Source organism: Aplidium turbinatum, chromosome 1 (assembly GCF_918807975.1).
Source record: "Aplidium turbinatum chromosome 1, kaAplTurb1.1, whole genome shotgun sequence".
Lineage (NCBI taxonomy): Eukaryota > Metazoa > Chordata > Ascidiacea > Aplousobranchia > Polyclinidae > Aplidium > Aplidium turbinatum.
Window position 1 is genome coordinate 16,823,967 of NC_137472.1, and position 144,179 is coordinate 16,968,145.

Below are 144,179 nucleotides of genomic sequence, written 5' to 3' on the forward strand. Positions count from 1 at the left end.
GGGAAGATCCAAATCGAGTTGGTGGTGTTAACAAAATCATCTCCAGTGAAGTGAAGAAAACATATGCGACTAGTTTTGTATGGCCCATCCCACTTTCGAACACTTGAAGAAAACTTTGACTATTTTCTTCTGAGCACTTTGTTTTGTGGGAAAGCGTGAAAAGATAGCACACGGTCTTTGTCACGACACTGTCACATAAACAGCAATTTGCAGGCATTACCTCAACCATAAATTAAGGGTACTGTTTGTGAGATACTGTTGTTACACTGCAAATGGCTATAGCCAGATTAGGACAAATAAAAAATTATCAAAATTGTAGCCCTACATGAGTTTAGAAAAACTGCAATTTCAATCGAATTGAGATGCTGTTTGATAAAAATAAATTCAACCTATTTGATCTAAACCTGATAGTAATAATAAGTTGACTTTTTTATTCCGGTAATTCTCATTTTGCACATGCTTTAGTTAGACCAATAGAGCCCCACACATTCACGTTTTGCAGTAGTCGTATCATACCTTACCAAGTCACCACAGAGAAAGAAAGTATCCTTCCATCCCATGGTGACGTCACAGCGGTGTTGCCGTTTTTATTTTCGCAATTGCATGAGTGTCAGATTCGCCGAAAGTGAACAAAAGTTCGCAAGCGTGTAACTTATTGCCTGTTCATATTTTTTACGATTTGCTGGTCAGGGAAGTTTGTTAGTGTCATCTCTTTGGTATCTTAAGTAAATTTAGCGAATTTGTTTTCCTGTCAGAGGCACTTTAAAAAAACTTGCATGAGAAAATGTTAAACTATGGTAACCTATTCACTGCAGAAACAAAAATAGGCCTATATGACAGATCACAAAACGTAAGCCTATCACTGTGCCATGGCCTACTTAAGATATGTCGCATATTAGAGGCAAAAATTAAGAGGCTGATTGATGCATTTCGCTTTCCTGACAAAAGTGTGTTTTTTAACCCTTCAAAGGTTAATATTTATTGAGGGAGGCATTTGCTGAATATTTCCACAACAAAAAAATCTGCAATATTGCTTCAACGATATAACAATTCAAAGATCTTGGTTCAATTCGCACCAAAGTCGCCGTTGTTGTGTCCTCGGATAACACTTTCAAGTACAGGTTCTAAATATTGTCCCTCTCTCTCTTTGTCGTGATAGGATGGAAAATGCCACAAACGACCAAGCCAATCAGTTTTCATAGTGTTTATCCTAAAATCCTACGTTATTACATTTTTAACATCTTTTTGCACTGTAAACCAAAAACATCAAAAGCGCAAACGATGATTTCACATTGAAATGAACACTGACATATAGAAAAATACTCAATGGCCAAAAAGGGTATTAAAGCATTTCTTTTTAGAACAGACAATACTTGTTAATGACTGAATGTTTTGGGTTGTGCTCATTCCAAGTCACGAGATTGCATCATTGGGAAAGACGCTTTTCACAACTTTCACAAAGTATCTATGCATGCTTGACATAATTTATCAAATCGTACTAATTGGGAAGATATCAAAATCAATTGGAAAACTTAGATTAAAGGCTTCAATGGGGTGATTCGTCTTACATATAGCGCCAACCGCTCTTATTTGAACAGGAGAATAACATGAGATGGGACAAACAAAAAAAAGAGTAAAGGTGAGTGAGTCCCACACTTGAATCCAAGCATCGTGGCCGAGTGGTTAGCGCGTTGGGCTCGCAGTCGAGAGCCTGCATGTTCGACTCCAGCCACCCGCACTTACTGTTGTTTCTCTGGGCAAGAAACTTTACGATAATTGCCTCTACCTAGTGATCGATTTCGAGTAATGGGTAGTACCAAATTTAAGTCATAAGTAGAGTAGACAACTAGAAACAGACATTGCCGTCGGCTGCAGCGTGGGCCAGGTGTATGTCGGAAGGCGTACACTGGTGCATAGCGCTCAAGTCCGCTTTCCCGCAATGCAGGATAAAGATAAACAAACAAACATCGGGGGATGAAAAAATAAGGTTCCCAGTGTACTAAGCCTTCAGCACCAACGAGAGTAAGGTGGCCAGTTCCTTTCCCTTGGCCGCCTTTACTTCAGCAACTATGCCTACCCAATTTATTACACCCTGGGTAGAGGTGAGCGGTGTTTGTCAACAACCAGCATAAGCCGGGAGTCGAACCAGGATTGCAAAATTGGAAAGAGAGTGCCTTACCCGCTGCGCTATCCCACCGCCTCACATTTATAAGTCTTTCGTTCTTAGCCGCTTTTTGTGGTTTTTGTAATTTAGTAGGAAAAGTATATCGAAGGAAAAGTATATATGAAAAGAAAAGTATATCGGAGCTGTGTGCGGCCTGCAATGCTATATGGTAGCGAGACATGGGTATTGAGAGAGAGAGTGAACTGGCAATCCTGAGAAGAACGGAAAGGTCAATGGTGAGAGCAATGTGTGGGGTGAAAACGAGAAGGGAAAAAAGGACTGAAGAATTGTTGGATATGCTAGAGATGAGAGAGACCATAGACCAACTGGCAAGGGCAAATGGAGTAAGATGGTATGGACATGTGATAAGGAGGGAGGAAGGAAGTTTTCTTAGAAAGGCACTAGATCTAAAGGTGGATGGGAAGAGGAAACGCGGTCGTTCAAGAAGAACGTGGAAACAACAAGTGAAGGATGAATTTAAAAAAGTCGGACTGAAGGAGGAAGATGCAAGGGACAGGGTGAAATGGAGAAAAGGGATTAAAACAATTGCTGCGCGGAAACAATCGGCCACCCCCACTAGTGGGGAACAAACCGACGATGGATTATGATGATGATGATGAGTAGGAGTGTTTAATGTTGAAGGCCTTTCGAAAGAATTGGGTGAATGCATAGAAGGTATAGGGTTTAAAGACGAAATTAGTGTTTTCCTTTTTCCATTGCTTATAAGTTTATCCTCAAAATGTTTGCAGCAAATAACAGAATTGGAAGATGGGTCCAATTAGCACGATTAACAAACTGAATCCATTTGGCTATTAAATCGTCCTTTTTAAAAGGAAAACGAAATAATGCAACATTTTTGCCTGTGTCATAACAAGACTTGTATCTGAAAACAACACATTTATTTACCATTTGATATCCAAGTTAAATGCTATATTGTATTACTTCAGCTGCAAAAAATAAATGCAATTTGCAGAATGTTAGCCTATAAACTATGCATCCGCCAATATTTCAAACTGTTTGTCATCTTTCTTCACTCTCTGCAAGACTTGTGCAATCAAATGATCATCTTGAACTACAGTCCAGTAGTGTACAGTAGGGTGGATCGTTTTTTTAACTTTTTTTCTTAATTGCTTATTAATAGTGCGGAAAAGTTGTGCACTGACATTGTAAGCACAACACAAAAAAAAAATTCAAAAATTTTAATATCTTGGGGTGCCCAAAAGAAGTTGAAATATTAGAAAAAGTGGAAAATTTCCAAAAATTTTATTTTTTGCTTTAATTTTTAATCGCTTTTTAAGAGCGCGGAAAAGTTGTGCATTGACATTGTAAGCACAACACAAAAATAAATTTCAAAAACAATTAATATCTTGGGGTGCCCCAACAAAGTTTAAAATTCAAAAAAGAATTGCAGATTTTTAAAAATTCCATTTTTTCACATTTGCAACTGCACTGCCTCCCGCGAATCATTGTAAATTACGCAGAAAATCAATATTTACAAGTAGAATTATAGTACAAGTACATGTAAAATACGCAAACCTTAATCAGAACATAATCTAAAATGTTGTTTTGTATTGAGACGGGCATGTCTTTGCTGGACTGTAGCCGACTTCTGATGAATCCAACGCGGTTAGTGGCACCACATACTGCAACAGAGGCCTCCGTGACAACCTTGACACCTCGCTCGACTGCTTGCGTGTGGCAGGGGAAATTGAGAGAATGTTGGCTTGTGTTGATGTTTTTGAACGACCACAGTTCTCTGTTGTCATTTTCATAGTTATTGGAGGTTCGGTTTTGTCGTTATCGGTTTGCAAGCATATCACATCAACATAACTGACAGCATTAAAATTGAATTTTGGCAGTTTGAAGCGCCGGATTTCAGTTTAAACGGGAGTTTCTCGTGCAAGCAGTATACGGCGTATTCCCAGCTCACGCACATGTGATTCTTTGTCAAACAGCATTGATAAAAGTATGTTTTCGCTGTGGCCAAAAAAGCCATTTCTTTGAATAACAGGGTCGACAATGGCTTTTAGTTTATCCGACAGGTAGCAAGATTTGCTGATGGCTTTCCATAGATGAAAAGCACCGCTGATACAGAGTAGATTGCACTTTATTTCGAACCACATGAGAACATATACCTTCATTACCAAGGTAGCCAGCGTTTTTAAATTATCAGAGGGTTCTGTGGTCAGGGATATCTAGAACAACGGGATTGCTGACTCTGTTTTGAAGTGGACAATAGGAGGGTTACTGCATCATTACTGCACAAACTAAAATGTGGATTTCTCAACATACAACCCATTTCTTGTTTTTAAAATGATGCTTGAAGATGAAATAATTTAAAAAAAGCAAAAAAAATTTTGAAAATGTGGCCGTTTTTCCCCAAACCGCCACCAAGTGGTGAAAAATACACAAATTTTAAGCACAAATATTTTTAATACCACTTACTGGATGTGAATCAAATTTTAACAGAATGTTTATAAGTATCAAGACTGAAGCTCTATGGAAGAAAATGAAGATGTTTTAGGAAAATAAAAAGTTATTCGAATTATTGCATTTTTTCAAAAATTTTTGATCCTCGGACATGAAACAAATGGGTGCCGACAGCATCATGGACAAAATTTCCAAAAGTCTTTGGCCAGAGGCTTTGCATGTATACTCTGTCTGATAGTGTTAAAAATTTGAAAGCGATTGGCAAATAAATGAAAGAGATATTTGGGATTAAATTTTGGTACTTGGTCAAAAATCACATTTTACAAAAAACAACAATAAACATTTCCAACGCCTTAAAGTCTCCTTTATCATAATTAGACCCTTTTTTGCCTCTGCTTGGGTTTGTAATTTTTCTTAAGTGCTTTTAATGTTTTTCTCCTGGCCTTGGATGTGTCAAAGCTTCTTTTTCTTGATTTGGAGTATTTGGCAGATTTCTGAATATGCAGATTTTGCCAATGTCTTGTTTTTCTAATTTTTTTTGCTGAAGTAGAAGGTTGGCAAAAAAGGCTTTGGTTTTCTGTTGTTGGATGGCTTTCTGGTGTTACAGGAAAGGTTACACTTGTGTTTCAGTAACAGTTCATCAAGTCTACCACCATTGTTAGACTTACAACCAACCTTATCCAACTTTCTTTGTTTAGCAATACCACGAAATTGAACTTTCTTACTTCTTTTTATGTTTTTTTTATTTCCTATTTTTGATGACTAAAACTTGCCCAAAAGTGATGCAATAATCATTTAAATATGAAAACTAAAGCTATGTTCAATACTCAATAGTCTTGGATGACTAACAGCAAAAGTTTGCTTTAAAATGATGATCTTAAGTTATAGACAAGGCCAGCCATTAGTTGTTGCTATGGGCGTTGCTAGGGAAGATGTCTAGAAGTGCCCATTTTCAAGACCTTATTTTAGCTTCACAGCAGGGATATCTAGAAAAGGCGACTTCTCAACAGCGTAATTGACACGCGCTTTCGCCTATTTCATTTTCGGGCGTTAACAGCGCTGACCCTTCTAGTGTCCATCGCTTTATCGAAATTTGCAAAGTCAGCAATCCCGTTGTTCTAGATATCCCTGTTCTGTGGTCCCTATAATATACAACCGCAGAATGCGATTCCCTGCAGTTAGCCAGCGTGAGTGATTAAGCTTACCTGGACTTCTTGTGGCAAATGAACTGGAAATTTCTCCTGTAGAAACGCAATGACAAATGTCCCGGAGGTATCTTTGGTCTGTGCGTAAATCGGTCACACCCATATGAGGAAAATTACTTGGTATTGATTTAAATTGTCGGATAGGCATTTTATCACCTGTAAGTAAAGCCTTTCCAATCTGTCCGGACTACCCACGAGGACCAGTTGTACTGCCATCCAAAAACTCGAAAAGATGCCGCAGGGGTAATTCGTTTGCGTGGAGTTGACATACCAACCATTGCAGCGGTTTTCGAAACTCTAATTCCAACAATCGGATAACACCGCCTGCATGACCCGTATTTACCACAGTACCATCACACCCACGGCTGTTATTAAGCTGGTGTCTGTTCCTCTATCATGAACTAATGATATTATGGAGTCGGCAATGCTTTTGGCTGTTCCCGCGGTGGCCGGTCGATTGGTCGAAAGACATTTGGTCGACAGTCAATTGGTCGACAGACATTTGGTCGACAGGACGTTTGGTCGACAGACAATTGGTCGACAGACATTTGGTCGACAGGACATTTGGTCGACAAGACATTTGGTCGACAAGACATTTGGTCGACAGACATTTGGTCGACAAGACATTTGGTCGACAGACATTTGGTCGACAAGACATTTGGTCGACAAGACATTTGGTCGACAGGACATTTGGGTTAGAGTTAGGGTTAAGGTTAGGTTAGGGTATTAGTTAACCCTAAAATAAATCGTTCTTTCGACCAAATGTCCTGTCGACCAAATGTCTTGTCGACCAAATGTCTTGTCGACCAAATGTCTGTCGACCAAACGTCCTGTCGACCAAATGTCTGTCGACCAAATGTCCTGTCGACCAAATGTCTGTCGACCAAATGTCCTGTCGACCAAATGTCTTGTCGACCAATTGTCTGTCGACCAAACGTCCTGTCGACCAAATGTCTGTCGACCAAATGACTGTCGACCAAATGTCTTTCGACCAATTGACCGGGTACCGTTCCCGCGGTTGGACTTACCTGGCCAAAATAGTGAGATCTAGGTTCGGCGATAATAATACACACATGCTCTTCAACAACAGATCTTCTATGAAACACCCCATGATCGTTCATTTCAATCTTTAGTGTCTTGTCTTTTCTGCCATCAAAATACAAACCGTGTAAAACGTCCGACCTGGACTCTTGTAATTCTTCTCGATTTCTACTTCTTGATCTCCGAACTTTGTTTCTATCAATAATACCAGTTTTATCAGCACTAATCATTACCATACCTACGTTGTGCAATGCAGCAGACGCTACAACGCCCGCTGCTCGATTAGAGATGGCATAGCGATCCCACATAAGTGCCATCGAACGCATCGCCACAGGTCTGGTGGTTTAGTATGGTGGTACAAAATTAGAGTCATGGTCGTCGTCATGAGATCTATTTGCGATCCGTGTAGCTGCGTGAGAGAGATACAGCTTGAAACCTGCAGTAAGTCAAGTGTGTGCTGTGTTCCCTACACATAACACACAAAAGGCCAGCACTAAGGGGAAGGCAGCAAACGTTGGTTAATGTTCATGTTATTAAACAGGATACAGACAAACATGACATCAGCAATGCGAAGTAAATATTGATTTTCGGAAAGTTTCTGAAGCAGTTAAAAACTAAAAACAAAAAATAAAATTTTTTGAAATTTTCCACTTTTGTAATATTTCAACTTCTTTGGGGCAACCCAAGATATCAAAATTTTTAAATTTTTTTTTTGTGTTGTGCTTACAATGTCAGTGCACAACTTTTCCGCGCTCGTAAAAAGCGATGAAAAACTAAAACAAAAAATAAAATTTTTGAAAATTTTCCACTTTTTCCAATATTTCAACTTCTTTGGGGCAACCCAAGATATTAAAATTTTTGAAATTTTTTTTTGTGTTGTGCTTACAATGTCTGTACACAACTTTTCCGCACTATTAATAGGCGATTAAGAAAAAAAGTTGAAAAACGATCCACCCTAGTGTACAGTACACATCATAACATAATTGTTTTCTATACTTTCTACAGTATAAGCTATAGGCCATTATGCTATGACATTATCACAAGAAGAAAACCGAAAATTAGTGAAACAAGCAAGTTGCAATGCTGACGAAGTGCAATTAAAAGTTTTTAAATTTTTAACCATGTATAAATATGGAGGCACTGAAGTAATAATGCCAATATTTCAAACTGTTTGTCATCTTTCTTCACTCTCTGCAAGACTTGTGCAATCAAATGATCATCTTGGACTACAGTATAAGCTATAGGCTATTTTGCTATGACATTATCACAAGAAGACTTGATAGAAATTATTTAAAGAGTTATTGTGAAATGAACAAGCTCTGAAGTTCAATGGTATTCTGCATCTCTCAATTAACCTAGCAGCAAAAACTAACTAGCAATTCCGGAAAACTTAAATTGTAATATGTTAAATTTGAATTCTTATTTTTTAGCTACCTATGTAAAATAAATGACAAACCTTTCCTTTTTGACTATCATCAAACTTGTACTATAGGCTATTAAAGTTAGCAAAAACTAAGTTATATGCTTACTAAGTTCAGCAAAACTAAAAGTGATCTATACTAAGTTAGTTCACTCTTCACAACACAACTTTGCTACTGCAAGCATTTCAAAATAACAAACTGAAATCATTTTCCCTCCGAATTAAGGTTAATCCTCTCTGTCGTCGAGTGCATGCTAAACGATTAACCCAATACGTCCATCCTCCATCAACAACGACGGACAAAGTCTGGCCGCTTGGGCAACCAACAACAACCTCGCCCTCTTATACGATCCTAAGGGCGCACCGAGCTTCCACTCCGGTCGTTGGAACACTGGCACGAACCCAGACCTGGCTTTCGCAAGTGATGACGCCGATGATCGCCAGCCGGACAGACGTGTACTAGAGAAGTTCCCAAGGTCTCAACACCGACCCTCGCTAATCACGCCCCCCTTGCTTGCCACACCTATTCCGAGCAAGCCTGTCAAGCGATGGAACTTCAGAAAGGCCGATTGGGAAAACTACAGCTTCCTCACAAACGAAGCTACGCAGTACCTCCCATCTCCACACACCATCAAAGTGGATGAAGCCTACCAGGACTTCTGTGATACAATCATATCTGCGGCAAAAGACTCCATCCCGCGAGGTCGACGGAAAAACTACATAGCCTACCTTGCTGGGATGTGGAGTGCGACAGGCTCTACCGCGACTTCCTCCGTTCCCCCCAGGGCACCGGCACCACCAACTCAGCAACAGCCCTTCTGGCAAGATTGGATTCAAAGAAGAAGAAGCGCTGGACAGAAGCCATAGACTCAATCAACTTCACGCACTCCAGCCGCACAGCATGGAGTACAATCAACAACCTCACTGGCAGATCACGTGCCTATCGTCGCCAATGCCCCATTTCAGCAAATGCCATCGCCTCACAACTTGTAAAAAATGGAGTGCACAGAACGAGAGACCGTGAATCAGACAAGTCTGTCCTCAAGGAAATGACGGACCTCTGTAAGGTCCCAACACCTGCCGAGGGCAACATCTCTGGTGAGTTTACCCCAGAATAATTTGCCTCCGCCCTCCAGCACCTAAAGCCAGGCAAATCCCCGGGCCTTGACCACCTATGCCCGGAACTAATACTCCAAGCTGCCCCCTCTATGAGGTCCTGGTTAAAAGACTTCCTTTCCTGCTGCTTGCGTCACCTGCGCATCCCAAGAATCTGGAGAAGAGCCCTAGTGGTTGCAGTCCCAAAGCCGAAGAAGCCCCCAGGGGATCCGAAGAGCTACCGCCCCATCTCTCTGCTCTGTATCCCCTTCAAGATACTCGAGAGACTTATCTACGCCCGTGTCGAACCGATAATAGACCCTCAGCTCCCTCGGGAACAAGCCGGCTTTCGCCACGGAAGATCAACCGTAGACCAGGTTACTCTGATGACCCAAGACATCGAGGACAGCTTCTCGGCAAAAAAGAAGGCTGGCGCCGTGTTTGTCAATCTCACGGCTGCCTACGACACTGTATGGCACAGCGGCCTTACCTGCAAACTACTCCGTCTCCTTCCTGACAGGCACATGGTCCATATGATTATGGAACTTGTGCAAAACCGCAGCTTTACCCTTTCCACCGGTAGCGGCCGACGAAGTAGACTACGTCGACTCAGGAACGGCGTCCCACAGGGCTCTGTCCTGGCTCTCCTCCTCTTTAACACTTACATCTATGACCTGCCTGACACCATCTCCAGGAAGTATGCGTACGCAGACGATCTGGCTCTCCTGCATCCAGCCGGAGATTGGCAGTCAATGGAGAAGAACCTAAGCCAGGACATGTCAACTATATCAACATATCTCCAGAAATGGAAGCTACAGCTCAGCAAGGCAAAAACAGTGTCGGCGGCCTTCCATCTAAACAACAAGGAAGCAAAACGTGAGATCAACATTACCACCGACGACGAACACCTCCCCTACTGCGCCAAACCCACCTACCTCGGCGTAACCCTGGACAGGTCACTCACGTACCGACGACACCTGGAGTCACTGCGCAAAAAACTATCTGCGCGCGTTGCACTTTTGAGGCGGCTGGCGGGTTCCGGCTGGGGAGCTGATGCGAAAACCCTTCGCACAGCTACCTTGGCCCTCGTCCATTCTACCGCCGAGTACTGCGCACCAGTGTGGTGCCGCAGCTCTCACACCCGCCACATTGACACCACCATCAATGACGCACTACGCACTGTGACTGGATGCCTGCGTTCCACTCCAACGGACTGCCTTCCCATCCTTGCAGGCATCCAACCTGCTGAGCTGCGCCGTAAAGGAGCCATGATTTCCCTTGCTCGTCGCGCGCTGGACCCCGGCCACCTCCTCCACAGTACACTCCAGCGCCTACCTGGAGGACAGCAGCGACTGAAATCAAGACGCCCATTTGTGCCTGCCGCACGACAGCTTCTGAACAACGTTGAAGATCTTGGAATAAGTGCGGCACACTGGACGAACTACACATGGAACATGGAGTGGCAAAACAACACTTCCCGACTCCGTGATTTCCTACCCGACGTCGATCCCCACCCTCCGGGAATGTCCCTCGCAAGACTTGCGTGGGTCCGTCTTAACCGCCTACGAACCGGCGTCGGTCGCTTTCGTTCAGACATGTGCAGATGGGGCCTGGCTCCCTTACCGGGATGCGAGTGTGGCGCCACAGACCAGACAGTAGATCATGTCGTCCATGACTGACCAATCCATCAACCACCACATGGAACGCTTGGACTGAAGGCCCTGGATGACGAGACTGTCGAGTGGCTGATGACATCATGCCCAAACATATAGTCCGGAAGAACAGCTCATACGACGAAGTAGAAGAACCCAATACGTGTGATCTTGGTGCTCGTGCAGAACACACGCAGCGATTCATTTCAATGCGAAATCATTGTTTGTGCTTTTGATCTTTGATGTTTTTGGTTTACAGTGCAAAGGTGTATCAAAAAAGTATTAAGGTAGGATTTTGTGGATAAACACTTTGAAAACTGATTGGCTTGGTCGTTTGTGGCATTTTCCATCCTATCATTACAAAGAGAGGGAGGGACAATAATTAGAACCTGTACTTGAAAGTGTTATCCGAGGACACAACAATGGTGACTTTGGTGCGAGTTGAACCAAGATCTTTGAGTTGTTATATCGTTGAAGCAATATTGCAGATTTTTTTGTTGTGGAAATATTCAGCAAATGCCTCCCTAAACAAATATTAAAGTTTGAAGGGTTATAAAACACATTTTTGTCTGGAAAGCGAAATGCATCAATCAGCCTCTTAATTTTTGTTTCTAAAATGCGACATATTAGGCTGTATCTTAAGTAGGCCATGACTGTGCTAATGGTAAAGACTACAAGATGGTCAAAAATGCTTCGCCATGGCTTCACTAACAATAGGTTTTTCGTTAGGATACAATATTAATTTGTAAATTTGTTTGTAAAGTGGACAATGCAATGTAAATTATAAATACAATCCATGTGATTGTTCACAAATGTTGCACGAGTAGAGATGTAAATGCAAAAAAAACGAACCGTTTTTTTTAAAAAAAAACGTGTTTTTTTTCAAAAAAAACTTGAGCCAAAAAAAACACTCGTTTTTTGTTTTTTTTTGTTTTTTTTCATATTTTTCTGAAAAAGTTGCAATTTTTTTGCAATTTACAGCTTAGTTTCATTATAGTGCTCTTGAAAAACATTAAATTACTAAAAATAGTTTTATTGGTGTGCTGAAATTCCTAAGTGTTTGTGTTTGGCAGCATATGTTCTTGCATAGTCCTATGAGGACCTATGTTGTTTCGCTTTCTTCTTCATTCTCTGGCATGTTTGTGGCAGTAGACCTGACAAACATTGAATTAATGAAATTTGATACATGACATAATGTAGATGAGTTAATTTCTTTTTCCTTTTATGGAAGTTAGCCTATGATGTTAGTATACTGTGGTACTGGTTATTCTTGCACACACACAATGGGTTGACGAAATTTTGACAAAACAAGGTGGCAGTATTCAGTACACACATTTACCTTGTTTGTGGACGTGGTAATTTACTAATGCAAGCTATTGCCAATAGCTTGTTTAAACATGTTTTGTAACTGATAGCTTGCCAACGATGTATATGCTTTATAAATGTTGAAACAGAAGTATTCTTTTCGTGTGTTGTAAGATCTTGGATTGGACACTTCGTCATTGATGCTTCTTGCAGATTATTTGGGACATATAATGCAAGAGACCTTATCACTGATATTTTTAGCTGTCAAAAGTTAGTGCATTTGTCAGAAAAGGTTTAGGTTAATGTTTCTTTCAAATGCCCACCACCCATGTTGACTATTGCTAGTAACTACCATTCTACCAACCTTGAATGAAGAAATTTTTCCTTTAAAGTGGAGTTTTTCAGCACTGCTCAGTGCTCAGTGTTCACATAGTGAATAAATGCTTTATAATGCTTTTCCTGACAAGAATAAAGTTTTACCCATATTCCCACAATGCAGGATAAAGATACAAAACAAACATCAAAGATGAAAACTTATTTTATTTGAGAACTAGGCCTACTGTTTTTTGAGATAAAAAGAAATTGACCTCTTGTCGTTACGCACCAATAAAACCATGATACAAACTTTAATTTTTTTTATTGGGCAGAGGAAAGATTGACGAAAAGTTAGGCAAAAACAAAAAAAGTGCTAAAATCTCAAAGTTCTGCAAACTAGTTCAAATTGGATGGATTAAGTGCAACCAATAACCATACTTCTTTTAAACATGTCTATGACAGCACAATGGTGTGATTAAGGGAAAACAAACATGACTATGACGTCACAAAGGATTATTGAATCTCCTCAGGGAAAATAAAAAAACATCAAAACGTTTCCATCTTTCACTACATTTAAATGTGATTTGGGCTAAAAGTTGGGACTTTAGCACTACACTGCTTTTGCCAAACTTGTCATCAATCTTTCTTCTACCCAATTATTTTTTTTTTAATTTGCGCACCGTGGTTTTATTGGTGCGTAACGACAAGAGGTTAATTTCTTTTTAGCTCAAAAAGTAGTAGCCAAAACTTGTTTTAATATTCATAAACAGATAGCCCACCCCATAAAACATGGGGGTAGAGCTAAAACTTATGTAAATATGTTGAGCGGTTCTTGAGATATGGCCGTTTTTCTATTGCTCCTTATCTATAAAGCCACTTAGTGGCTAAGGTTATTTCACTTATAACTCGAGAACCGCTTGTGTGATTTTCATCACGTTTGCACCAAATGCACATCAACTGGAACAATCTCTTGACGTTGTACTGGTAATGGTGTGGTGTGCTGGTGAAAAGTGCCTTTGTGAAGTAGAGAAACAGGACCCTGACCACCTGGTCCTAACGTAACATGCCCATTAACCAAAATCCCAGGTGGCTTCGAAACTGTACACGAGTGTGGTACTGCATTTAACAACTGGCTGAACCAAATTACAGACAATACTTGAGATGTGCCAACCATAGGACACTGTGTTACTATTTGAGACGATGAGAAACCTTTATGGCTCGTGTGTTGAGACTTGAGAGACATATTGTCTCATTTGAAAGATGTTATACGAGTTATGAGACTATTTTTTTGTTGAAAGAGACGCTATTGCAATGAGTTTACCCTAATTGCTGCATATTGTGACATTTAATAAAAAAATAGGTAAAAAAAACAAAAAAAACAAAAAAAACGAATAAAAAACAAAAAAAACGATAAAAAACAAAAAAAACGAGCTCGTTTTTTTTTAAAACAAAAAAAACCGTTTTTTTACATCTCTATGAACGAGTTATTTGGCCGGTCTTCTCTGTTGAGTACGAAGCGTTTTTTTTTTTTATGAAAGTTACGTTAAGATTGCATCTCGTAGCAAAAAAGTATTTCAAATAACCTACTCGTTGTAGTGATTTATCTTAAATAAATACTTTTTACACTGCCGCCAACTTTTTATTTCATGACGCTTTTATGCATTGTTCGATTCTAATGCATTAGCACTTCACCACGTTTCTTTCGGGGGCGTAACGAAACGAGTGGGCTACTTTAAATCAACAATGGATTTTCAGGGTAGGAATTTGAGCATGCGCAACTTCCCCCCCTCAAAAAAAAAAACTTTAACGTAACAAAATTACTTTCTCAATTGCACTAATTTAACTATTAAATTATCTTGCTGTAAATTACTTAAATTATCACGCAGTATAAGCAAATAAAACGTAATAGCATCGTGCCTAGTTTATATGCATAGGTGCATTTAACAATATTGGTAATTTTCAATTTTATAAAGTTGTATTTCTGTGGGTAGCATTTTGATTTCTATTAAACACAAAATCTAAAAGAAAATAAACAATGTGACAGTTGAGATTCAAAGAAGGAAAAGTAATCGGATATAGCCCCCTCTAAACCCCCAAGTCTTAACCCACAGTAAATTTTGACATATTTTACTTTGCCCGCTTTTTGTCTTAACCGTACCTGTTACTGGCGTAGACCCTATGGTCTCGCCCTCTGCTAATTCTGCAATTTCACATAGAAGCAGTGACGCTAGAAACCTGAGATTTCTTGACTTTTACTTTTTTTTCTTGCCCCAACTTTTAATCCCGATTATGTTGGTATCGGATAATTGTGAAGTTCACAATAAACCTTTTGTCACAGCCAGTTACAAAATGCAAGAAATTTTCTGATATTCAATAGCTTGATTGACAGTTTACTATTAGCGTGCGGTTTCATTTTGTGTTGTCACTCATAATAACGCGACGGGGCTAAAATTCCATTCCCTATGAGTCTGTTTCTGACGATGTTGGTCTTGCCTCCAGTCCATGGTTGGTACAAGAGAATGCGCATCATTTTCTCTTTCTTGTTACATTTGTTCAACGTGTAGTGATAAAAGCATAAAGTATTTTGAACTTTTATAAACGCCATAGCGAATGACTCAACTCAACCCATACCCAGCTGACAAAGTGGCTCTTTTTACATTAATTCAACGTCTGCAGTTGTTACATCAATGTAAAAGGAACCACTTTTGCTATTCTGGTCGTCAAAACTATGTGAACTGAGTTGCAGTAATGTTGTAAATATTTGGGCCAAGAAGTGTTTGATATTATTCAGAAAACTCTTGCTCCACTTGTAGTATTTCATTACCGTATGCTGCAAGTCTGCCATTTATGCGACGTAAATTAGCTGAGCACACTATATTGCCTGTGTACAAAATGGCCGATTTTGTGTTGATGGAACGTCATGAGACATTGTATCAACACACGTACGCGATTAATGTTACCAAGTGGAGTGTAATTTGAATGAACGAGTCAACCAGGCTGAAGAATACGAAACGTTGTTATAACATTAAATTTCTTTTACCCAACAGGAATCTATGAGCCAAAATATTGGTAAACATTTGATCTGAAACTGAGTCCATTTCTATTATTCTACAGACGATAAAAACCGTTATGTTTGAAATGTTTAGAATCAAATGTTTATATAATAAGTAGTTTGGCCCTTATATTCGTTTTACTAACAGTATATCATATAACCCCATATTTTATGCTCCAAAAGTCCTTCTGTTCTAACTAATGTGTGTAATAGATTTCATTTCATTGAGGTTTTCTTTTGATTATAAATTTCCCTCCGACGAGTTTTCCCTGTTTTTGTTGGTTTATAAACAAGTTGCCGAATTCGAGCTAACTGCGATATTCAAATTTCAAAAGCAAATTCACGCAATCTGTAAGTTGAGTGAACGCTTACTCAAACTTGCGCATCCAACCGCATCCGACATATTTTCGTAGATTTATCATCACTATAAGTTGAAACTACGCATTGTCTGTCGACAACACAGTGGCGCAGCTTAGCCATAGTGTAGGGAATGTATTTCAAAGCGCCCGACGACGTTGAATCAACATAACAACGACCGATTTTGCTGGCTGGATAGATGCCCAGCTAGAAAAATCACCCACTTTTCCATTGAATCAATTTGGGGGATTTTGCTAGCTGGGTAAGTAATAAAATTTCTATTACAAATTTTAGCAAGTAATCGAAGAAGAAAATGATTTTCACTGCAAAGTAATTGTTACTGCGTTACCAAAAACGATACATTTTATTCAAATTATTTTAGACTGCTTTGATAACATTTACTTGAACGTTTCTTATTCACATTGTAATCGCTCAATAGCTTCATTTGAGTATGTTTATTTCGTTACTATACTGATGCTTTATCGACGATAGATAACAGATTCTTTAGTGGAATAAAAGTGCCCTTTTCTTTCTGTAGTGGAATTAATTCATTTAGTAGAATAAATGTGCCCTTTCCTTCTGTAAACAACTGCTATTCCTAAACCCAAATCTAACGAGGGTAAATGTAACATTAAATCACACGAGTCGCACGATTCACTGATTTACCACGTTAATTGTTTCAACAATGTATTTTCTTAATCAGAATCTTTTTAATGTTGTTTGGATGCTTTGAAACATCGAATATACAGGATTTTATTCAACTTTGGATTAAATTTATTGTGTCAATGCAAATAGGGTAATGCAGTGTAAAGAAACATGATATAGTCTCTGTAATCACATGCTTGCTCTTTTCTAGCATACAGTATATTAAAAAAACGAAGTAAACGAAAAACAACGTACTTTTTACATTAGAGTGAATTATAATCTAGGTAAATACAAATATTCATTCGGATTGAAGTTTATGTGCGTTGCGTTATTTGAAGTAGCTAAATGTCTTGACCAAAGTACAACGTCCTTGGCCAAGTCAATCAATCCATCAATTTTGAGTAGTTTTTCATATGTATTGTTTATGAACAGAAGTTGAAACTACATGTATTTCAAAATGATTGAGCTTATTTCCTTAGCTCGCGGAAAACGCTTTCAGCCATGCAAGTCAATGAATGAAGAGGTTACGTTGATTTAACATCTACTAATGTCAAATTTACCTAAGATGAGATTTTTTGACTAAAGAATTTCGCTATCGCCTATCCAAGTCGAAAATAATTGCTACAGGGTTATGTACAATCATTCGACATTACTTGACGTGGAATCGACGTAAACATGGACACCAACCTATCAGTTATTTTCACATATGGCATTTTACGAGGAGAGACCGCGCTTCGAATGAGTCATTCTTTGCTGGCAGACAATAATTAGAGAGGTAATTTGTTATTTGCGCAAATTGCTTTGTAGTGCAAAAAGTGCATGGAATACTGTTTGCACAGAAACGGAAAAACAAAATTGATGCAATTCTGTGTTTAACGCAAGAAGATTTTCAAAGTAAAATGTCAACTGAGAAATTTGACCAAGAAATGACGAAAATAGGTCAAAAACCCAGTCTTTATCATCTTTTCTACCTAAAATACACAATCACGAATATAATTTGCGAAATAAATTGATTGAAGTGATAGATAAGGCTTTTGACCAACGGCATACTTTTTCCCGTTGTTATTTGATATAAGCCGACGGAGTAATTAGCAATAAGAGAGACGTAGACCTGATGGTCTCGGCCAGTGACTCTTGCCGCCAAAAGGAAGCAGTAACAGATACGGTTAAGGTTCCATAATGTCTGAAGGTCCCATAAATCAGACATTAATTTCTGAAACATTTAGGCTAAGTTTTCAGTAGGCAAAACCTGCAGCAGAAGCTTGTTGAATCTCATTAATGTTTTGGATGCTCGCACAATATGCATTGATCAGAAAAATATCAATGGAGAAGGGGCAGGCTGGGTTGGAGCTTTCTGTGCCAACAGTAGAATGAATTGACTTTTCCATGTTTTTTTTTGTAGCATTATATTTAATCGACAGGCTGAAGTATACAAAAATTATTAAATATTTTTAGGGTGGCAAGAATAAATAGAAAGAGATGCAAGAATATTTTCTACAAGGGGACCTGCAGTCCTCATACCGCTCTAAAATTGTGGAAAATTTTAGTTGTGTCGCACGCAGCTGTGGCGTTTAGCCCTTTTTGAGATTATAAGAAGGAAATCCATTTCCTGTCCTGGATGTCAGGAAATATCCATCTGAACCAGTGGTTCCCAGTCGTCGATGGGACCACAACACTTCTGGGCATGGTTATGGCGAGGAGTGATCAGGACAAGATGTCTTCACTATTGATTCATTTATTGCAGGGGTTCCCAACCTTTTTTACACCGTGGCCCTCTTTGAAAATTTTGTAAAATCAATGGCTCCCTATTTTTTTCAACCTTTTGAAAATATTTAGAAATGTCATTTTAATTAAAAAACTTGTTTATGCAGTAATCGGTAGTTAGAAGATAAAATGCTATAAATAGGCCTACAACACACAATAAACATGATAGTAACTCACATTAATTAGTTATTACGTAATTACATATGCAGTTAATGTGATGGTTGAGCGTGTTTTTGTTCTGGCAATGTCTTAAATACTGGTTTGGTGGTGGAAAGAGCAAGCCGCATGTCATATTGAATATCCAAGACACTGTGCTGCTTGTTTTCAGAAGTAACATTGTTGAAAACCCACACTCACAACGATATGGTGATGGGAAAGGCAACCGCAATGGCATGATAGTTTTATTAAGTTTAGGGTACGATTTGCTTAATTTTGCCCAAAAATGTGGTCAAACTATCTTTCTCAAAGCTCAATCGGGTTGTCGTCTCTTCTTGCAGCTTCAAGAGTTCGCTTTGCGCACCATCGTTTGTGTCTGAAATATTAGTAACAGGACAATGCAAAGGATTTTTTACTAGTGTAGCAGCTTGATCTGGTATGTCAGGAAAAGACTGGCTGAATTCTTACATCAAATCTCCAAAATGGGCACTAATTAATTGTTTCAAATCAGCAGACATATCCACATCTCTGCCATCCAATACTTTTGATAACTTTGGAAACATTGCAAAATTGCCAAATTCAAATTCTATTTTCTCTGCCAATTGCCAAGTTTTTCGATGAATCCTTTAATAATGTTCTTTAATAATTTTAAAAATTTTGGCAAAATGTAAGCTTACTGGTATTTTTATTAAATTCTAATTTATTTCTTTTGTTATATAGTGTTGGAGTGGACTTAGAGATGATAAATTAAATTATCATTATCAAAATTATCATTTTTCAAATTTTTCCATGGCCCCCAGGTTGGGAACCGCTGATTTATGGACTCTTTCCAACATAACAAGCTCGACGTTGAACGACAGAATCCAGGTTACAAAAGCACCAAACGAAAAACAACGGAATGATTGACAGTCCCACCACCAGAAATTAACACAAGGCTCTTTCGTCCTACATTGCCAACTTGACTTCAAAAATTAAGAGTTCTCAAGAGTTCGAGAGAGTGAGAAAAAGACCAAAATAATGAGTCAGAAATCATGGTTGTAGTTACTTAAAAAGGGCCCTAGTCTTGATTAGAAGAGCTCCACTGTAAGCATTGCAATCGCTAAACATAACCACACAATGTAACATAACGGCAAGTCTATGTGTGTATGAAGCACGTTCATTAGTCATTCTTACAAAAATTCAGTGACTAGGCCTACAATCCCCTAAATTCACTTCCCTAGATTTCTAAGCAAGACGCGGATTTGTGCTAAAAGCCCGCGGTATTTGTAGGCTACAAATCAAGTGGATTCCAGCGCGCGTGACGTCATATGTCAAAAGCACGTGACGTCAGAGAGTTCTTAGGCGCCACAGCACTTTTCAAGCTTATTAGAAAAATATTTTAAAAGAAATACTAAAGAATCATCCAGTATCAAAGCAAAAATATGGTCAAATCTAAACCTTTGAGAAATTGCTTAATAGCTCACACAAAGTGATAAATGAAAAATTGCGCAGCACAACGGGTCAAGTATTTGAGAAGTAAAATTAATTAATTGTTCAGAAAAGGACTCAAGCAGATTACGCAAAATGGACAGAAGCAAAACACGCGATAGTGGCACCAACAAAGAAAAAATACGAGAAGCACAAGTCTTGACAATTCAATTAAAAACGGTGAAAAGGTAAGAGGCTCCGCCAGCATGGCTTATGCGAAAGAAACCCTAAAAACGCCCACCCACCACACCGAAAAAGAAAACGCCAGCCAAGATCAAAAGGAACCCAATTTGGCAGAAAAACAGCCCACCTGGCAACTCAGATAAGTGTCGTCTGTTGTTAGCTTACTTTGCCTTTAGAAAGAGATGCCAGATAAAAATTTGGTATTTTTGTTAGAAAAATTAAAAAAAAATTGAAGATCTGTGGAGAAAAAACCTGACACTGAAAAAAAATTAAGTAAACCTAAAAAAATGTTTGTTGAACTAGAAAACTTTTGAAACTGCAGTGGGATGAAGTTCTGAGGTTGCGGTCTGGCACTGGCAACTCTAATTGAAATGTATGTGAATCCAAAAATTACAAAAATTTGTTCAGTTTGGAATTTGGATTATTTTTGTTTCTGACCATCACAACGAAAACAATACATGCCAAACATAGCAGAGGTCTAGATAAAAGTAGAAGTGACAAAACGTGAACGCTTGAGAACGAAGCAGGATTCATCAGTTTAAAATTATGCCAGGTTACAACACCTCAAGTGAAGGAAGTCAAGAGGGAAAAACTTAACAAAATTCTAAGTAAGCTTCCACATAATTTTTGATCCCCCAAGATGTAAGCCTACCAGTACGCCTGTTCCGTTTGCTTTATAAGCCCCCGAATTTGAACGCAAAGAAACCACAAAATCAAGCGGTAGGTTCAAGTTCTTTTATTTTGCATCATCAGCACATGTGAAAAAAAACAATATAATAATGCTGACGCCAGGAAGATCGCTCCTTCTCAACAAGATTACAATGTGAACTAAGTTTTCTGATGATGATGGGAGTGGCAGAAGGGCCGAACTGGTCACTATGGCGACTCCGACACACTTATCGACCAGCTCATCCATTCCACCATCAATATATAATCATCAGGCCGAGAACTTGAACTTGGACTAAACTCAAACTAGAACTCTCAATCTCGAACACTAATCGTCATTGGCGACTGTCTTCACGTGCAGTTTAAGTATGGAATAAACTCACCACATGCAGTGGCGTAGCTAGGAAATGTGCCGCCCGGGGCGGATTAAGATTTTGCTGCCCCTTCAAGAAAAAGCATGTGAAAATGAAATGCGTTTTTTATCAGATTATAATCAAAATCAAAAATTGTAGTCTGAAAGTGCCGCCCCCAGACGTGCTATCCGGGGCGGTCCGTCCCCCCCCCCCCCTAGCTACGCCTCTGCCACTATGCTTTTTTTGTCACATCAAACTGTCTTCTGCCTGATGATGTGTCAATTTAAATCTGGTTTTTCCAATTTTATGGTCATGACACTACTCATCCACATGAAATATTGTCACAGGCAAAATCACTTTGAAAATTCAATCCACGATATTTTCTATTAAGCTGTATTGTTTCATGCTAGATATGTGATTTTCTTTGTTTTGTATCTAATGTTTGTATTTTAGGTTTTTTGGCGTGCTAGCTACAGACATATACCATAGCCTCCTACATGAACAACACAACTCAGGCACATTTTATATCATCCAATGTTTCATTATTAGACATACAAGAGTTATTGTGAAAACTTACTACTTTGATAGAAATGTATTATTGTTCACCATGAAGGTGCGAAGGCATAACCTTCAGTGGGGGAACGGTTAGTCTTCAGAGTCCTTTGAAATTGTTTGTAAATACTTTTTCACATTGGACACAAAAACGCACTTAGCCCTGTGTAAATAATCTTGCTATCACGTATTCAACAAATGGCAGCTGTATGCTGGTAGAACTTCTTATATACTAAACAGTTTTAATTAATTCATTGCATGCCAAGCTTTTGTTTGGTTTGTGACGTGGTCTTTTTTCTACCATGTTTTATTTGTATGCAGTGTAAATCACTCTTTTAAATTCCCAAAGATGGTTGGTTGGTTTTAAATCTTTATCTTTGGACTGATAAAGCCTTGATAGGTTGTTCCTGGTAGTTTTGCATACTTGTAGAGGCTCTTGACGCAAGGCCGGTTACCGAGATTGGCAGAGTGAAGTGTTGCGATTGTCGAAGTGTTGTTGCCAGGCTTGATGTATAGCCGGAAATGTTTGCAGTTTGTTTTTTCATTGAAATAATGAATGTTTTTATTATATGCTTGGTTTTGTGTGTCTTCGAAATGTTATTGCTGAATTGTTTTATCTGTTCTATAATTTCTTTCCTGAATTAATCAATTGTTTCATTTGCATCAAATCTAATCTCTTCAAACTTGCAAGAACCCTCTTATTCTGAAACAAACCATCAATGTGAGAGATAATTTTTCATCCTCATTTGATGAATTAGCCAATAATAAAAACACCACACAATGAAATTTACTCATGTAATTTTGCGTCGAAAATTGACTAGGCTACACAATTTGTACCTAACCTGCCGTTTAATCATGTCTAAACTATGGTAATTAAATTTCAGTGAGCTTGTTGTAGATTTAAGTTAAATGGAACCAAAAGAAAATTGTACTATGAGTCACAGATGCAAAAATTGTAAAATTTGTGCTGTCATTCTTTTAGCGGTTGCTTCCGCTTTGTATTCTCTGAGTGCGATGCAAAGATATAACTTTTCCAAAATGACGTAAGTGTTTAAATTTGCGCTGTCACAATTTTTTTACTATAAAGACAAGGGCATTTCTTAAATTGAGAAGTAGCCGCTATATTCTGAAGATTCTCACTTAATTGACAAGCAGCATAACTACAATATGAGGCCGGAATATGAGCATTGAATAATAATATAAATTACAGGTAAATCCAGTTGATTGGTTTTATCAAAATTTGTAGCTCGCTTAGCATCTAGCCTATATGTTGCACCCAACAGATTTCTTGTTATCCTAAACGAGGCACTTGTGTACTTAATGACTTTAGTACAATAAGACACTTTTTATTTTTCAAGAGTTGATAGAATTCAGGAGCTGAAACCAGCAGAGTTAATACAACGTGACGTAGTTTTCTTGAAAACTCCATCTCTTGCACATAGACAACTTTCGAATTGCCTGAAAAATAAAGGTACGATATGAAACGTCTTTCGAAGTGAATGTTGTATTTTGCATGCTTTGCGACACTCCAGACTTAATTCTGCATTTCATTTATCGATTAAGGAAAAAGCGGTAAAACATAATGCAAAATAATGGAATTTTTTTGGATGGTAAAAAAATAAAAGCACCGTTTTAGTCACGTTAGGGATGGTCAGATAATTAACTTTTAAGTCTAAGTTTGGCAGATTGTAAATTAAACTTGCTGAGTTAGTGAGGAAATTCATTACTTTTATGCAAAGACCCGTTTTGCTTTGCTTCAAGGTTTGTAAATGCACAATAAAGTTATTTATAGAAGAAATAGAATACTGAGCTTGTATGTGAAGATGCTAGAATTGGAGTGGAACTATTGCCACTTTGAACAACGAATTTTGCAAAACTATTCTGCTTTGCCCCATTTTCCCCTACAAAAAGAGTTTTATCTAAATGCTTATGTGTCTATTGGCACAGAGATCGATTGGACCATGGTCATTTTTGTGAAGTCAAAGATCCAAAATATTGAGCAACGAACATTGATCCGGCAATCATGGGGTTCGGTTGTCTATGCCCAAGGAGCCCTGCTACACACTGTCTTTATTGTTGGTACATCTCAATCCAACTACTCTGTAGAAATTGAATCCAGAAGACATTCTGACATACTTCAAATTGACATTCCTGATACTTATCAGTATGTATATTCCTTTTACAAACCAATTACTAATTGCATTTGATACCACCGTAGCATTGATAACAGGGATGGCGAAACACTGACCCCGGGGTTTACTGACCCATTTGTCTTTTTAAAACTAACAAAAATCGAACAGATGTTTTAATAAAGAATAAATGTTTCTCTAAATATTTGTGATAATGTCTCACCCTACTTGAAATTTTTGCCGTACGGTGCTGAATTTTCATATCGCAGTCTGACAACTAAGACGTTGTAGGGCATTATCAGGGCAAGTAACTGGCTACTTATAGGGGAATAAAGCTGTTGTAGTATTGATTCTTTAGCAAATCAGTTCACTTGTTTGTATTTTTTTTCTTTTTTTTCAATTGCTAGCTGTCACTATCACGTAGGCTACCCTCTTTATTGTGCAAACTGTGAATACATGCGTTTTGGCTGCTTAGAATTAGTGTGGTGTGGAAACAAAATTGAATTATAAACGGACAAGGATGGTTGTGGCTTTTATGCTCTTCAAACCCATGCTGAAGATATCACTCTTAAAAAGTGGATTTCTTTGCCAAATTTGTTTAACACCACACAATGCTTTGCGGTAGCTTGGTTAACGTTGTTTGGTTGTTCATTGTCACAATTTCTTTCTGTCTCTTTCCAGGAAAGAGACGTGGAAAGGTTCAATGACGTAGTTTAATGGGTTACAACCGAAAAGCAGTCAATCAAATGTCGAATAGTTCTACTAGTGAAATGATAATGAAAATTCTTGAAGGACTTTAACGAATGGTTCAGCACTTCCAGCAACTAATCAAAGTAATAGTAACAGTGAACAGCAATAGATTCCAACGCTTACAACTATTAATCGAGTTTAACGGAATCCACTCACAGCTTCTCATACGATTCTAATTTCAATCAGAAATTATATAAGCATCAACTTTGCTTTACTCGTATTCAATAACTTCAACTCTCGATCAACAATAATCTTTGCGTCTATTGCCAACTACCACTACTACAATAATGATCTCTCACAAATAATCAACTCATAATAATGATACACAAATTACACCACTATTCATAGCAGGTTGTTTGGTCTAGTAACTTCGAGAAGGTTACGTAATGTTACAGAACTCATTGTTCTGTCAAACTGCATTACACGTAAACACCTTTGTGTGTCATAAACCCTGCACCTGGCAAAACATGAGAAGCAAGCAAAAGAAGCTTCCAGATTCGCACGTAGGGTAGTATGTTCTAGAAATACGTCACGTAATAAAAATTTCGCAATTAGAGATCCACTGGTAAACATCCTTATGATGTCATGACAAACGACATTTGGCAATTGTGAAAAATAAAAGAATATTCCAGATTTGCATGTTACAGAATGATCTGGAAGGACGTTACATAATAAAGATTTCGTAATCAAAAGTTACTACAGGTCAGTAACCGATAATAACATATCGCATAAGAATTTTACAATCAAAACAGCACGTTCGGTCAAGATACAAAGCAGCCCGCCGCTAGGTTTTGCGCATTGATTGTGACATTCATATTAATGTTAATCTTTATTTTCGCACCTGAATTTTATAAAGCCAAGCACACAGAATGGCATCACCTCAAATAAGCGCATTGTATGAATGAAGCTAAAAATAAGCATTAGGCTACCGGCCATGGATAATTAATTTATTGATACTTGCTAAGAAGATGTGGAAGTAAATTTCGCATCAACATGTAATTAAATTTGTGACCCACTTTTGTTTTTTCAAGGATTACAGTCTCTTTTGTTACCCATGGTAAAAACAAAAGTTTGCCATCCATGATCTATAACAACCCATCATCATGAACATGATCTTCCTTCCTCATATTGAGGGTTGGATGCAATGCGCCAGAACTACTGCTCAGAATTAAAATCAAAGCATAAAATTGTTTTGCTCTTGTCATGTTTGGCAATAAATGTTTACTTTTAACCGTATGATATGTTTTGTTTGCTAAATGTAGTTTTAATCTTTTGAGCTTAAATTATTATTGAAAAATTTAAATATCAGCTTAAATGAGATTTAATAACATACCTACGTATTATAAACTTTCAGGAATTTAGCTCGAAAATCATTAGCAGCAATGCATTGGGCTTCAGAGAATTTTCCTGGAGAATATTATTTCACGAACTCAGACGATGATATGTTGATGGATTTGAAGCGAGTGATAGAAACCATAGAAAAGTTTCGAGAATATTCGAACTTAGACTGGCCAGATTTTCCTATCATTTGCATGTATCACAAAGAAACTGAAAACCTTGCCCCTAACAGGCACAACGGGACTAAACGCTTCATATCAAAGGATAAATACAAATGGCCAGTAGTTCCTCAATTCTGTCTCAGTGGTATGTATACTATGAGTATCAAGGTAGCAGAGAACTTATGGCAATTGGCGGTTACCACTGAAAATTTCGAGATTGTTGAAGACATTTGGATTACTGGTTTACTAAGACAAAACCTGGGAATGCCGAAAGAAATGTTGATCAAGGTTAGACCAGCTGCTGCAATTCATTTCGAAGAAGTTCAGCGAAAGGACATGTTGAAATATATGTACTCTTGGGAAAGAAATCTAAAAAAGCTCAGAGTGAAAAATAGAGGCAGCAATGCCGCACTTTGTTTAAAAAGTTAATTTTCATACTACCGTTGAAGTGAAATCCCAGATGTAGTAGTATCACAAAAAAGAGCGCATTTTGATGATAAAGAGTATAATGTTTTTCTTTGTGTGAAAAATACTTTTTACATGCTATATCTCTTTTTAGTACGCCACATTTAGGCCTATAACTTGCAATGAAGTTATCAGCTCATCTCTAAGCTTGACATTTTTGAACGTCCATAGGCTTTGCATTGCATATACTGCAGGTATACCAACGTGTTCAAGTTACAAGAAGTAGCCTACTCATAAGATCGCGTAACAAAATCTACAAACATTCCAACTACCGATAATGTGTTAACATTTGGCTTTTTTCAATTACTTTGACCTATTGAACATTGTTTATTTTTGTGTAGAGTTGTGGAGTCGAAAGTTTAAATTGTGAAATGTTTTGCGTTACCAGAATAGGTATTTTTTGGCTTGGCATTTGTAGTCGAACTTCACAGCTCTGTTTGTATCCAAATACAATACTCCAGGGGTCATTCCATTATAATTCAACAAGTGAAGGCAACCCGCCCCTCTTGGAATTTTTTGTTTCTAAATATGTTGATGTGCATGAAATTCTGAATGCAACAAAAAAAAATTATGAAAATTGATCAACCGGTTCACTAGATATGCCATTTTGAAATTTGTTGATCACTTGGTGGCGCTGATGAGCTCTCAAACATAAAAATGTCATTTGTTGCGCCCTCTGATGATAGAGAGGTGATCAAACATTCGATTTCACTATTTTTAAGGATGAGGATTCCAAAAATGCAAGTGTTTTCTGTGTATTACTATCACAAAAAAAGTTATAGCAACTTCTATTGTTTTTAGGTGGTCGCAAAAAGACGCCCAAAAAGCCTTGTGGGAATCCACGTAGAGTGAAAAATTTTTTTTTGTAAGATAATCAAAGATGTATTTTATAACAAAAAAGAAAAAAATTAGAGGTGTTTTTTGTTATTTTTTTTGAAATTTAGTTTTAAAATTTAATTTTAAAATTAAATTATTAATTTTACATTCTATTTGAATAAGGTTTAAGGAATTAAATAATATAATGTAGTGTGGTTTAAAATTTTAAAGTTTATGAAGCTGCTCTGAAAAATCCTATGGATTTCTTGGACTTAACTTTTGGTTTCTGTTTTTGCGCTATCTTATGGCTGCAGCAGACCTTGAGCTTGGAAAATTAAAATCAAGAGTACACTTATTCAGGATGCAGTTTGTTACAAGTAAAAAATCTGTCAAGTGGAAAGTACAGTTTAGACAAAACAGCTTGGAATGAGTTATTAAAATTGAAAATCAACAGGATTAAGCCAACCAGGAGAGGAAAGAAAGCAGGAAAGTGTTTCAGAAGACCAATTTCAGTTCTATGTACAAAGTCATCTGGTAGGCCTATAACTTTTCATCGAAAACAAAGTAACTTGAACTTAACTAATCTAATTCCAGTCCAACGTTTTCCCACTTTTAGTAAATTTCACTCCCCCTTAATTATTGGATGTTTAAATATAAGATCAATCAATAATAAATCACTTTCCTTAACTGACTTTATTTTTGACTCCAAAATTGATGTGTGTGCCCTGACTGAAACTTGGTTAGGAAGTTCAATTGATGGTCATGTGTTAAGTAACATCACTGCTAAAGGTTATGACATTTTGCATGTTCCCAGATCTCAAGGAAAGCGTGGTGGTGGTGTAGGTTTCTTATACAATGTCTCTGCCAAACTTGACAAGAGTAAAATTTTTGCTAGCCGTCAGTTTTCTCAGTTTGAACATATGGAATGTATTTCAAAGCATAGTAATATTCCAGTATTAATTTGTGTAATTTATCGACCTCCTCCCTCCATAAAGAATGGATTTAAAACAAGCATATTTTTTAATGAGTGGTTTAACTATTTGGAACAATTGTCTTTATGTAATAATGAAATTATTGTTACTGGAGATATAAATTTGCATCTTGATAATATTGGTTCAGTGGATGTTGTGCAATTTAACAATATTTCATCTACATTTGGTTTGAAACAATTGATCAATGATCCAACTCATGCAAAAGGTCACACACTAGACTTCATGTTAGTGCGATGTCATACAAACATTGTTGTTGATAAACCACTAGTCATTGATCCATGTCTGACCAATGTTCAGGGTATTTTCTCTTCTGACCATTTTGCATTAATACTAAAAACAAATCTATACAAACCACCTCGTCCCAAGAAGGAAGTAAAATTTCGCAAATGGAAGAACATTATTGATAAAGATTTTGCTTCTGATGTCTGTCTTGCTTTTCAATCTTTAAAATTCAACTGTTCTTGTGAAGAACTTGTAAAATTGTATAATTCAACTCTTAAATCTATTTCTAATGATCATGCTCCCATCTGCTCCCAATTGCTCACACTCAGAACAAATTCTCTCTGGTTTACTATGGAACTCAAGAAAGAAAAACAAATTCGAAAAAAGCTTGAACACAAATGGAGAAAAACTAAATTATCTATTCATCGAGATATTTACAAAAAACAATGCAAATATGTGAACATGTTAGTACTTAAGGCTAAGAAAAATTACTATCTTAAGCAAATCAGTGAAAGCAAAACTCCAAAACAATTCTTCAAATTTTCTAAAACATTGATGGGCAAAGATAACAGAAGTGTTCATCCAACTGGAAAGTCTGCTCAAGAAATTGCTGATTCATTTAACCAATACTTTTCAAACAAAATTAGTTTAATTAGGAATACTCTTCCATGTCTTCACCATATAACTGGAGGAACTCAGTCAGCAGATCCTTGTAACCATATTCACATTGATTTTTCATTTTCTAGTTTTCTTGAAACAGACAAGACTGAAATTCTTAACATTTTAACTGCATTATCATCTGCATCTTGTGAACTAGATCCAGTACCCTCATGGCTCCTCAAAAAGCATTCATCATCTTTTCTGTCTTTTCTGACCTCCATCGTAAACAAATCCTTGACAAGTGGTCTTGTTCCCCCAAAACTTAAACATGCCATTGTTCGTCCACACTTAAAAAAGCCTAGTCTAGACAAAGAAGAGTTCAAGAACTATCGCCCTGTGTCCAATCTATCTTTTGTGTCAAAAATATTGGAAAAAGTAGTTGGCAGACAGTTAAATGATTTCTTAAACGTGCAAAATTTATTTGATATCAATCAATCTGCTTATCGTCAACATCACTCCACAGAAACAGCTTTACTAAAAATCCATAATGATATTGCTACCGTACTTGACTGTAATCACAGCGTTGTTCTACTTTCTCTTGATCTTTCAGCTGCTTTTGATACCATTGATCACAAAATTCTTCTAAATCGTCTCAAATCAGATTTTGGCATTACAGGAATGGCACTTGAGTGGTTCTCATCTTATCTTTATGATCGAACTCAATCTGTAGCAATTGAAAACTCAATGTCTTCTGCAACATTCCTTTCTTCTGGAGTTGCTCAGGGTTCTGTTCTCGGCCCTGTCCTGTTTTGCCTCTACATCAAACCTCTGTTTGACATCATAAAGCGACATGGGCTTTCATACCACTCATATGCTGATGATATACAATTGTATTTGCGTGTTACTGATGAAGATTCATTGTGTTGTATTAAGTCAAAATTCCAAAAATGTATGGTTGATATCTCAAATTGGATGTCTTATAATATGTTGAAACTGAATCAAGAAAAATGTGAGTTTATTGTATTTTCTCCGAAACGGTGTATTTCAAAGTTTAATGACATGACCCTTACCCTGAGTAATATCAATCTTTCTTCTTCTAACTCAATTAAATTGCTTGGTGTAACATTAAATCAACATTTGTGTTTAGAAAACTTTGTCAGTTCCACTGTTAAATCTTGCTTTTTTCATCTTAGAAATATTGGTTCCATCAGACAGTTTATTAATGTTGATGCTTGTAAAACTTTAACTCATGCACTTGTGACGTCCAGGCTTGATTATTCAAATTCATTGTTAAATAACATTCCACATTGTACTATTTTGCGTCTTCAAAGAGTTCAGAATGCTGCTGCTCGGCTAATTACTTTAACACGTCAACGTGAGCATATCACTCCTATACTAAAATCCCTGCATTGGCTTCCAGTATTGTATCGTATTCGCTTCAAAATATGTCTATTAATTTATAAAGTTTTCCATGGTTTTGCTCCAAACTATCTGGACACTTTGCTTGTTCATTATAAACCTGCCAGAACTTTGCGTTCTCAACATCAATTGCTCTTGTGCAACCCTTCATATAAGACACAATATGGAAATCGTACCTTCCCAGTTGTTGCTGCCAGTTGCTGGAACTGTTTGCCTATTTGTGTGAAAGAAGCAGAAAATTTAAATGAATTCAAAACTCGCTTGAAAACGTTTTACTTCAATGAACATTATGACTGAAATTACCGTATTAATTATCACCATTGTCATGTACAGCGCCCAGGAGCATAGTTTGACTGTGGATGTGGCGTTATATAAATGTTGTTATTATTATTATTATTAAAGTAAAGTATGGTTTTCACAGAATTTGTCCATTTCCAAGCCTTACATTGTTGCTCTTGTGTCATGTAATAATAGGCACACCAATGACATCATAATGGTTATTATTTCTTAACAATCAGCCTGTTAGTTGAGGTTCAAAATGGCTGCTCTTTTAAACCTGACTGCTTCCCTATTGTGTTTTTCTATCTGAGAACACCCTGTGTAGGTTAGTTAGTGGGTGTTGTGAGTAGAAGGTATTGAGATGGAGGACTGCACTGTTGGAAAAAAAAGTATTGTACTTGTCATTTGAAATGCTATTGCCGTAAGGACAGCTACATAGCTTTGTCTGACCTTTCTGAAACTGAAACAAAGTTAGTTCTATGGAGATCTGGGATTGAACTTGAAAAAGAGGAACTGCCAATGTCAACAATTTGCAATCATCATTTTGCTTACTTTCTGAAAAAATATTCGAATCATTAAATATTGATTTCAAATGACAAATATAATACTACCACTTTTTTTCCAACAGTGCAATCCTCCATCTCAATACCTTCTACTCACAACACCCACTAACTAACCTACACAGGGTGTTCTCAGATAGAAAACACAATAGGGAAGCAGTCAGGTTTAAAAGAGCAGCCATTTTGAATCTCAACTAACAGGCTGATTGTTAAGAAATAATAACCATTATGATGTCATTGGTGTGCCTATTATTACATGACACAAGAGCAACAATGTAAGGCTTGGAAATGGACAAATTCTGTGAAAATCATACTTTAAAATTAAATTTTAAAAAAAATAACAAAAAACACCTCTAATTTTTTTCTTTTTTGTAATAAAATACATCTTTGAAGGGCGTCTTTTTGCAACCACCTAAAAACAATAGAAGTTGCTATAACTTTTTTTGTGATAGTAATACACAGAAAACACTTGCATTTTTGGAATCCTCATCCTTAAAAATAGTGAAATATAATGTTTGATCACCTCTCTATCATCAGGGGGCGCAACAAATGACATTTTTATGTTTGTGAACTCATCAGCGCCACCAAGTGATCAACAAATTTCAAAATGGCATATCTAGTGAACCGGTTGATCAATTTTCATACTTTTTTTTTGTTGCATTCAAAATTTCATGCACATCTACATATCTAAAAACAAAAAAATTCCAAGAGGGGCGGGTTGACTTTTTGAAGAAAATCTGTTGAATTATAATGGAATGACTCCCAGAAGACTCAAGAGCCATTTCATCTTCTGTTTTTTTGTTTTTTTTGAAGTTACCAATTTATAAAAATTGGAAACAGTTTGCAATCTTATATCTCTGTGGGTTCCATTTAACTTGTTTTAAAGCCGTATATGTGGAAATATGAAAATGTTTATCTTTTGATAACTTCTGCAAGTTCAGATCCCTGGTCCAAAAGATCAACTTTTATGTTAGTCAACATTAACTGCTGTTTTATATACTTTTCTTCTAATTTATATACTAATTTATATACTTTTAGTTAAATTTACATCGAAAATGATATCAAATCTCTAAAACATATATTAAATCCCAATTTATATGTTTTGCTATTTTTGTTCCTCAATACCTAGGAGACTCAAAAAACTAGTAATTTAACGACTAGGTTTAACACTTCATGCCTTTTTTAAGAAACTTGTACAGTTTTATCTGTTTAAAAGTAGGTTGGTTTTCGAATTTTTATCCTCGAACTAGCCCTTTGCTATTTACTGATAACATCAACGACAAGTTTGACTTCACCAAGTAATTATCAAACAGCAAACCCAATGCTTTCGGAGAAGAACGAATCTCCTAAGGATGCTTTGAAATCTATGAACCTTAAAGCCCATCCTTTGATAAATGCACAAATTTGGGACACTTCTAAAACATGTATTATTTTCATAATCTTGGTGTCTGGTATAATATTGCTGACTTTAAACACTGCTCACAAGAATACAGCTCGTCAGCTTAGGTGAGTAGATGCTTTTTACTGTTTAAAGCTACAGTGCAAACTTTTGTAATTTTTTGTGTAGCCTTGTAACCTTTGTGATACTTTTTGTATATTTCTTTTTTAATTAAGCGTTAGAAACGATGCTAGGTAGCATTTTTAACATGTTGCAAGTTACAACTCACTCTACACTCATCACAAGATAAAACAATATTTTATAGTCCAGGGGTCACCAAATGGCGGCCCGCGGGCCGCATGCGGCCCGCCACGCTGTATCGCTGCGGCCCGCAGAAGGTATCAGCGTACAAGTATAACCAAAAATACTTTTTTTGAGGAGTTAAAGAGCACACAGGCAAAAAAATACTTTCCGAGAAGCATATTTTCGCTTTGCATACGATTCCACCGACCGACCAATCAGATTATAGTTCTAGGTGGGAGTTGCTTAAAGCTATTCCAATGCGATGTCCAGCCACACTGTCCCAGTGGTTGATTAAAACGTCTGTTTTCGAATTTCGAAAATGTCGAGCATAGGGTTGCTTATTTTAAGTTTGCAAATGTCATGTAAACACTAGTGTGCGTTTCACCGTTATTGTGTTTCACGACCAGTGTTCTCTTTATGCAAGTTTTTGTTGGCAAAATAGGTCGGTGTGCCAACTCAATTTATAATAAATTGGCCAAATTTAAAGACTTTTTCTGATTGTATTATGAAAATATTTAGCTTAGTAGGCTACTGCAAAATGTTTTTTTTTTTTAAGAAATATGGAACGCTTCACGATTTCGCGTGTCATCCTTGCGCAGGGGCCATGCTGATCTTCTCTATCGTTCCAATTTTAGTATATCTACTGCCGAAGCAAGTTCTGCAAAATGTTGTTAATCAACAAATTCTTGCCACGCTGATAAGCACCGCAAGTGACAGTTGTCTGTAACAAAAGAAAGACGGTTTTATAGACTCTCACAAAAAGGATGAAAAAGCAACTCATTGCTTTTTTAAAGGGAAGACTGTTCATGAATTACGATAGAATTACAATTTTTGGGTGATTTCTACAAACATTTGTTTCATGGTGCCTGGTTTCTTTTTCCCTGTTATTGGAGCCTATTTTTCGCTGATATGTTTGTAGGTCACTATTGTTGCCTGTAGCCTATTGCGATGTGTCAAACATTTCCTTGTTTACTAAAATTGTTAATTGCAAGATATCTTTTGTGAAGCGAAGTGACTACACCACTCTTGCTTGGCGATGAATATTCTGATGAAACCGCTCGCCTCGCTATAAGTGCGCAAAACTAGTGGCCTCATTTATTAGGCATTGTTAAAAAAAGTCAAAAATGTTGTAAAAGGAGCTTGGCCTGGCAGTAGCGTTGTTCAATTAATTTTGTTGCTGCGGTATTCTAAAATAAATATGAACAACATGTAACGTTGGATACAAGGTACGAAATGCGTTCTTTTTTAGCATAAGAGTCAACCTACCTAACATTTTATTAGTGCGGCCCGCCACAGCTCTCCTTAGTGCCAAAGTGGCCCGCATGCAAAAAAGGTTGGTGACCCCTGTTTTATACCATAATTAAGTTCTGTGAAACAGTTTCGTTATTGCTTGTTTGTAACAGTCTTTTTTAGTTAATATTTCCCTCACTTTGGCTAAAGGAGCATGCGAAACGTCCTTTACATTTTCTATTATCTTTAAAATGACTTTAAATGTTAGTTTTTTCCGTATTTGTACGTATATTCATGACACCGTTTGATAAGTAGGTAACGTACAGTCGTACAGTTGAAAAACACTTGTTCCACCAGCATAATGGAAAAAATTAGCGACAGGAAGCTTGAGATGCAAAATTAAAGTCCTCGTATGTATTATTGATCTGAAATTTCACTCATATTTGATGGTAATCATTTGCTGAATTTGTTTTTTCAATTACAATAGAATCCGCCTAACTCCACTTCTGAAGTGGAATTGACAAAACTATCGAGTTTGGCGAAATGTCAAGTTAAGGAATTTTGTGAATTTTTCACTAAAACAAAGCAAACTATAAAGTAGTGGACGCTAGCCAACTACGATAAAATGGGTTTGGGAAGAGATTTAAATGGGATCATAAAAATAACCATCGATAAAGTTACCATACCATAAAAGTGATGTCAAATTAAGCGAAAATCGAGTTAGCCGGACTAACTACAAGTGCAGAAGTGCAGGCTAAGCGTTCTTCATGGACCAGCAAAAAGTATTGAATTAACCAGTGTTTCTACTGTTGCACGTGTTGTGTAACATGTTACGCGTATATTTGTTAAACGACATAATTCAGCAGTAAAACTTTGTTGATTCCTTCATAATTTTCAAATATACTTCAGGTTAAACATTTTGGAGATACGGAACCGACAGATTGAAGGAAGTGCCAATACCAGGCTGAAGTTCTTGAAAACACCCACTTTTCGAAATACACAATCATTGGAATGTTTAAAAAATAAAAGTGTGTTTTATGTCATGCTTTATAGAACATATTCTTGAAGACAGTTTGAGTCATATTTGAAGTTGTTTTAATGTGTATTTTAAATATTATTATTTTAAATATGAATTTGCATATTAGATCTAGGGGAAGGTTGGGTTAGTTGAGCCACTGGGTTAGTTGATCCACCCCATTTAATTCTTAAATGTGGTGAGGTAACCACATTTTATCATCACGTGATCTTAAAGTTTCTCATCGCGTGGTCTCCCGTCTGGTTTGAGTTGACGATTGATATTATATGTGGTGCTGAAGTTAAAAAGTTGTGTTTTGACCTTGGAAAGTAGATTTTGAACATAGAGGTACGTCCAATAATATCTTTTTATACTTGGTTACTGAGACAGTTTCATTTAATTTGTTTGGTAGCTTACCAAACAAGCTACGTTCTGAATAAAAAGCGACATAGTGTGCCATGAAGTTTTGCTGCAGTTTCAAAATTTTCATGGCGTATAGTTAAGGTGTTAGTTGAGCCACTGCCTTCGGTGTTATGTTGAGCCAGTGTAAAAAGGGCGTTATAATGCTTACGATACCTCCACACACCTTACATAGATTGCAGCCGTTGGATAAGTCTGTTTACGGTCCAATAAATCTCTTTGAACTACATAAAACTCAACATAGGCACATAAACTTGGTCAAGCTTTAACGAAATAGTGTTATTTGGATGCCGTAGCAATACCTTCATTATTTGATGTGTACATTGAATTACGAGCGACTCTTGGAACAATTGTTAACCTGTTTTCATATATTGATACTATTACTTTAAATATAAACTAAGGCTTGGAAAAGAAACGTGGTTGAATTTGTGTGTTTTCAAAAATAATAAATGAGGCTCAACTAACCCCAGTCTGTGGCTCAACTAACCCTTGCCGTGGTGTTAGTTGCACCATTTGACTACTCGTTTTTAAACACCTGTAGACCCGGTTGCTGTCGTTCGATAAGGCTTGTACTTCCTACAAATATTGTTTAATATACCCAGAAGGTGGAGCACTGCAAATGAAGAAATAAAAGCAACTCATATAAAAAAAAAATGCAAAAAGTGGCTCAACTAACCCGACCTTCTCCTATAGCTGATTGTTTCAATATACGTCTTTTGCATGCAAAGATTGATTGTGGGAATATTAATCCTAGGACTGGGATAGCTTCTTTTTGCATGTGTTGAAACTTTGAACCACTGACGCAACCCATGTCACCATGATTGACAGAGTGAAGTTTTCGGTTGTTGTTGAAGTGTATGAATTATTTCTTTCACTATTGTAGCCGCTGAATGGAGGCGAATCGTTGAAATGAGTTGCTCTCGCAAACCTCGAGAGACGAAACTATGCTTGCTTTCGTGAAATGTATAATAAGCTCTTTCAAAGGCAACTATGTTTGATGTGATGTTTTGCGAAGAAGGTTTATAAACGTTTTTGTCATTCTATGTATAATTTGTTTTCAGTTCAACTCCACAGGTTGTTATTTTTCATGCAGGAATAAAATGGACCATGGTAACGTTTGTTAAATCAAAGCTACAAGACTTTGAACAGAGAGCATTGGTCCGCCGCACGTGGGGGTCGGTTGTGTATGCTAGAGGGATGCTGCTGCATACAGTGTTTGTTGTCGGCACGGATTTTTACAAAAGTGCAGGACTGAAAATATCCCTGGACAATGAGAATAGAAGACATTCCGATTTGCTCCAAGTGGATGTTCCTGATGTTTACAAGTAAGTTATTTTCGTATTTGATTCCTTTTGTTTGATCAATTTGTATTATAGACAGACAAAGCAAAGTAACTTTAGCAGGTGTAGCCTAATATGTTTTATTACAAAGAGAAAACATAATTAAAAAAGCAACTCAGACGTTTTCAACACGAACCTGTGTCCTCATCAGGAATTAGGAATCTGCAATACACATCAAATGAAAATAGTAAGATGATATTAATTATGTTATATCTCTTCGTAATAAAACATGTCAAACCCACTAAAGTTACTTTGTTTTGTCTGTTTATATAGTTCAGCAAAGCAAACTCTCTACCAAAGCTTTGTCAATTTGTATTAGGTGCTACTATTTGTTTGTTTGTGCTCCTTCCTAGGAGGACTAACGAGATCGTCTTGAATCGTACTCAACTGCCGGTTTTGAAGGACTTCGTTGGCAAACACAATTCGTTCAGTCCACAAGGGAGTGGTCGTATCCCCCGAGAGCTGAGAGCTCAGTGGTTACGAACGACGTTGGGAAATACATTAGTAACCTAAGCTCACTTCTTTGCTGAGTGCCAAATAGAGAGGAAGTTTAGTACCTTTTAAATGGTCTTTGGTACGACCCGATATGAAATCAAAACACCCATCTACCGATGCAGAGGCAGGTACTCAAACCACTAGGCCAATGAACCAGTTTTAGTGTGCTGCTCTAGCAGACAAGTCAATCAGCGACCATCGTAATAGTATTGCTGGCTTTGTAAACTGTATAAATGGTGGTGGATAAGGCGTTGGCTTACCAATAATACAAATCAGGTTCGACACCCGGCTTTACCTGGTGGTTGATAAACACGCTCACCTCTACCAATTGTGTAATAAATTAGGTGTGCATATTTGCTGCAGGAAAAGCGGCCAAGAGAAAGGAACTGGCCACCTTACTTTCGTTGGTTTCGTTGGTGTCGAAGTGTCGTGAGAACCTTATTTTTTCATTTTATGAAGCTCTGTAGCTAAATATGTGACCACCTTTAGCCTACTTTATAAATCGAGTAAGTTTCTATATTTTGAAAATGAATTTAATTTCAGGAAATTGGGTCAGAAATCTTTAGCTGCGATGCAATGGGCTTCTGAAAACTTACCAAAAAATTACTTCTTTACCAATGCGGATGACGACATGTTTATAAACATAAACGACATGATCACGGTAGTGAAAAAAAATCTACGTTTTTCCAAGTTTCACTGGCCAGATTTCCCCATTATCTGCATGTATCATAAGGCAAAAGAAGAAATTTTGCCTAATAGAAACAACAGATCAAGACAATATGTATCCAAAGAAAAGTATAAATGGCCCACTTTCCCACAATATTGTTTTGGTGGGATGTACACTATGCGAGTTAACATCGTTCGAGACTTGTGGAATTTGGCAATGAACTCTGACAGCTTTGATATGGTTGAAGACGTTTGGATCACTGGCTTAATGAGGCAAAAACTGGGATTGCCCAATGAAATGTTGATAGGGCCATCACCACCTATAGCATTTCATCACAATGAAGTACACTCAGGTAATATGGCAAAATTTGTTTCTTCTTGGTATCAGGTTTCCTTGTATCTTAACTTGACTATATCATGTCAGATATCCACATAAATAAATAGCCTACTAGAAAACAGTGTTAGATTTTTATTTCAAAGTATGGTTTCCTTTTTCGTCGGTGCTACGACTACCGTAATTGTTTTAGTTATCAGTACGTTTTTTTCAGAGATTGTATTTGTTGAATCATTTTCAGGGCAGAAGAGCCCTCTAGTCCTGTAAGATAATTTCCTAATGACAGTGACACAAATGAATCACTTTCTTTCAAGCTGTCTTGAGCCAGCATGTAAGCAGGATTGCTTATGTAATCACATGGAATCAAACCCATGTTAATGCGCAGTCTGCTTCAAGCTAAGATAGCGACTGAATATATCATTAGCCTAAGTTTAAGGCATGGACTTCTAAATAGTAGTATCTGGACTGGAAACGCAGTGACCAACATGTGGCCAAACAGTTGGTACAACAGTTGGCCAACAGTGGGCCAACAGCCAAGTAACTAACCCTGTTGGCCCACTGTTGGCCAACTGTTGTACCAACTGTTTGGCCACATGTTGGTCACTGCGTTTCCAGTCCAGATACTACTATTTAGAAGTCCATGTTTAAGGTTTTTCAAACGAAGACAAGCCGTTTCTATAAAATACATGTATTGTCTGAGCATATATGTTGGATTTCAATTTGTTTAGACCATGGAGCAGTGTCAAGAGGTCCGCGGCAGAAACGCTTTTAGTTTATTTAATGGTTTTTGTTGAGGATTCAGTTGACTGACAAAAGCAGCGATTGAGAACTATGTGGTATAAATTAGTGGTGCGATACTGATGAGCCCAGCCGCATGTGCAAAACATCGCTGAATTCATGCTGCACTCGACTGCCTTAATTAATGGTTGAATTAAAGATTAAAGAAATTAATGCCTTAATTAAAGAAATTAATGCCTTAATAAAGAAATTTTGCCTTAATAAAGAAAGAAATTAATGAAATAACTGCCTTAATTAAAGAAATTAATGGTTTTTGTCCAATTTTGTTGTAATGCACTCAATTTAGGGTAGCCTACCATGCTTAAGCTACACTTCTCAAACGCTTGAAATTTTAAAGTCTCAAACTAAGCGGTACAAACTTTTGTGGTTTAAATTTACCGCTGGTAACGAAAAGCTTTCCTGTGTAATCCACTTTATGTTGATACAACGCTAAAAATTTTCTTCAAATTTGCCATGGACCCAACATAGGCTAGAATTGTTTTGCTCGTTTGCAATAGAAATTTAGTAATAGCCTACTAACACTGCGCCTTTTTGTCCTCCTGAGACTTATTTCCATCACGGATAGGATTGTTCTCAGAGCTTTGTAAAGCAATTTGTTTCAGACTATTGGCATAAATTCAGTGACAGGTGTCAGTTTTGCCAGCATTTATTCTAACAACTTTCTTGTCTAGAATGTCACTGGATGACCACACTTGGGTAATGAGTAGGCTATTAATTTTTATTGTACCAAAATTCGATTAAAACGTGATTTAGCCGATGAATTCATTTCAATTTCAGCTGTCAAGGGTTTTTAGTACTAAAGTTATTGTGCTTTAGAACAAAATATTTTGATGTTTGACGCATTAGCCTACTTTTCAAATCCCTTCACAATTTGTTCTCATGTCTGCTTTCATGTAAGCTTTCAAATTAGAGTTGCTACATCAATGCACCCCGCAATTCTGATACCATTGTCATATTTTAAAGGTGCTATTCGCAGTTTGCTCATTGATCATTCTTCAGAAGAGCATCATTTCTTTACTTTAATACGATGAATAACTTTTAGTTTGATATTATTCTTCGCATGTGACATTTTTGATGTGGACTTATATTGGTCTGATGCAAATAAATAATAATAAGGGATTAGAATTTTGAAGAATATCTTTCAAATGTAAGCAAGCGGATTCAGGATCGTCAGGATCCAGATTCTCGGGTTTCGGTCGAATTTTGAAGTTTTTTGCCAAAACAAGGGGCAAAGTTTGATTTTTTTTTTGTCAGTTTATGTTTTCAGCAAACAAATATTTACGCTGCAGCCAACTTGGCGTCGTTGTTATTTGTGTGTAGGCTGCTTCTATGCCTTAATATCCAAGCAGTGTTTTTCTCTTTCGAAAATATGCTTCTCTTTTGATGACAGGAAGTAAGCATGGTAAAAGTTATTGTATAAAAAATATCTGAATTATAGTTTGTGGTCGAAGTGAAGTTTGGAGTCACAGACGTCAGAGTGGTGCACATCCATAGCCGTAGGAGAGTAAAATATTTTGAGTAAGGCGAACAAAATTTTCCCAAATTTTGTCTTTGCAAATATACTTTTAAAAACGGAACATTACTCACAATCTCTGAGGTGATGTATAATCTAATACAGCAGTAGGGAACCTTTTTAGGTAAGAGAGCCATGAAAGCTACATTTTTAAAAATGTATTTCCGTAAGAACCATAGAACCTACAATGCTCACATAATACAAATAGCATGCAGTGGCAAATGATGAGTTGTAAAAGTGAGATCACGTGTTTACCAAAAATGAAAAAAACAGCGTGGAGATCTCTCCAACGAGATTTTTAAAAAGTGAATTTAATTTGGTGCATTCTAAGCGTATTTTCATCTTTAAATTGTAATAAAAAGTTAAGATAAAACTTTCCGCCAGATGCCGTCATGAAGAGCTATACCTATATGGCTCTCGAGCCATGTGTTTTTGACCCCTGGTCTAATAACTCCACAGTCATCAACTTGACAGTGTATGAAAATTCAAAAACACAAGCAACAAAACGTTCAACTTAGGTATAAACAAGGCTGGCATCACTTCAATCTACATTCATAAACCTGTTTGTGTCCCAATTACCGTAAATAAAACATCAAATTGAATCTTCCTTGCTTAAACTTGCACCATTGAACAAAACTACTTTTAGTGTTGGATGTAATCTTACAATGAAATCACAGTCAATATTTTTTCAGTAGGCCTGGATCTTACTTTTTTGAACGGATCTAGATCTTGTTTTTTGAAAGAAGCCGGATCGAATACCAATCAACTCTCGGAATGTGCGCTTGAGCCACCCATTTCAACGACTGCTATCCGTTCAGTCGCATTAATTTTATGAAGGGTTGTTGTTAAATTATGTGAATTTAGCCAATTGTAGTAGCATCTTATGAAATACATCGGAGCCGAAGCTATGTTTCAAACTACTTTCACATAGAGCTCCAGATCTGTTGAAAATGCACGGCTCCGGCTCCAAAGCCCTGGTTTTGACACCAAGTGCGTAGGCTTACTTTGAGATAACATGGCTATAAGATTAGTAGGCTACGTTTCAAAACAACATCATAACCTATTAATCAAACCTACAAAACTGCCTACTGCAAAAGATTTTTTTTTAAAACTATTTTTGTTCGCAACGCTTTGTGCAATAGGCTACACGACGCTTTTAAGAATAAAAGAGACTTATTTTCTATATAGACTATGGCAAAAAGTATTTCTTTAAAGCAGCTACGAATCAAGCAGGGCGCAGTTAATTACTCTTTCCAAAAAATACTTACAAGTAAGCCAACATAGAAGCAAAATGGTTGAAACTCCTGGTTAATCTAATCAAATAATAAAGAGCCCAAAATGTAGATACCAAAACATGAGTTTGGTATCTACATTTTGGGCTCTTTATTTTTTGATTAGATAAGCCAACATAGATCTGACAAAAGGAACGCACACAATCTGACCTGACAAGTCTGTTGATTAAGCTTTAGACGTTGTGAACTAAGAAGCAGCAAGATATGATCCTTGAAATCAAAGGCGTAGGCCAACGCTGAACAAATTCTGGTCCGGTACGACTGTTTTCGGTGCGTGTACTTGAGCAATGCATTTCAAGGACACATCGTGCATGGAATAATTCACAGACAACGATCTATCAACAAATGGAAACTTCACTTTGCTAATCAATGTAGCCTAAGCCATCTTTCTCATGCGAGAGAAGCAGTGTTATTTGTTGACCAGGAGTCCAAATATGTTACGGTACTCCTAAATGATGTCTTTTGTAAAACGAATGAATGTTATTCAGAACTTTTTCCAGAAAATATATCATCGTAATTCAGGGCCGGTCTTAAGTTAGGGTATTTCTGGCCCTGTGCAGAATATGTTTTGCGGACCCCAATGACAATGATCCAATTCAGTAGCGTAGGTAGGTATTTTGAAAGAAGAGGTGGGATTTGACGGCCGGCGGGCGAAGGCGACACCCAACGGCAGGGGGCCTCCCCCAAAAAATTTTGAAAAATTACTTTGAATTTGGTGCATTCTGAGAGCATGTTTAACAAAAATTTGGGTATGAATATTACTGTAAAATGGTGCTATCCGGTGGCAGAGCAAAAGGATAAGATCATGTTTTCTTTGGCACTTTTCGGAAATAAAAAAATTGTTTAGGTTGGGTCAGGGATATCTAGAACAACGGGATTGCTGACTTTGCAAATTTCGATAAATCGATGGACACTAGAAGGGTCAGCGCTGTTAACGACCGAAAATAAAAAAGGCGAAAGCGCGTGTCAATTACGCTGTTGAGAAGTCGCCTTTTCTAGATATCCCTGCTGTGAAGCTAAAATAAGGTCTTGAAAGTGGGCACTACTAGGCATCTTCCCTAACAACGCCCATAGCAACAACTAATGGTTGTCCTTGTCTATAACTTAAGATCATCATTTTAAAGCAAACTTTTGCTGTTAGTCATCCAAGATTATTGAGTATTGAACACAGCTTTAGTTTTCATATTTAATTGATTATTGCATCACTTTTGGGCAAGTTTTAGTCATCAAAAATAGGAAATAAAAAAAATATGAAAAGAAGTAAGAAAATTCAATTTCGTGGTATTGCTAAACAAAGAAAGTTGGATAAGGTTGGTTGTAAGTCTAACAATGGTGGTAGACTGATGAACTGTTACTGTAACACAAGTGTAACCTTTCCTGTAACACCAGAAAGCCATCCAACAACAGAAGATCAAAGCCCTTTTTGCCAAACTTCTACTTCAGCAAAAAAATTAGGAAAACAAGACATTGGCAAAATCTCTTGCATATTCAGAAATCTGCCAAATACTCGACAAGTTTTGACTTGACAAATCAAGAAAAAGAAGCTTTGACACATCCAAGGCCAGGAGAAAAACATTAAAAGCACTTAAGAAAAAATTACAAACCCAAGCAGAGGCAAAAAAAGGGTCTACTTATGATAAAGGAGGCTTTAAGGTGTTGAAAATGTTTATTGTTGTTTTTCGTAAAATGTGATTTTTGACCAAGTACCAAATTTTAATCCCAAATATCTCTTTCATTTATTTGCCAATCGCTTTCAAATTTTTATCACTATCAGACAGAGTAAACATGCAAAGCCTCTGGTCAAAAAATTGTGGAAATTTTGTCCATGATGCTGTCGGCACCCATTTGTTTCATGTCCGAGGATCAAAAATTTTTGAATAATTTCTTCAATTCGAATAACTTTTTATTTTCTCAAAATATCTTCATTTCCTTCCATAGAGCTTCAGTCTTGATACTTATAAACGTTCTGTTAAAATTTGATTCAAATCCAGTAAGTGGTATTAAAAATATTTGTGTTTAAAATTTGTGTATTTTTCACCACTTGGTGGCGGTTTGGAAAAAAACAGCCACATTTTCAAATTTTTTTTTTTTGCTTTTTTTAAATTATTTCATCTTCAAGCATCATTTTAAAAACAAGAAATGGGTTGTATGTTGAGAAATCCACATTTTAGTTTGTGCAGTAATGATGCAGTAACCCTCCTATTGTCCACTTCAAAACAGAGTCAGCAATCCCGTTGTTCTAGATATCCCTGGGTTGGGTACCAGTACCACAGAGTAATCAACTTGAAACAATTGGAAAAGATCCGGGCCCCTTAAATGTTATTTTTGAAGCTATGGAATAACAATGAAATTTAAGTACTGCAGTAATATGTATCTAAATACAGTTGCCACAAGATTGAAATTTTGGTTTCTGTTATCACTAGGCATTGTTAAACAGTTGGTAGGCCTACAACGCGTTTTGAAAAAAAAACTGGGCCCCTCAATATTAGATTTTAAAAATTACATGCTTTGCATAGGGCAGGGGTGGGGAACCTGCGGCCCGCGTGACTGTTCCATGTGGTCCGCGTAAAAATTTCTTTACCCAAAATATATTGAAACACAGTGTTGTACGCGTCATTGAAATAATTTGACGGCGTCAGCGTCAGCGCGAATTGCCTAAAAACTTTACGGCGTAAAGGATTGCGTAAGCTCTTAAAGAAATTGACAGCGTCAGCGCTAATTTCTAGCGCTATTTTTTGCCAGCGTCTCATAAAACGGAAATATTTCAACCAAGTTCAGGCTAACAATAGCTATAAATAAAGAGCAGGTATAGCCTATTATGTTTTGCCGAATGGATCAGAAACCAAACGAAATTACGAGATATAGCCTATTAAGCACAATCAAGAAACTAAAATGGTCCTGGGCAGGTCATATAGCAAGATATCAGGACAATAGATGGACTAAAAAATTAACAACATGGACACCACGAAAAACCAAAAGAAAGAAAGGAAAACCAAAAGTGAGATGGAGGGACGACATTGACAAACAATGCAATACAACCAATTGGTACCAACTAGCACATAATCGTGTAAATTGTCATGAAAAGAGGAAGGCTTACGCTCTGCAGTGGGCTCTCACAGGCTGAAAATGATGATGATGATGATTATGTTTTGAGACTGTATTGTAATTAGCTGCTCAGCCTATTAGTTATTTCCTTGCAGAAAAACAAGCATTTCAAAACGTTTGTCTGACAATCTGCTGCGTTTGGGACGCATATTCAGGGGCGCCGGAGCGATTTTTGACTGGATGGGCAGGAGTATGAAAAAAGGGCACTTTTGTTGCTGAAAGGCCAATTTTTTTGTAAGTTTTAAGATAAGATATAGCGATAATGCTCATCTATCAGCTCATTATCGAGTAATGATACAAGTGTCCGTTATACAAAGAACAATGGCACGGAAGGGCATCATGCTATTTTATAATGATGTAATATAACTTACTGTGATGGAGAATTTTGTGTCGTGAATATTATTTTGAGGCAAAAATAGAATATTATAATTAGGCTAAAAGCGAATAGCATAAATTGTTATATTGCAAAGTGTGCAGTAGCTTACATGACCTTAAAAGGGCACCATTGTCCCCTTTTCCCTCCCCATCCACAGAAATTTGAGGGCAAGGGGCATCCGCTTCCCCTGCTCCCCCCCGCTTCCGGCGCCCCTGCACATATTGTCCTTTCCAAGTGAAAACATGCGTTCCACAGCAGCGCTGGTTGGTATTGGTGTGTTGTATTTCAAAAACAAGTTGAAAACGTTTAGTCGAAAAGGTATCACTGTTCCAAGCGTGCTGTGATAGTTTAGCATGAATAACTCTTTTAACGAGGTCCACTGCACCAACATCGCTCTTTTCAGGGGCATAGAGCTCTTGAAATAAAGTATATTCAACGTCCGCGATGCCATTCATGGATTTTTCGCTTTCTGTCTCTGATCCCTCGTTCTCAATACAAGGGTGATCACCATTTAGCGAACTTCTTCCGCATGTATTCCAGGGAGCCATTCCAACCAACGCAAAAGCCGGTAATTCGGATGAGTCGCGCTGGCCAGAATACATTGTGAAACTCTTATTGTGAAACGAGATTTTCCATGAAAACAAAAAATGACGCTTAGCGCTTGACGCTTAAAATCAGCAAAATAGTTGACGGCGCTATCACTTCCGTCAACTGAAAAATAAATTGACGGCGCTAGCCTCAGCGTCAACAAAAAGTTGACGCCGTCAAATGACGCCGTCAAATTGACGGCGTCAACGTACAACACTGTTAAACAACAGTTCAAAAAAGAGGAGGCTCTGCATTTTCGGTATATTGCGAATGGCCTTCTATGACTAGTTAATCCATCATAGAAAGCCATTTGTAACAACAATGTGTACATCACAATGTGTAGGCTATGTCATAATGTGACCGTCACAGTGTGACCAGTTATTGTTAATCGGTCAGTTATGCTATTCGCGAAAAGTGTTTTGTAGAGTAGCCTACTTTTCAAATTAGCAAAATTTTACGTTGTATAATGGCTTCTGGAAAGAAAAGATTGGTGATGAAAGCAGAATGTACCAGAAAGATTGGACAAACTTGTACTTCTTTGTTGAAGTAAGTGGCAAACCTGTGTCCATTGTTTGTGGTAAATCTGTAGCAGCAAAGAAGAAATCAAATTTAGAGCGTCATTATGACTCCTGTCATGGTAATCTGAAACAGCTAACAGGACAGGCGAGGCAGGATAAGATTAATGTCCTTAGAAGGGAGTTACAAGCGGAGCAGAGCACTTTGTCAAGGTACTGCAAACAGGATGAAGATATTGCCAGAACGAGTTATGAAGTTACTGAACTGATAGCGAAGAAGCTGAAACCATATGTAGATGGAGAATTCGTGAAAGAATGCATTGTCACATGGATGAGTCGACCGACATAAGTCGAAAGCCCTGAGAGTCGACTGCCCTGGATGAGTCGACCGACATAACCAATACCGCCAAGCTAGCAATTTTCATTCGAGGAACAACCTCAGACTTTGACATACAAGAAAATTTATTGTCATTGGAATCTATGCATGGAAGAACACGTGGTGAAGACTTGGTTGAGAGGCTTAATCGATCAGTTCATAAATAATCAGGGAAACCATGTCGTTGAACTCACTGATAGCCAATGATTGTGTGACCTAGCGTTTATCGCTAACATTAGCAAGCACCTCTCCGAGCTCAACGTCAAGTTGCTGCTGGGACCGAGTCAGCTTTTGAACTCGTTGTTTGCAAAAGTGAAATCATTTGAAGCCAAACTACATCTGTGGAAAGTACAACTTGAAAACAATAACACCGCACATTTCCGTACCTTGCAAGAGCAAAAGCCTTCTACAAAAGCCAAATATTTGCCCATATATGTGTCAATCTCACGAAGACATTTAATGCAAGATTTTTTTAAATAAAGAGTAAAGAATATTTTGCCTCTCTTTTCAATGTGGTTGCAACTGATGTTCCTAGTAACTTCCAACATGAAGTAGTAGAGCTCCAGAGTGACGGTACGTTGAAAGCGATGTACCAAAACATTCCACTGCTCAACTTTTATCAACGCTACATAAATGCTGATGATTTTCTAGTCATGCGGAAACATGCTTTGAAATATGTGTCTCTGTTTGGAAGCACCTACCGTTGGCGTTGCGAGCAGTTTTTTTCCAAATTGAATCTAACAAAAAGTCGGCTTTGCTCCAGACTGACTGATGAAAACGTGGAGATGCAGTTAAGAGTTGCAACATCTTCCGTGTCAGCAGACATCACACGACTCACCAAAAATAAAAACTTTCAGCCATCCCACTAGCTGTGAAAGTGAAATAAATCATTGTCTACTTCGCTACATTTTTTATCTGTAAATAAAATTTCGAAATTTTTAGTGGCCCGCCTGCTTTATTCCTCATTTTATGTGGCCCGCAATACTAAAAAGGTTCCCCACCCCTGGCATAGGGCATAATAATGATAGTTTGATACTGGAACATGCATTTAAATTTTCACAAAAGTAAAGTTTCCTGAATTCATAGAATATTAAGCAATTTGATACATGGCGTTTAAAACATCCGGACCGTTTAAATGTTTAGTTTTAAAACTACATACATATGGCATATAATAGGGATGGTTTTGTATTGAAAGTAACATGTACAATTGTACATACTCGTATTCTATTTAAATGCAATTGCCACAAAACGAAATTCTGTTGTCACAATGCAATGTTAATTATTTAGCTCATGGTGAAATGTTGTGAGTGGCCTAAAAGCATGTAAGCTTGTAAAGGTGGCGTTACATAATATCAGGGATATCTAAAGAATGGCTTCTTTCCCTGCATAATAAGCAAAAGAACGACAATTTCACGACGGTAACTAACGTTGAAAAGACCTAAGGTGAAACGCAGGGCGCTACACCTTGCAATAATTATTGTTGTTTTTATGCAGCCAATAAAAATATTTTTGTTACGCAAAAACACTTTTTAATATTGGACAACCCCACTTATCATACATGTTGAGATGATTTTACAACTGGGCTGCCCAAATTCAATCACATTAGTGCTTGTATTTTCTGCTTTCTTTTTTAAACTAAATTATATGAAGTTGAAATTAAGAGATGGAGCTTCGTTTGGGGCAATTAATTAAACAAACATGAAAAACTGGACTTGTGTTCCCACATGGTATGTCCACAAGCCCGAGTGCCCACTTGAACTTTTACAGAGCCCCAGTCGGGCTTGCTGGCTGGGAATGGTATTAAAACATTTTTTGGAGGATAAAATATGTTTTGTCATCTCTCAACGATTGAAAGATCTTGATGTTCGGCATGTGTGCTTTTATGGCATTATACTTTCATTTTTCTAATGCTTAACACTTCATATTGTCTTTCACCAAGCTTTTATTGAAAAAAATATAGTTCTAATAACTTTCCAGTATCTTCACCATGGTTCTATTCAATGATATTTTCACAATAATTGGAAAAGCCAGTTTACTACCTTGGAAATGTATCGCACATAAAGCGTTGTCCAGAAACAAAGTCATTCTAAGTCTTTGATGTAACCCTACCTGGAATCAAACCAAGGTACATCAGATCTATCGGTAAATCACTGGTTATGAACGCAGCTTCCTAATGATAGTAATCAAATCAAGGGTAAAAAAACACAATGAAATAAGAAAGAAATGAAAAAGAGGCAATTGAGACCCAACAAAACTTTAAAAAAAACTTAGAGTTAACCCAAACCCTATCCAAATTTTCTTGCGGGCTCACCTGTTGTGACATATAGGCTATTTTGATTTTCATATTTAGCTTACGTTGATTAACTTATGGTAACCTACTTTCCAAAATTTGCTTTTCATTGCAGAGTTGCTCAGACTTCAAAAACAGTGCATAGCCCTACTAAAAAGTTTGTGTGATTTTTTGATGGCTTATAAAAGTCATTCTTTGACCCTTTCCTTGAACCCTCAACTTAAGATTTTTTGTTCTAAGCTGTTCCTTCACTCTTTATATTTATACACATCACATATATCACACCAATGCTTTAACTTATATTTATATAACTTACTGTAACTATTTCAAAACGGTAATATGTAACTTATATAATGTAGTAACTTATATCAGAGTTAGAACAATTGTAAAGGTTTCGGTTCAATTATATATTACAAATATACCATCAAATTTTTTAATTACATTACATTACAATTACCAGTAGGCTACATTCTTCTGAAATTTGCAAATTACAATTATTTTGAATTGTGATAAATTACGGTTGTCGGACCGCTCGGCATGCGACAACTCAGCAAGGGCTTCAACTCAGCAATTATACATTTCAGCAACTGCCAAGTCAGCAAATGAGATTTACGTGCTCACGTCGGACTTGCTTGGTCATGACTTGCTAAATTGAATTTGCTGACTTGCTACATGCCAAGTTATGACTTGCTCAATTGTTACTTACTCAGTTTCATCATTTACCAAATTCAGCCACTTGCTGAAATGTTGCTAGCTCAGTTGTCACTTGCTCAATTGTCGCTTGATCAGTTCACAACTGCCGACTGAAGGAGATGTAATTAATTACACATTTCAATTACAAATACTAAATATTTCAATATTTATGTTCATTGATGATATTTTATAGTTGGATTTTATCAAAGGTACTGTAAGTAAAATTGTATTTGATAAAAATTAGGTTTCAATGTGGAAGTCCCTTTTAAACCCCAACTAACGGCTTAACAAAAGTACTGATGTCATGCGTGCAACTTACCAAATGTAATTGTAATTTATACCATTTTTTTTAATTTTGAACAACAACAAAAAGTCTGAATTACTATTACGGTACTGTACTTGAATATATGTAATTAATTTCATTCAGTTATAACTGATCCAACTCTGATATATACAGTACAGTAGACTACATTGCAAGCTCTTATGTAACTTATTTTAAAACTCTTCTTTCAAAAGCATTAATAGAAACAGTCAGCAAGAAGTCCATTATACATTCAGTCTAAAACAGCTGGCAAGCTCACGGAATGATGATCATGCCGTTCAGGTATAAAATTGGTCTGGTCAATTTTAAGATCACACTTTTGACTTTGAATAACTTTTGACTTTGTAGGTATAATACCTACAAGCCATAAATGCGGTAGTTTGAATGACATCACAAAATGATAAAGTCCTGTAACTTAAATTCTTCAAATCTCTTAAATAAAATACAAACAACATAATATAATACTGTGAGTGTATAAGTTCATATATCACAAAACGAAGTAAGCTTTGAATGATGCTTAGTAATATGCACAGATGCTCATATAATAACTTAATGATGTAAACTGCTTTTTCTCATGACTTTTGCATTTTACTTCACAGTGTAGATTTTAACGATCTGTTTTGCATTTTAGTTTGTAGAGTGTTGTCAGATTCCAAACCCTGGATAATTACCGGATCCTTTAACATTCAGAAACACAAGTTTTGTTAGTAACGAAGCAAGTCTCGATTTCAGGTCCTCCTTAAAGTGCTGAAATTAATGCTGCATCAACATTTTGTATCTCTACACTGAGATATTTTTCTTCACGTTACTGTTACTGTGATTAAATATAAGTTTAAATGGAACTCTTGTAAATATTTAATTTGTCAGTGTATTTTTTCAAATTCCAATGCTGTTTGGAATCTTCTCTGGCAAGAGGAAGGTGTACGGAAGTGGGAGTTTCTCGTTCCTTGCGTTTATAGATCGTGTTATGTCATCCAGGTCTTTTCGGAACGCTTCTTGGTGTTCATCAATCTCTCCTTCCATAAACAGTTGCAGTGGAAATTTTCCAAGAAACACCTAAACAGAAACGAACTAATTTACTTAATGGTTGTTAAAAAATGTTTTGTTTAAAATTTTGAGGGCCCAAAACTTTTCCTGAAGGCCGGGCCTATAGTCTATCAACGTCCTTAAAACTACAAGTTGGCCGGATCAGTGGTTTAGTAAAAAATTTGTAAACCTCAACTCTCGCTTCCTTTTGGACCTATGTAACGCCACCATCATTGATAAGTATTTTGTGTTATTCAAGCCTATGACCGGTAGCTGAATTTCGACTAAGTGGACCGAAAAACAAGGAATCCAATCTTTTTGTCTACCTTCAAGCACATAACGTCACACACTGCAGGAAGGGTGAGATTTGGGATTCACATCCTCTCTGGAGACGTTTTATTTCTGGTTGCTAACACAACATGAGCTGCAAGTAGGCCTATGAGACTGGCAACAATCAGCAAACAGGGATAGCCTATGGCAAGCTAACTTTTAATGTGACAAAGTGATTGGCTTACAACCAGTGCACTAAAGCTTGCGTCTATTTAATAAGTAGGCAACGGAGTTGCAGCAATATTAAAATCAAAAATTCTAAAACGACTCTATACTGAAAAAGATCAAAATATGGAGTCAGCAAAAATTGCATGGAAGTAAAGGTAACGGAAAGAGAAAAGAAGGCAAACCATCAAGGCGATTGCATGACAACATCCACGTATGAACCGAACACAATTTGACGACACTGGGAGAGCTATCTAAAAACAGTGACTCATGGAAAAACCCATGTTGATGCGCAATCTGCTTCAAGCGCAGATGGCAATTGAATATAGGCTACGGAAATCTTGTTAGAGGTTAAAATTATCATAAAGCACAACTTGTATGAAACTAGAAGTCTTTGGCATAGTTTGATGGAAAAGCAGTTTCATAGGCTATTGTAGCCTAGGTAGGCTTAATACATACAAGTGGCAAAAAATTCCGATTTAATATACCGTATAGGCCTATACGCAATGCTCTTGCATATCTTAAACAACTTCTGCATTGTTTGTAAACCAGTTAGTTACCAACTTTTCCCAGTTCATTCTAAAAAAACATAGCCTAACGGGTATGGGACTTGAGCTATCAAAAACTAAGTCTCCCGGGAGTTAATTACATTTTGGAGTAATTGGCTGCTGAGACCTGTTTCTAAATACGGTACATTCTAACATCCTTGCAAAACATCATTTTCACTGCAGATTAAATAGATTGTTTCATCAAATTTTCGCATAAACTGCTGTTTATTCATAAAAACAATTTACAAAATACCAAACAACCTCTGTTGGAGAGTATGATGAGAGGAGGTAAGTCGTTCCCAGTTGTAGTAGGGTCATCGTGGTGTCTGGAAGACAATCTACAATTCTTTGAAAGTTACTCTGCACAAAGTTAAAAATAAATCAACTGTCTTGGTTATTTTATATAAGTCTATAACGGATTGTCTGATAGTAAAACAATGTTGTAAGGAGTTTTTAAATCCCGTCTGTCCAAGGAAGAGAATATTAAGCATTCGGCGAAGTATTTAAATGTAAACAACAAACAATGGGGTCAGTCAAGCTGACATACGCCAAAGCCTGGGACCAGTCAAGCCAGCCTCCTGTTACAATTACATGATCCGAACTAGCGGATGCAAGATACTTCTAACTAATTATTTAAAAAAAGGGGGGCGATTACTTTATTAATTTTATTACTTTATTTTAATTAAATGTCCAAGGAACGTTGTTATTTTAAACGGAGTTGTAGAGAAAGAAGGCTTCCAAGGTCTTCGGAGCTAGATTAGAATCTTAGAAAAATTACAATCACATATTTTTAGACTGAATCCGTGTTAAAGTCATCTCATGAAAAACATCAGTGGTAATTATGAAACTTTCCTAGCCACATCGAAATTATGACACTTTTTTAGTCAAACGCAAATTGTGCTCACTTCTCCTTTCTTGTGAGGTGGTAATCGCATTCCAGCAGGTGCATTTGGAATGAACTTGTAGATCTCGTATTGGCCAAAATTAGAGGCAGCGTGTTGTACAGAAGACGTGAAGATAGTCACAGTAAGATAATTGACCTGAATAAACAATTTTATGTTACTGTGTATTCTTGTCCATTATTGATCTATGTATATTCTTGTTCTTCAGATGAAACAACACAAATCCAAGGTATAGAAGCTTTAAAACGAAAGCGTTTCTAAAAACTAACACAGTAGGCTATTCAAGCGTATGTGTAGAAGCAAAGATTTGAATGTCATTGTTGTCTGTAAAACACTGGCTGCTTTTATCTCAAACTATTTAAAAAATGGAAACAATATCAGCAATATCTCACCAATTCAGGAATTGTCTTCAATTGGGTGGGAAACCCTTTCAAGCCTTGACCAGCTGCTTGCACACCATCTATTGCCACTGTTCTTATAAACTCCTTCAGCTCGAAGTCCTTTACAACATCCTAAAAGAGCAAAGTACAATATAAACATGTTTCTTGTTTCTCAAAGTGAGTGCTCACTGCTCATGCTCATCACATATACCTTTAGTTTTTTCTTAAACTTGTATACATCAGATACTTTTAATCATGTGGTGCCATATTGCATCTGTTTTATTTTTTTGCAAACTTTAATCAGTGAGGTGAAACATATTCATTCCTTTCACCTCATTTATATTCAGCATTTCACTGAGCACTTACTACATCATTGCATTTATGGAGCAAACAATTCGAAACACATCTTTTCTTGATGCTTTGGAACGTTGAAAGAGAGAAATAGATGTCAACGCTTGCAACACATTTATAATTTTTTTTACAAAACCATCTTACGTTTAAATAAAAAGGTTCTACAATAAAACTAAAACAAGCCAAATACTCATTTAATTTTTATTTATTTCTACAGCACAACCTATGCTTGGGGAAAACTTTTCTTGGAGTAAATTAGGTTAAGATACTGATAAAACTCTGTGCGTTTTTTAATCGAATTTGTTAAAACCGTCATTGTATGTTCATTGAATACTTTTAAAAAAATGTTTTCTCTATAAAACCAATGATATTTCAAATTCGTTTACACAATTTATTTTTAAAAGAGCTTCTGGATAAATGGAATGAAAAAATTACAAAGCTGTACCACTATCGGTTTACTCATCTAAGTGATTTTGAGCTTCTTGAAAAGTAGAGCTTTGGTAGAGAGTTTGTCTTGTAGAGCCATCGGCATACGAAGCCACATAACTTGATCAGATTTAACATATTTAAGTTTATTACAATATTTACAGAAAAAATTAGATGGAAATTAATTTTGAGCGTTTTTGCCATCACATGATGTCCTTTTTAGGAACAATATGTAATAATTTTTCTCTATCTCTTGCATTCAACAAGATTCTCGTGCTTATTGTTGAATGTTGAGCAAGTCAGAAGCACTGTGCAGTTTTTGCTTTTCTCCTGTTGATAAATTTAATATTTAGCCATTGTTAGTTTGTTTAGATATTTTTTGTTTTCTGTAAATGTTCTAATAAACTTAAGTATATTAAATCTGATTAAGGTAGCCTACCTGGCTTCGTATGCCTGTGGTTCTTGAAAACTCTTTAAAAAATTTCAATCACATTTTCTGCAAATTATACAACTAAAAAATCTTTACCTCATCCATAGTGTAGTATTGATGGACTACACTTGCCACGTACTTTTCGATGGCTGCCCACAATAAGTTCACGTCTTCTCTGTAGTGGAATAACGGTAGGGTTGTTTCGTCATCTGTACCTAAGAAAATAATGTTTGTTTTCAAGTATATGTAAACAAGTTAAATCAAATACAGATATTACTCTCTAAAACCTCTGCAAGTCTACAGCTTGTTTCACCCTAAAAGGGGGATTATCGGAAGGTTCTGATTCAAATAGTTTAGAGTATTTCTAGCTAATTTCTATGTCGTATAATTTGCAGAAAATGTGATCGAAATTTCTAGCTAATAAATATGGATGTATAATCTAAATATTAACCAATTCACTAATTGAATAAATAATAAGTTAATTAAAAACTGTTTTGATAAAAGTAAAAAAGTCATAATATCAATAAAAACAAGTTTATCAACATACGTTTTGTTGACATCATGACTAAAACATTGCTTGTTCAGCCAGTTTTTCACAGAGTCTGAGTGAAAAAATTAAAAACCAATCGGTACAATGAACAAATTTATTTCTCTGATCATACATTGAGATCTAATGCCACAGTATTACCTTTTGCTTTAAGATAGTTTGGAATGTTGAGCTCCGAAAAGTCAAACAATCGAAATGCATTTTTTCCCAGTTCTAAGCCATCTGATATGAATATGAATCATACACGTACAATCGTACATGTATGAACAAAATAAATATTGCATAGAATTGTATGAAGTTAATTTGAAAGAATCTCGTTTAAAAAAACTCTTTTATAAAACTGAAGTTGCAATAGTAACCCAACACATATACGCCTATGTAGGCTAGGATATAAAAAAGAGGAAAACTTAGCTTGGTGTTAAACAAATGTCATACAGCTGTTGTCTACATTAAAGTTAGAATATTTTTCCACATGTAGCGAATATAAGTTAGCAGCGACTTCAAATACATTAAAATTGACTAAAAATTTTGACAATTTTCCCCAAACATCACAATTAGCCTGTCATCTTCCAAACTTAAATTTTTTCGCTGAAATTGAACTTGAAGTTTTGTTGCTGAATGCTGAGAATGGAATTATGTGTCATGAGAATTCGCTTTTTGTTCTCACATTTTTAACCTATTAGTTTATGCACAGCCTAAAACTCATGTTTTTCTTTGCTAGATTGCAAACTATCAACAAAACGTAAAAACCTTAATATAGCTATTTTTTCAATCTTGATAACCATGATTAAGTTCTTCAGGTCACTAACAAACGACATTATATTACTTATAGCTATAGTCATATCCGCTGTTGATCCTGGTCCAATCAGGTTAATTCGTCCAATGGTGTTGATTGCAGGGATGGTTTGGAGATGAGGTCTCAGCAGCTTGTAAATGGGATGACGACGAGAAAGGGAACGGAACATTCCCACAACGATCGGTTCCATCACTAAGTGGGTTCGGAATAGATGATACACCCACTACGAAGAACAGGTTAAGTTACGCCATGATTTAGAACTTGTAGCAAACGCTAACCTTTCAATACATGCTTAATATTGCTTACCGTACTAAAACTATGCGTTGTTGAGGAGAAAATCATTGCTGTGACTAAAAACAGAGCGTTAAAAACAAAAATAACGTTTTGTTAGAATTTACACAGTATTAAAATTCAAAACTTAGTGGTTCACTCAACGGATTCAAAATATAAACTGCTGTTCTTTTTCCATTAAAAAGTGTAGTAGTGGACTAAGCCAGAGGTCACCAAATTATGACCCGGATCCGGTCTACGAGGTTTGTCCACCTGGCCCGCCGAATTGTGCAAAGAATGTGGTATGCCCTGCATAAGAATAGTAAAGTTAACGCTACGTAAAGTGCGCCGGGTGGACAAACCTTGTCTACTACACTTTGTAATGGGAAATGAACAGCATTTTATGTTTCGAATCTGTTGAGTGAACCACTTTGTTCTGAATTTTAATTCTGTGTCAATTCTAAAAGACTTTACATGTATAGCCTACTTTTTGAAAGTAGCAATTTCTGAAGGATTAAGTAGGCCTATTGTATATGTGACTTTGAAAGTTTGTGATAAAATAATGAGTTTTTTCTCTACAGCTCATTTGCTTGTAACAACCGAATGTGTCAACTGTTGAATTCAGATAAATAAATTTCACCCACTCTGTTGAATCACCACCACACGTAGGCTGCTAAATAAAATGCTGATCCCGCCCATGAGCATCCTTTCTCAGTCAGTTACCTGACCCTTTCTCAAAAAAGTTTGGTGACCTGGAGACTAACATTAAACCAATCACTGCTTTTCAGCTTTTTAGTAAATTTACAGCATCATCATGATAACCATCTATCATAACCATCTATCATATCATAACCATAAACATAATTATCTAATGAGAATTTTTACTTCGGTTTGGATTGGTTTAGAAGCAGTGGCGTAGCCAGGAAAAAAATTTGGGGGGGGCCAAATATTTGATGAATTGAAGAGAATGACAAAGTGTTTGATTTAAAACATCGCCACCTGATGTGCAGTGGCGTATCCTGGTGGCTTGAGCAAGGGGAAACAATGAAACTGGTGGGGGTTAGTGCGTGCCGAAGGCACGCGTATTCTAGGGGGGTCCGGGGGCATTCTCCCCCGGAAAATTTTTGCAAAATTACACTTAAATAAATGGATTATAGCGCTTTCTGGAAACACTTTTAGGATAATGTTTGTATGAAATTTATTAGCAGATAAACAGCTATTAACTTATTAAAGGTAGCTCTTACACACGAACGGTCAAAATCTGCGGCTAAAACTAGAGAACACCAAAAACTCAGCTACAGAAAAACCCAACAGAGTAAGCCATTCTGAAATTGCTTCCACAAATTAGTTAAAAGAAACTTAAATCCAGAAAATTTTGCGTGATTTACGATTTGCAAAGTTTATTGGTGTCTTTCTGTGTGTCTAAAACAAGTCCTTGGGGTGTTAATAGCCAGATGTCTTGGAAAACGTTATAAATTTCTGCAAATTTTATTATATTTTCAACAAAGGGCTCAACTTCGGAATCCAAACTTCGAAAATTTGGGGGGGGCCATGGCCCCTTTCGCCCCCCCCTGGCTACGCCTATGTTTAGAAGTGTTGTTATAGGCAAATTGTTCGTAAGCAATTGTTCGTAAAGCAATATTATTGTTCGTAAAGCAATTGTTCGTAAAACAATTGTTCGTGAACTGTTTTTCGTAAAATGAAATCCGTAAAACAATTCTTCGTAAAGCGTTTCTTCGTAGCCTATACATCAAATTTTAACTGCATGCACGAAAAAATGCTTTAGGAAAAATTGTTTTACGAAGAATTAATTTTACGAACAATTGCTTACGAAAAATTGCTTTTCGAACAACTGCTTACGAACAATTTGTCGGACACCGTCTATAGCTTATTAGCCGGTTTCGACAATTTCTCTTTAATTTACATTTCCAGAATTATTTGTAAAACACTTTTTTTTCCTGATGTATGAATGCGGTTTAAAAAGGGTTAGTATTGGTTGGACCAAAATACAAAGTACCGGTACAGTAACAATGAAAACGATGGTCGGAGCCTTATACTGTTTAGGCTACCAGACGTTCAGCTAAATTATGCCCAAGTTGATGCTGTTTCATTTTAAAACACGGCCTTTGTGTTAGATGCGTGTCCTAGTCTTACATAGTTATGGTTAGTCAATAATACTGTAGTTATTGCTGCATACTTCATGCACACATAAATCGGTGCTTCGAAAATAAATTTTCGCCAACATCCAATCATGCTCGTTGTCGTAAGGAGTAAAGACTTCACCATCTTCTTCCAACAGAATAGCAATTGGTAGAAATCGTTTGTCAGGTTGCACTTGGAACAGCGCAACGGCGTCAGCACAATACAAGTTATCTCCACCCTTTGTTTGGTTTCTCTTTACCCCCATGGAATGTTCTCTGTGGTCGACGATAAAGATGCGTTTCGCCTTAAAATAAAAAAAATGTTACAAACACTCAAAAAATTGATTAATGTAATGTTACAATAACAAAATTGACACTAGCGCTTAAACCAAGGCATCATAAAAGTAGTTTAAAAGAATAGTTTAAACATAAAAGCGGTTCACTTTTCTTACATAATTTTTTTAAAGTTGTAAAATCTTTGCTGTAAAGCAGTGGCTCCTAACCGTGAGAGAAATCTTCCCAAGAAAGTAATTTTATGGGATTAGGAGAGGAATTTTCCCTTTCTTTTTTATTTAAGTTATTTGTTATAAATATAGCAATTCTCTATTGGTTGACACTGGCTCTTGATGAATTATATAAATTTTTAGCCTATTTGTAGGCTTAGCCTACTTAGTAGACTGTTGAATCTACCATGTTGGTTTTGTAAATGAAAGTTTATAAATCTTTTAAATTTTCTGCAAATATTTCTAAAGTAAGTAGGTTATAGGCCTACTAGCTTTTGTTTATTATGATTTACGAAATACATGTAATCGGTAAGCTTACAAATTCACAATTAGTTGCATAAAATTGAAATAGAAAAAAGTTACTTTCATCTCTTCATTAAATGTTTCGCCGTTCCGAAAAATCTCCTTTTCCGCTTTTAAAAACTGATCTGATACTTGAGTGCAAAGTGCCACGGCAGTGGGATTGATTCCATTTAGCATCTGTCGTCCAAGCTCTTCATCTTTAAACCAACTACAACAGAAAACATGTCTTCACAATGACAACCTTGGTGATCCGGGTGTGCGTCCATGGCCTAAAAACTTCTACTTAGAGGAAATGCCCAACCAGTCGAACACCGTTGATGACTCCGTCTGCTGCGAGATGTGTGGAAAAAAATATGAAAAACTTTTCTTCTACGAATTAGTACTTAAGAGGAACTAAATTTTTCCAGGAAGGTTGGTAACAAAAAAGGTTGCCTAATTTTTGGAATCTTAGTGTTGTCTTTAAAAGTTGTTTGTTTGGGAACCCTAGGCCTCTTATTGGTAACAGGCCCAAATTATTTTCTCAACAGCCCTTTTGGTTTTATTCAATGTTGGAAAACTTTGAAATGATAACAGATTAGTAATTTACCTATCATGAAACGGCGGTTTATCTTTGGGCAAATCAGGATGCACTATATAGTCAAGGTAGTCATCGTACTCTTTTACACTTGTATCCACAAAAAAATCTGCAAACAACAATGCGGTCATTTGATAATACAGCCTGGTTTTTTGAATGTTAGGCTACTTTCTTTTAATTTGAAAAAGTGGCCACAGCAAAAACAGAAATTCGATGATAAGGCAATTTTTTTAATGGTTAAAAAATGATAAGTTTCAATTGTAACATGTTTGTGCTGGCAAATCGACTTGCTGTTGATTAGTTTTATTATAGAAATTAAAATAATCACCAAAGCATTTGCAATTGTATCAGTTACCTTTAGCAGAAAACAGTAAAGCATTCATCAAAGCAAGGTCTTTATGGTCATTGAAGTTTTCATACTGGATATCGTTATAGCGAAAAAGCGGAGGCAACTCTTCATACGTATCAGCAAAACAGTACCGAGGTAAATCGTCAGTGCCAACTACGTTCCATCGATAAGTGACATTGCTCTTTTCTACCTCCTGTTCGCGAATGTCTCGAACAATCTTCAGTGTCTCGTTTTGCGGCAGTTCAGCTAAGAAATGTATCAAAACTTGATGGATTGAATGTTATTGACAAGAGTAGATAAATATAAACTGTACTTTGCAGTGGGTGAGGAGAGGGGGAAATTTTAATTTCAACTTTAGCCTTGATTTTAGAATACAAGAGTATATTTAAAGACCTCTGGTGTAATTTGTTTAATTTTGTGTTTCTACTTCTTTTTGATTTCATAAAACATCCCTGAAGTTAAAATAGATTGTCAAACCACTGATAGCGAAATACAAAAAAACAATGAAATAAAGTTTATTATAACCTCTGCCTGAAGCGACTGCTATCTCGTCCAAGACCCAGTCGTTGACATGAAACACAACTTCTTCTGCTTGATTACGGACGATTACTTTCTCGCAGTTCCACCCATTCGCGTCGGCATCTCCGTCCAGTTCTGAAAGGATGCAATGTTGGTAGCAGCAGTGGCGTACGCAGAGAGGATTGAGCCATGGATTTGGTATTTGCGTAGTTATAGCAACATTGTTTATTGCTTTGATAGTGCTATCCGATACATGTGAAATGCAGTACTCTACTTCGTTATATTACTGAAACTTTTTTAACGGGGCCATAGCCCAATGATCGCCCATCTGCGTACGCTCTTGAGTAAACGCTAAATATTAGTAGTGCTTCGTTATGTTTCATGATCAAGAAATCCAATTGAAATAACAGTAAGCTTAGGCTACATTTAAATATGAAATAATGCTACAGTAAGTTATATGTCATAATACTTTGTTTGATTAAAATTTGGTGCAAGCAGACATACTGTAAGTAAAAAAATACAAATAAAATGAAAGAAAACCGGTAAATTATAAAGTGTTATCGTAGTTAAAACTTAAAAGTTTAATTTGACTACATATTGCACCCAGGCTTTAGTAACACCGTAAGTGCTTTTAGATCACATTTTATCAATTTAAACATAGGCCTAATTGCATGAAACTAACTGATGCGGATCACTTTTGGGAGTCCAACGTCTTCTGCGGTGATACGAAATTTATCTGTTTGCCCCTTTTCGAAATCATTGTACCAGAAGTTGTCAAGGACGTGCCACTCAGTGGCATCTCCATTTTCATTGAGGAGTTGAATCGATACAGTCGCGTCTGTAGATCCCTCGGCCCGAGCATTTGCACTCTGTAAATTACACAACACCTTGCAGTAAAGCGCCTCATCCAAACTAATTATAGCGTCTAAAGGGCTAACTTCGCACAGTCAAAATTCCACGCAGCAGTGTTGTGGCATCACCGCGTACACGGCCGCGTACACTGTGTGGTCGACAACACTAGAGCTAACCCAGTGGCCAGAGGTTTACAAGACCAGGATCCGGACACGAATCTTATTGCATTTCAAAGGGTCTGCATCCGTGACGAATCCTAATATTGAATTAGTATGACTTTTTAAATTTTGAACACAAAACGTAAATTTTAAATTATCTCTTGGCAACATATCAGAACCCTGGGGATGTTTTGAACCATGGCATATGTGTGCGCTACTGCCTAAAGCGTATCTTACGTGTAGATGTAGCCTGCCTTTGCCAAGCACATGCCATGTCTGAAGTGTCTGTTAGCAAAACGTATAAATGTTAACTTACTTGTATAGTGAAATAGTTTTTAACAAATTTTCTGAAGTAAAATGACATTAGATCTGTTTCGGATCCGGATCTGAGATATCTAGGCTATAAATTGTCGAATCGGGATGAAAAACCAAGATTCTAAAAATCATAGATCCGTAGGCTACATGTCTGCCAGTAATCTTCAAACGGGTTACTGCTGCATTTTAGTGCAGTGATACCATATCTAGTTTATTCTATTGTTTTAGTTTTGCATGATGCTACATTGCTGCTCGACACCTGCTCAAACATCTAGACCACGTCGCCGCCACTGCCCATAGTGCCCAAGTGTGGTAAAAGGCAGAGCCCCTCGACCCCTGGAGTGGCAAAAAATGTTCAAACGAAGAAGAAGTTTACAGGTAGGCTAACTATGTCTTCTTGGCGCTTTAAAAGATAAAAACTAATTCCAAATACACTTCTTTGCAGAAAATCACGTCGAAACAAAATCAAGACTAAAAAATTTACGTTGAAAACACAATTGAATTCAATTCAACAATGAGATCAAAGTTTCAAATATAATTTTGTGCTAAACAATTGCAACATGCACGTTCAAATTGTTTGAAATTATTAAAAAAACAGGGATTAACGCCACCAAGTATGAGTTGCAATAAACTTTTTGCGTTGGGAGATTCTTGCGCTTGTCATTTCGATTTAAATTAACAACATACAGATAAAGAAATAACTTCAAGGTGGTATTATTAATATAATTATTTTTACTGCTTTAGTTTATCAAAACACTTACCTTAGTTATTATATTATAACATGTTTTTGTCATCGTAGTGATTAAGTCACTCAAAATATACTGTATATAGCTAAAAACAAACAACCTAGGAATAATAAAATGTAACTTAATTTAGCCAAAAAGAGTATACAATACAACAGATTGCCACATATCCGCAACTTACTGTGAGGAAGAAATTTCATTCTCCAAATTTCGATAGTAGGCCTACAGATTTATTTAGGTTTGCTGTGTAATAAAATTAAACAAAAAATGTCTAATTTGAATAATTTCAGGCTGCCTTCTTTGTTTATTGCTGAATAACTCGAGGAGCAGACTTTTCATTGTTTCTTTTTCCAACAATTGCGTGAAGCTGTGTTTCAAAAAATGCCAGAAGAAAAGGGGTTCTTGTTGCTTTTCAGAATCGTCTCCTATAGAGAATATCATCTTCCGTACCTCCATGCGCACACCTTAACCCTTTTGGCTCCGAATCTTACTGAGCACCTCAAGGCCCCGCTCTCGAGCTTCTGCTCTGCTGTTGGCTCACTGAATGATTAAAAGCCATGAAGCTGGCACATACAGGTATATATTGAAAGGTTGCCGACCCTTGAGACAGGCTGCTTCACCCAAATTGTTATTAGAATATGGTAAACTCAGCCGTCGTACTTCAATTTCTTTGAACTTTCTACTTTTTAGTGAGATCTTAACTTGCCTCTTGCGAATTCTAAGCATTTGAAATATAGGCTAAGTTTCGAATTGGGATAGTTTGGTGACTACTAAGTTTACTGTGATTTTAGTTTTGTTCCTTTTATTTTTTCGTAAAAACCCAGAGTGATTCTTGGGTTCTGTTGATTCAAACGGTACCCATTGATTGATTGATTGAATCTTAATCCTCGAATCTTTATCCGTTTCCGATTGTTGAAGTCTTGTTGCTGGGGAATTATTCCATTTATTAGATCCCGCTGAATGGAGATCAGTCCTTAACGTGCGTTGCTCAAGCGCACACCCAGACCGTCATTTTTTTTTGTTTGGATAGGTTTTTTGGCAGTCTCGTAAAAAAATTTGCAACTGCAACTTGACTGTAAATTTGTAAATGCAACTGCAAGACACAGCTCAGCTCTGCAATCCTTCTAAAAGAGTAAAAAACACAAATTGAGTTAACAAAATTTAGTCTTCTCACTAAGTTGTTTGCGTTACTGCTTGCTTCAGACCTACCTGCCCTTCTCTAGGTTGGTGTTTTGTTATTGTTGTTATTTCACAAACCAATACACGCGTCCTCATGTCATATCCTTTGCAAATCGGTACCGGTAGGCCTAAATCTTTTTATTCGATTGAAAGATTTCCAAGAAAAAAACAGTTTTTTTTTGTTGTTTGTTTCAAGCAAAATCTTTTTATACCAATCCATTTGTAACCACAGTTTTTCAAATATTGTTAATAAACAATAGGCTACTGTAAATCAGTTTGTCTCAATATTTAGAAGTTTATCAGGCTAATTAAACTTTGAGAGCAATGGCTATGTTGTTCAAATTATGGTATTTAGAAGTTTATCAGGCTAATTAAACTTTGAGAGCAATGGCTATGTTGTTCAAATTATGGCGACCTATAGCCTATATTGGTTAGTGGTTACAAAGATTGGCTTGATCTTAAAGATCACTTTTATTTTGGTGGTCTTATTAATCTAACATTATTTTTTTGAGTGATCTTAAACCCGAATTATATTAGAGCTCGTAATGTATAACATAATTTTAAGACATATTGAAGATAAAAGAGGTATTAGTATTGGAGAAAACAACATTAACCACATACGATATGCTAACGACACCGTTTTGATAGCTGACTCGGACGTAAAACTGCAAAACATCTTAGATAGCCTATTGTGTGTACGAAAAGCAAGATATTTGACATGGAAGGAAATAAAAAGAAAACAGAAATAACGGTCGTAGCAAAAAAAAGCCGCCTAAACTCCTATTTGTAATTTGTCAGTTAATGGAACAATTCTTAAACAGGTCCAAAAATTCAAATACATCGGTACGGTAGGCTACTATATGGTGAATTGGGAATTGGGATGCAAGAGACGAAACAGAGCTCAACATAAGAACAGCCCAAGCAAAAGGATAAGCTTCCAACAAATGAAACCAATTCTTTGCAATAAAAATATCTCCTTTAAGGCAATGTCTACAGTTTTAAAATGCTATAGACCTATTTATCCTGTTTTTCATTACAACTCTGAAACCTGGAATATCTCAAAAAAAATTAATGCTTTTGGAATGTGGTGCTTCCGTAGAATGCAACGTATTTCATGGCTGGCAAAGATAACGGTTTTATATGACGTTTGATTTGGTGAAAATTGTCCGTAACATAGCGGCCCCTAGTTATGACAGTCTGACATGGCATAACTAAAAAAGAATTTAAGGACAATTTTGAGCCAATGAATAAAAACACACGATATATCCACAAATTGTTTGAATCACTCACGTTTAAGTTAATACGTAAATACAAAGGGCATGCAAAGAATGAACAACAATACGAATAATACACTACGATACATGAAATTGGTACCATAGGTACACGCTAAAATGACGCTATATACAATGGTTGCGATCATAACCGACTGTTCTGGGCTCAGACAAGGGTCAGCCACCGCAGACAAAACCAGGCTCAAACCCTAACACTTAGGTGTTCTTTACGGGGTCGAGGCACGAAATATCCCTCAACACGTAGTCTACTTTCACTTTCCCCGTACTCTCATCATAGTTGCAGACGGCAACTTTAGCTCTACGAACCACAGGCTTCCCTTTCCTAATTTGTGGAACTCCCTCATGCACCCTCCCAAGTTGATACTTCCCACGTTTACCAATGTCTTGGAGAGAACCCACCACTACAAGTTGACCAGGCTCCAAATTCTCGGCCATTTTTAGCCATTTTTTCCGTTCCTGAAGATCTGGCAAGTAAAAATCGATCCATTTACTCCAAAACTGCTGAGAAAGTGACAAATTGAACCAATAGTCCCTTCTTAGTTGGTCACGATCATGTGGTTTCCCAACAGCACAGTATGGGTCTAAGTATGGGGTCAAACGTGAGGCAGGGGTGATGACAGTAAAATTCCTAGGGTCGTCACTCAAAGGTACCAAAGGGCGTTCGTTCACGATCCGAACGGCACTGCCTGTGTACGTAAGCAGTTCAATAAAATTGGGCTTAAGTATTGAAGAGTCCAAAATGTGAAAAAAGTACTTAGTCATATCGGCCATGAGACCAAATCTACTAAGCCGAAATCTGGCTAAGACATCTACCAGAGGGTTTAACAAGTCAGGACCCGAAAACATTACATCATTAACACAAGTTCCTCGAAATTCAGACTTGCCATCGTAAACAATACGCTTTTTTAATTGTGACGTCACAAAGTATGGTAAATACCACTCAAATCCTTTTACATTTTCTGCTTCACCAGCACGCTCGATATAGCCATTAGATTTAAGATCCTTCATGGTGTCAGTAAGGAAATCACAAAGTTCAGGTTGTTTTAAAGCCTTCTTCCTTAAAGCAGCAGCTCTATCTGACGCCAACACAAAATTGTTAGGTAAATCAATATCTTCCTTCAACGGTACAGGTATCTCAAATCGACCATCTTTCAACTCAATATTCGGTTCAACAAGTTCTCTAGCCAAAATGTCATTGCGAGACAATTCACAGGTTTCGTATTGCAAGGTCAAATCCTGAATGACTTTATTCAGGTCTGCTATTTCCATATCACGAGACTCAATTTTATGCTGAAAGCCAGAGATTACATCCGATTCTAAAGACGTCTGCACTCTGCACACGTTAGCAACGCTTTCATCTAAGGGTGACTTACCACCGCAAGCCAACCAACCGAGAGGAGTGAGCAAAGCATGTGGTTCACTACGATTGTCACCAACACGCTCTTCTTTAGTCCACATCAAATAAGTGTTGTCGTTGCCAATCAGTACATCTACAGTACTACAATCGTTCAAATGAAACATATTCACGTCATGAAAATGACGGAAACCACTTAAATCCTGCTTTTGCGGTAAAGTTTTAACATCGTCAGCCCAAGCTGGGTTAACCACCGAAGTTATATCACAAAACAGTTCATTCGTCTCTAACGACTGGATGTTGAGTTTAACAAGGTCAGCACAAGTAGGTTTCTGACCAGCCAGAGTATCCATTTTAAACGACCCTTCATCATACGGTTTAACGCCAAGTTCGCACACCAAATCACTTGAAACAAAAGTCAACTGCGAACCAGGATCATGCTGACAATACACCAACTTCGATTTGCCAGTTATTGGATTCAAAACACGAGCAGCAGTAACGCGGTTAAAAGCTGCTTTAACATTTCCAATCTTAACATTACGCACTGGAACTCTGGCACGATCATCATCTTTCCCAACCGAATCCAGAGAATCACGTGACGTCACATAAAAATCATGCAGAAGAAAATAGTGTTTCCTATCGTTGTTAGGGCCACACTGACGACAGTTGTTTGCATGAACGCAATCCCTAACCATATGCAGGCGCAAACAATTCAAGCATTTGCCAGCTTTCACAATGACATCTCTCCGATCTTTAGGTGTCAAGCGCAAAAATTCTTTACAATTAGACAAAAAATGATATTCCACTTGACCACGTGACGAACAATAAAAACATGCCGGTATGTCTCTACGTCTGGCCACACCACCGCGCGGTGCGCCAACAGCAGTCGAGTACTGCAAACTCCCTGAAATCACATTATCATGGGGTTTTACCGACGTCTGCCTAACCGGACATGAAGGCAATTTTCCTTTGCCAAACTTTTTAAAATGCTGCGACTCACCAGAATCGCCCATTAGCATAATGCTAAAATCAGTCGACTTGCGCGTTTCCTCCCGTACTACAAATTCAAACAAACTCTGAAAAGTAGGCTCATCAGTGCCACCATACTGATCACCTAAAAAGTCAAGATAACGCTGCTTAGCGTCAAACGGGAGTCGCTTAACCAAATCCAAAACAAAACGTCCTTCCAATTTGTCACGATGACCATAAGCTTGCGCGTAAAGCAGACACTGCCACAATTCATCTTTAAACTCTTTCAAATCACTGGAAAAGATCGAAGTCAATTTGCTACCATAGCGATACTTTCTAATTTCCGGTTCGGCGAAAAGACCTCCACGAACCCCAAAACGCTGGGACAAGCGAGCTAACGACATTTCTATCCTGTCTTCCTCTGACTAGCCAGGAGTGTCGGAAACCAAATTAGCTATCGTTTGCGCAGCTGTTCTAACACAAGCTGCTTGTAACAAAGTCAAACGAGTTCCTTTAAAGAGCGAAGCTGCCATTAAGGCCGTAACACGATTTTTAAAGAAGATAAATGGCATATTATTACCATCGTAACCAATCAAGGCCGCCTTATCGAACGTCCAAAACGTCCTACTATTTTGGTATTCAAAAAAGCAATCCTGCTGTTGAGAACTCGATTTAGCGGGAGAAGACAAGCTATATCCCTTAAAGGGCTGAGTGGGCTCAGTCACATGCACAGCCCGATCACGATTCTCACACACGTTAAAATTAGGAGACGCGATACGCCTCTCACAATCACCCAAATTACGTGTATCTGGGCGATCAAAAACTAGCGGCGCAGAAAACTGTGAAGGGGGCAAAGCATTACTGCTATCAGCGGCCCCGTGACCTGTACGCTCTGGGGGAAGAGTTCGGCTAAAATTCGCAGGCTTTGGCCTTAGATCCTTCGGAAGATCCTTATCTGCGGCCCCGAGACCTCCTGAAACAGTATGAAAACATGTGGATTGTACTAGTCTACTTACAGATTGAACAGGCGACTGGAAAAGGTTATGTAAATTAAACTGTGATTGATGTTCACTTCTGGAATGCCTAGAAGATCCCTTCTTAGAGCTACGCCGGGAGCCCAGCTCTGATCGATATTCAGCTAAAGCTACCTCCTTACGTTGTTCAGCCCTCAACTGTGCGTCTTTGAGTGCGAACTCAGCAGCTCTCGCTTCGGCTTTCGCGGCAGCCTCAGCTCGTATGGCCTAAGCTCTCGCGGCGGCTTCGGCTTGCATTTGGAGCTCCTCTCGTCTTAGCTGTAGGTTAATTTGTGTCACCATCCGAGACGAACTCCTAGACATCCTAGTGCTTACATTTGAGGCGCTATTCTCAGGATGTATGTCAGCATTCAACATATCTGAGAACTCACTTACTTTTTGTTCGAAGTTATTTTTTAACGAGTTAAATTCGGGATCTACCCTATCACGAAGTTCTGCCAAGATTGCAGAGTTAAAAATTTTAGTCAAAAGAGCATGGAAATGCCGTAAATCCTCTTCCAAAGTAGAGAACTTAGATCTAAAAATTAACAGTTCTTGCTTATCACTCAAAGAACCTAGGGCTACAGAAAGTTCCCAATTTGAGTCAAAATATCCCGTCTAAGATGCCGGGCCTCTCGAACTGACTTAGCCTCATCGTTACTGGGTCCCTCCCCAGAATGGCCTGCCCGACCGCAAAGAACATCATCAGGCTTAAACTCAGTCGAGTCGACGGCGGCCGAGTCCCTGTCGCCATCGAGTGTAGACATATTAAATGTTGGGGCTAAATTTAACAATTAAAAAATTAAGTTACACAAACACACAAAATTAAGTTATAAAAAACTTAACTCCAAAGACCGTAAAAATACAAAAAGAATTTAAATGCACAATACCGTAGTTGTACGGGTATATGAAGTCCTAAAGTTCCACAAAACTTGCTTGATTCGTCCACTTGAATCTTCAAGCACAGATCGATTGTCTTTAATTTTCTTTTTTCTTGCCAATGAATGTCAATGTTGTTTTTTGTTCAGAACCAACAAAAAAAACGTCTTAATTTTTAGCTTGAAGTTCTTCAGTACCAACTGAGAAAAAATGTCTTTAATTTTCTTTTGCTTCTGTAGACTATCAACCAACAAGATCTTCTTTTATTATTTCTTTGCTTCTGTAGCCTACCAACCAACAACTTCGTCTTTTATTATTTATGGTCACAGCGGTAAACCATAATCTCTTCGTGGGAAAATTGTAACATAAGATTCTCGGATCCGTTCGTCTGTATGTAATGACCGAAAAAGAAACACTCCTTTGGAACGTCTATTCAAAAGTGTGTTTCTGTAAAAATAGCCTCAAAGCTGTCGAAAAATGGGGTGCAACGCGATACACCACTAAAAACTTGTCACTACAATCCAAATTACTTAGATAAAAGACGGAAATTTTATCCAGCTGGCAAGCACTAAGCAAACAGTTAAATTTTCGACCAACTTTCAAGCAACAACCTTACGAATGACTAGAATAATTTGCGATATCTCAAACTCACGTAAACAGTAACTGTGACGCAATAATGAAAGACATTGTCACGCAATTCAAACAGGTGTTCAAAGGCGATGATGCAATGTTTCATCATGTCTTACGAACGATGGTACAATATTTGGACATTTTCTAGCAATTTCCATGACGCAAGATGCCAGCTAGGTTAAGTAGACCATAACGGTTTTATATGACGTTTGATTTGGTGAAAATTGTCCGTAACACCAGCTTACCGTTCAAATATAAGTTCATGCTGTTTCGCGGATCTTCACCAAAACTAGAACAAAACACTTTCAAAAAGAAAAAAGCTGCACTACCAAATTCCTGGAAAAAAGACTTAAAACATCTTACCATGTCGGTTTTGAATATTTTGGAAGCTGCCTGAGTTTGTGCTGCTTTTCAGAAACCCATGGGGGAATGCCATTCGATATAGGCTAGTACCAATTAAAATCTAGAAGACACCTTGAGCCAGGACATGCAAACCATCTCAGCTTATCTCCAGAACTGGCGACTGAAACTCAGCGAAACCAAAACTGTGTCGGCAGCTTTCCACCTACACAATCGGGAAGCTGATCGTGAGCTACATGTCCACAACAACGGAAAACCTCTGTCCTTCTGCCCCGAGCCAAGGTACCTTGGGGTGACACTAGACAGATCGCTCACATACCGCCACCATTTGGTGTCACTGCGCAAGAAACTGACATCCCGCGCTGCATTACTGAAGCGCCTGGCAGGCTCTAGCTGGGGGGCGAGGGCTGACACTTTGCGAATAGCAGCCTTAGCCCTTGTCTACTCTTCAGCAGACTACTGTGCACCTGTCTGGTGCCGCAGTGCTCACTGCCACAACATCGACACTGCCATAAACAGCGCCCTGCGCACAGTGACCGGATGCCTGCGTCCCACACCATTGGACAATCTCCCCATTCTCGCTGGCATCCAACCTGCTGAGCTTCGTCGCGAAGAAGCCACTCTGTCCCTCGGTCGACGGGCACTGGAGCCTAATCATCTTCTCCACCACAAGATCTCTGCCTTCCCAAAAGGGCACCCCCGCCGACTGAAATCAAGACACCCATTCGTGCCAGCCGCTCGGCTTCTGATCAACGAAGCTGATGAACAAGACACCTCTGCGGCTACTTGGGCGGACCATAAATGGAATTCTGAATGGAGGTCAAGCACCACCAGACTCCATTCATTCATCCCCGACGCCGACACACGCCCAATCGGCCTGACACTACAGAGACAGGCGTGGGTGCGCCTCAACCGTCTCCGTACGGGCGTCGGCCTTTTCCGCTCAACCATGCACCAATGGGGAATGGCTTCTTCCTCCTCCTGTGAATGTGGTGCCGAGGAACAGACCGCAGACCACATCATCAATGACTGTACCATCTTCAAGCCACCTAACGGAGTGGAAGGTCTGCGCGTCATGGATGATGAAACTAAAGACTGGCTGCTCTCTAGCAGCCTTCCAGTGTAGTCCGGGAACATCGTGAATCTGGGGTGGTAAAAGGATAGACCCTCGGCCCCAGAAGCTCAGACGACGACGAACAATTTAAATTCAAAATTGTTTTGTTTGTATAAACGTGAAAGCGAAAATCGTGGATGTAGTCAAGTTTTAAGCCTTTCCGGGTGCTAAATCACTGGGGCTGCCAATGAAGACAATCCATCAAGCAGATGAAGTTCAGTTCATATCTGACATCACAACGAAAAACAATAGCCAAACAGAGCAGAGGTCTAGAAAAGAGTAGAAGCGACACGTTGAAAACTGTCATGAATGTTGCAAAGCGTGCCAGAAAGCCGCTTCAATCATGTTCAACGTGAGAAGGTAACTCAGTACTAATCGTTTTTGCAAATTTCTCGTGATGAGTGCGTTTCTAAAGCATCTTACATGTAAATGAGTGAGTTATTGAAGCTAAATGGTTATTATTCAATGCCGCTTTGACATGCAGCTGCAGTTTGATTTCTTCTCGTCGTCTGGTCAAAAGTTTACAAAATCTATCTCGCACTCCTTTGTGTTCTATAGAAGCTGTGGCCTGCATGGCCGATTAGTGAGAGCCCTGACACGCACTCGAAACAGGGACTGTTCGACACCACTCAAGAGTAGGCTATGTGGCTGTGTCTTTGGCAGGACGCTTAAAGGTATGCTTGAAGGTAAACACTAACATTGGATTTCTTGCCTTCCTGTCCACTTAATTTAAATCTTCAGCCACCAGGGGTAGGCTAAGCCTGTATACGACGAAGAGAATCTATAGGCACTAAAAGTTGAATGCACCAGACGAAAGAAACAGTTTGAGCAAAAACTATCAACAAACAGAGAACTCAGTGCTTTGTTTATGTTTCATCATTGCTGACTTGTCTGTTTATTACACAATATCCCGTTGTTTCCGACGTTACACAATTACGAGCTAAGAAGGTACCTTACGTGAGGTCACTTGTGTTCTGCCTCCTGTGATATGGTTATATTTTCCGGTGTTGTGAAACTGCTATGCCACCAGCGTAATCAAAACAAAATCTAAAGACCTGTGGCGCTTCTGTTGTAAATGTTTAGACAGGAAAACGTGAATCGAAAACTGTCGGGTGCAAAAACTGATCACATTCACAATAACAGATTTCAAAAACAAACCAGCAAGAAAAACCCTCCCTTTGTACACTGGTTGAACGTCTGCAAAACGTCGGTGATAAGCTGTTGATATTGAATCCATATAAAAAGAGCTTTTTTAGCTAAAAACGCATTGAAAAAGGCTGCCAACCTAGATAGCAAATTAGTCATTTTTCCCCCAGTTATTCAACGTCTGCAGACTGCAGATTTCAACAGTGGATAAAACTCAATCAGAAGGTATTGGTAGACAATTAAGAAAAGATGGTGATAAAACAGCAATCCAATATCTCTAGCAATTATTTTTATAAATTGATTCAAAATTTAAGATTCAACAACAGATTGCCAAAATGTTTACTTTTGGTGACTGGATATCAAGAAACGACAGTTTTTTATCGTAAAAAAGGTTGTGAATTATTGTAAACACAAGTACTCCTTCCTTAGCAACATCCCCGCTTTTGATGGTTTGAGATCGGTTCAGATTAGGAACCTTGTTATTTTCGTGAAAATTTGCCATGTTTGTTTTACGAGTTGGAAACTCTGACAACAGGGAGAGAAATCAATTAAATCTAAATTTCGTAACTTTGCAAAATTACATAACCTTTGTTTATTTAGTGTTGCCTGTTACAAACAAGGCGGGGGCAGAAAAACTTTTATATTTCGAAATTTTACTGAGAAGAGTCCGCAGCGGTTAGAAGGGTTAGCTGAAGAAATGTCATGAAGGTCTCTACTAATTATTTTAGATGTGATCAAAGAGTGAGAAACTCGTGGTAAACAGACACGTGATAAGAGTTTTTCTTCAATAAGCAAAACGCCCAAACAGTTATACAGTAGCCTTGATGTTTCCAAGCAAGCAAACTAGTCTTTTTTACATTAATTCAAGATCCGCAAACGTTTAGTAAATGTAAAATGACTTGCTGGCTAGGTTGCGAAGATATCTAAAGTTGAAATTGCGTCGTTGTAATCAGTAAACAAATTTGCAATTCTCCAAGAGGTCACTTCATAACCTGTGGGTAACAGAACAGCAACACAGTAGAATTTCAAAATACGTCTGCTTCTTGTATAATTTTAAACAAAACACATTTCGGGATATAAAACAGAGAAGACATTATCAACGATTTAAAACTATTTGCTGAACGTTTCAAGAATAAAACTTATAAACACTGCTTGGAAACTTGAATGTAATTTTTCCCACCATTTGCACCGCAGTGGGTCGTTGATGTAATTGCGGTTGACTTGTACACACGCAGTAAAGAACATTTCAAGCACCTAACAATAGCACCTGGCAATACTGGGCGAGCTAGCTCAAAATCGCGACTCAGGAAACAGATAACTAATGTTGATGAGCAATAATCTCCTGCAAGCGGAGATGGCAAATAACAATGAACAACAATAGGTAACAAAAAGGTGGCAAGATATCAAATGGTGAGACGGTGACAGTTCAGGTGTACTACAATATGGCAAGTATGTTATGTAGTATGTACGATTGTACGTATTAATGTGTAACACTACTAAATGTGAAATATGGCAAGTATGCGTGCGAAAACAATTACAGTACAGCTAATTTAGATGCAAAAATTCAAAATTAGATTGTTTTAACGTAAAAATGTTTATGATTAATATACTTTAAAATCTAAAAACAAATAAAAGCACAGTCCGTAAATAAGCTCTTTTAAAACTTCTGCAGACATTGAATCAATCTAATAAAAAGAGCAAATCTGTTGGCTGAGAAGGCACTTGGTAAAAACTGCTTCAATTTGGCAATACAAATGGACAAAATACGGGAAATTCACAATTGAAGTTAAAACTACAAAACAACACAAAAGTCAATAAAGTCAACGACTAAGTACGCAAAAATACTGCTGCTGTGATCGAATAAAAGACGATTTGTTTTGAAGCAACGAAGTAGCACAATGAAGAAATAAAAAACAGTACATTGGTTCGAGATTGCGAAGATGGTACGATATGAATTCAGGGAAACAGTGGCGGACGTGGCTGTTTTTCATACAGAGGCTGCAAAAATATTTTACATTACATTTACCAATTTCACGTGGGTAGGCTGCAGTTTTACAACCTATTAGAACAAGCCGCCACTGCAAGGAAACAAGGCAATGAATAGTGAAACGACACAACATTGTTTCTGTGAGAAAAAAGGGATTAATTTGCTGAGTCATTTCGTGCGATGCAACTTTGATTATTAAGCAATTCATTCAAATCACGTGATTTCGTATGATTGGTTTCCGCTAAAACAAGGATGGATTAGAGCACAGGTGCTCTGTTCGCTGTAACTAAAACAACCGTTACAGATCAGGCTCGTTTGCACTTGCTACATACACACCGACCGCCTCCTCCCAAATAAGAGTGAAGTGTAAACGACACGTGTTTAAGCAGTTACGCAAAGCTGTCAGCATCAGAGCTGTCAGACATCTTCTTTTCCGGGAGAGATATCAAAGGGTCTTTGTCATCGCTTAGATTGTTCACCTCGAGCTTCTCAGGAGCGAGCTGAGAGAAAAAATATTTCAAAAACAAATAACTGCAGACAGGACGCCACTGTTTCGGCCTGAAGGTCCTTCAGTGCAGCAAATCGTACACTAAACATAACGCATTATTACTAAAAAAAAGTAACTTAGCGTTACATCCGACAAACACACATAAATAGTTGAAAGAACGGTATTTTCAATAATGTTTTCAAGCTTCAGTGAAGATTCTTCAGTTGGTGATTACGCAGAAATTACAATAGTTTCATAAACGTTCTCGAATTAGTTTCTGAACGACAGGGTTCTATAAAGTTTAAACTGATCACAACAACCTTAATACAGGATAACAGGACTTTTGCAAAACCCGAAAATAGTTAATAAGTAGTAGTAGTAGTCCAGTTTTAATCCGGTGATGTCCCCGTTACCGAGGGTGGCCGGATTCACCTCCAAGTGCTGCAATTGCCTTCACACCCTGCCTCTACATCGATCTGTCTGACGCGTCCTCTCTTGTCAAGCCCACCTTGCTGCTTTCCTCCTCAACTTGCCTTTTCCACGTTTTCTTGGGTCTTCCTCGTTTTCTATTACCCTCCACTTGTAACTCCAGCGCTCCTCTCAAAACATCATCTTCAACCCTTCTCAAAACATGCCCAATTGCCCATACCACCTCACTCCATTCGCTTTCGCTAACTTATCAACATTCTCATTCAACTCAAGCAATAAATGGCCAATAAATTTTCCAATTACACAGCTGACGAATGACGTTGTATCGTCGCACGTTCGACGTAACAACGTCAATAACGCGCTGACCAAGTGGCGCAGTGCAAGATATTTGGTGTACCTGCTCTGACGCTTTCATTATCGTCTTCTTGACTCGGAGAATGGGCAGTCTGGAGGAGGGATTCTTGCACCATGTTTCCTCCATAATCTTGGCCATTATTGACAACGTCTAAATAATAACAATAATCCTGACATTTAAAACATTCCCACAAGTGACAAGGGGTGAAAAGCGAAATGCACAAAACAAAACATTGGACACCTGAAGTTATAGATAGACCTATCTAAATAGACTGGAATAAACTGGACGATCAACAATAATAATTATTGTTAGTGGTGGCAACTCTGTTTCAGTACTTACAGGATCAGTGGTCCACCTGTCCGGCAGGTCAGGTCTATACCCGTCCACACTGACCACCTTACGCATCTCATCAAAGGATGGGTCAAAGTTAACCACGTCATAATAAGGAGGGTTATAATCATCCACAAAGCCTGGTGAAACATGGATAAGGATAATAATAATTAAACAACTTTTGACTTCATTTGTATATTTTACATGAATATGTAAAATCTTGTAAATAATGTAAATATAAGCGAAAAAAGAACTAAGTTTCATATATATAAAGGTTTTCTCTGCGTACAGTTCGTGGAAACATTATTTTCGCCATGAAACTGTTTCGGAAGATTCGTTTCTATGTGTCCATGAGTAATACGAGGAATGTATTATTCCTCCATGTTGTTTTACCTTTGGGAAGGTCTTCAGGAGATTCGTATTCAAACAGAATATAAATATGTCAAATACTTTCTTATTTATTTCTATTTGAACAAGAACCGGTTTTGAATTAAACAGATTTTTCGGACTATTCAAGCTCAATGACTTAATTGATGTTGCACATTCACGCTCTGCTTCAAGCACGGTTGCTGTAGCGTTGATGGTGTTGCTCATGCTCTGGTTAACAACGAATATTGCTGCATATCATCACAGCTATGATTAAAGAGGACGAAATGAAAAGCAAAAATAGAACATTACAACGTCAGCTGACGTTGAATTAACGTAAAGAGCACAGATTTTACTGATCACAAATAGAAAACACACGAGCTGTATTTTCAATGATTTACATGAAAATCAGCTTTAAAATTTATATTTGACAACGCGTAAAAACGTTTGTCTTAAAATCATTGTAAAATCTCAAAACCAAATAATGTTACCTCCACAACGACACCTACGGGCGACTTCCCAAAGAACAAGCGCAAAAGAATACACGTCGGCTTGTTTGAAGCATCCGAAGCTCCGGGTGTTCAAAGTCTCCTCTAGAACCTTTGAATCAGAAGAATCAAAAATATGGTCACAGCTCACTTCCATTTGGAACATGAAAACAAAACCAAAACAACTTCGAATTTTTTTTAGTCGCGACAGTCGAAAAATGACACAACCAATTTTCGTGCCAGTTGAACAGTAAACGCGTTTGAAACACGTTTGTGTAAATGTTCCACATTTTGGCAGCATATGCTTCCATTTAATTTTCCCCAAACTTAATACTAGAAATATCCACTCATTCAGCACAGAAAAACGAGATAACATAACGAGAAAAACGGCTTATTCATAAAAAGTGGTTTCGAAGCAAAACACTAATACCTTTAATTGTTTTGTTTTTTTTTATCCCTGGACTTTATCCACCTAGCTAGTAAAATGTGCGCTGTTTATATTAATTCGGCGCATGCAAACGTTCAAGCAATGTAAAAAAAAACGTATAAAGCTAGTTGCGATTCTACAAACGTTAATCAGTGGACAGGTAACGTTCATCGGTTGTGTTTAGGAATCAACCTCTCACTTTAAATCGGTTAATATGCATAATACATTGCCATCTTTATTATCTCACATAAATATTTGCATAGCAAGTTCAAAGGCAGTTGATCTAAAAAAAAGAACTTTTAAACAAGAATCAAGGTAAAAAATAAGCAAAATTTAGCATTTTTAAATTAAAAAAGAGGTAATTTATTGACGTATTAATAAAATAAATACATTATATACCTCGGGAGGCATGTATCTCTTCGTTCCAACTCGGCTGTTGTTCTTGGGAACTGTCAACTCTCCTTCGACAGGATTGTGAGTGACAGCGAGACCTGTATTTGTAATCGCTCAGTTTAGTAAGAATGACCACTAAATCTCACTCTGTTACAACGAGTTGGATGACCCAAATCAGAATGACGTAATCTGTATACCGCCATACCAGAATGACGCGAATCCGTAATGACTTTAACCCGAATGACGCGAGTCTTAGTTGTTTCTTGTTGTTTCCACTGTTGAAGCTGCGCTGTTCAGAGATATTGCTTCAAAAATTCAACCTTTCGATCTGAAACTTCATACATTAATCTGTTTATTCTGTTTTAAAATCTGATTTGGTAAACACTTCTTTACTCAATACTTCATATATATATCGGCAAAAAGATGCCACAAGTCAGGCAACCAAGTTACAAAATAGAAATTAGACGTGCCAATAATTCAGTTTTGATTTCTCACCTAGATGTGGACACTTGTCTGTGATAAAATCTAAATAATGAATAAAACAGTCCAGCAGGCTACTGACACTCGTACTTTAAGTGTTAGTCCGGTTTCCCGCAATCAATCTCGTTTACCGCTACGCAGTATGGCCTAGTATGATGGGAACCTTATCTTCTCATTTCTCAAAGCTCAGTAACTGAGTATGGGACCTTTACTTTACCGCTACTCAATGTATAACACAAAAGAACAGACAAAAGAAAAAAAGAATTGACAAAAGAACAGGAACGAAATCTTGTGACAAGTAAAAACAGAAATGCGGTTTTCATTTGAAATTTGAACAAAACATGAGCAGGCATACTGTATGTATAAAACAAATCAAATATAGTTAATAGTTATTACTATCTGAACCCTTAACAGCCTGTTTCACCCAAATTAGGATCATCAGAAGGTCCTTATTCATTCTATTCTATTTCTATTTGAATAAGGACCTTCTGATGATCCTTATTTAGGTGAAACAGGCTGTTAAGGGTTCAGATAGTATAGTAATAACTATATACATTTGATTTAATTTGCTCTGCTCTGCTTTTTTGCTTAGCATTGAGCACTATTTGTAGTATTAATAGTTTTCATTGTTGTGTGTATAAAACATGTATTTTGCAATACTAGCACTGTAAGCGATACCACTGATGAGTGTAACCTCAACAATATAGAAGAAATAACCAAGGCTGACGTCACCCAGGTCAAGCCAATATTGTCTCGCGTCATTCGGGCATAGTGGCGTATGGATCGCGTCATTCGGATTGAACTCATTCGAACCACGTCAAAATGGCGTGGACGTTAAACTGCAGGTTGGAAATGGACTGTGGTGTAAAATATTTTTTGCCGGCGAAGCATCCGATCTCTTAACCGTCTTAGATTGAATTGTCACGTCTGTGTTTCACTCACTGACACTTTTGCTTTGTGCAACTATCTCGTTTTGTGCTTTAGTCCATCTTGCGCAATCTACCTGAATACTTCTCTGAACTTAATTCTCTACTTGACGCGTTGGTAGTCATTTTGTGTGAGCATGATAGGCGTCAATGTTTAGTTTAAACAATATTTTGGATGCTATACTGTGTTTCTCTAGTATTTTCTCGTGCAATGTAAAATTTACTTTTTCTTTTATAGGTTTGAAAAATACTATACAGTATATATATGTGTATTGTGTGGTCCGAAAACGTTCGCTTTATTATATTTTTTTGTGTTACAATGTTAAATGTAGTATTGCTGCTGAGCTATGCCTGTTTTGTTTATGGTTAAAACATTTTGCTAACAAAAAAAATTAAAATAACCATAAAACGCAAGAAAAGCCATTTTTGAAAAAACAGTAGTTCTTGCTCCAGAAAATTACTGATGAAGACCAGAATATTATCCTGAAACGACGTTTATGATTTCCATATGGTCCATATGATTATGAAACTTGTCAGGAATCGAAGCTTCATCCTCACCACCGGCAATCCACGGCGAAGCAGACTGAGACGCCTGAAAAACGGCGTCCCACAGGGATCGGTCCTGGCTCCACTTCTTTTCAACATCTACACCCACGACCTGCCAACCATGGTCTCCGCAAAATACGCTTATGCGGACGATCTGGCAATTCTCCACTCACAAAGTCGTGGGAAAATCTAGAAGACACCTTGAGCCAGGACATGCAAACCATCTCAGCTCATCTCCAGAACTGGCGACTGAAACTCAGCGAAACCAAAACTGTGGCGGCAGCTTTCCACCTACACAATCGGGAAGCTGATCGTGAGCTACATGTTCACAACAACGGAAAACCTCTGTCCTTCTGCCTCGAGCCAAAGTATCTTGGGGTGACACTAGACAGATCGCTCACATACCGCCACCATTTGGTGTCACTGCGCAAGAAACTGACATTCCGCGCTGCACTACTGAAGCGCCTGGCAGGCTCTAGCTGGGGGGCGAGGGCTGACACTTTGCGAATAGCAGCCTTAGCCCTTGTCTACTCTTCTGCAAAGTACTTTGCACGTGTGTGGTGCCGCAGTGCTCACTGCCACATCATCGACACTGCCTTAAACAGCGCCCTGCGCACAGTGACCGAATGCCTGCGTCCCACACCATTGGACAATCTTCCCATTCTCGTTGGCATTCAACCTGCTGAGCTTCGTCGCGAAGAAGCCACTCTGTCCCTCGGTCGACGGGCACTGGAGCCTAACCATCTTCTCCACCACAAGATCTCTGCCTTCCCAAACGGGCACCCCCGCCGACTGAAATCAAGACACCCATTCGTGCCAGCCGCTCGGCTTCTGATCAACGAAGCTGATGAACAAGACATCTCTGCGGCTACTCGGGCGGACCATAAATGGAATTCTGAATGGAGGTCAAGCACCACCAGACTCCATTCATTCATCCCCGACGCCGACACACGCCCCATCGGCCTGACACTACAGAGACAGGCATGGGTGCGCCTCAACCGTCTCCGTACGGGCGTCGGGCTTTTCCGCTCAACCATGCACCAATGGGGAATGGCTTCTTCCTCCTCCTGTGAATGTGGTGCCGAGGAACAGACCGCAGACCACATCATCAATGACTGTACCATCTTCAAGCCACCTAACGGAGTGGAAGGTCTGCGCGTCATAGACGATGAAACTAAAGACTGGCTGCTCTCTAGCAGCCTTCCAGTGTAGTCCGGGAACATCGTGAATCTGGGGTGGTAAAAGGATAGACCCTCGGCCCCAGAAGCTCAGACGACGACGACTACTCAGTTTGATCATGAAAACATAGTTAATATATAAAACAGGCGCCTTCACAAAGCAGACCTCATAATAATAATCTTAACATCGTATGTTTGATATCTTGGCAAAACAAAGACAATGAAATTACTTTTTACTGATAGAAGCACGTTCAAGATTAAAACGCTTCGTGTTTGTATCATTGATGTACAATTGTACATGCAGTTAAGTTGACAAGTACAAGACTCACCAAGGTCGGCGATACAGCACGTTAGATCATCCTTGACCAATATATTCTTGCTTTTGATGTCTCTGTGAGCTATAGCTGCTTTACCCTGAATCAAGAAATCAAAAAAGTCCACGCTGAATATCAACGTCATTATTAAAACTAATATATTGTTAAATTATCATAAATTATCGTACTTTGTTATACTGATCAAGGTAACAAATAACATGCCAAAACAAAACAGTTCATTTTCAACGACCTTTGTTAGTAATAACACTTCTGAAACAGAAATAAACTTCAGTCGTCAACCTCTTTCAATGGCCGAATGAACGACTGAGCGTGGGTTTAAAGAGCAGGCCTTTAGTTATAATGTTTCCTTTGATTTCTTCTGTATTCACTTAATTTTTTATGTCAGCTAATAAGTCACTGTGGTTGCTTAGCTAGAATTCGATGTCTCAGCAATGTTCAATAACGTTATTGGTAAAGACACACTTACGCAGACTCCAGAAATATCGGTGTGCAGATGGGCGATACCCGTGGCCGCGGTCAAGCACAATTTCAACATGAGGTGTTTGTCCAACTCTCGGCATTGCAAGAACTCGTACAAGGAACCAAGTCGATGATAGTAACACACAAGCCACAGCTGTAAGAACGATATAACGGAATAGGTCAACGGGCAAGAGCATGCTCGTCACTCAAATTATTATTGTAAAAAAAGAAGAATATATATTATAATTACTAAAAAACTAAGAACTTCAAAAGATTGTTTTTGTAATAGAAAGAACAAGTAGAATCGACTAAATTTGGTACAATTGACTTCAGCTAGACCCGACAGCCGACATACTTGAAGCTACGGTTGATTGAAATAATATCAAACTACAAAACCAATTTAAACAACCAACGAGTGAGCAGGCATGTGAACTTGATTGGCATTTCAACAAACTCTATTTGAGAAGAAGTGAAAGTTATTTTGGAAACCGATGGAGTTATACGAACATTTTTATAACTTAAAACATCGGAAATATTTTTCCAGGACAAATAAGCCATGGCATGAAAAGTGAAGAAACACCAAATATCTTTGAAAAAAAAAACTAATTGCTATAGAAGTACCGTATAACAGTTATACACTTATACAGTAGGGTGTTTCAAAATTTCACCACTTTTAAATTTCAAAACGAGTACCTTTTTTTCTGATGGAGTTTTGGCCGCTGATTACGAATCTGGCATTATTTTTTCATTATGACGTCATCTTGAGGGTGCCCCACGCGATTTTTCGCGTTTTTTCAATATCTCGAAAACTACTTGGGCTAGACGTATGGAATTTGTATCAAATGATGCAGAATATACGATTTCCTATCTATACTTACGAGAGGTTAAAGTCGTATCTGCTTCAGAAAAAAAGTAATTTGAGAAAAACACTTTTTTATTGTTTTTATATCCATATCGATAATCTTCGAGCTATATGACAATTACAATTGTGATTTTCGATTTTTTAGATGACATGAGTGAAATATATTTCATTAACATGAAATAAGCATTCCAATGTGTGGATGCCTCGACCATGCCGTTCCATGAAGAAATCGGCCAGGCGCTTATTTATACCAGATTTTTTCCCTGTGTTTAATGCAGTAGTATCTGACATAACTGAATATATTTTACTTAAAGTATCCTCACAAATTTGCTCGGTAACACAGTTAAAAATGGTCTGAGAAGTTACCGAAATTCCTTCCAAAAAAGTTTTCACAGCTATAACTTTTTCACATTTGACTCCTGTATCCACAAATTGTCCCAAAAAGATGTACCTGTCCATTTTGTTTATGATTATTCCATCATAGCATAATTGAATTGCTTTAGCATGTTTCAGCTCTTACTCACATTGATTTAAAGCTTCAAGTCGACACTGCTCGCGCTTTCGAAGTACAGTTGTTGGCGAAGCAGAAATATTTTTTTCTCCAACAGTTGATCGCTGCAGATCGGATTGTTGGCGAATCGACACTAAATGACGGTCTGCTTTAACACAGTCACTGGTACTGATCGAAAATAAACGTTTTTTAAGGTAAGCTTTTCCTCCTGCAAGATGCTTGGGAGCAGGTTGGTAATCCAGGTCGAAATAGGTTGACGTGTCCCTAACATTATCACTCGTCTCTGCTTCCAAAACATCATCATTGCTCTCATTAGAATTTATATTTAAATCGAGCTGGCGCGGTCTCAACGAATTGAACAAAACTTTAGAATTGGATAGGCCTCCGTTTATTGTAGCTCTTAATTTACTGGATGTGGTTTTCTCAATATCATCTTCCGCCGTGGTGCGTCGATTGAGCTTGATTACACTCTGCAGCTTGTGTATATTAAACACTTAAACAGTGCATCTTTGGATGAAGATAAAATCATTCTTCTAACGGATCTTTGATCTTTCAGAAACATAATTTCTTTTTCTGGAACTCTGTGGTCGAAACTGCAACTACAAATCAGCTAACCTTTATACATTTGAAATATATCTGGTATTTCACACCGGCACTTGGTTATATCAAAGAGCTGGTCGAGCCAGCCATCGCTGATTGAAATAAGTTTCAATTTCTTGGCACGTTTTCTTGCCACAGCAAACTTGTGAATAAGTTGCTTCAGTTTTGTATGGATACTTCTCAACTCGATAGCAGGCAAGCTGGCTCTTCTCCACAGTTGAACTATGTCATTCATAACTACATCTTTGATATCATTGAATCCTGGAGTTTTCTTCAAAAATTTAGTGTCTGTATCCATTAAAAGCTGCTGAATATAATGATAGTGCTCTATAACTTCTCTACACGTTGGTAATGTATTTCCAAGTAACTTTTTCGAGACTATCAGAGACTTAACCTCAACAGATCTCAACCATGCCATATCCCTGCTTATACTGCATTTAAAACTGACCAACTAAATTCAAATTGGAAATTGTTTTTATCCCTTAAGACCCGTATTGTCAACAAACAATTATCATCGTTGATTTACAAACAATTACCATTGTTATTACCAATTACCGAATTGACGTCACAATGTATTGTCATATAGCTCGAAGATTATAGATATGGAATGGATGTAAAAACAATAAAAAAGTGTTTTTCTCAAATAACTTTTTTTCTGAAGCAGATACGACTTTAAACACTCTTAAGTAGAGATAGGAAATTGTATATTCTGCATCATTTGATACAAATTCCATACGTCTAGCCCAAGTAGTTTTCGAGATATTGAAAAAACGCGAAAAATCGCGTGGGGCACCCTCAAGATGACGTCATAATGAAAAAATAATGCCAGATTCGTAATCAGCGGCCAAAACTCCATCAGAAAAAAAGGTACTCGTTTTGAAATTTAAAAGTGGTGAAATTTTGAAACACCCTATTATACAGTATACCCATCCGTGGATTCATAGCGTTCTAAACCGCCGTTTGAAAACATTTGAAATGTGTGGCAGACTTTCTACTGTGTGACATCAAACTGGATGGACGTTGAAGCAACGTGAAAACGTTTGATTTTTGCATTCAAAGAAACGACTTGATAACCGACCCAGCTCATAGCCATGAAGTCTGCATGGAGAACGCAGACCTAAAGGCACCACAGTGCAACCAGAACCACTTGCGATCTATAAGAGTAATGGTAATCTAACGTGCTGTGATGTTGCAGTTGCACAACAAGCAACACGGTGATCAACAGGATGCATCTGCAGTCCAATTTCAAAGAAAGCGAATTTGAAAATGTCGTTTGTGCCATGCTAGGCTATATATAAGGTCTGGTTTCTTTTAAGTCTGCAGTTTGCTGTCAATGCTGCATGCAAACTATGCTGCTTTTTAAGTTTCTTTTACATCTGAAGAGAAAGAATCAACGTAAACGAAAGATTTTTTTGAAAACTTTCAGCTACGTGCAATACCGAAGAGATATCCACAATAGAAATCAGATTGGTCTTTTTGGTTTAATTTGGAACTGGACTGTAATTGATACTTTTTCATTTATATATTACTTTTATTTCCGTCAAATTGGGAGCAATCAATTGATGTTTCATAAAGCTTGCCCGGAATTACTTCATGCATACGTCATAATCACATAGGAACTCCTCAGACGCATTTGCGATGAGGCTACCTCAGTGTAAACTTACATAATTATTCAGATGGTGATCGAAAAAGGCACAAAACATCTTTTCACTGACGTCTGGATGCAATTAGGTAACCGACATTAACATCGAAAATGCAATACAATTATACCTTTGCTTCGTTTTGTTTTATATTTTTATGCAGTATTTTGCTAAAACATAACATTTGGCCTTTTTTTAGTTTTGTACCCTGTACCCTGGTGTACCCTTTGCCTTTTGTACCTGCCACCCTGCCCTGCAACTAAAGTCTATCACCATAGAGCGGGTATTGCTAGATTTAATTAAACTTGTTCGTTGGGTTATTTGTACAGCACCACTGCACAAGACAATACTTTTATTAGGTCAGCGACCAGCATCACGTAAAAATATACCGTTAGCAAGATGTCTATGTCACCAAACCTGTGTTTCAGAGTTTCGTGAAGTCATATCTGAAGCGATGTAGCCAAGTATGCTGTTGTGGCGTAACAATACAGTGTTGTAGATTTCTGTTTCTCGCGCCCAAGATTGCTCGTCTCTGGAGGAAAATATCTTGACGGCAACAGGTTCACCTTGCCACGTGCCTTTCCACACTTCACCATAGCGTCCCTTGCCTAAAAATAGATTTCGTAGTAACTTTAATCCTCGATGAAACAACGCCTGCAGGAAATTTGGAAAGACGCAAGTTCGACTGGTCCGAGAGCAAAAAGCTGACTTGGCAGAGCACAGGCATCTTGATGGTAGACGCAAACTATTGGCTTCCCTGTCTTTCTGTTCCACTTCAAACATCGGGGGGTAAGACTGTTATTACAAAAAAAAAGTGCAAAACGACATTTTCTAGTAATCTTCTCGCAAGGAAAAATGCCCACAAACCATTTGTTTCTTTGCTATTAGTTTCATAGTTGTTAATGCGAACTATTTAGAATTTGAATTATTTTCACTTTATCTATGTTTTTTACATCAAGAGTCATGTTTGTGAAATAGTTCTGTAGAAGAAGATTGGGCAACACCGTAATACGTTTGGGCAATGCTATAATAATAACATACAGACATAATTAATAAAGGTAAAACAAAGAGTGGTTACTTGTCATTGGTTCCTGGCTATTGGCTAAACTACACATGTTAGAACTTGAGAAATTTTTCAGTTTTCACGAGCAGAAATCATATGATAATGTATAATTATGACCGGCTATGGAATTCATGACAATGACATCGCAATAATAATATAGGGATACCTATGCAGTTGACGAGGGTGATCTGTCTTGCCATGGTTCTCTGAACCAAGAATGGGAGTCCGGATCCACTCCCAGATGTTGCGGAGTTCATCCAATCCTGAAATGACAATAAAAGTTTTCTTAAGGGTTTCATTTTCTTACCATCACAGTGAACTTTATTTCAAAACTTAAAACTCACAGCCAATGTACTATCACCAATGTTGGTGGTTCGTAGCCCCCCTTCCAGTTTCCCTGCTTCTCGTTCCTTTTCAAGCTCCTGGTTCAAAAATAGTCTCAATTACTATTTAGTCAGCATACAAAAGAACACAATATGGCAAATGTGAAACATTGCATGTTTACAGCAAGGGCAGACTGCATTTTTAACACGATGGCCAGTTGGAAATTTGAACTGAGGTGCCACACTGCTAACTGAGGGGCCACACTGAAAATACAAACTGATTGAAATTCTCAGTTTTTATCAGGAAACCACTGCAAGTAGCTTACATGTAGATATGAAATATCATTGCAAATATATACACCTGCAAATGTTTAAATAGAAGTAAGTGAGAAGTGCGCAGTATGTTAGTGCTGTTAAACAGAGAATTAAAAGAACAAACAGTTCTAACATGATAAACTATAGGCCTACAACCGTATTTGGAGAAAGGGCAAAAATAAAAAAAGACAATATTTGGAGAAAGGGTAAAAATACAAAAAGACGACTTCCTAGTCTACTGTAAAGTATGTCAAATGAAACTGGAAATTCAACATCAAGATTGATCAGATTTTGTTAAACCTATTCAAATATGTTAAGGTCTTTCAACGTAATACACAAAATTTAGAAAATCGAAATGTGAAAATATACATGTTATAATAATTAAACAAAGCAATCAACCTGCATACGATGCATATGTCTTCGTCGCACCAGATACAATACAATGAAGCACAGAAGAATGAACCCCAGTAACAAACAGATGACAATGATAATGAGCGTTGTTGGAGTGTTGGTCTCATTTTCTGAGATATCTGTTGAGAAAGTAACACAGTATGAAACAGGTGTTGCAATGTTGCATACAACCGTACACAATGAAGAGGAAATTTTAACTTTTAATTTATAATATTTGAAGCATTTAGCCATTCCGATATTTGCATTTCTGTCTCGCATTACAGCAGATAACTTATTCCGGATAAGACTTTCGTATTTTGAACTACCTAAGTTTAATGAATTATAGTTTATTATAGTTTATATATAGTATATAAGTTTAATGAGATATAGTTTATTATAGTTTATATGTAGTATATAAGTTTAATGAGATATAGTTTATTATAGTTTATATATAGTATGTAAGTTTAATGAGATATATGAGATATAGAGATATAACAATAATAATAACATCGGATCATACTATATAATAATGGTGTAAAAGTGTGAAAAATTTTGTAAAATCTAAACAAAATGACCATTGCTTAAGTATGAGAATACTAAAATATGGGTAACTGCAGCATGATAGAGCAATATAAGAAAGTAGTAAACAATAAAATTGCTACTAGACATTAGACCCAAAACGTACGCTATCGTATTGTTAAATAATTCTTAAAAACATTTGTTTTGTGCACCCATTTAGTGAGGAAAATTGCAAGAAAATTATACATTCAAGATATCCATACTTATAATTGATAGAAATTGACTAGATCATGGGTTCTTACAAGTCAAAATTCAAATCTTATTACTCATGGAAATGAATTTAGCGAAATAGGTTAGATAAACTATATATATATATGATAAATGTTCGAGTTTCTAAATCAATATCTGTTGATTGAAGACAATTTGTTTCATGAAACTTGGCAACTAATAAACCAGAGAAAAAATACTGAGATCTCCTGTACACATATGTAACAAATTTCAAAGAAATCTACTGAAAAATAGTTTTTAAATGTCAGACTGTCTGCAATTCTACATTATGAAATGTTTTATGTTGGACTTTCACTTCTATCTTCATAAGCCATGCATAAAACAGACACTCACAATGCAACAAATAGAAAGTTGATTTTGGAAGTATATTTTGTCGGATAAAAGCAATTTTTGCAATTTTTATAGGACCTCTTCTCTTCATCAATCGTCGAATATATATCTTTACTTTTTCTATATTGTATTACACAAAGTGTTGGTTTTTCTTGAACAATATTGAAAGAAAATTACCCAAATGATCCAATCTTTAGACTTAATTAATAGCATTCAAAACAGTCTACTGAACAAAGCATTTGGTATAAACAAACCAATATTAGACGCCGTTAATTGTTGATAATTGAAAGGAAAACAAATTAAAAATACACACCTGCAGTTGGTGAAGTTGGAAGCAGATCCTGGTTGCACATGTTTGATTCACAGCAAACTATTTCACTTGTTATAACTTTGCACATAAACATATGCTCGTGACTGTGAAGCATGCATCCTTTACTAACTTTTTTCCTACAAATACATTGTCATACAACATCAATGTTGGATTAGCATATCACTGCTCACAAGAGTAGTCTTTTTTTTACCTCAGACTAGGATCAAGAAATTGTGTAGAGTGCAATTTGTTGTAATTCGCCAATTTATTTGCTTCTGGCTTAGTTGAGAACAATCAGATGTGTGCTTTTATTGTATGGGTAAATGACATTCTGACACAGCGGCCTAATGCAGGACAACTGACCGCGGCTGACCGACCTAAGACATCTCACTGTGAGACTGCTTGACGCAATTCTACTTTATCTTGCTTGTGCAAATATTTCATGCAACGCCAAGATTTTTTGTTGACGTTACTAATCATATCATAGCATGCTCGTGGCTTGTTTGACTTGAATCTTGAACATCTGTTGATCCATTTAGAAAACAACAATAAAGTAACTCTAATTCCGGATTTCCGGTATGTTTTCTTACGTTTAAAAAAAAAACATGAGGAAACGTTAGACAAAACTTAGTTTAATATTTTGAAAAACCTGGATGTGATAATTAAATTATAGAATACTGCAGTATTCGTAGCAGCTACAAACTAGACATATATAGACTAACGCAGTATTCATTGACTTTTAAAAGCTTAATTTTTGAGTTGTGTGTCATAGTTAAAACAACGAGAAAAAACTAAAATGCTTCTCGTGATGTTATAAATTAACAAATTTTCCCAAAAGTTAATAAAATGGATTATTATGAAAGAATGTAGAACTTGACATTCAAAAAATTTTGAAGTTTTGTCAAAAAGTTATTTTTTCTGAAATTTATTTTACGCTTAACCAAAAACAGTAAAAGCACCATCACTATCACAAATCGAGTGTAGCCAATAGAAACTGTTACAATATATCAAATAATTTTACTGTTTCTTTTTTACTTCCAAAAGCTGGAAAGTACATGATAATGTTCAGGCGGAATGGCCCGTTTCGGCGAGTCCGATTCGGCGAGTTCCCTATTCGGCGAGAGCCCTTTCGGCAAGTGCCCTATTCGGCAAGTTTTTGAAATTTTTAAAAGGAAATTATCGGGTACCGTAGCCTAATTGCAATTGCCGTTTTTACATCGTTTTAACGTCGCTAAACGTTGAAATCGTGCAGAAAGGAATAAAAATAACATGTTTGAACTATTAAATTAAAATTCGTCATGTCAGTTCAGTTGTTTTTATTTCTGACCATCATATGAAAAACAATACACGTCAACATAGCAAAGGTAGAAGCGACAATTCACGTCAACATAGCAAAGGTGTAGAAAAAGGTAGAAGCGACAAAACGCGAACGTTAAAACGTGCTTGTGACCGAAGTAAGTTATTGAGTTGAAAGAAATTTAGCAAGGTTGCATCACCTTCAAAAAAATTTAAGATATGAAGGAAAAATAAAACAAAGAAAATGTTACAAAAAAAATAATGTTTATGTCTATAAGTTAGTACTTTTGAATAGTTAAAATCATAGGCGTCTAACTATTTTTTTGGCCGTGGGGGCGAAAGCGTGTTTCATCAGCAGCAACGTAAATTCAGCGAAATGTCACGCAGATGGATGACGTAATTATGTCGTCACACTAGGATTGCTTTTATTGCCACACTCGGAGTTATCGCTACGTTCGACCTACCGTTAATTATTATAAACAAAGCTCGACCAAAACACATGCTATGCGTCTGCGTTGGCTAGCGGTTGATGGACTGCGACTCTTTAAGCTAAGCGCAACATAAAGTTTAGCAACGAACTAGATTTATTAGCATGAAACAAGAGACGAAAAGGTTTACTAAAAGGTATACTGTAAATGAAATGAAAATACTAACTTGATCATATGCTTGAAAATATACCTGTTGAAAGCAAAATCATTCATGTTTACATCAATTCAACAGCACGTCACCTTTAATAAATTTAAAAGTTGCTGACATCCGTAAACAGCCCTTGAAAAATAGTTAGAGAGACGTTTGATTAAGTTTTCGACTTGACATTGCTCCCTTTTCACTACAATATCGCAACTTATCGCTGACCAGCTTTCAAGTTTCAATTCGCTGTGATACGCCCGTTTTCGTGTTGCAGATGAAACAAAAGATGCGCATATTCCCCGCCTTTGATCGGGTTTCTATGGCAACGGACGTGTGTGCGCCATGCAGTTTGCGCGAGTCCGTTGTTGTGTTGATTATGCCGCGTGTGCGACTGTGGGCAGTGCGGTTTGTACCAGCCCTTGTTACGTTGGTTAGTGGTAACCTCGGGCCGAGACTTCAAGTTCATTTTCACAGCAACCGATTCACTGCCGCGACAATTCTCTGCAGAGGTTTCGACTTTCGAAAGCGACAGGAGGCTGTTTGCAAGCGCATTAAGTTAAACGCACGCTGCGTCAACGCAGCAAATTATGTTGTTTTTGGGTGCATTCAACATCTGATGACATTGAATCGACGCCACACATTTGTTTAGCCTTTTCATTCTGTTACTACAATGTAAAAATGAACTGTGTTCTTGGAACAATTTTTTGCTGGTCGGGATAACTAGGCTACGGTACCCGATAATTTCCTTTCAATCCAAGCTGTAGGCCACACATTTGTTGGTCCAAACTAATCATTTTAACTATTCAAAAGTACTAACTTATAGACATAAACATGATCTATTTTATTTTTTTTTGTAACATTTTCTTTGTTTTATTTTTCCTTCATATCTTAAATTTTTCTGAAAGTGTTGCAACCGTGCCAAATTTCTTTCAACTCAATAACTTACTTCGGTCACAAGCACGTTTTAACGTTCGCGTTTTGTCGCTTCTACCTTTTTCTACACCTTTGCTATGTTGACGTATTGTTTTTGATATCATGATCAGAAATAAAAACAACTGAACTGACATGACGAATTCAAGCACGTTTTAACGTTCGCGTTTTGTCGCTTCTACCTTTGCTATGTTGACGTGTATTGTTTTTCATATGATGGTCAGAAATAAAAACAACTGAACTGACATGACGAATTTTAATTTAATAGTTCAAACATTTTATTTTTATTCCTTTCTGCACGATTTCAACGTTTAGCGACGTTAAAACGATGTAAAAACGGCAATTATAATTACGCTACGGTACCCGATAATTTCCTTTCAAAAATATCAAAAACTCGCCGAATAGGGCACTCGCCGAAAAGGGCTCTCGCCGAATAGGGAACTCGCCGAATCGGACTAGTCGAATCGGACTCGCCGAATCGGACTCGCCGAATAGTAGCAGACCCATGTTCAGGACAGTAACCAACTGCCTCAGCATATTACCAATATTAAAATACAGTAATTTAAACATAAATCATTGTATTTTAACAAGCTTCCGTATAATAGAGATCCACCGATACCAATATTTTCGCCAATACCGATGTCCGATATCACATTTTAGGCCAATACCGATATTTCAGTGTTGCGAAAATAAGCAGTTTGACGTTATGCTACACGCTTTCGTAGGCTGCATAACCGGCGTACATAGTTACGATCTGACAAAAAGAATGTTGTTAAAATCGACGATTTCGGTGCTTGACTGAACGTCATTCTAAGATTCTAACGGATTTGCAGCGATTTTTCACAATTTGTCGCTTCACAGCAACGTCAGGGAACTTTATAATGCTAAACTGTTTGACTTTGCAAGAAAAGTAGAGAACTTTAGCCAACATACGTTTCTTGCTAATTAATATATTAATCTGTCTAATCAACGATAATCGTTTGGTTCACTAACACCAAAATTAATCAGCATTTTTCTTGCATGACGCCCTCGTAGCAAACCGTTTTTTTAATTATTTCAACGTTTGCAGACGATAAATCAATCTACTGTTGCTTTGTTTTATGTTTGAATACCTTTATTGTATCAACAGGAGCAAAACAAAATCTTGTCACTGGAATGGATAAGAAAAGGTTTGGAAAGCCAAAAACACTGCTTCATTTTCTTTGGCGAAAATATAATTCTGGATTCGTTATGATTATTCTAGAATAGACTCGAATCCTCAACTATTCGAAAATGTACTATTTCTGTCACATTTTTGTGTGGTTTCTCATAGGCCTAATGATAATTATAATCGCTTTTCGCTATCTGTGTTGCGTTACTAGGTTTGCCTTGATGTAAGGAAATATTGCTCTGATGTATGGTAATGTTAATACGTAAATGTCTTATAAGAATAAATTGAAAACGAATCTAATCTCTTACAATAAAGCAATGTGACCACGAATTCTCAATCAACTAATTAGTAAAATTGTTGCGCCTTGTTGCGCCTCAACCTTATTTTTTCTGATCGGCGGAGCTGATGAAAACCTAAAAAAATCATATGGACTTATTCTTGATATAGGATTTGACTACGCATACCACATATTGATTAATGGATATTTGTTCCACTGAACTTTACCAAACCACCTGAGAAGATCGAATTTGTTGATTCATTATTCGATAAAATGTTGAGATGATGTTACGTAATTACGCCGCTTTGAGATGTAATTTCATGACGTGATATGGGCAACTACTACTTTAAAAATGCCAAAATAATATTTTTCTAAAAATATAAAAACTATCTGGCAACACTTTTACACTCCGGCTGTCGGATATTCAACCGAGTTGGCGATCGCTATACTATGAATCCCTGCTATAGGCTACATCAAAACAGTGCTTATTGAAGCAAAACACGGATGACAGTTTTGAAAAATGCATTTTTTCTTTAAGCTGTATTCACGTCTGGTTTTTTTTTTTTCGGTCATTTATCGGACATTGACCTATTTTTTAGCAAAATGTCCGAAAAAACATGTAGTCAATTGACTATATATGACCAAAAATGACTAAAAATGACCGAATTTTTTCAAGTCATTTCGGACAAATGACCGAAAAGTCTCAGCGAAAAAAAAACAGATTCACGTAATTGTTCGTTGTGTCGGAGTTTCAACTTGATAAAGTTTGCAAAAATCGATTTCATGTTTGTAGTTACAAAAAATCTAACAGACGTTTGGATAACTCGTGAAATGAGAATAAACATTCAACGTCACACTCGCTTTTTCGCCACTACGCGTTTTGACTTTGAAGTTGCTCCTCACGCGCAGGAAGATAACAGTGTGTGACTGTGAGCGTGAGTGCCGTGCTCATCTCAGTAGTAATTCATGTTTCAGAGAAAGCCATACGATCAGCTGCTGTTTTGCGGGCAAGAGCAACGTAGGCTGTTTTTCTCTTTCGGCATTCTTTAAGTCCGTTTAAAAATCTCTTTCCCAAAGCATTTTATTTTGAAACACCACTTGCAAAAGCCATTTTTGTTGCCCCTCAACCACATTTTTATGGGGGGGCGCCGCCCCCCGGCCCCCCGTACGTCGGCGCGTATGATGTATGGTGTACAATTACAAGATAAATATTTAATTATCACATAACTATTTAACCTAATCACCCTAATAAGTCACTACATAATGGATTGGGAAATGGGGATGTTGCTATGTTAAATGATGAAGTAAACTAAACAAGAAAACTTACAAGTTGTCATTTTTAACATGGGAAAAACATGCAACCGAGGTGTTGCATCTACCATTATCACAATGTTCAAGTATTTTAGATGAAACGCCATCATCATTTTCACCATCTTCACAAATACAGGAAAACATCTGTGCAACAGCATTTGGATTGTTTCCAATGGGCTGAAAATAAAACAAAGTTTTCTTCTACGGTTTTTCATGCTTTTAAAAAACTAAGCCAAGTTTGAACCTTTAAAACAACCAATCTTTAACAAATGTAAGAAATCTCCAGTCCCATCTCACAATGTTAAAGTAGGTCCACTGGTAGAGTATTCATAAAACTGACTAGTTGCCTAAGTACATGTCACAAATTGCTAACAAAAAGGAGGGAGAAAAGAGGTAGTTTTCTTCAAAAATAACTCAGATAATCTTTTAAGTGCATGGAATTGGAAAGAGAACAGAACGTTCAAACAGCACATGAAAAGAACAGGTGAAGAACGAGGCAGATAAGGTCGGATTGACAGCTATGAGATGGAGAAAAGGAGTGGACAATGCAACAAGGAAAAAATCGACCATTTCCATTAGGGAGGACAAAATCTAGCCTAATTTGGGTAATGATGTTAAAGTTTCAGACAAAACATCTACTACTGGCTTTCAAACTGTTCAGTTTAAACAGATTTTACACAGCATACATATTTACGAGTTTTTTATATATATAATATGTAAAGTGCCAGTACACTACACAAGTACACATTGTTGATATACAAATTACTAGATTTGCAACTTTGGATGAATAGGGTTTAACTGTTTATATGCACAGTCTATGTCATACATAGACATACTGTATTGTCATTTCAGGCCACACCTCTCATATTTGATGCATAAAAAATAAATATCAATCAAAATATATATATAACAATCCAAGAATAAATGTTATATATAAAACTTAACACAATACAAGGCGTGATAATATTACCATTTAAAGCAGGGGTGACAAACCTTTTTGCGGTTGCGGGCCACTTGGTCAGTTACACATGAGTTAATGTCATTGGCACTTTTGGTAGTTCATAGATTTCCAGAAGATTAGCTTCCGGAGCGTTAGTTTTTCACTTTCCAAATGCGCTAGGTGCGGTAGAAGAGATTTAGAAATATGCCCTTAAAAGACTTTGAAACAACACACTTGATGTAGCCTACGTGTTTAAAACGCTGCTGACGTAAGTATCACAGTCTATAGAAGACATAACGTTGTTCAATGCAAATATTCGTATTTTAATGAAACAATAACACAAAAAAATACAAGTTCCACAATTTTTCAAGACATTCATCGTATTCAAAACCATACGACCTTTGGCGACTTCGTGTCTCAATTGCCAAGTTAAGTCCCTGGCGCAACCAGGATGGACTGGTAAAACTCGTCGGCTAACAACACTTAGCCGTCCAGCATTGAAAGTTTTATAAGAAGCCAAAGCCAAGTCGTAAAATGTTCGACACTGTACATAGCTCAAAGACTTTGTTCAAAGGTTCAAGACTTTGACGGCACTGAACTTTCCGGTACACGACAATTGGGCGAGACAAACTGGGTGATACCCACTTGGGCGAGACCAGGTGGGCGACCGTAGCGAAAGTTTAGTGGTGGTGACATATATAATTTATCTAGTTGCTTTGCGGCGTCACGGTTTATCGTGAAACTTAAGAGAAACCATTCAGAAAGACGCTTTCGGTTGTGATGACAACTGCAACTTGCCTTGCATGTTTTATACCAAGTATTCAGGTCATTTCAATTTGTGAGCACGCTTGTCCAGAATGTCGTCGCCTACATATATATAGGTCACCAATCGAATGATTGTCCGCAATGGGCGAAATGAAGTAAAGGTGGGACAAATGCATGAGATCAAAACAAAGACAAGTGTCTGCAATCCCAGACCATAATCTTATGTGCTAAACGTTGTACTGCAAACAAAGACGTTGTATCCATGTAAAATATTGCAATGATGAATGTAAACAACTTTTGAAAAATCATTTGGTGATCTGCTTTGTTAAGTCAACATGTCAAGCAGATCTGCAAAACGAAAAGATCGGGCTTTAGCTGAAAGAGTAATTGTAATTACAGAGTTAGAGAGGAAAACGCCGCAGAGAGTTGTTGCTGTTTTTTTTTTCGCTGAGACTTTCCAGTCATTTGTCCGAAATGACTTGTAAAAATTCGGACATTTTTTATTTATTTCGGCCATTTTTTCTGATGAAAATATTTCCTTTCAAGTAGCTGATACAAACCAAAATTTGCACTTTCTGACTAGCTACAACATTAAGTTTCGCTGAGAAACGTTGTCGTGTTTTATCTGAGAAAAGTTAGAACAGACAAACGTTTCTTCAACGTTCATCAGCGAAACTCAACCTTGCAACACTCGGCCGAATTGACTATATATTATTTCGGACATTTTGATCGAATTGACAATATTTTTTTTGACATTTTGCTAAAAAATTGGTCAATGACCGATAAATGACCGAAAAAAAAACAGCGTAGTTGATGATTCGTATGTAAGTTTTTACATTTATTTTGAAGAATGACACACTTGAACAACTACCGGTAACAAAAAACTTCTGTTTCGCTTGAAAATCACGACAAAAATTCAAATGTCTAATGCATGTACCTACCAAACCAGCTACTTACTACTTAAAAGTTAAGATTTCAGCACTGGCTGACCTAGTGACCTACCGCAAGTGTTTATAATATTCAAAGACTGGATTGTGTGTTGCAAAATAATGTCTCAAGATGATGTCACAATGCAAATTAACATCAAACAGCAAGCGCTATTTGTTACTGCCGAACTTTTTACTTAAGCCCTCTGCATTCATTTGAACATTGCATTACGTTTTTTAAAGAAAATATGACTTCATAACGACTGACAAGCTTCGATCACTTTAACCACTCTTTGGCCATTCGTTTGTCTCTTTTCTGAGAGGTTTTTCTTAAGCTTCACGATAAACCGTGACGCCGCAAAGCAACTAGATAAATTATATATGTCACCACCACTAAACTTTCGCTACGGTCGCCCACTTTGGCCGTCGCCCAGTTGGCTCGTCGCCCACTTGACTCGTCGCCCACTTGTCTCATCACCCACCTGGTCTCGTAACCCACCTGGTCTCGTCGCCCACCTGGTCTCGTCGCCCACCTGGTCTCGTCGCCCACCTGGTCTCGTCGCCCACCTAGTCTCGTCGCCCACCTAGTCTCGTCGCCCACCTGGTCTCGTCGCCCACCTGGTCTCGTCGCCCACCTGGTCTCGCCCAAGTGGGTATCGCCCAGTTTATCTCGCCCAGTTGTCGTGTACCGTGAACTTTCACGGTGTAGCCTACTTCTGTGGGGATCTTGACCAATAGGTCGCTGAATAAGACTGTTCTTATTCCTACTCTTTCCAGTTGGTGCCACGACTGCTCAGACATACAAGGCTACTCTGAATAAGGCAAGGCATACTGAGAGTGGTGCTAAGCAGTGGGAAACAATCAGTAATAAAAGCGGAAAAATGCAGGAAAAACTAATTGTGACATCATAAGGAGGCTCAATAAAATATCGGAGAGTAAACGTCAGGGTGTAGCGCTAGAACACTCAAGCTACCTCAAGGTTGCACAATAACGGATCAAATGAATGATACAAATTGCAAACACCATCTTAACGCTACTCTGAACAGGGCAAAGCATATATAACTTTTTGATAGAGCTGAAATCCAGCTCTGGTTATCGAGCCACACAACTTTTTAATCGTGACATCATAGATTGGAATCGACCAAAAATACAAGGTGAAGTTGGTGAATAGTGTTTTCACAACTTTACCTTAGAATAGCTTTCCTATTTTCTAACTTTAAGCTCTGAAAGTTAGTGTTTAGGGCAAGAAAATAGCAAAGGAAAGGTGTATGGGTACCAGTAAAGGCATAAAACAGCTTTGAGATGCCTTTTGACTTTAATGCATGAGAGATTGTCAAATTGTTTTGCGGGCCGCACAAAATTCTTTGACGGCCGCATGTGGCCCGCAGGTTTGTCACCGCTGATTTAAAGCAATGATTACAAAATGTGATAGGGAAACTTTAGTCAGTCTTCATTTATTTACATGAATAAGGTAGTAATCGGTACTTAGTTACATATAAATTATTAACACGTTAACAAGATAACACTTTGTGCTGGGATAATCAAGATGGAACTATATTAATGCACAAAACATTATACAACCATTTTGGAACTTACAAAGTTTGGTGCATGTCGCGGTATATCCCATTTACTTTTTTCATGACCTACACCATTTTTTGGCATGATTGATGGAAGTATAGCATCTTTCAAACTGGCTTGTGAAAATCCTTAAACAAAACAAGCAATAAATACATAGATTAACAAAACCAAAGTCACTCATGCAAGAAACAGTCACAAACTATAAAACTCAATGAAATAAACCCAGACAACAAAATCCATTATTTTACATTAATTTAATGTCTTCAAATGTTGCATCAATGTAAAAATGATGGATTTTGCTATCTGGGAATAGTTCACTAAAAAAGTAACTATAGCTCTCTTCATGCTTAAACTTTGCAAGTGACAACAATAATTTTTCAAATTAAGACCTTGCAATTATCTACCAACAATGCAGGAACAGCATGTAGTTTGCTCAAGAAAAAGCACAGCAAAGGCAGTATTCATTATCTTGCAATACTAACATAGTAAATAGTATAGTCAAACGTCTTTTGACTTATGAAAAGCTAAGTCCTGCCATACATAGAGTGGCTTGTTTGAAAATTACAACTCACCATCTTGTAGTAAATATAGCAACACAAAAACAACTTTACTTCTTTCCATTTTCAAAAGCATGTACTAGGGGAACTAAAACTTAGCCAACACAATGATTTCAAAAGTAAGCCAAAACAGCATAGCAAAATAGGCTACTTGTAAGCTTCTCCACCTCATAAGCAACAAGTAACCTTAAATGAATAAAAATAATTCATAATGCTAGCATATCTTAACTACCAGTAGATTGATTTTAATTTCTTACAAACTTGTGCGAAAACATAGGCTGGGTGCTATAGTATAGTAGACCTTTGATACAAAGTAATAATTTTATTTACCTTAATAATCCATACTGTAGTAATGTAGTATTTATAAGCAAATTTTCATACAGACAGCTTATTGCTTTTGTGTGAAGCTGCAGTTGAATGTCTAAGTCTGGCATCGCCATCTGTCAACTGAGTGTTTTTTTCTTACTCGAATCTTTAGGATTCCACAAACTTAGGAAATCCCAATCAATTAGATCATCAAAAGATTAGATACAATATTAACGGTTTAGCAGTTTTTTCTTCACCACGCATATAACATTCATTGTCGAAAATTCTGCCCCAGCAGAGCTGAAAGCAATCGAATAAATTTCCATCAGAAATCTTTTGATTTGAGCAATTTTTTATCACATTATTCAACAGAGTTGTGAAAATTATTCACACAGATTTTAAGATGGAATAGTTTGTTGTATCTGGCTAACTTTTCTTCAGCAGATTTCTAAGGTAAGCTATAATGATTTAATCAATAGGCCAGTTATTGGGGCTCACCAGGTTAACCAATGTCCGCTACATAGCCGAGTGGTGAGACCGCTGGAACGGCAATCGAAAGGATGCTCGACCCCGCTCAAGAGCATGCAGCTGTGTCTTTGGCAGGACACTTAAAGGCATGCCTGAAAATGGACGCGAAGATTGGCTTCCTTGCCTTCCTGTCCAGTGTCCACTTAATCTAAATCTTCAATCACCAGGTGTAAGCCTGGTCGCCTGGATATGACAAACAAAAACGAGGTTAACTATACATGTCATAAATCTTTCTGTCTATTTCCTTGGAATTGTTATATAATCCATATATATCCATCAATCTTCGTATCATATTTTTAACTACCGATTCAATCAGGCTTCCTTCTGGCAACCCTGAGTAGGCCTACAATGATTATATTAGGTCTATCGGAAGTTGGCCAGCAATCGATTCTGCAAACTCTTTTGCTTTTAGGAAACAATTTGGGCAATCCGCCCCGGCCAAATCCCAGTTCAGTATATTTTACTTCTTCTTCATCTCTCGTTTGACTTGTAGTAGCTTAGATTGGCAATGCCTCCTCGTGCAGCCAAGATACGGTAGTTGGGTCCAGTTGTCAAATACCAATGATTCCACTTGGGGGCCGTAAGATGGAACATTCGTGGAGTATGTGTTGCATTGTTTGTTCTACCGCTCTGCAGATACATATCGGCGTATTATGCAACCCCCACCTAAACAGATTAGCTCCAGTACAGGCAACGTCACATCTGATCCTGTTCTGCTCCAGGAGGGATGAAGAGTGCTGGTATAACTGAAAACTGAGGAGGGATATGTGGCAGCTCGTTCCATTCCTGGGCCCATGTCTCCATGCAGCTGAAGTTCTTATCCACTTGGGGCTCAAGTTGTCAACCTCCACGTGGTGAGCCCTGGATTCGACTGATAACAAACCGACAAGTAGCAAAGAGAAAGCAAAGTTTATTTTACTAAAACAAAACTTAAATAAGATGCTAAACATGCTTCTGGTGCAAACTAAGCTAAACTATCACAAGATGTACCGGTTATAAGGTGATAATCTCCTGTTATTTTGACATTCTGTCAATCAGACACAACCGGCCTTCAGGGGGCTAGATCATGCAGTCTGGGTTTTTTTTTTCGCTGAGACTTTTTAGACATTTGTCCGAAATGACTTGAAAAAATTCGGTCATTTTTTGTTTATTTTGGTCATTTTTGGTCATATATAGTCAATTGACTACATATTTTTTTGGACATTTTGACCGAATTGACTATATTTTTTTCGGACATTTTGCTAAAAAATCGGTCAATGACCAATAAATGACCAAAAAAAAAACCAGCATGCAGTGACTAGACTACCTGTGTAGCATGGCATAACACAGAACCATGTTGCTGTAAACCAGTGGTTCTTAACCTTTTTTTCCCCAGCGCCCCTTTTCAGAGATTTCCATAGTCTGGCGCCCACCATAATATAAGGGCTGTAGCCTACTAATGACATTTTCTTCCAAGACTATAAGGCTAGCCTACAGCCAGTAGTAATTAGTTATTAGTTAGTAAGAAAAAACTAGTTTAAGCCGATGTTAGTTTTAATACTAAAAAATCAGCACAGAAGTGCCTTAAGGCTCTTAACTTAAAAGTCTTAAGGCACATCTCTGCTGATTTTTTAGTAGTTAGTAAGAGTTACACTAATAACCATTATTGACTGACTATTATTATGACCAGTCCTTATGGTTTGCTTGCACTGCCTGCCCGCTGTCCCTGCCAAAAGCTGACCACAAAATGCCATTTACTTACTACAAGGAAAGGGAAACAATGCCCATTATCAACAACAAAGGCCATGCACAACACCATCCGACGTCCACGCTTGTCGGATGGTGTTGTGCATTGTGCTGTATAGGCCAACATAGAATGCTCTGAGAGAGAATCACTACTTCCCTTGTTAAACACAATCCCTATATTGTATATAGCTCCTCATCCTCGGTGGATTCTCGTACCCCCAGCAGAACTACTAAAGCAAATTTGCAGTGAGGAAAATATCGTTACACCTTCTGAATGTAGTGCCCCCTATAACGCCCCCTGAATAATTCCGCCCCTCTAAAAGTTAACAGCGCCCACTAGGGGGCGGTAGCGCCCAGGTTAAGAACCACTGCTGTAAACCAACTAAGCGTGCAAAATGAAATTTGACTTTAAAACAAAAATTGTCAGGCGCAAATTTAAAACTACAAAAATAAGTCTAAATGTTTTCAATCAACAAGAAACTTAAATAATGGCAGAGCGGGGAGAGAGTGAACTGCAGGGCCTGATTAAGTCTCATGGGGCCCGAGGCAGGAGGCACAGCTAAGTTTAGGGGCTCTATTGGCAATCATTTTCGATGCAGAGCAGCAGTGTTCAACTGACGCCTAGCATAGCAAGTAACTTTCCAAGTAGCAAATGTACCCAAGATCATGCAAGCATTAATAATAATAGTAATATAATATTATGCCTCGTTGGGCATTTCAGTATATGCTAGCATGAAATTTTACATTAAAAGCGAAATAACAGAAATATTTTGTACAATGTACAACTCTTATGCGAAACAACTGATTGATGGTGCGTGACATAAACGTTAGGCCTCTCATTATTCATGCGAAAACAAACAGGTTCATCACCATCTCTGCTTTCTTTAAAACGGAATCGATGACGTACAGCACTAGCAGTACCGTAGGCACTACCATTGGGACTAACAGAGTAAGAACAAACTCAATAATAAGAAACCAACTTAAGTATAATGTAACCCTGGTAACAACCTGAATAGTGGCATTTGTCATTCATAGCGTCTGGGCTCTGCCAAACTCACCAAGAAAAAAGGCCAACTTAAGGCCAAATAGGTAGAAAAAAGGCCAAAAATAAGCCAAATTCAAACAAGATAAAATAAGCATTGTAATCATGGTTGCCAGACTATGAAAAATAATACAATAATGGTCTTAATGCAAAATAATACAAAAAAGGCCAAAACAAGGAAAATATTAGATAAAGAAGGCCAAATGGATATTTACCTGTTTATAATAAAAATAATGAAATATAGCCTACATAATTACATATATTTAACAAATTTACTTATACTGTATTTTATTGGATTATTGAAAAATTTCTTCTAAATAGTTGGTTTATTCATTTTCTGATAAAATATACAAATTTTCACTGTTGCAGGCCCGTAGCCAGCCGGAGGCCAGGGAGGCTTCGACCCCCCTGAAAAAAATTTTGCCCCCCTGGCAAAATCCCAACGTTTTCGAGCAACAGGTACAATTATAATGATTTTGCCCATCTTTTCCCTTTTTGTCTTTTTTTCGGCCCCCCTAAAAAAAAGTTGGCCCCCCTTGCTCTGCGGTCTGGCTACGGCCCTGCACTGTTGCGCAATTCAATCATATTTGGGTTGCACTTGAAGTCTTTGCAACACATTTTAAAAATATTACCATGATACTTCACCACATCATCAATGTGATCAATTGAGCCACTGGCGCCGACTTACGGGGTTACGGGGTGGCCACGCCACCCCGTAACCGCTGTGGCGGGGTGGCAGCCACCCCGTTCAGGTTACATTACTTACTGCAAATAAATGTAATTTGAACGGACGTTTAATTTTTTTTGGTCATTGGTTTTCGCTTCAAGTCAACGTAAAGCAAGAGGTGAACCAATACAGTATTGCGAAGTAAATGATTGTGTTTGTCACAAGCATGATACTCGCGTAACATCAAGCAAGCTACGTGAAGATTACGCAACACGTGGCTACGAGTTTTTTCCTTGTTGTTGCGATCGTTTTATTTGTTACTTGTCATCAGAGATGGGCAAGATCACCAGTATTGGTGATCTTGAAGATCAAGATCAAGATCACCAAGAATAGGTGATCAATTCAATTCAATTCAATTCAATTTATTTTTCTTTGTCAGAATGCAAAAGAAATGATATTGAGAAAAAGAAATACAGTAACAAAACTAACAAAAGGAAAAGGTGGCAAAACCTTAATGGTTTAAGACGTGCGTGAAAGGATCTAATATTGCGGTATATGCATCAATAAATATAGTTAAGCACGGCCACCAAACCTGATACTTTAAAATAATTTGATGAATTAGTTAAGAATCAGTCGCCTCCTCGTTCCTGGAACAACTGGAGCGCCAATTCTTAAAGCAATGAGAACACGACTGAACCCAACATCACAAAAACAAACTAATATACACAGTTACACACACATATTGAAATTACATAACGGACTATCAAAACAAGGACTATTTACAGATTTCATACAGAAATAAAGTGTTCGCAGCAACGATATTAAGTAGCCTATATATTGTAGAACAAATACATAATATGGCAGCTCATTATCAAGATAAAATAGTTAAAAAAGCTTTGTTTTTTAAATTAATTTCCTGCGCATGTAAGAGCATAACAAGCATGATGATATAGCAGCGTGTTTTTGGTATTTCTAATAAGAGTTGAATCATCTTTGATAGCGTCAGTGAGGGATGGAGTGTTTTTGGTATCGCTAATGAGAGGTGGAGACTCTTTGGTAGCGCCGATGAAGGATGTAGTGTCTGAGTTGTTTCATGCATCTTTTCCAAACCAACCTAAATAATAATCTTACGAAAAGTCAAGCGATCCTCTGAACGAACATAATAGCTTATAATAATCAGGGGAGTAGTTAGATGCAAGCTGGTAGTAACTTAGTGATATATTCTTATCTGGCAAATATTAAATTATGCAATACGGTATAGTAGCTTATTCATGAAAGAGTAAAGATAGTAATCATCATCCTTATCCGGTCGGGTGTAATATATAAGATATACGTATAGTAAGATATGTTAATGTATAATATAGTAATATATGATATGTAGGATAAATTTACAAAAGTGGCTTTTTTTACAATTTTACAAAATTTACAAACTTGAAGATCAAGATCAAGATCACCAAACCATGTGATCTTGAAGATCAAGATCAAGATCGTGATCTTGAAGATCAAGATCACTTTCAAGATCACTTTTTGTGTACTTGAAAAAAAATGAAGTTTTTGATCAGTGATGTTGCAAAAAATAATTACTATAAGCAACCTGGGTAAAGGTATATAGTTGGTATTGCTAACTTTTACTTTTAACTACTCGATCGCTGGCCTAAGAATTGTGATAAGATAGTGACTGTTGCTATTAGGCCTATCAATTGTTGATGTAGTTTGCGTAGAATCGCAACGTCACACCCAAGGCCGAGGTTAATTACAGTTGTTCTGAAAAAGTCGCAAAATTTGCAATTAGTTTTATACGTTTTATTTATAATAAATAAATAAAAATAAACTTTGAACTGCATCATTTTTTACCAAATTTTTGTCTGGTTCGTTGGAGTTTTTATTCGTGTTCCTAAGCAGTTTTAACTTTCATTGTATTATGTCAATGTTTATTGCACCATTTACCTATCTGGCAACCTTGATGCTGTTGTCTGCTATCAAAAAAGTTCAGAGGCCTGAGGTCAGACAAACCGCTCCATACTCAGACCTTAAACAAGTTTTGGTCTGGTTGATTTGCTGCAATACACCACTTTACATGACCAAAGTCGGCGTCCTAGAGTCCAGATTTTTTAACGCCGCCATTCTAGAGTTTTGAAACATCTAAAATTGAGTCAAAGAAAGAAAACATTTCTTTAAAATTCACACATGGAAATTGTGAACAAAATTAAATCATTTTTATTATGCGTCAACATAAAGTACACGGAAGTTGACTTCTTTATAATGACCAACACAGAAAACTTGTTCAATTTTGAAATGGTAACACTGACCAGATTAGACGGAGACTATCGTCTTTTGCAGAGCCGGATTAAGGTTTTGATGGACCTGGGGCTACATGGTAATGTGAGGCCTATATTTCATTCCCCTCATTGTACCAATCACAATTAAAATGAAGAACAAGAATTATACCCGAAGTACAGTATTGACTTATTAAGCACATTCGACTGACATGTTTTCTGAATTTAGACAAAGCAAAGCTGTTAATAGCATCATCAGTGTCAATTTTTTTCCAAAATTTTGTTTTCAATGAAGAGTAGAGCTAAGGAATGCAACCTTTTCTGGCTCATGGATGAACGCAGTTGATTCTTTACTCTTTTAAGCACTGAAAATGAGCGCTCAACTCAGCAATTATAAATCCTCAAGCAAGGATACATTCTTAGTAGGCCAACAACAGATACGTCAGGAAATGCATAGTTGCATAGGCTACATAAATTCATTTTCATTGATGAATCTAAACATTTGAATTGCTTTGGTGCATTCGGTGTTAAAATGGTGTTGTTTTAGCAGTGAGGAAAATGAATCACCTCTTCAGGCAGTGATTCTTCTAGATCATCTGGATATGTGAAGCAAACGAAAATCTTATTTGAAGACGATCGTATGGTACAATTCGGGATTTCAAACACAAAATATATAATTTGGTCAATGATTGGTAAATATGAGTCCACTTTGAATCTGTTCGATGGATCAAGTGATGTGTCTTCAGCTCCACCTTCGCTATCCAAGCAACTTTTCTTCTCTTCTTTCTTGAGATTTCTTCAATATAATGATGACAGCCACTTACTGTAATATCCTACCCTTTTCTACTAATTCTTGAAATTGGTACCTTAATGTTTAAACAAAGTCATGTAGACCCTGAAGCAAATTTGTTGCCTTATTCAAAGTAATTTTGCTATCCTGCAGCGCCCGACTAGTTTTATGAAACCGTTCCATTATGCACGACCATAACTCAATTAAAATAACGGTTTCAAGCGTTTCCATTGACAAGATAAACCCCTTGGCTGTTTCTTTAGTCTGTGATTGTTCGTCATTGTCATTAGACATTGCTTTCAAGACTTGAAGAACTGCTTGACAACCTTTTCTTAGTGCATGTATCGCGCCTCTCAACGCATCGTGCCTCCCAACGTGTATCAGACAAAGGCTTAATTGTTGGCAAATGAAGTGGTTTAAGTAGATCTCGCGCCCCTTAGAAATTAGCTGACGCCTCCCTGGGGAGGCATGCCCCATGGTCAAGAACCACTGGTTTGTACAGTTAGCATTCGTTCTATGATTTTAGTCCTTTATTCTATCGATCCTGATAATAAGCATGTCAGTTGCTCTTAGTGAGTTGTTATCGGTGGGCCTATATTTTTGGTGGGCCTGGGGCTGCAGCCCCATCAGCCCCCGCCTTAATCCGGCCCTGGTCTTTTGTTGGACACATATTATATTAACAGTGGCTTAATGTTAGTAGTTGCCACTAACTGCTTTGTACAGTACGAGTTCTAAAAAAATGCCTTTATTTAGGAAGTAAAATTCAATTTTAAAGTGATCTTGATCTTATTGTTCTTCAAGATCAAGATCACACAAAAAAAAGTGATCTTAGATCAAGATCAAGATCACCAAAAAAAAAGTGATCTTCAAGATCAAGATCACGCCCATCTCTGCTTGTCATAAGTCATTGTTACATTTGTTAGGTTTGCAATGGGATTTATTAATCAATAAAATACGATCTTTGCATTGCCTCCCTCAAAAATCTTTTTTTGAAAATTTTTAAACGGCTCATAATATCGCTATAAATTATGATAGCTATAAAGTACTTGGAAATAAAATTATCTCGATGATTGATAGCTCCACCCCCTAAATGAATATCTATTTTCAAATTTCATTAAAAAAAATGCAATTTTCGAAACTTTTTGAGTTTTATTTAAAAAGCGCACTTAGTAAAGTAGCAGTTCAGTTCAGTTGTTTTTATTTCTGACCATCATATCAAAACAATACACGTCAACATAGCAAAGGTCGAGAAAAGGGTAGAATCGACAAAACGCGAACGTTAAAACGTGCATGAGACCGAAGTAAGTTATTGATTTGAAAGAAATTTGGCACGGTCGCAACACCTTCAGAAAAATTTAAGATATAAAGGGGAAATAAAAAAAGAAAATGTTACAAAAAAAAACAAACAAATAAACAACATATATTTAGGCTATAGCTTAATTAGCCCACATAGCTTTAGCTGATATATTTAAGATTTGTATGGACAGTTGCTATGAAGATCGGCCATGGTGCGTTATCAAGAGTGCTGATGGTCGTAAGGGGAACACGTCTTGATGCGTTTAGCTCATAGCAAAGAAGAGCAAGGCAGGCAAAGAAAACCCCACAAAGAAATCCTACCACGAGCAAAGCTATTTCAAGCGCAACGCACCAAAGGCCTTGCACGACTCACAAAATAGATAGGCTATAACTTGACGACACTGAAAACAATGACGAAAACAAATAAAACAAACTAGCAAAAACAACATCATCATCTATCGGAAATTCAATTTTACCCAGGGAAGTTATGTCTTGAAGATATCAAGCGTGCTTTGATAAAAGTTGCGTTGATAAAGCGATAATTTTAAACCCCAGTCAGCTAAACTCGTCACTTCCACACTGATCCAACGTTAGCAAACGTTGAATTAATGCAAAAACGACAGGCATCGCTAGCTGGGAAGTAGTAGTGGCATGTCACAGAAATATGATAAATTTGGGTTACCGTGTATAATATATGTTTTACACGTTAAACCATAACAAAAGTGATAAAGAAATCCAATTTGGCATGTTAGAAAAATAGATAAATAATCAGACAATAGCATGACGATCCAGTCCAAGATATTGATATAAAAAACAACTGGTTGGAGCACATGGCCACCGCTTCACCGAAAGATGGCGATTGGTCGAAGAGGATGGAGAAACTTCTGAAGACTCTGTAGAACATCTGTGGACAAAAAACACAAGAACCAGAAGGCCAGTAGGAGTACTTACAACCTTAGCCTACTATTTTGTTAATGAATCTACACACATTGGCCTATCATTTCTGGGCAAAAAAAAAATAATATTAGTATTGGTGCATGTAATACTTAGATAGGATCATTTTAAGAAAGATTTAGCTTGTTCAACAGTTTTAACGTTCTGCAAATTTACACGTTTACATGATTCTATTTGAGGAAAGCTACACCCCCTGCCAATTCCCAATACTGTAATAAAAGCAACCTTTTTCAATTACTCAAGATTTTGCATTTTGAATTATTTTCCAATTTCAATTGGAGTGTACTGTCATCTACTTCATGCTTTAATTTCTACTTAGTTTTTTACTTCATGCAGTACGGTAATATTGCGTGTCAATGCGTGACAAACTGTGAGGCGGGAATTTATTGGTCTGACATTGGAGTTGCTTGTTACATCATAGAAAAAATTACGACAAGTTGTCCAGTAAAAGTTTTCGCTGACGTTCCAGTTATATTCAGCTTAAAGATGCCACCGAAAAAGCGTTCAAAACTGCAGCCCTCCATTGAGTAATTTTTTTTGCGTCTAGTTAGGATTTCAGCCAGCATGAAAGTGACCAAACGCCTGAACGAAACGAAAGTGTGCCACTGCCAAAAGGCGTTAGCACGATCAGGGAGGTGGAAGATTATCGTTACCTTCCACCACCTGCGGAGCGATTGTTTAGTGCACTCAGGCGCATGAAAACCTGCTTGCGATCTACCATAACGCAACAGTGATTGAACCACGTCCTAATTTTAAATGTTTATCAAGCTGAAGCTTCACGGCTACAACTTGACCAGTTGATTAACAGTTGGATCGACAGAGCTGCTGTTCGCAAAAATACTTTTGCCAAATGTTAAGTGTCAGAGCAGCAACGTAACAACAAAATTTACGACATACCTCCTGTGCTTTGTTTTAAAGTTGCTTTGTAAATTATTGAGCTACAAATCAGGTGTGAAAAGACAATTGCATCTACGAAACACGCTTAGTAAAAATCAAACAAAAACGTGCAGTTTGAAAGTTTTTAGGTTGCCATATTGTGCTATCCGCCACCCCGTGCAAAAATAAAAGTCGGCGCCTATGATATTGAGCGCATAGATGCATGGCACGCTATGGTTAAACTAAGATCAATTTCTGCTATTTTTTCTGAATCAGTGACTTCATGGACAAATTTAGTGAGAGAACTTTAAGAGGAGTTTGGTATTTTATTTAGGTGTTTCTTGGTTTTTTCATCTGTAGAAACGTTGCTTAGCTTTTGCAATATATTCACCTTGCACATCACACAGTACTCGGCTGGCAAGCCTGCGGTAGTGTTAGACTACCGATCGATCGAAACGTGAACACGTTACGTTTCTGTATGGGCTACCTACTTTTGAGCGTTGACATTATAATTCCAAATAATATCTATAATATTCATATTTATCGATATTTTATGACTTGTAGGCTACCTGATTTTAATAAATTGTAGCAAAAATAATTCTGAAAGTAGCCCAAAAGGTAGCAAGTATAAAAGGATTGTAGCGGATGAGTTTTAATCCGCTACAGTGGTGACATCTGGCACCACTGGCTACCTTAGCGGGTGAGCGCAGTCTGACTCGGCGCCGGCGTCACATTACGACAAACATAGAACATGTATTGAACAATGGTGAATATGGTTTCATCTGGTAAGGTTACGATATATGAGAAATATTGATTATTATGCATTTTGAAGAGTAAATTTAAAAAAAGGCCAAATCTAGAAAAAGGCCAAACGTATAATTTCTAAGGCCAACAGACTTTAAAAAAGGCCAAATTCGAGAAATTTGGCCTTAAAAAGGCCAATCTGGCCACCCTGCTACCAGTTACGATTCCTCCTGTCTGGTTATGTGGCACTACAGCAGGGATGCCAGCGAGAAATTTCCAATAAATTTAGATTGTGTGCTAAAAAAAACCAGATGAGGCAAAAAAAAAAACAGGTCCAGAAAATATGTAGTAAAGCGGTTAAAAAAAACTGTGTGTGCTTTTAGCACCATTTTAAATCATTACACAGAAGCCTCAGAAAGCTGCAAATAGTAACACGTATACCGTATATAATTATACAATATTACATGCTTATGTTGGTATGGTACCCACCGTAGTCAATATATATAATATGGAACACAGTGACGTTCGGTGGCTTAAACCATTGGGAAAGCAACTTGGAAGTATGCTGCAGCAAGGTAGTAGGCACGAAGGGCGTAACCGTCGGGCGAAGCCCGAAGGCAACACTTCCAGCGGGGGGTCTGGGGGGCCTCCCCCAGAAAATTTTGAAAAACTCTTCCAATTTGGTGCGCTCTGAGAGCATTTCCAAAACAAAATCTTCGGACTTTCCCAGTCCGAGGATAAAGATTTAATCAATCAATCAAACTGGGACTAGTCTAGAATGTTGGCTGCGTTTTTAGACTGAGCACAAAAACTTATTGTCAATGTCATCTGTAAGCATTTAAGACATGCATTGGACTGGTGCACTAGTAAAGAGCAAATAATTTGCCTATAAATTAAGCTAGTCCATTCTTGAAGAATCGGCAGCAGTGGCCGAGTGGTTAGCGCATTGGGCTCGCAGTCGAGAGCCTGCATGTTCGACTCCAGCCACCTGCACTTGCTGTTGTTTCTCTGGGCAAGAAACTTTACGATAACTGCCTCTACCCAGTGATCGATTTCGAGTAATGGGTAGTACCAAATTTAAGTCATAAGTAAAGTAGACAACAGGAAACAGACATTGCAGTCGGCTGCAGCGTGGGTCAGGTGTACGTCGGAAGGCGTATACCGATGCATAGCGCTCAAGTCCGCTTTCCCGCAATGCAGGATAGAGATAATAACCAAACAAACAAACACAAGTAAATTTGCTCTGAACTTGTGATGTCAGTCTATTGACCCAAAAGAATTTAAAAAACACTTGTGCTGTTTCAGTAGCCTACTGGTTGGTTAATGTACCCTTCGGAATTGCATGTTTTATTGTAGAATTTATGTTTTTTTTGGTAAGAGAACCAGCTTTATTTTCAGCGTACTCAGTAGCCTATAGTTACAAGCGCGCAAATCACTCATGCGTAGAGGTTGTATTCCGTTCGTCTGAAACCAAAAGCAGCCGCTATGAGATACACATGACGTCACTGGGAAAGCACAACTAACCATACCATAACCATAACACATCTGATTGGCTAAGCAGCTGGTGACGTTTTGCAAAACGATTGAGGATTGGATAAAACGAAGGCGTTTTTTGACATTTTTGAACCTGGGAAAGCAACTTTGAAAGTTGATTTCCCTGGAGCTTCAGTGATGGTTTCTGACAAAAGCGTTTGCGTTAATTGGCATTTATAGGCAAGACATGCGGTTTGGTGAGGACTTAGACTACTCACAAGCGTTACGAGTAATTCTAGTCACGAACACAGTAATTTTCAAGTTAAAATAGACTTGATAAAAATAATAGGAAGTTAAACCTAGAATTCAGTCATTATATTTTGCATAGTTTTCGCTCAGGTAAGCACTGCTTTCCTTGCTTTCCCTCACCGATCGTCACTGATGGAACATAACTATATACAAAAACAAGAGCTTGGTAGGCCTACATGGGCTCACAGCAAACATTTTGGCTCACAACAAACATTTTGGCAAACATTTTTGTGTGTGTTTAACCAACATTTCTAAAACTGACTAGATGTGTTCAGTTCAGTTTATTTTTTGTTTTGTTGGCGAAAAAGAAAGACACAAAAAGCAAAAAGACAATAAACACAAATAATTCGCACAACAAGGATGGCAGCGAAAGACCAAAAGGTCACCAAAGTTGTAGACTGCGGCTGAGGAGAATCATCATGCCTGCTTACAGCAGTTTGGTGTACAACTAACTTGGTTCTTACAATAAACCCTGCTTAGCCTTTTTCATTTGAACATAACGTTGAAAAGAATAACTCAAATTCACAATAAATAAATGTTCAGTAACACAAATAGCTGTAGCCTACTACTCCAATTTTTAGTCATCCACATTTTCATAAAGTTGGATCATTTCTTCAGCATCCTGTACCTCACTGACTGCAGTAGCTGATGCAAAAAGCATTACCGTACCTTATCATTTTTGTGTTGCAGTGTGCAGTGGCGTAGCCAAGGGAGGGGTTTTGGGGGTTACAACCCCACCTTTGGCATGCGTGTGACGTCACGATATTGAGAATGATGCTTTCAGTCTACAAAAGATTTGCCTAATTTTAAACAAATCTCTGCATTAAAAGAGCGAGTTTTGCCAATACCAAACATCTCAACCAGGAATTAGAAACAAGAAAACATAGAGACTTATCTTTATTTCCGAAAAATGCCGAAGAAAACATAATTTTATCCTTTTGCTATGCCACCGGACAGTACCATTTTTCAAAAATATTCATAACCACATTTTTGGTAAAAATGCTCTCAGAATGCACCAAATTCAATGTAATTTTTCAAAATTTTACCCAGATACCCCGCCGCTGGCTGTCGTCTTAGGCGAAACCCCCCCCCCCCTTTCAAAATTTCTGCCTACGCTACCGTACTGGCACTCTGGCAGTGTGGACCATTTATCGAGGATCCCGCAGTGCCTCAATACCGAGTAAGCTCTGTACAAAGTTAAAAACCAAAATAACCTAGATTTACCTAAATTTGAAAAAAAAACTTTAAAACCCAGACGTGGTCAAAAAAACCCAGATCTAGGTGGAAAAACCAAGCTCTGGCATCCTTGCACTACAGACTACAGTAGTGATGCAAGCCGCGCCGCGTACGCTTTTGACTTTTTCGCCTCGTGAGTCGTGCCGCGCCGCGTGGAAGGTTGAAATGACAAAGCCGCGCCGCCCGTTTGCCGCGTAAACTTTCAAAAAATTAAACTTTCGTAAACGTAAACTTTCAACTTTTCAAGAAAATCAGTTATGAAACTTCAAATTTAAATTGGAAACACGGATCAGTTTTTTTCCTTCGGAAACCCTAAGTAGGGGGGTGTGTTATTTGACGAATTTCACGATGGCAACGTGGTACGGTGCTTAAAATATGTGGAGTAGTATCCAAATCCGGAACATGAAAACAATTATCATATTGGACTACCCTAACCCCCATGTACATGCCCCCTGAAAAGGGGGTATCCATAAATTCACCAAAATATGAGTTTTTAAGCCTTTTCACCAAACGACGTGCATTTTGGCGGTATTTATGGTGCTCCTTTAGGGGTTTTCGGGGTCTGTGAGTTCAAATATGGCATTAGAAATTACTTCCAAAAATCCAATATAATGGTAATCCAATATGGCGGCCAAAATGGCGCTTAGAATGGGTACTTTCGTAAAGTTTAACAAAACATAGTCATGTAATATGTCGAATTATGGGTTTTCGGGGGCGTAGAATACGAATTCATGATTATTTCAAACGAAAAATAAGCTGATAACAACATATTTTCAAACTTATGACGTATATGTAATTTAGTATAAAACACAGTATTCAGCTCTTTGTTAGATTCATGCCGCCAAGAACAGAATTTAAATCAGCAATCGTAACATCCGCTTTGCAACTCAAATTACTCAGGTAAGCTTTCAGATTGGCTCCATAAACAGAAGATGGCAACTTTTTATGGTCTTTCAATAAACGAAAAATGTCACTTTGTTTTGGAACTGAGAGTGCAGTGTCACGGGCGTATCTGATCTCGAGGTATAATCGCTTCTGTTTCTCAATCTCTGTTATATTACTATTTAGAATCTCATCCACATCAGAGTCCTTTGTAAAAGGACCGCCTTGTTTTTTCAGTACCATGAGTATCATAAACAATTAACTGTAGCAAGCCAGCCATCTTCAGTCTAGTGCATTGAATACCGCCAGACTTGTAACAAAGGACTTGCAGGACTGGTGAGCAAATACTGGTATTACCCTTAAATCGTGGCAAGCGATAGAACAGATGAACCTTACAGTTATTGAAGAATACAAACTAAGGAAGAGTAAGAGGAATAGGTCAACAAATACAGAGCCAAAAAAGGGGAGTTTTTGGCAAACACGAGGCAGACATTTTGGACTGGAGACAGAGCTTGGTAGAAGTCTTCTGCAACTGGCATGTAGACACCACATCCATGAGTTGATTGGGGGGCATCTTGCTCAATTGTGTATAGCCCAACCACATGATCCAATGAACAGCTGTTCAAGCAACTGGTGAACAATTGGAGCTAATTGAACCACAACTACACATTGATCGAAGTGACTGCTCCATAAAGAGAGTTGACAGGCTATATACATAACACCATTACCTTCCTTCAGACATGGATCGAGAACAGCACCAAGGAGAATCATCAACATGACTACCTGGAGGTGACAGAACTAACCCTGCTGTTTCCTGGAGGGATCGTCCCTGCCAGTTGGAGATCCATCACCATCAAAGCGCCTGGGGCATTCCACCATGCCCATTGGATTAGCAAAACTTTGTACACGTTTAAGGTGGCACTCTTCCGATGCCAGCTTGGGAATGTATGTGCACTCGAAGAATCGGAAGACATCACCACTCACCAGTCTTGCTGTATTCTTGGCAATCTTTTACACGAAAGCGTAGTTTACGTGCAGGAGTGCTGCTGATGCACCATCGAATGACCTGGTAGTAATGAAGAACCTCCTCAAGGCAGAGGCCAGTATTAGCAAGGACCCAATGATGTGGCCTGCCAAATTTCTCTCCTTTGTTGTTCTGGCCAGACAGAAGCTACCAACCATATGTGGTATCTCTCAGAGAGATTGGTCTCTTTGGCACTCTTCTCAGAACGAACATCATCTGACAAACAGACGATCAGAAATGCTATGCTGATTGCTGAGGTACCATAACGCGACAGACAGTACACAGACAAGAAAACAGGAGATGCCAGCCTCATCAATTGGACACAAAAGCCCTCAAAGACTTCATTGGACATGACTCTTGGAGCATGTTTGAGCTCTTGAATATTGACTCCAGCTTTGTCAAGCTGCCCGTTGCACAATGGACCACCTCAGATAACTATACCGTCATGGCAAGAAAGTTGTGGCCAACCTCCATGTTGTCAATGACGCAGCAAAGCGGGCACTAGGACTCGCCACAGATTTGAACACAATAAAGCGTCCAAATGTAAAGAGCAGCTCGGCTCCAGGCACTATACAGAGTTGTGAAGGGTGTCCGAGAGAAGCTGCACGGACTGGCAACGTCATCTGAGGTTGTGACAAAAAAGTCACTGGCCTCCATTTTGTACAATTGGGACTAATATGAATGTTTATTGTATGAGTTTGTATTGTGTACTGAAGTTACTTGGAAGTAATTGACTTCCATTGGTCAACTGAGGCATGTAGCTTTAGCAAGCACCGTCAAGCGCCTACATCGTAATGACAGAGCGATGGTAAGATGGACCTGCCTAGTCAAACCTGAAGACAACATCCAGTTTGAGACTCTGCTATCAAAGCTCAAATTAAAAGACATCAGTGAAGTCTCCAATTAGGCAGACTGAGATGGCTTGGTCATGTTGAGCGCAGCTCAAGCTGGATCTCACAGGTCAGATGTGTCAACACCGCAGCACAGATTTGTGTCAAGGTAGACCAAAACTTTCTTGGGAAGAACTTGTAAAACGTGACCTTGTAGCCCTGAACATGGACTCTGCCAACCCAATAAATCGCGAGGTGTAGAGGAGAAGACTTCGTTCTCGACAGACAGACAGACAGGCCACACCTTCGACATGAGGATTAATTCATGGCCTGTATAACACTGGTCTACAAATTTCAACTTTTTTTTTCAGGTTTGGGTTTTGACAACTGATTTTGGCTAACTTTGGGGCGCTGAATCCGAAAATGAACTCAGATTTTCTCTATCACATCAAGTTTTCTTTCTATCGTTGCCATTATTAATGAAATTGACCAATTTTTACCCTTTTTAGTGCAGTAAAATGTCAAATATAATTATTTTCTGACAGCTATAAACTTTCAAACATAGAGATATTTTTACACTAAATTCATAAATTGGTTCAGATTTCCTTTAAAATAAAAAAAATTCCTGTTATGATAATAATCGTAATAGGACATAGTGGAGATTGGTAGCGTTGAGTTTTTCCATGCTGGCTTGAACTCCCTGTCTTGGCTTCTCAGGCGTTATCTGTGGGTCAGCTGCTATCTCTGTGCAGCAGGGTTACCAGATGTAAATTTGGCAAGGAGCCAACTGCACGTTCAAAAAGGGCCAAAAAAGAGCCAACTTTTTAAACAAGGGGCCAATTTCGTTTATTGCAACAATATAGAAGAACTTCTTCTAGAAATGGGATTACCACAGTATGATGCAGACCAATGGAGACTTTTCATTGATAGCTCCAAACGAAGTTTGAAGTGTGTTCTACTTCACAATGGTAACGTGTACGGTTCTATTCCGATAGGACATTCGGTGACAATGAAAGAAGAGTGTCAGAACATCAAAACCGTTCTTGAAAAGTTAAAGTACCGTGAGCATGGTTGGCTCATCTGTGTGGATTTAAAAATGGTGAACTTTTTGCTGGGGCAACAAAGTGGCTACACCAAATACCCATATTTCCTATGCTACTGGGACAGCAGGGCCAAGGATCAGCACTGGAACAAAGAAGAGTGGCCTCCAAGGCTCACCTTGACACCGGGAGACAAAATATCATACGTGATCAGTTAGTTGATATCAAAAAGATCCTCTTGCCTCCTCTTCACATCAAATTTGGTCTCATGAAACAATATGTAAAAGCTTTGGATCATGAAGGAGAGTGTTTTAAGTATATATGTTATGCTTTTCCTGGTCTCAGTGAAGAGAAAAAAAGAGCTGGGATTTTCAATGGACCACAAATCAGGCAATTGTTAAAGGATAAAAATTTTGTGAAATCAATGTTGCCATTCGAGGCTAGAGCTTGGGATGCTTTCGGTGCTGTTGTGAGAAATTTTTTGGGAAACAGAAAAGCAGAAAATTATAAAGATCTCTTAAGGGAGCTACTGCTTAGCTTTGAAGATTTGGGATGCAGGATGAGCATCAAAGTTCACTATTTAAAGAGCCATGCGGATGAGTTTCCAGAAAACCTTGGGAAAGTTAGTGAAGAACAGGGTGAACGTTTCCACCAGGATATTAAAATTATGGAGGAACGTTATCAAGGTCGGTGGGATTGTCATGATGGCCGACTATTGTTGTAGTTTTAAAAGAGAAATTCCAGATGCTGCTCATAAAAGAAAGTCCCTCAAAAGAGCCTTTTTAAGCTTATAAGTGAAGAGTTCATATTTATGAAAGCTCTTTTTTTGACTGTTTCTGAACTCGCCCTGCCCAAGTCCCTTTGAGTCAACCTTTATTTTGGCACTTTGCTATTTTTGTGTGTGTCTTCAGAATTTCTGCACTCCATTGGAATGTCTATGTGCATATTGTGTGAAATGTAGGCTATAATTCAGATAATACCTTGTCACTGTCCTATCGACATGTTCGTCAGCATAATGTAGCGTTTGATGTTATTATGGTTGCTCTTTTGCATGCCTATTTTTTATTCCAAGGCATGAAATTTTAATAAAGACAACGCAAATTTGTGTGAATATAATATAGAATGCTTGTTTGTTAATTAAAGCTAGATTATTGCAGGTAAAACAGTGTTTATTGCATCAGAATTCCTTGTTTTGACAACAGAGGGGGGGCAAAAATTGATTTTTTTCAAAAATTAGGGATATTTCATATCTCAAAAACGTGATGTGATAGAGAAAATCTGAGTTCATTTTCGGATTCAGCGCCCCAAAATTAGCTAAAATGGGTTGTCAAAACCCAAACCTGAAATTTTGTGTAGACCAGTGTAATCAAAATTAGTTGATGATGATGGTACATTTCGGGATAACTAATTTTCATTTTGTTCAATAATTGACCATAAATGTGAAGAAAATATGTTTTTTTATTTAAAAGTGGAATTAATTGTTTCATAGACATCGTGTATAATATGTTCCATGCTCTTTGGCTGTCTTTTTTGCATAGTTTGGTACCAAAATGAGCCCTGACTGTCATTCACAGCCTGAAGAATGACCTCTTTAGTCAAGTTGTTGTCTTGCCGGAAACGGTTGCTATGGTAACGGACTGTCTGACTGTAAGATGTCATTGAAAAATAAAAATTTTATCATGGGTTTGCTCCAGATACCCATTCTCAACTTTTAGGTGACTTACAACTTCGTAGTATAAATTCTTAAAAAGAACCCATTTTTTGGCCCAGCCTAATAAAAGAGGGTATTGCAAAACACAATGCAAAATAACAAGCATAATTCATCAGTATGAACATATATAAATACTCATTACTCAGGTATATTCATTGCGCATGCCAGGAAAGAATAAGCCTACTTTTGGGATCAAATTCGTATTCTACGCCCTCGAAAACTTATAATTCGACATATCACACAACTATGTTTGGTCAAAATTTACAAAAGTACCCATTCCAAGCCTCATTTTGGCCGCCATATTGAAATACCGCCATATTGAAAATTCTTAGGAATTTTCTAGTATCATATTTGAACACACAGACCCCGAAAAGCCACATATGAGTAAGATAAATACCACCAAAACGCAAGTATAGTGGGTGAAAAGGCCAACAATCTCATATTTTTCTGAAAATAGGGGTACCTTATATTCAGGGGGCATGTACATGGGGGTTAGGGGGGTCGTATGTCGAATTTTCATAAATATTCTAGATTTTGATACTGCTCCACAAATTTTTAGCAGCGTACGGTATGATTCGACAATTAACACACCCCCCTACCCTAAGCTGGAAAGCTATGCAAATTGCAAATGGCTTGCGGTTGACAGGGTTTTGGGGGTGGCTTGTCAGGGAAGCTGTACGAATGTTTTTGGTTAATAGCCTAGCTGATAAGCTCAGTTACCAGGCGATAGGCCTAGCGCAACTACCGCATTAGTTACTATAACAGTTAGCCCAGTGAGTTCAGGCTATAAATTTTACTCTTGTGTGTGTAATGTGTATGGTACCGTAGTTCATAATATAGTCACTGACATTAAAATTGCATTATTGCTTACAAAAAGTGTTCAAAAGTCCTGATACTGGATCCAGGAACATTCTATTTGTCTTAGTTTGTATTATGTCTTAGAACTTAGATGCATTGCTGATAAGAGAATATAATCTGGTTAGCCAAGCCAATTTAGTGCACAACTGTACTAGTAGGTTACCAGTTATATGCCATGGGTGCTTTTTGCTACAATTGACTTTCTAAAAAATAACGCGTTAAAATATTTTTTTTAAATGTTGTAATTTGCGGTGTGCGGTGCGGTGTCAAAGTTCCAGATAAATTGCGGTGCGCGGATAGATGAGTCAGTTGCGGTGCGGTGTGCGGATAAAAATTTTGGGTTCGCTGCATCTCTAGACTACAGTCTACAATCCTTCGCTTGACCGTGTTCAAGACTTCAAGCGAAACGAACGCGTTCAAGCGAAATTCGCCAAAGCGAAACGTGTCAACTGTGCACACACTGGCACAACAACTTTCACCACCTACGCCTACGGTACTAATGCAAAAAAAAGTTGGGGACCCTCAAAACCATGGTGCCTGAGGCCTGTGCCTCATGGTTAATCAGGCTCTGGTGAACTGTAGCCTATGAGTCATGAAGAATCAAATTGTAAATTATCACTTTATACATCTTGTAATAGTTTAGCTTAGATTGCACAAGAACGTATAGCCTAATCATGTTATTTACCTAAATATCTTGTGAACCAGGTGTGTTTTCCTAGAAGTTCATTTATCAATACACCTAGCTGCATTGTTATAGGCAAAGTAGGCCTATACATAAAAAATCAGTGCAGGCTACCGGACAATACAGTTAGCAAGCGGACAGTCAATGTACAATTGAAAATAGGAGCTATAACATCAGCTAAGATCTCTCCGTTTGTCGGAATCTCCATTTCCCTTCTTGCCATGGAACAACTTTAATTGCAGCAGGCCATATCTCTGGCTGTCTCTGGTATAATAATTCCCAAGTTTTTAACAAAATTCTGATAGTTGGTGACCACCAGTCTGCTTCCAACGTTGTCAATCAGAGTTTGAACAAACCGATTACGGTCAAAAGAAACCTAGACTCCACGTCGAGCTTAGAACCGGTGCAACGGTATGTTTTCAAAGGAGTAGGCCTACCGGTAGTTTTCTTTCCTTCAAATAAACTACTCAACTTCAATGCGCTAACTGCTGATGACAGTCTTTTATTTGCACGTGTGAGCTCATGTGGCTGACACGTACGGATAACGGTGATTTACTGTTTGGTGCAGATAACCAAGATCTAAAAAATGCAATATGAAGTGCTGTATAATTATAATCATTTTTTAAATTGAAAAATTGGCTACAAAACATTCCATTCATCTGGCAACTATACCCATAGCTGTACGAGCCAGGGGCAGGGGGGCAGCCGCCCCCTGTTCTTTCAAAACGTCGCAAATTCAGGCAAAATCTTGCAATTAACTTATTAGGGCAAAAATTGCTATATGAAAAGCTTCAAAATTGCATGAGTTAAGAAAAACTATAAATTAATATCTTGTACCTCTCAAACTAAGTAGCCTACAGCCTCTTATTTGCACATGAAATGTGACACAAAATTTTCATATGGCACACCCGTATTGATGTATTGTATTGTATGGTGATAAAACTGTAGTACGAAATGCATTTAACCAACTGCATCATGCCAATTTGGGCAGCCACCAAAATATGTCTTTGATACCGTACTTTTGTGAAACTGCCCAAATCAAAACGCAAAATTTGCCATATAGCTAATTTTATTAATTTTCACAAATGCATCGTGTTGATTTGGGCAGCTGGAAACATGAAATTATCTGATGAAAATGAGTAGGCTAGTCTGTTTATGCAACTGCCCAAATTAGCGTGAGGCATAGTTTTCTCAAAATGAACAAATTCATTAATTTTTCCCATTTACACAGTGATGTACGCGCATACAAAAAATATTGACGCCGTTGGCGTAAACGCAAACGTTCGAAAAACCATACGCCGTATGCGTCAACGTAACTTGTAAAAAAAGTTGGCGGCGTCAGCGCATACACTAGCGTAAACTAATTTTGTTTGCTAGTTGCCAAACATTCACGCGGTATAAACCACTCGAAACAAACAAGTTTTATTTTGAATTTTCACGAAGAAACACAAGCACCTGAAAGTGTATATTTCGCTCTTATTGTATGTCCTTTTACGCATCCCAGTTGTGGAACAAGTTTACATCTTCCTGTGTAAAACGATTACGTGTTGCTTACAATGACTCTTTTAGAATATTGCACAATTTGCCTCGTTATGTCAGAACCCGTGAATATCAAGTAATGAATAATATAACAACGTTTGATGCTTTCTTGAGGAAAAACATGTTTTTGCTCATCAACCGTTGGATTTACTCCTCAAATCGTTTTATGTCAGACCTGATGTCATCTGATTGTTTTTATCGTTCTAAATATTTTCAATTCTTCCAACGCTCATTGTATGTAAATTTGTAACAGTACATAGCCTATTTAGTGAGCTTTTAAACTGACTTTTGTGGCACGGAAAGTTATTTACATTTTCTAAGAATTTGTTGGTAGAGTCGAGCATATATTTATTAGGAATATAAGGTTTAATTATCGAGTCCAAAAATTTTGCCAATCGGTATTCAGGTGTACCAATCATTGACACTACTGGCCTAACTGGGTTTCCATCTTTATGGACTTTTATAAGACCATACAGTTTTCCTGGGTTGCTACCGGATGGGATAAGTTTTTTACATAAGTCTTTATATTATGTGTCATTAAACTGACGCCATCCAAACTGGTTCTCTGTGACCTTTGTACATTTGCAGTTTGTGTATTATTTCGTTGTTTTGTTTTGGATATGGACAGCTTTGTCTGACGCTAATAAATAATAATCATAATTTCATATCGTTTGAGAAAATACTTTCAGAGTTGCTAGGTTGGCGGTTTTCTCGCCAAATTAATCTTCTTTAAAAACTGAGTTTGCAAATATGCAATTTATGATTTTATTCAAAAATGCTTAACGTATTATCTGTCGCGATCAAAAATATTTTGGGAACAAACTTTTGTTTTTTCCCATTCGATCATGAAGATAACTTTATTTCTGGTTTCATCGAAAATAATAATTTTCATTAAATTGTTTTGGTTGATAAAATCGATTTATTTCAAACACAATACAAAGAAAGGTTAAGTTTGACACATAATATTGGTAGTTACGAATGACATACCATAATTGTTTATTAACGGCATAACGTGCCATGACTTTATGCTGTTTAAATGGCACATTTCTACCTCAGTTCATAATTACTAAAAAGTTACTGATATTCAAAAGTGGGCAGTAGCGCGCTACTTTTGTAGTTCCGCTATAAGTTACGTGTAAAAGTAGCGGTAGCGCGCGCTACTGTTGGTCCAAGTAGTGAGTAACGGTAACGCGTTACTTTTCATCGACTGGTAGCAATAGCTACCGTTTTGGTGTGTTGTGGCGACAGCGCACTACTTTCAAGCGGGTGCTCACCTCTGCTGATATTAAGTTGCCATAAATCATTTCATCAAGTCAATGAATTGTTTTGAAATATACAATTTTCATATTCAGCGTTGTCACAACCAATTACAGTTGAGGAAAATTACTTCGTAACAATCATTAGGCCTACACATGTCTCACGCAACAAACGATAACAACAGCATATGTTTGTCGGCGCTGATTGTAGCAAGAATTGACAGCTTTTTGACAGCGATAGTATCACACCACTAATTTATGCCACATAACATCGAAACGCGGCCTTCACCACTCAGTTAAAATCTCACTGTTGTGGAAAGAAAACAACCAAACCAGTATATATCAAGGGTAAACCATGTTGAATGGGTTGCTCTTCCTGGCAGTTAGTCAGCACAACGCTGAACTCACTAGAACAACGAGCTGATTGCGTATCACTCACCACCGCGTGTAAATCGATAATAATATATCTCACTCGGAATTTGTATTGTTATGCGTTAATGTTTGTTGTTACGTAGTCTAATTGTTCAACTCCATTGTTTTTCACACAGGGCTAGGCGGCTGTATGAGCATTCATCGTCATGGCTGCTCTGGTTGGCATTGTACATGACCGCGCAATTTTGTCTACCTCCACCATTTGGTTGCGATTTTCCCCAAAAATCTTGAGCAGAAGTTACAGGATCGCCATTAATCCATTTCCAAGTACCTTCTACATCAAGATCATTCATTCCAATCCATGTCCACGTTTGGGTATTTAAAGCTTTTTGAATGATCCTGAGAACACAAATAACAAAGTATGAAAACGGGAGGAGAGGAAGATCTAAAATCAAACAATTAACCACTGCTTTCAGAACTGCATGTTTTATTCAACTATATTTCACGATCCCGAACAACCAGATAAGTAAAATACAGTATCTCCTTTTTTAAACTAACATCTTTTCATGGTTTCAAAATTTTACCCACGATGATATCTCAGAGATCAAGTTAAAAATCGGTGCCTGGATTGCACAACGCCTCCCAGGCACACATCTCTCAATGAAATCGCCAATCAGCCAACCACATTCTAGATTGGACGAGGCCTAGCATAAAAACATCCACGTTTCTTTTGCCAAAACTCAGAGCCCGAGAGGCTCGATAAATCAGCAACGCTTCACTCCATGTCTACAACCAAAAAATGTAAGTAGCCTACTATCTTTAAACACTGAAAGAATCTCATTACTAAAATGCGAATATCTGTTTAGAATACTGGACAAACATCAAGGGCTAAAATGCCAAGATACACACTTATTTCTGCAGTCTACCAAAAACAATAGAGTGTGGCATTTCAACCTATGCAAAAGAAACAGCAAATGTGACCGCAAGCTCGATATTACGGCTACATCTCCAAACCACATCGAGAAGACAAAGATCCAACTAAACAACGTTTTCATTGCCATTATAAATACATTATTTAAGCCACAAAAAAAACTAGCCAACACTTTCTCCTCTCAAACAGGAACCACCCAGCCATACAATGTATATATCGGGGACTTCAACAAATCAACAACCCACCATCAAGGCTGGGGCTACAAAGTTAACGCACAGCAGTACGCCGAATGACAATAGTATTTCTGCTAGTAGCCTACGCTATATTAAAAAGTTTGAGTAGCACTGCACTCTACGCTATTTAATACATTACATAGCCTACTTCAGGAACATTTCCGCAAATAAATCTTTTAAATTTGGCTATGCAGATAACTGGGCTCTAACTTTCCAATCCAACAGTAACAAAATATATCAGCTATGCCTAACTTTTGCTGGAGGGCAATGACATTGTTGAAACAGTTGCATTTTAAATCACGAACTTTTCACAAATGATTCAAAACTGGTTATAGTATAGGGGACCTTTCGGACACCTTCAAACCCTAGGGCTCGTTTGCAACATATATGACTTTTACAGTTGTACTAGTAGGCTACTTAAAAAGCAAACAAATTTGTCGAAAAGGCACTCATGTTCAAAAAAAGTTAAAAATTGAACGTTTATTTACACATATCCAGCTTCAGATGAGTTTAAAAAGCGCATATGAAAATGGGTGAACATCACCCACCCATTTGTAGGTGATAGTCCTCCAGCATAGTGAGCATCATCTATTTTCTTTTCAAAATGGACATCATTAGACATTTTCTTGGACATGATCATCAGCTTTCCAATCCTTTGTACAAACAAAGGTCATGTCTGGATGGTCTTCACCCTATGTCCGAAATGGGAAACATTCGGACACTTTTACAATGTTTTTAAATGCAATTAATTTTTCCGTAACGTACCATAGCTCTTTCTTTTCTGGCAGGATATAAGCTGTGATATAACGTGATGCGACAATTTATCGAAAGACAATTTATCGAACGACGTTAATCGCACGACAGTTTATCGAAAGACAGTTTATCTAACAACAATTCATCGAAACGACAATTCATCGAACCGACTGTTTATCGAAACGACAGTTAATCGAACGACAGTTTATCTAACGATAATTCATCGAAACGACAGTTCATCGAACCGACTGTTTATCGAAAGACAGTTTATCTAAAGACAATTCATCGAAACGACAGTTCATCGAACCGACTGTTTATCGAAACGACAGTTTATCTAACGACAATTCATCGAAACGACAGTTCATCGAACCGACTGTTTATCGAAACGACAGTTAATCGCACGACAGTTTATCGAAAGACAGTTTATCTAACGACAATTCATCGAAACGACAGTTCATCGAACCGACTGTTTATCGAAACGACAGTTAATCGAACGACAATTTATCGAAAGACAGTTTATCTAACGACAATTCATCGAAACGACAGTTCATCGACCGACTGTTTATCGAAACGACAGTTTATCGTACGACGAAGCACATATGAAATGGAATACTCAGGGGTTAAGGGTTAGGAGTTAGGGTTTGGGTTTAGGTTTTACGTTAGGGTTTCGTTTTCGATTAACTGTCGTTCGATAAATTGTCGTTCAGTGAACAGTCGTTTCGATAAACTGTCGTTTCGATTAACTGTCGTTCGATAAATATAGTCGTTCGATAAACTGTCGTAGTACCGTGATATACATGTAAGCGTAAGAAATAACAAAAAGTTTTAAAACTGATTTTGCAAAAAATGAAATAAACTGAATTCTTCCCTTACTGGTTTTGCAAAAGTGATATAAACCTACCCGCACCAATTCAGAAACGGACACGCTAACCACTAAAAAAGCCAACGAGTCGTTTTAATTCTGTTACAATGCTGCACATTATCATGAAAACGTAGCGCACAGCCGCATACGTCTTAAAAATACATACACAGCTACATACCACAATGCGGATGAGATATCTGGTATGGCAAAGGCAGGTTAGTTAATACAATTTTCACATTTAGTGAGATTTTACTACAACTGTTGGATATAGAAACACCATTTATGGTGCTAAAGAAACTTCGTTTGTTGGGCTAATAACTTTCCCCCAAGTTTAGTCTGTTTGATGTCACTGGTTATCAGTTCAGACTCATTCAAACATACATCTCCGGTTTGTATCAACTAACCTTCCAAGAAGGTTAGTTGATACACCTATGAGGTTAGTTGATACATGGAACTTCTAGTTGATACGATCAAAATAGCTTACGCCTCAATTATACTGAGAATATAATATACTTTATAGGCTACTTTTGAAATTTATACTCAAACTACTGTAGTGTAGATAGTAGAACCATATTGCCAGGTCTGGGTTAACCAAAATCCATGACAGTTCTGCAGTTTTATAGCGTTATCTAGTGTAAAATGTGATAAAGATATTTTACATCCGGATGTTCTTCCTAACGCCAACCTGTTATACAGATTAGGAAATTGAGATAATTGTCAATTCTTATGACAGCCAGGGTTTAGCCTACGTACAACGTACAGTAAGAGAGTTTTTAGTTAATCTGTAGCATCCAGTGGCGTAGCCAAGGGGGGGGAGGAGGTTTGGGGGGTTACAACCCCCTTTGGCACTCGTGTGACGTCAGGATATTGAAAATGATGCTTTCAGTCTCTATGTCTCTAAAACAAAGTTTGCCTAATTTTAAACGAAACTGCATCAAAAGAGCGAGTTTTGCCAATACCAAACATTCAAATATCTCAGAAAGAAATTAACAAGAAAACATAGAGACAGCTTTATTACCAAAAATGCCCAAGAAAACATGATCTTATCTTTTTGCTATGCCACTGGACAGCACCATTTTACAGGAATATTTATACCCACATCTTTGTTGAAAATGCTCTCAAAATGCACCAAATTCAAAGTAATTTTTTCAAATTTTCTGGGGGAGGCCCCCGCCGCTGGGTGTTGTCTTTGGCAAAGACGCCGTCAAAACCCCCTCTTTTCAAAATTCCTGGCTACGCCACTGCATCGATCAGTTTTTCTTTTATAAAACTGGGGCATGTTGTCAAAGAGGCCTTATTAATTCTGTGATATTGTCAAGTTCACAGGTTCTGCAGCTTCATTTACACACAGCTCAAAAGTTCAACAACTAATTCCAAACGAATTTACAGAGTTTCACATGTAAGCCTATTTTACCTGAAAATATGGTTGAAATATTGCAGGTTACTGAATGTATGAATGCAGGTTAGTTGATACAGTGTATCAACTAGCCTGGGCTAAAATGTATCAACTAACCTTTTCCTTACTTTTATCAAAAATGTGTCTGCCATCAATCTAACTAAGTCGGTTAAAAATGATTTGATTTATGCAATGATACTATATACACCTATATACTGCCTGTCGCCAATAAGATAATCTTTTACCGTTTTTCAAACACTCAAGAATTAACTGAATTGTAAATTTGAAAAAATTTACAAAAAAACTCAATTTTTGAACATTTCGCATTATTTTACAAACTTGAAATTGGATAACAGCGAAATCATCATGTCACCACTCAATCAATATTCTTCACCAGTTGGTGGCGGTATTTGTACAAAATCCGTTTTCTGGAATCCGTTTTTAGTGGTGTATCAACTAACCTTCTGTATCAACTAACCTGCCCTTGCCCTACATTAAAATCTACACCAGTACAATGACTTTCTGCTATAATTAAGTAATATAACCAAACTCTGCATCAAAACCAAAGCCACAACAGCAAAGACAATAAGAATACTTGGTCTTCTACCAATAAACGCAGCCTTCTGAAAAATAATAATAAAACAAGCCCCAAAACCAATCAATTAAACTCAAGCAAACCCATCTGTAAATTTTCCGGTTAGCCTACAACAATTTTAATTTTCATCAAGAATGAAACGAGTATTTGTCAGTAACAGGAACATAGTACATGCTTGAAATATGCAAGTAGGCTAACATACACAATGCAAAAGTCACACAAGTTCCCATAACGACAGGGAGACAACGAGACGACCACACGGTCTACTAGTCAATTGCCACCCTTCGGCAATTACGATTTTGCAATTTAACTGACCCAACAACGTCGTCTCTTTCAGGATTTTGTACAGCAAATAGACAAGAATGATGGGTAACAGCCAACAGACTTATTAGTAAACACGCTCGCATTGCTCAAACACAACATTGATGGTGAACTCTGAACGGCAGTAAATGCAGCACTGCAACTGCGGCATTTAGGACGATGATCACCTACTCAGTACTCAAGGATGGCTAGCCCACCAAAATCAGACAGATATGGATCAATATATACTAAACATATAGGCCTATACATGTGGCGACATTTTTAAACGCTAGTTGAAAAACCACAAAGACGATGTGCACAGTGCACACCATACGATTCTACAGGGAAATCGTTTTGAATTCACAAAGAAACGAAATTGCTTTTCTTAATTAACAAAAAGATTAGCGATTTCAAGGAGATTACGGCGGAGACATTAGACAAATTTTTAAAAAATTGACTACTTTTAGCAAAAAAGCGATAGCAAAAAACTGGTAGAGTATGTGTGTCTACTTAAAATTTTAACCTGTTTGTCAATAATTTTGCTCTAACTTTGCGAAAAAAGCAACCTGATAAGTCGTAACGTTTTTATATCAAAATTTATTAGAAAATGAAAGTGCGGATGGAATAAGTCCACACGTCAGGCCATTAGCTGACAAAAATCGCTTAGTCCGAATAGGGTTAAAGTGAAACCAAGAGTAAGAATTTTCCGTCGAAACAACATAATTTGGTATGGTCAATCCTGATATTAAAATGAACATATTTTTTTCTTTAGTAAGTTTAGCTACAAAAATACTTTTAGATTTAAACTGATTTGTAATCTGATTTGTTGGTAGGCTAATGCTATAAATCTAGCAAGCATTACTTAACAGCTTTACCTTCGATTGTCTAGACTTCGGACGCCGTAAACTGCCAAATCACCTCCAATATCTTGGCAAAACTTTCTGCTGGCGTCATAGTTTTGACTAGCACTTGATAGTTTATATACATATCCATTGCACAGTCCAATCCATCCACCATCTAATCTTGCAGATTCGTTTCGGCACGCTAAGAAAAGAGTTACATTATGTTCAAGGGAGAAGTTACTGATCAAAACAATTTGCTTTTTTCAGCTTTTATTGCTCTTGAATACTGTTCTCAGTTATCCATCCATCTGTCGTCTCAGCTATTACAAAGCTACGATTGAATTCTAACCTTCTCCGCTCATTGCGAGAAACCAACCGAGGCTGCAGCCAGTTATAAATTTCCTATTGCAGTTTGCAAAAAAGTTTGTTGTTTTATTGCACATGTAGGTGGTTATTGTTTGGAATGCTTTTGTAGCCTATAAGCTGAAGACTGGTTTCAAAAGTATTCTAGGCGAGAAAGGGTGATTGCAGCACAATAACAGAAAGCTTGTAGGAAAGCAGTATTTTGGCCACAAAATAATTTTGCAACCTGCTCAAGTGCGTATGTTGCCTCAAGGGTGTAATCAACATGAGTTCTGTATTAGGCTATTTCCTAATAACAAATAAATTGAGTAACTTATTCCAAAGACAATAAAAAAAAAAAAAATACGTAATCGATCAATCGGTAAGACTGTGTTTGCAAAACTGTAGCCTACTATGTTAGGCATTTTCCTTAACCGGCTTATCAAAACATATATAAATTCGCTTTCAACCAATCAATCCGTCGTTCGTCATTGTAGCAGAAAAATATAAGCTATTTTTATTGACGTTACGTCAAAATCAATGTGCTCAGATCCAAATTGTAATTCAAGCAATTTCAAACTTTTCCACATTAATAGGAAATACGTTACTAAGCCTATATCCAGTAGAGTTGACAAGGGGTACTTTTACACCCGGACCCGAAATGATTTTAGGGGCCCGTAAACTTTCTAAGGGGGTTCAAAAACTGGAAGAAACCACCGCGTGTTCTTTGGATAGGCTATAGTGAAAAATATAGGGATATGAAAAAAAAGTGAAGTCATATAATTTTTATTGTGTGTGGAGTAAGGCTGTTCCAAACAAAAGTATTTTGAAAATATTTTGTTTCAAAACCATTTTTGTTTGCAAAAAAAGAATGTTTAAAATTTCCTGTTGACATCTAAAGAAACAGCCTGTTATCTGTAAAATATTTCGTTTCGAAATCGTGAAATATTTTTGTTTCCTTTCGACCTAAAATTATTTTTCTTAATTTCGTTTTGGAGCAAAGATCTATAAGAAGGATTTCATTTCGTTTTGACTTGAAAAGTTTGTTTCAAACAGCCCTATAGTGTAGAGCAGTGGTTCCCAACTCATGGGTCGCGACCCAAAGTTGGGTCGCCTGATAATTTTTTTGGGTCGCTTGTTTTTCAGGCATATTGTATCTTCGACGAAAAAATAACAATAAAAAAAATTTAAAACGTGAAGAGATCGATCACAAAACTGGAAAATATAAACACAAGTCATGAAGCGTTTCATGTCGAGACATCGGAAAGCTTTGTAGCATGATCGTAGTGCAAGAAGTTTTAACAATTTTCGCTTTTATTATTGTTATTATTATTATTAAATGTAAACCCAACAAAAATTTCAGTCTCAAACATAACTTGACAAAGTTACGGGACATATATTGTAACGTGCACTATATGTCACAAACGCTATGTCGGACAAACTATGACAAAGTTTTCCACACGTCGGACCACGCATAGTCTGGTGTGGTAAAATGCATCAAAGACAAAGCCCCAAGTGCTGTATGGACTTATTGCTTTCTCCACAGAGAGGCTTTTGCTGCAAAAAGCTGTCTCAAGAGCTGCACGAAGTGTTGAATGATGTGAAGTGTGTAAACTTCATCAAAACAAGTCCACTAAATTGGCATTTGTTTTCGTCTTTTTGGATTCTGATTATTAACAAAAGCATTGCTGTTGCACACAGAAGTGCGATAGTTGTCACGAGGTCGTGTCCTGAAGCCAGTTTGTAATTTGCGAGAGGAGATTGCTATCTTCCTGAGGCAACAGAACTGTGTGAGATTAGCCGAGAAGTTTTTGCAAGAAGATTTCAAGGCAAAAGTTGCTTACCTTGCCGATATATTTGACTCTCTGAATTCGCTAAATTTATATAGGTTATGCAAGGCAACGGTTTTACGGTGATTGCTCGCGCCGCAAAAGTTTCTGCTTAACACAAAAAACTCATATTCTGGAAAAGTTATGTCACCAGAGATGAGTACGATATATTTCCTCAGCTAACGCAATACATCTGTGGCAATGAAGTTGATATTAAGCAAACGATAACACTGGTCTACACAAAATTTCAGGTTTGGGTTTTGACAACTGATTTTAGCTAATTTTGGGGCGCTGAATTCGAAAATGAACTCAGATTTTCTCTATCACATCACGTTTTTGAGATATGAAATATCCCTAATTTTTGAAAAAAATCAAATTTTGCCCCCCCTCTGTTGTCAAAACAAGGAATTCTGATGCAATAAACACTGTATTACCTGCAATAATCTAGCTTTGATTAACAAACAAGCATTCTATATTATATTCACACAAATTTGCGTTGTCTTTATTAAAATTTCATGCCTTGGAATAAAAAATAGGCATGCAAAAGAGCAACCATAATAACATCAAGCGCTACATTATGCTGACGAACATGTCGATAGGACAGTGACAAGGTATTTTCTGAATTATAGCCTACAGTTCACACAATATGCAGTTGCACATAGACATTCCAATGGAGTGCAGAAATTCTGAAGACACACACAGAAATAGCAAAGTGCCAAAATAAAGATTGACTCAAAGGGACTTGGGCAGGGCGAGTTCAGAAACAGTCAAAAAAAGAGCTTTCATAAATATGAACTCTTCACTTATAAGCTTAAAAAGGCTCTTTTGAGGGACTTTCTTTTATGAGCAGCATCTGGAATTTCTCTTTTAAAACTACAACAATAGTCGGCCATCATGACAATCCCACCGACCTTGATAACGTTCCTGCATAATTTTAATATCCTGGTGGAAACGTTCACCCTGTTCTTCACTAACTTTCTCAAGGTTTTCTGGAAACTCATCTGCATGGCTTTTCAAATAGTGAACTTTGATGCTCATCCTGAATCCCAAATCTTCAAAACTAAGCAGTAGCTCCCTTAAAAGATCTTTATAATTTTCTGCTTTTCTGTTTCCCAAAAAATTTCTCACAACAGCACCGAAAGCATTCCAAGCTCTAGCCTCGAATGGCAACATTGATTTTACAAAATTTTCATCCTTTAACAATTGCCTGATTTGTGGTCCGTTGAAAATCCCAGCTCTTTTTTTCTCTTCACTGAGACCAGGAAAAGCATAACATATATACTTAAAACACTCTCCTTCATGATCCAAAGCTTTTACATATTGTTTCATGAGACCAAATTTGATGTGAAGAGGAGGCAAGAGGATCTTTTTGATATCAACTAACTGATCGCGTATGATATTTTTGTCTCCAGGTGTCAAGGTGAGCCTTGGAGGCCACTCTTCTTTGTTCCAGTGCTGATCCTTGGCCCTGCTGTCCCAGTAGCATAGGAAACATGGGTATTTGGTGTAGTCACTTTGTTGCCCCAGCAAAAAGTTCACCATTTTTAAATCTACACAGATGAGCCAACCATGCTCATGGTACTTTAACTTTTCAAGAACGGTTTTGATGTTCTGATACTCTTCTTTCATTGTCACCGAATGTCCTATCGGAATAGAACCGTACACGTTACCATTGTGAAGTAAAACACACTTCAAACTTCGTTTGGAGCTATCAATGAAAAGTCTCCATTCGTCTGCATCATACTGTGGTAATCCCATTTCTAGAAGAAGCCCTTCTATATTGTTGCAATAAACGAAATTGGCCCCTTGTTTAAAAAGTTGGCTCTTTTTTGGCCCTTTTTGAACGTGCAGTTGGCTCCTTGCCAAATTTACATCTAGTAACCCTGCTGCACAGAGATAGCAGCTGACCCACAGATAACGCCTGAGAAGCCAAGACAGGGAGTTCAAGCCAGCATGGAAAAACTCAACGCTACCAATCTCCACTATGTCCTATTACGATTATTATCATAACAGGAATTTTTTTTATTTTAAAGGAAATCTGAACCAATTTATGAATTTAGTGTAAAAATATCTCTATGTTTGAAAGTTTATAGCTGTCAGAAAATAATTATATTTGACATTTTACTGCACTAAAAAGGGTTAAAATTGGTCAATTTCATTAATAATGGCAACGATAGAAAGAAAACTTGATGTGATAGAGAAAATCTGAGTTCATTTTCGAATTCAGCGCCCCAAAGTTAGCCAAAATCAGTTGTCAAAACCCAAACCTGAAAAAAAAAGTTGAAATTTGTAGACCAGTGTAATAATTAGACACCTGGAACAATTTGCCAAAAAGTTTGTGCACTACTATGAAGAATCTCTAACACTTTAATAACCAAAATGATTGGATAATTGATCCATTTGTTGGAAAAGATCAGCCTCAACTTTCTATCCATGTTGCAGAACAGTTGGACATAACGACAGAAGTAGCAAACCGTATTTCTTTTGCGTCCTTCAAAGACAAATATCCCAAAGATTCTGCAAACATCCACTTTTGGGCTTCGATGTACAAAGTGTATCCCACAGTTTCACAATTAGGGACTCAAAAACAGATTCCATTTGCAACAACTTGGCTTTGTAAGACTGGATTTAGCGCCATGTGTGTATTGAAAACTGAACAGCGAAACCGGCTGGAAGTTAAAGCCGACATGCGGCTATGCCTAAGCAAAATAACGCCTCGATTTCAAAAACTCACTGACAGCAAGCCAACACAGCTATCTCATTAGTGATTTGACAAACATATTATTTTCGGAAAAAGTTACTGCTTTTGTAGTGCTGTTTGTTTGCAACGCCATCTTGTATGGCTTTTGAAATACTACGACAATTTGCTTGGGTCGCAAGATTTTATCGAACTGAATTTTTTTTAAATGGGTCGCCTCAAAAACGAGTTGGGAACCACTGGTGTAGAGCCACATGTGTTTAAGAGGTTGCTGATTTTTTTACACTCTTTCTGTATGCATTTCTCTTCGTTTCATTCATGCAACGTAGCATTTTTTTATACACGCTGTGATGGTATAACCAAATATGGGTGAAAAAATAAACGCAGGTAAATGAGATCGGCAGCCTTGCAACAAGCTTCGATAAACTCTATCACTAACAAGGATATGGGCAAGCGCGTTACATTCAATCAGACTGAAGAAGTCTAACGAAGTCAAACCTCCTTCACGACTGTTCGCCATGTCAGTGGCAACATATTGTGCTATTCATGTAGCTACTCTTAGGATTGTTGTTTACTGTTCTTAATTTCTAACGCTTCTAATATGAAGAATTGGAAGGCAAACAAAGTCGTCATTTGGACAAACAAAGATCAAGACAAAGAAATATTAAAGTTGTACTGACGAGTCTTCATTAGACGAAAATCGGTTCTACAACATGAACATATTGCTACTGTACATCAACCGTTTTTACATTGATTCAACGTCTGCACACTTTGAATCCATGTAAAAAAACGGTTGACTTGCTGTCTGGCTATTAGTGTTGTGTGTTTATTAGTCTTGATAGATGAGGAAATGTGAAGAATAGTTTTTTACGGTTAACCAGTGGGGATTTTCCTCTTAATTTACTCCTTTATTCTCAGCCTTATGCCTACGATTGATTCTAAAAGTGCTTTTAGAAAAACGATTAATGATTTTAATTTTTAAACTAATCATTAACACGTCAACGTGTTCAATACTAAATATGATAAGCTATTTTTGCTTACCTGTAGTTCGAGACGCCACTCTTTTTTCTAGGGTCACTATCATATCTGCGAAATAAATTCAACTGTTAAGATTTGGAAAACAAAGCATGGAAAAGCAACGCTTCATGTTTATTTAAACTGCAGGCAATGAGAGCAATAATATCCAAAATTAAACATGTTTGACATGCAATTAAACATGTTTGACATGCAAAGTAACAATTGCACATTTAGCTGTCATGTTAAAATTTTGTTAGCTGAGACTGTCAATTATCACACTCATCGCACAAATAAAATGAACGTACATAGCCTGCATAAGCACTCGCCTGAAAAGACTCTTTAATTTACAGTTTATTGAACTATTGGATTGATGAAAATTTTATAACTGCTCGTTAAAAGATTAAGCTACAAGCATGCCACAGTTGCCACACACATTCGTGTATTCGCAATTGCCGATTTACTTTCTTGTAAAGTAAAACAACTACTAGAAGATATGTTTTTTACTGAAAGTTCTCACTTGAGTATCCAAAATGATGTTTAACAAAGGTCACTTTAGCATCCTATTTGTTTGTTATCATTGCTTGACTTGCCTTGAAAATGACTACCAAACAAAATCTACTTTTGGGGATTCTTATTAAAACAGAAAACATCATCAAGATATTCTACAATATTTATCACTGACAAAAAAAACACGTGCAGTGTGCCCACCCTCGCAATAAACGTGGAAATGTCAAAACTTATTGAAGTGCACATTAAAATGAATTAAAAACTTAATGTAGTAAAAGTAAAACAGTTGCATTTATCTGACTTATTTGTCAGTTGTTCATGTAAAGACGATATTTCATCTGAAACAATGAATAACTCGAATTTAATAAAATCATCACACTTATACACTATACAGTATTGACCTAAACGTGTCTATCAGCAGTCACAGACACAGGGGCGGATTAGCAGACTGAATCGGCCCGGGAATTCCATAACAAAAGCGCCCCACTTTCATCAAACCAGATTTTGTAGCCTATAGGCCTATAACAAGTTACAATACTTATTTCACAAACCATTTAGAAAAAAAAGTGTAAACAGGTTAGTAGCCCATCTTTTGCAAATCAAAGCAATTTTATGGTTTATGTAATGCAACACAACAGTTTTCGCATTCTCTCTAGTTCATCAATGATCATGTCCAAAGCCATACGAACACCATCTCGCCCCTTCTCACATCAGATCCATTGATTATTGGAATGTTTACCCTGGCACTGAGAGAGAGAGAGAAGAGAGAAACCTATGTGCGACCGAGGTCTACGTGCGATCATGTGTACTTTAGTCTTTAGCTAAAGTTTTTCTTTGCAAATAGTAAAAAACAGTAATCACACACCCCAAAATTTACCCGGCCCACGGTCATAAAGTTCACAGTCCCATGGGAAAAGTTCCCAAATTCCCCGTGGGCCAATCCATCCCTGGTCACATATAAAAGTTTGTACTTGTGTGCAATAGATGTGTCACCTAGAGCCTAGCGGTTACTTTTGCAGTGCCACTGCAAATGTACTCCAGTTGTAAACGGTAATCTAAAGTACACAGACAAGAAAGGTGCTTTTCCCCCAACGTTTTACATCATTTAAAAAAGAGGTTAAAAAACGATTTCAATTTACCTGATTGATTTTTGAGTTGTTTTTGCAGAGACGATATATCATCTAAAACAATAAAACCACGAAATCAAGTATAGATCATTGCCCTTAATTTATCAAGAACAAAAATAGATATGTCTAGCAGCAGTAACATACAATGGTTTGTATTTGTGCAATGTGCATGCATGTGATGGCTAAATTCACGTATGCGTGCAAGCACGGTGCCACTGCCAGAGTGCTCGAGCTGGGAACGGTGCTGAAGTATCAATATATTCAGCACCGTTATGAAGCTAATTTTGGCCCCGGTACCAATGAGACACTCGGGGGCCAAATTCAGACACTTCTAAGAAAAACGCGCAATGTCCAACGAATACGAGGTAGCTTCTTCAAGTTTTCGAGCCCTTGAAATAGTTACGGGCCTTCACACCATCCCGAGCCCGGGTCCGAAAGTATGGCACTGCAGCGGGTGCGGTGTAGTCCAAACCACTATTTCAGCAGCTGACCCCGATGATATAAGATAATATAACGCAAGGAGCCTACAGCAACCTTGTCAATACTACTGTGCATATTACATTGTTTTTGTTTTCACCTGTACATTTCGACTCAAGTTTCTTTTCCAGATCCACCAATTTATCTGAAAGGTAAAGTCAAGTGCTAAAATTTGGATAATGAAAACACTGACATGTAATAATAATAATAATCATGCTTTTATTTGCACCTATTGCCATAACCTACAGAACACTACGATCACACATGCGATACAACAGAAAGCAGCAAAGTGACATACAGGGCCGGGTTTAGATGATGGGAAGCCCGGGGCACTTTTAGATCGGGGGCCCCCGTGCAAAAAATTTTTTTTTGCCTACGGCGCGAAAAGCCACCTCTACGTCTGCAATAGCATTAATCCAGCACTGCACAGTATTTTGCAGAAACTTCAAAGGCTGAAAGAAAACAATAACATAATAACACAAAATCACATTTTTTCCACGTAAGGGGGGCCTTCAAAAGTCGAGGAGGCGGGGCATCTGCACCCTCTGCCCCCTAAATCCGGCCTGGTGACATATAATCTTCGAGTCAGCTGCTCTCCTTATTTTGGCTTGCCATTAAGTGTTTTTCCCGAGGCACAGCTGCGTGCTCAGGAACGGTGTCGAACCCACGTCCTCTTGAACGACGCGCAGACGTCCTCACCACTCGGCTACGCAGCCGGCTTAATTTTGTTTGTTACTCCACTTATCTATTACTAGTGCATCGCAAACTTCAATAGTTATAATAAACAATTTATATTATTCACACATGACGCAGCAATAATAGCAATAGTTATTTTTACAACGACACACAGGCGTAACAATAATTATGCAACTCAGCCAGCAAATCAGTATAATAGTTCAAATACTGTAAAAATGAAACGAATGATTTACCTTCAGCTACTTGCGTGGTGATTTGCTGTATCTGCTCTTTTTTGCACTCATCGAGAGAATTTTGTCTAACTTGCTGGATATTCGAGTGCACGTACACGGTTTCAGTACACTTGCTGCTTGGTAGAGATTCTTTTTCAGGATCAAAGGTTCTGCAGACAGTCGTAGGTTCTTCGTGGCTTTCTAGAATGGATAGACAAAGAACCAAGGCTAAAACGACGTATTTCACAAATATTTTCATTTTAAGCCGTTAAAATGTTGGGTAAAAATGCGTTTTCAATTCTGGCTTGTACAGGTAGACAACAGATTGTCAAAATGATCTACAAGACCGATTGTAGACAAATTATATCCGCGTTTCAACCGAAAGTGTGCAATTCACGTCACATCCGTGAGCAAGGTTTGATGCTTCCTGTTTTTCTTGTGATGGCAATCACGAGAGATAAAGTGCTTGCCGTTGTCGTAATGTTTCACAACATTGGTTCAATGTCTTCATTTAATCATGGCTTGAATTTGTTACTTGGGTCTGATGTAAACCTACAAAATCTTTTTCTGAATTTCAGCGCTGTTTGCTCGTCAAACCACAAATCTGCTTCAAATGCCTTATCTCGCGAGCTCGAGACATTTGATCAAACAATGACTATGTGTCAGTGTGTGACTTATTCTAACCCCCCGCTATAATAAACAATCTTTCAACCCAGGGTTCAACAGGCAACTATTTGCTAGCGGAGTCTTCTATCTTTTAACCATTTTTGATTGAATTGGCACGTAGTGTGCTTCTCGTATTTTTTCTTTGTTTGTGCCACCATCTCGTGTTGTGCTTCTGTCCATCTTGCGTAGTCTGCTTGGGTCTTTCCTCTCTGAACAATTAATTTTACCTTTCAAATACTTGACCTGTTGTGCTGCGTAATATTTCAGTCATCACATTGTGTGAGCAAGTTAAGCAGTTTCTCAAATGTTTAGATTTGACCGGGTTTTTAGCTGTGATACTGTATAATTCTTTACTATTTCTTCAAAAATATTTCTCTTATAGGTTAGAAAAGGGCTGTTTGATCAGCCGAAAACGTTAGCTTATTGTTTTTTGTTTTTATCATGTTAAATGTGTTGTTACTGGGTTATGTCTGTATATGGTTTAAAAAAGAAATCTCCCTACCCAAATTGTAGATACTACTCAAGATATTCAGAATCTAATCATAGTCGTTATAGAAAATCAATTTCATCTTGGGGGGAGACCAAGCACCTGCTCGTGGTCCCTCCTGTCAGTACCATATCTTCAAGAGGGAAAAGAGATATGCGAAGCGAAGCTTGTCATACTCAGAAAACCAGGCCTGGGTTCAGCGCAGGGTGGATAGGGAGGCAGCTTCTCAGAGCGAGGCAGCTTCTCTATCGAAAAGTACCGACGACCCACCGTCCTGCAGCTGAACACCGAGGGCATTACGGCCAGCAAACTCAGCATCATCGAGTACCTGACCACAAAACATCAGCCCCTCGCTATTCTCCTCCAGGAGACCCACTGCACATCTGTGGATAAGTTGGTATTACCCAACTTCACACTCGCAGGCGCAACCATCAGCAGAAAACACGGCCTCGCCACGTTTGTCCATGAGCAATTAAGCTGAACGCCAATAGATCAATCCAATGCCCAATCGGAGATAGAGTAGCTAAGTATAGACATATCAGGCTATCACATCATCAATATATCACATCACATAATGCCACCACTCTAATGCTTAGCTCCAACAGCTATCCCAGTGTTCCCCCAACCCAGCCTCTATATTGGCGATTTTAATTACCACCACGTTGGCTGGGGCTACAACACTACCAACACCGACGGAGAAAGCCTGGCTTCATGGTCAGCCAAAAATAACTTCACCCAACTGCACGATCCCAAGATTGCAGCGAGCTTTTTCTGCGGACGCTGGAACACTGGTACAAACCCCGATCTGGCTTTCGCTAGTGATGACCCCTATAATTGCCAAACGGACAAACGTGTGCTAGAGAAGTTCCCCCAGTCCCAACATCGACCCTCGATCATCACGGCTCCAACGCTCACAAAGCCTGTCCGAGCAAGCCTGTTAAGCGATGGAACTTCAGCATGGCTAACTGGGAGTATTATAGCCTCCTCACCAACGAAGCCACACAGTATCTCCCATCTCCACACCCAACAACGTGGAAGAAGCCTACTAGAACTTTTGTGATGCATTAACATCAGCGGTGAAACACTCCATCCCCCGCGGCCGACAAAAGACATACATACTGTGCTGGGATAAGGAGTGCGAAAGCTTCTACTCCGACTTCTTTCACGCCCCCCCTTGGGCAATGGTTACGTCACAATGGCACCAACAGCTCAGTCACAGCCATGTTGGCAAGGCTGGACTCAAAGAGGAAGGAGCGCTGGACAGAAGCCATTGAATCAATCAACTTCACGCCCTCCAGCCGCATATAGCATGGAGTACATTGTACAACCTAACTGGCAGATCACGTGCCTTTCGTCAACAATGTGCCGTTTCAGCAAATTTTATAGCCTCAAAAATATAATTCGTAGAGAACGGGTAATACAAATCGTGAGACCGTGAATCAGACAGATCCGTCCTACAAAAAATGACGGACCTCTAGAGGGTAACAACCCCAGACGGGGACAACATCTCAGGAGTGTTCACCCCGGAGAAATTTTCCGCCGCCCTCCAGAACATAAAGTCAGGTAAAGCCCCGGGCCCTGACCACCTATGCCCGGAGTTGATACTCCATTCTGCTGCCTCATTAAATTCCTGGTTAAAAGACTTCCTTTCCTGCTGTTTGCGCCACCTGAGAATTCTCAGAATCTGGAGAAGAGCCCTTGTGGTTGCAGTTCCTAAGCCGAAGCCCCCGGGGACCAGAAGAGCTACCGTCCAATCTCACTGCTCTGCATCCCCTTCAAGATCCTCGAGAGACTCATCTACGCCCATGTTTAACCGGTAATAGATCCACAGCTCCCCCGTGAACAAGCTGGTTTCTGACACGGACGATCAACCGTAGATCAGATCACACTTATGACCCAAGACAGTGAGCACAGCTTTTTGGCTAAGAATAAGGCTGGCGCCGTGTTTGTTGATCTCACGGCTGCCTATGATACCTTATAGCATAGCGGCCTTATCTGCAAGTTACTCCGTCTGCTCTCTGACAGACACACGGTCCATATGATGATGGAACTTGTGCAAAACCTCAGTTTTACCCTCACAACCGGTAGCGGTCGTCGACGCAGACTACGCCGACTTAAAAACGGCGTTCCACAGAGCTCTGTCTTGGCTCCTCTCCTGTTCAACATATACACCTAAGACTTGCCCCCACCATCTCCAGGAAATATGCTTACGCAGACGACCTGGCACTCATGCACTACATAACTTACTACACTCATACCTACACGGGTCCCATTTTTGAGGCGATTGGCGGGTTCCGGCTGGAGAGCTGGTGCCAAAACTCTTCGTACAGCTACCCTAGCCCTTGTTCATTCCACTGCTGAGTACTGCGCACCAATCTGGTGTCGTAGTTCTCACACCCATCACATTGATACGTCATCAACGACGCACTGCGTGCTGTGGCTGGATGCCAGGGTCTCACTCCGATGGACTACCTACCCATCCTAGCAGGCATCTAACCCGCTGAGCTACGCCGTAAATAAGCCACGATTTCTCTCGCTCGCCGAGCTCTGGACCCCGACCATCGCCTCCATGCAATATTCAAGCCACCACCACCTATAAAGTAGCGGCTGAAATAAAAACGCCCTTTGTGCCTGCAGCACAACAATTACTTAAGAACGCAGAAGAACTTGGTTTAAGTGCGAAACACTGGACAAAACACATGTGGAACACGGAGTAGCAAAACCACACCTCCACGCTCCGTGATTTCATACACGATGCCGATCCCCGTCCACCGGGGATGTCCCTCGCAAGGCTTGCGTCGGTCAGGCTTAACCTCTTAAAAACTGGCGTCGGCCGCTTTCGTTCGGACATGCACAAGTGGGGCCTGGCTCCTTAATCAGGCGAGTGTGGTGCCAATGAACAGACCGCAGACCATGTCATCCACCACTGCCTAACCCACCGGCCTCCACACGGTGCGCATGGTCTGAGGGTTCTGGACGGCGAGACTACTGAGTGGCTGATGATTTCCTGCCCTCTAGTTTAGGATGGAAAGATCTGCTCATACGCCGATGATGAATTTCATCTTCGTTCGACACTGCCTTGCACGATATGAAAAGCTTTATGCAATTATTACAATCTCATTGAAAACAAATAGAATTAGGGCTTAACTTCTCTCGCTAAGATCCATCGTTTACAACCTGGTCAAAATAGGAACTTTAATAAATGAAATTCTGACAAACTCTAGACTCAAAATTGGGTTTCCGAAAGTTTTCTTGGTTCGTTATAAGGCATCAAAATGCAATCTTTCCTTATTCCGAAGATGCTATACTTTAACTTGAATTCCTTTGAAAACAAATTACGTTATCAAGTGCTCTGAGAACTGTAATTGACGCCTATTTTGTAGCCTACACCGCCGGAGCACAGTTTTCTATTGATTTAATATTTATATTGCATTTGTTTGTCTATGATTGTTTTACCAGGGCAAAGTTTCACCACGCAATCGATATGAGTTATTGATAAAAAGAAGTGAGAGCCAACTGATTGGAGTAAGCTGCTATTCCAGTAGCATTCTGGTTGCAGTTAAACCGCTCGAGAGCAGGCAAAATCATTTGACCCTTTTCCGCCCCGATAACTTAGTTGGTTAGCGCGTGACTTCTGGAACGAAGAAGCTTCAAGATCAAGCGGCGCTGGTGTGGTATTTACGTCTTGACAACATCTGGAATTTGTGGTTGGTAGTTATGCCATCTGCTGCTTGATTAAGAAGCGCGATGCCTCTGGCACCACAAGCATTCTTTCCTTTCAACTGCTTTGCCAGAGCGTCGCAGTCTTGTGTTTGAAACTATATGTTACAGTAGAAGTTTGTGTTGTATGCCTACTACGTTACCTATTGCTATCAGTTTGTCTTTAGTTCTTATTGTTTTGTATTTCTATATTTCAGTGAATAAAAGCCT

The 144,179-nt window shown here is 37.9% G+C and overlaps 5 protein-coding genes and 1 pseudogene across 9 annotated transcripts; 2 read left to right on the forward strand and 4 right to left on the reverse strand.

Annotated features, from left to right (window-relative positions):
- Window positions 1-23,186: 23,186 nt before the first annotated feature.
- Window positions 23,187-26,629, forward strand: LOC145784440 (lactosylceramide 1,3-N-acetyl-beta-D-glucosaminyltransferase-like). Its single transcript, XM_082596291.1, has 3 exons — window positions 23,187-23,293; window positions 23,770-23,986; window positions 26,056-26,629. Exons 2-3 carry the CDS (start codon window positions 23,784-23,786, stop codon window positions 26,627-26,629), a joined length of 777 nt encoding a protein of 258 aa, XP_082452417.1. The 5' UTR covers window positions 23,187-23,293; window positions 23,770-23,783.
- A 5,597-nt stretch (window positions 26,630-32,226) lies between these two features.
- LOC145775908 (beta-1,3-galactosyltransferase 5-like) lies at window positions 32,227-40,608 on the forward strand. 3 transcript variants are annotated; one of them, XM_082587328.1, is made up of 5 exons: window positions 32,227-33,059; window positions 35,374-35,492; window positions 36,993-37,224; window positions 38,278-38,753; window positions 39,463-40,608. In XM_082587328.1, exons 1-5 carry the CDS (start codon window positions 32,875-32,877, stop codon window positions 39,504-39,506), a joined length of 1,056 nt encoding a protein of 351 aa, XP_082443454.1. In that variant the 5' UTR covers window positions 32,227-32,874; the 3' UTR covers window positions 39,507-40,608. The 3 variants fall into 3 exon arrangements, with proteins under 3 accessions (XP_082443454.1, XP_082443445.1, XP_082443437.1); XM_082587319.1 differs by lacking the exon at window positions 39,463-40,608 and adding an exon at window positions 38,949-39,212; XM_082587311.1 differs by lacking the exon at window positions 39,463-40,608 and having other exon boundaries at window positions 38,278-39,212.
- Window positions 33,789-33,889, reverse strand: LOC145785261 (U6 spliceosomal RNA; annotated as a pseudogene).
- Window positions 40,609-49,877: 9,269 nt separating the features above from the next.
- LOC145784528 (allene oxide synthase-lipoxygenase protein-like) lies at window positions 49,878-63,307 on the reverse strand. Its single transcript, XM_082596400.1, has 14 exons — window positions 63,249-63,307; window positions 61,845-62,031; window positions 61,121-61,297; window positions 60,650-60,889; window positions 60,307-60,403; window positions 59,781-59,928; window positions 58,971-59,219; window positions 56,534-56,726; window positions 55,849-55,929; window positions 55,257-55,375; window positions 53,966-54,085; window positions 53,577-53,711; window positions 52,933-53,031; window positions 49,878-51,658 (listed from the first exon to the last, which is right to left on the reverse strand). The coding sequence occupies exons 1-14, from the start codon at window positions 63,279-63,281 to the stop codon at window positions 51,479-51,481; spliced, it is 2,058 nt and encodes a 685-aa protein (XP_082452526.1). The 5' UTR covers window positions 63,282-63,307; the 3' UTR covers window positions 49,878-51,478.
- Window positions 63,308-74,200: 10,893 nt separating this feature from the next.
- On the reverse strand, window positions 74,201-100,015 carry LOC145768724 (activin receptor type-1-like). 2 transcript variants are annotated; one of them, XM_082580306.1, is made up of 15 exons: window positions 99,879-100,015; window positions 99,325-99,434; window positions 95,114-95,274; window positions 89,507-89,640; window positions 88,066-88,196; window positions 87,373-87,450; window positions 87,195-87,291; window positions 86,383-86,573; window positions 82,360-82,506; window positions 81,888-81,972; window positions 78,435-78,526; window positions 77,612-77,720; window positions 76,764-76,894; window positions 76,467-76,574; window positions 74,201-75,653 (listed from the first exon to the last, which is right to left on the reverse strand). In XM_082580306.1, the coding sequence occupies exons 1-15, from the start codon at window positions 99,937-99,939 to the stop codon at window positions 75,543-75,545; spliced, it is 1,746 nt and encodes a 581-aa protein (XP_082436432.1). In that variant the 5' UTR covers window positions 99,940-100,015; the 3' UTR covers window positions 74,201-75,542. The 2 variants fall into 2 exon arrangements, with proteins under 2 accessions (XP_082436432.1, XP_082436440.1); XM_082580314.1 differs by lacking the exon at window positions 76,467-76,574.
- Window positions 100,016-122,025: 22,010 nt separating this feature from the next.
- LOC145772087 (uncharacterized) lies at window positions 122,026-139,423 on the reverse strand. Of its 2 annotated transcripts, XM_082583913.1 has the most exons (6): window positions 139,118-139,423; window positions 138,289-138,333; window positions 137,724-137,765; window positions 136,102-136,146; window positions 130,225-130,393; window positions 122,026-124,678 (listed from the first exon to the last, which is right to left on the reverse strand). In XM_082583913.1, exons 1-6 carry the CDS (start codon window positions 139,353-139,355, stop codon window positions 124,432-124,434), a joined length of 786 nt encoding a protein of 261 aa, XP_082440039.1. In that variant the 5' UTR covers window positions 139,356-139,423; the 3' UTR covers window positions 122,026-124,431. The 2 variants fall into 2 exon arrangements, with proteins under 2 accessions (XP_082440039.1, XP_082440047.1); XM_082583921.1 differs by lacking the exon at window positions 137,724-137,765.
- Between the last annotated feature and the right edge of the window lie 4,756 nt (window positions 139,424-144,179).

Bases quoted from the DNA above. Each gene is read 5' to 3' on its own strand.
- LOC145784440 (XM_082596291.1), top strand. From the start codon at position 23,784: ATGGTCATTTTTGTGAAGTCAAAGATCCAAAATATTGAGCAACGAACA. The intron at 23,987-26,055 runs GTATGTATATTC...ATAAACTTTCAG, and splicing joins GACATTCCTGATACTTATCA to GAATTTAGCTCGAAAATCAT.
- LOC145775908 (XM_082587311.1), top strand. From the start codon at position 32,875: ATGCTTTCGGAGAAGAACGAATCTCCTAAGGATGCTTTGAAATCTATG. The intron at 33,060-35,373 runs GTGAGTAGATGC...AATATACTTCAG, and splicing joins AATACAGCTCGTCAGCTTAG to GTTAAACATTTTGGAGATAC. The intron at 35,493-36,992 runs GTGTGTTTTATG...TTTTTCATGCAG, and splicing joins GGAATGTTTAAAAAATAAAA to GAATAAAATGGACCATGGTA.
- LOC145784528 (XM_082596400.1), bottom strand. From the start codon at position 63,281: ATGACAAAAACATGTTATAATATAATAACTAAG. The intron at 60,890-61,120 runs GTTTGACAATCT...TACATTTCTTAG, and splicing joins TTTGTATTTCGCTATCAGTG to CTGAACTGCCGCAAAACGAG. The intron at 60,404-60,649 runs GTAACTGATACA...TGTTGTTTGCAG, and splicing joins TTTACTGTTTTCTGCTAAAG to ATTTTTTTGTGGATACAAGT.
- LOC145768724 (XM_082580306.1), bottom strand. From the start codon at position 99,939: ATGCTTTTGAAAATGGAAAGAAGTAAAGTTGTTTTTGTGTTGCTATAT. The intron at 88,197-89,506 runs GTGTGTATTTTT...CTTTCTCAACAG, and splicing joins TCCAACTTCACCAACTGCAG to ATATCTCAGAAAATGAGACC. The intron at 75,654-76,466 runs GTACACCAAATA...TTTTTCTCTCAG, and splicing joins TAATGAAAGCGTCAGAGCAG to CTCGCTCCTGAGAAGCTCGA.
- LOC145772087 (XM_082583913.1), bottom strand. From the start codon at position 139,355: ATGAAAATATTTGTGAAATACGTCGTTTTAGCCTTGGTTCTTTGTCTA. The intron at 138,334-139,117 runs GTAAATCATTCG...TTTACCTTTCAG, and splicing joins CACCACGCAAGTAGCTGAAG to ATAAATTGGTGGATCTGGAA. The intron at 136,147-137,723 runs GTAAATTGAAAT...TTTATTTCGCAG, and splicing joins ACAACTCAAAAATCAATCAG to ATATGATAGTGACCCTAGAA.